The following is a 144,179-nucleotide window of genomic DNA, read 5'->3' as shown; positions in this document are numbered from 1 at the left end:
CTGTGAGGCAGGCAGGACCTCATGGGCCCTGTGTCACCAAACACCTATTGAAAGGATGCATTCAAGGGTAGCAAATCTGGGCGGCGCCCACCGGTGACAACTGGTATTTATCTAATATCGGCTTCAGCCGACTAGGACATGGGCTGTCATCCCATGTCCCTCCCCCCACACCACCATCATCAAAATACAGAGATATTCTCATCGTACTGCAATACTATTATCACACCTACAAAATAAACAATAATATCTGAAAACCATTTGAAAATCAGTCTATTTCAATTCCCCAAAGCATCCCTAAAATGTCATAGCTTCCCTGTTCAAACCAGGGTCTGCTCAATGTGGATGCATCCCTTTTGACTATCTATTCCTTTAAATCTAGAACAGTTCTCCCATCCTTATTTTTTATTACATTGTTGTCATTTTTAAGAGGCCAGACCAGCTGTGTTGCAGAATGTCCCACATTCTGGATGTACCTGGTTCCTCCTGGTGTCACGTAGCTTGTTCATTTCTCTCTCCCCCATACATCCTCTAACAGCGTCTGAGTCCCTTCAGCCTGTTTAAACAACAGTACCATAGCTAGGGTGGTTTGTAACATCGGGAATTATTTCTCACAGTTCTGAAGGCTGAGAAGTCCAAGGTCAAGACACCAGCTTGGCTAGGTTATGGTGAGAGCCCGTGTCCTGGTTCACAGACAGCTGTCTTTTACCTCATCCTCACATGGCAAAAGGGGTGAGGGAGCTCTCTGAGGTGTCACAGAGAAGCATTAATCTCATCCCAAAGGCCTAATCACCTCCCAAAGATCCCACCTCCGAATACCATCACACTGCGGCTTGGGATTTTAACATAGGAGGTTTTTTTTTTTTTAAAGATTTTATTTATTTATATGTCAGAGAGAGAGCGAGAGAGCGAGCACAGGCAGACAGAGAGGCAGGCAGAGGCAGAGGGAGAAGCAGGCTCCCTGCCGAGCAAGGAGCCCGATGTGGGACTCGATCCCAGGACGCTGGGATCATGACCTGAGCCGAAGGCAGCCGCTTAACCCACTGAGCCACCCAGGCATCCCAACGTTTTTAGAGGTCACAAACCAAAAATATTCAGTCTATAGCAAACAGTATAGCCTTTCGTAAGGTCAGCATCTTGAAATATGACTGACTCCATCCAACTTTCAGCAGAAATCTTTGGGCTCTGAGAAGCGTAGGTACAATAAGGAAGGGCAAGGCTCTAGAAGAAATGTGCTCTCAGCATGGCAGAGAGGTCTGAGCACATAGCCAGGAAGGACCTATGTGCCCCAGGAAGGTTCTAGCAAAGGAGGGCGGGGGGGGGGGGGCCATCCAGCCACCTGGCTATCCAGAAGCCCCCAGCTGTGGGAACTGGCCCTTGGGTCCTCAGTCATGCTGGGCTGTCCAACCCAACCAGGACTGGCCACCTGGTGGATGGCCTTCCTTCCTCCAGGGGACCTCCCCAGACCTCCGCATGACTCCAGGTCTTTTCCTTTAGGCCTCAGCCCAAAGAAGCTTTCCTGAGCACTAGCTAAAATAGTGTCCTATGACCCTGTCTAGCCACTAGGGGCCATGTTTTTCTTCTCGGTACACATGACCATACAACATATAGTTACTGTTTATTTGGTTATCTGTCTCTCCTGCCAAGACTGTAAACTTCATTAGGACAGGGAGCTTTGCAGCCTTGTGCACTGCTCTATCTCCAGTGCCTAGAACAGCTCCTCGTGTGTAAGGAAGGTACCTAATAAATCTCGAATCAATGAATGAATTGGGCCCCACAGCATACAGCCCAATTCCAAGCCCACAACTGACCTCAAGCAAACAGATATTGAGGTTATTGTCTTCCCAGAAACTCATATGAAAATTCTGAAACTACACTTAACATTAAGTGGATCAAAAAAATCACACCAATTGTGAACAATAAAATCTCCCCTGCAAGCTGTCTGATCTCCCCAGCCCCGTGTCTTTCCTCCCTGCTGCCAGAGTTTGGGCAACTCCTGAATCGCTCAATTCAGGGTGAGCCCAGGGCTGTTGGTCATAAATATCATTCAGTCCCACTCAGCGAATAAATGCTGATGAATTATGGCATTGGCATTGGGCTTAGAGGGTGATTCCTTCTTTTTTTGTTTTTGGAGTCGTCTTCTTCTCCTCCTTTTTTTTCTTCTTCACCCTCAAACATTGAGCAGATGCTGTTGTTAACTCCTAGCCAAGGGTCATGGCCTGGAGTACGTACTCAGTGAACCAGAGGGCCTGTGGAGAGGAATTGGGGGGGCATGGGAGCCAGTGTAGAAGCCGAGCAGTCACCCACTGATGAGTAAAGGAAAAGGGGCAGCTTTTGTTTTGTTGGAGTGAAACCAACAAACAACACATGCAGGGTATCTCATCTAAAGAGGGGCTACTGAGGGTGCCTGGGTGGCTCAGTCAGTTAAACATCTGCTTTCAGCTCAGGTCATGATCCCAGGCTCCTGGGATTGAGCCCCGCATCGGACTCCCTACTTGGCAGAGAGCCTGGTTCTCCCTCTCCTTCTTCTGCTCCCCCTGATATTTATTTACTAAATAAATAAAATCTTTTAAAAAATAAATAAATAAAGAGGGGCTTCTCATCCTGGCCCTCAAGGGGTCCGGGAATCCCCTGAAACCCTGTGCAACATACTGTGAATACGTGCCTCTGAGTGCCTTTCTGGGGAGATGGTCCAGAGCTTTCATCAGTTTCCCAGCAGACTCTGTGACACGGTTCCAACCTCTACTCCCATTAAAGAGGGGGGAATAAAAGTACGAAAACACAGAGAGGGCATCTGGCAGCTTGATGGATGGTGAATCAACAAAGCTGCATCAAACTCCTGCCTTGTGCCTCTCCCCCCCCAGGAGCGTAAGCTAATGGGGAAAGGAGGCCTGAAGTGAGGAGTGGGATTGGGGTGCTGGGGCTCCTTCCCTGCAAGGGCTACCATGCACACAGCTCTCTGGCAGTGGTTGCCCACCTAGCCCACGGTAAGGGCCAGGCTCGGCTCAAAGTGCCCTCCGTGCATTTGCTCACTTATTGTCCCAGCAGTCCTGGGAACTGCTTCTTGGGAACTCCTCACCTTATAGACCATAAAACTGAGGCCCAGAAAGCTCAAGTAACTTGCCCAAAGCACCCAGCAGACTGGATTGAATCCTGGAGTTTAAAGTGCAGGCGCCATTGTGCCAGCTCTGATCTCTTGGGAGCCTCCCCACCACCCACCTGAAGTATCTCTGATGATGATTTCCATTCCACAGGTGGTGACACTAAGGTTGGGTTAACTTGCCAGACATCACCCTGGGCTTTCCAGACCTCCTGCTGGGAGGGCTGAGAGCCAAAAAGAAAGTCACAGGAATTCTGAGGGGCAAGAGGTCACTCTGGGCAGGGGTGACAAGGGGAAGATTGGGCACGGAGCAATGGACACTGGAAGGCCATCCAGCTTGGCTGCAGGGGGCCTCTAGGACAGCTCCTGGGGGCCACCAAGCAGGGCTCCTCGTCCCGGTCCCATCACTTTGCCTCCTTCCAGAGACCCCAGCCTGGAAGAGATGGCTTATGAGGTGGGGCCCTGGCGTCAAGGTTAAGATCCTCTCTCACTCTCTCTTCTGCACACAAGTCACAGGGTCTTCCGAGGAGTGCCTTCCATGGGGAGAGAGAGATGAACAAGCCTCCTCAGCCCATTTGCATCCCACCTCAACCCTCCTCCTCAGGCTGCTGTCCCACTTTTGCTGACCAGGTACCTATTTACAGTTCTGCAGGAGAGGCCTGGCAGAAGACAGCGGGGTCTCCAGCAGACCTTTCTCAAATGTTCTCTGTGATTTGCTAAGGATTCCCTTGCTCTAGATGTTTGGACAAAAGTCACAGTGAGACCTCAAGTCTCGAAGCTTGGGAGATGCCAGCCAAGTCCCACTGCATTCAAGACCCCTCACATTCCTGCCCTTCCTGCTGGTATTTAACCTTTATCTAGATTTTGTGAAACAAACATACAAACAAAATAGTACGCATATTTATACATTCTATATTTTTGTATATCTTTAAGCTACTTGCCAGGGCCTTTTTACCACTTGCAACCAGACTGTGTTCTATAATTCTCTGAGCCATCTGGACATTTTGTAGGAGCTTCCCTTCTTGCAGATGGGGGTAGGGGTGGGCTGGGGAGCACATGAAGGCCTCTGGGTTAATCTGTTGGAAGCTGCTGCCAAGCTTATAAGTTAAGAAGTGTCTTTAAACTCATTCAGTAAATCTATAGGAAAATGGATTTAAGTTGAAAATAATGTCATTTCCACCCAGTCTCAGGAGCAGGTGCAAAGCCTCAAAGCTAAAGGCTCCTAGACACTGTGTCCAGGAGCTCCCAGCCTGGTGGCAGCTGCCTGCAGCCCTCATGGGGGCTCGGGCCCTTAGGGCCTTCCTGTGGCACTGGGGCAGGACCAGGCCAGGCTTCAGCCTCTGCAGGAGGTACAGCCAGGAGCTGTCTCCTGTCCAGCTGGATTTTCCAGTCAAGTCTGCACGTTCCATCCTGGTCCTTCCCTCATCCCCAGGCAAACACGTGACTGTAAACCAGGCACCCAGATAGTGAGGGGATTCCCACAGGGACCTCCCCTTTTGGAGGCCAGGATGCCTGCCTTCTGCCTCATCCTACTTCCCTCCCCCACTGCATGGCTCCCCACCTAGCCTCACCCCTGTTCTCTGCCCTCCTTCGGACCTGAGCCCACCTTCACCCACTTACACGGTCCAGGTGGGCAATCAGAGCCCTGGACAGCTGGAGAGGACCTCAGAGACCATGTTCCTCCAACCCAGTTGCTTTACACAGGAGAAACTGAGACCAGAGAGATGAAGGGAGCCGTAGAAGGCCACATGGCTGTGAGGGACCACCCCGGAGATAGGATCCAGGTGGCTAGACCCGTGGTTTGGGGCTGGAGGGTGCTTGAAGCCTCAGTCTGGTCCTGTGGGCCAGAGGGCGAGCCCCACGCTCCAGCCACAGGCAGCAGAGGAGGCGAAAAGCTCATGAGGGACAGTCAGCAGGGAAGCCTCAGCCGCTGGCCCCTGCGCGCGCCTGGATCCCGCCACGCTGGGCTCCGGCTTGCCCGCCCCCACTGCTCCCCTCGGTGGGCCCCAGCCCACCGCCCCCTCCCCGGCCGCCGCCGCCCACTAGCGCGCTCCCGCTCGCCCCGGGCCCGAGCCCGAGCCCGTCCCGCCACCCGGGGGCGCCGCTGCCTGTCTCCCCCACCCGGCTCCGGCCCCATGCACTCCCAGGCCGCCCTCGTCTCCCCCTTGCCAGACCCCGGACCGTGGGACGTGCCAGCCCTCGGGCCCGCCCGGACCACAAATCACCCCCCCAACCCCCAACAGCAGCCGAGTCTCGGCGGCGCGGCAGCCGCGCTCTGCAGGGCCGCAGGACACCGGCACGTCCGCGGAAGTTTGAGAAGCACAGCCCCGGAGCACGGACCCCGCCGCGCCCCTCTGTCTGCGGGAGGACGCCGGTCCCGTCTTTGTTCCCTCGGTTAGCGGGCTGTTCCGCGTAGCCATTCACCTCTGCGGCTTGAGTGACTGCGGAAGAAGTGTTCCTCCAAGCAGCCCTGGCTTCTTTAATGAAAATCGTCTTTCCTGGATGATGACCAGGAGGGACTTGGAAATTGACCCAAATTTCCTCAAAGAATGGATCCACTTAGCATTTCCCTAGATTAAACCCCAAATTGTTCACAGCAGAGCTGGAAGAGCACTCTGATTCTTGTTGTCCGGGCCTCTGAGGAGCTCGAAACACCAGGCGTGACTGTCCATCCAGCCTTTGCTGGGGGCCAGGGCCGCTGCTTTATGGAGGTCGTTCATAGGCGGGATGAACATCTCCCCAAGAGGAGTTTTGAATACATTTAAAGATACTGATCTAAAAGCTCACTAAAGGTCATTCCCATTCCACAAGAAGAGACTACTTCACTAAACTAGAACAATGTGGAAGGATGAAAAGGATAGCTTTTTTCCCAGAACCATCTTCAATATTTTTATATAAATGTTTTCAAGAAAATTTTAAACATGCATAACTCTAAGGTGTCCAGTTCCCAGAGATCCAAATCTTGGCTATTAACCTAGTGACAGAGAAGGGTAACCTAGTAGCTGTGATTTAGAAGGAAGGTCTCCAACTGGAGACATCTGACATTTTACAACCAGTTTACAACCAGGAACCTTTGAGCCACACTGCCCTTCAACCAAGTAAGAATTCTGATGATGGAATCCAGACCAGAGAGGGGGAGATTTGAGCAGGGGTTGGCCACGGCCTTCAGTCCCATCTTCCAGGTGACCCTCCCACTTGCTTCTGAGCATTTGAAAGGTCAAAGGGCTTTTGGAATAAGAGGAGGCCCTAGAGAACTGGGCCTCTGGCTGGTCAATGCGTGCACCTGGCTAGGTGAGGCAAGAGAGGGTTTGAGAGAGCAGGGGTTTGTTCAGAGACAACTGTGATATGTCAAGAGCCTTGCAAAGAGCCTTTCTCTTTGTCCCATGATTCCACTTCAGGTGTTTCTCATGGAGATATCAGAGAAGCCTTAAATGGACCACAACAAGGTGGGAGTGGTTTAAATAGGAGGAGCACTGCCACATAAAAGAACAATCTACAGCCATCAAACATCCCATTTCAAATCATTCCTAATGATCTGGGAATTGCTCATGATATAAGGTTGAAAAGCAGTGTAAAAAGAGTATCATTAGAGCGCCTGGCTGCCTTAGTCGGTGGAGTGTGTGACCCTTAATCTCAAGGTTGTGGGTTCAAGTCCCATACTGGTAGAGATTACTTGGAAATAAAATATTTTTTTAAATGGTATTGTATGTTGTTCTGTTTTATCTGAAATACATATTATTTGTCTAAAGATGCATATTATTTTATTTATTTATTTATTTATAAAGGAAACAAAAGACTAAAAGGAAATTCACCAAAATAGTAACAAAGGTTTTCTCTGGGTGGTGGGATCACAGGTGATATTTATTTTCTATTTCACTTCTGTGTTTTCCTCTTTCTAGAATGAGACCTTCCTTAGAATTAGAAAACATAATTTAAGAGACTACAATGTTCTAAGCATTGCACCAGACTCAAAGATGCATAAGATAATAAAAGCGTATTTTCTGCCCTGGGGAATTCATGGTCCAAGGAGACAGAGGTACCCCCAAAATACCAATTCAAGGCAGGGTAGGATGAATCCTGAAGAAATGAGCATGACAGAATGGGAGCACAGGGGAGGGAAAGAGAACACCTACTGGAGTTGAAGCTCTCAGGCACATAGAAGGTCAGTGTATATGACTTGGAACACAGAGCATGGTGGCGTGAGAATTCAATCCTGCTCCCTAATCCCCTGTGATTTTAGGCAAGCTATGCAGAACTAGTCTAACTTTCCGCATCTGTAAAATGGGATAACAAAAATGTTCCTGTGAATAGTTCCTAAGGTCAGGGAGATGAAGCACAGTGCCTGGCACAAAGTAAGCTCAATAAAAATTAGATTTACAGTAAAAACTTTAGTCCAGTCTGGGTGGGAAGCACTAGGGCTATGGGGAACAGATGGGAGAGTATAGGATTCTCGGAGGAGGAGGGATGAGGCAGGGGGCTGAGTGCAAGCAGAGGGGTCCAGCTTCTAGTGTAGGAGAGGCTTAGTGCAGGGGTGGGGGGGTACTTTGGGGGACTGCCTCCTCCGTCCCAAGGATGAAAAGGAGGGTGGGGACTCAAGCTGGACTCGGAGCCTTCTGCTTGGCTTTGACCGGCAAATGTAGGGAAAGGGCATGGAGGGGCGTGCACGGAACACCCCTGGCTTATACTCAGAATCCACAGTGTGCTACATACTGCTTTTCTGGTCTTTTCAGTGATCCTGAACATCAGCATTACAACTTTCATTTTACAGATGAACACATTAAGGCTCAGGGTCGCCTACCAGCACAAGGGAGACTAGGATCCACATGTGGCTTCCCCCTTCCTCTGGGAGCAGTAGCACCTGGAAGACCCACTCTGGAGGTCCTCTGCAAGGCCTCAGCCACACTACCTAGCATGGCACCAAGCCAGCCTGGGGCTTTCCAGGGAACTTCCTGAGTGCCTCACCAGAAAGACCCTTTCACCCTCATCCTGTCCACCGGGTGGGACCTGCACAGCCCACGCCAGGGCAGTCCTGTGGGTTTTAACAGAATTTAACAGAATTCAAGTAAGTTTGCTTTGACAATGTCTTCAACCCCTTGAGAGGACCAGACGGTAGTGAAGGTAGCCCTCCCATTACCCATGGGACCCCTCCCACCCTCGAGGCAGCACTAGGAGCCAGGGGATGGTTCCCTAGTGGATGGCCTGATTCCTTGGGCCTGCACCCCTCTCTCATGCTGACAAATGAAAGGAGACCAAATGCCTCAGAGAAGACTTTCATTCAAAAACTTGAGGCCCCAGAGAGGGCAAGACTGCTGTGCATCTGAAAGGGAGGATGCAAGAGAGAAGCAAATATGTTCCACAGAAACCGAACCTTTTACTAGCCCCCGCCCCCCCACCCCTGGCTGAGAGCTCAGCCTGTTTTCAGGGAAAGCCTTGTTGCCTGAGCGAGCATTTTTAATTTTTTCCAATCCACCTGGCAGAGAGCCTGACCACAGCATCTGCGTCACCCTTTCTCCTGAAACTCTGGCCTCCTTGATGGGATTTATAGAATTTAGGAGGGGGTGCTGTGTTGTTTCCCAGTTCTGCTGCCCATTTTTCACAAGAGAAAACTGGGTGTCAAAGAAAGGAGAATAGATTCTGCAATAAAACCTTTGGAGCCAGACAGGGAGAAATCTAATTTATAACAAGGGTTCTCAACCATAGCTGCAAATTAGAAGCACGAGGACACTTTAAAACATACTGATAGCCAGGCTCCAGCAAATATTTACTCTGGGATGAGGACTTTTCCCTTCTCTCTCTCTCCCTCCCTCACTTCCTTCCTTCCATCCTCCCTCTCTTCCTTTCTTTAAAAAGACTTCCAGGTGATTCTCATACACCAGGGGCAAGAACTACTCACATAAATAAGACAACTGCATTAAAAAGATGATCCAATAGAAAAATGGACCCAGGATGTGAATGGGTAATTCGGAAAAGAAATAAAAATGGCTAACAGGCACATGAAAAACTGTTGACCCCAATTAATAATTAAAGAAATGCTAAATAAAACAATAATGAGATAGCATTTCATGTATCAAATTATCAACCTTTTTTTTTTTTTTAATGGAAGAATATTCCTAGGAATGGCAACAGTGTCTTGTGAGTGAGTGGGGCGGGGGGATGGGGGGGGTTCAAGCACTGTTGAGGGAACTTGGCAATCTTTTGACTCATCAACTTCACTTCAAGATTCTAGATAAGGATGTCCTGAGATTTTTAACTAAAGTTGTTAATCATAGCAAGAATAAAAAAATCAGAAATTCCTAAATATTTAACATTAGGAAATTAGTTCAATGAATTACAGTGCAGCCACAGAACAGAATGCCACACAGCCACTGAATATGATATAGTAGATGAATAACTATGTCCCTGCTTGGGACAATGTTTAGATACATTGAGTGCAAAAAGTTTCCAAATAATAATGGTAACAGTTTTGCTTTGTTAGAAAAATAGAGTATGAAACAGTGTATGTGTGTCCCTACTTCCAAAGGAACTTACAAAAATATATGTATTTTCTAGCTTTGCCCTAGAAAAGACATACTTGTTTTTGTCAAGAGGGAAAAAAAAATTTTAATTTTAAAACTTACTTACCAGAGCAAAATTTGCTAATCTGTTTTCTTCTGGGAGGGGCAGGGTCAATATCTTGGAGCCAGGAAATCTCCAGATAATCCCCTGACAACTCATCTTCCTCTAGAATCTCATCTTTGACCAAGAAGCCAAAAGAGAGGCTCAAACGGATTTTTCCTCTCCTTCCAGGCCTTTCCCACATTGTTGAGCTGTGAGAACTGGCTAGGGAGTTGGCACTGGGGAAGAAGAGGATCCAGAGGTCTGAGGAATCCCCATCAGCATGGAGAAGAACCCAGGGTTTGAAGTCCTGGATCCACCTCTATTTAGCTATGTGACCTTGGGTGAAACCCTTAACCTCTCTAAGCCTCAGTGTGCGCCACAGCTATCAAGTGGGAATAATAATAGTGCTGACCTCATTGGTGACAATAAGGTTTTACTGAGATAACGCGTGTAAAGGGTTTAGCACATTGCCTGGCACAAAGCACTCAGTAAATGGCACTTCGGATCATTTCGGATTTGGGAAGGCAGACTCTTTCCTGCCCAAGAGGTGGGAGAGCCACACAGGGAGCCTCTGAGAGTGCTGACATTCACTCACTGAGGCTTTTCCAGCCATCTTGGGAAGGAAACTGGAAGAGAAGCCAAATCCCTGACCCACAGACTCCAGAAGAGCCTTCTAGACTCTGGGCTGGACCTATCACCTAGAAGGCTGCTCATGGTGAGGGCTATTAACTGCAGCCCTTTCCCCACATGCCCTATCCCTCCTTCCTGTAATTGCCCCCACAGCCTGGGTCCCCATCTTGACCCTTCTTCCACAGTACCTCCATCCATCACAGTCTACTTGGGGATGCCTCAGAACCACCCAAGGCCTGTGAACGTATCTTGTTCACCACTCAACGTGGGACTAAGGGATTCCAAAAAACCTCCCCCGCTCATCCTCTCAAACCCCCATGACCATCTCCGTGCTGCCAAGCCCATGCTATCAACCTAGAAGAAAGTTCTCACGGAGTTGACCCAGCTCTGCAGTTTAGAGCAAGGGACACGGTTCCCCAGTCAGTGCAGCAGCTGGGACCTGTCCCCCAGGCTCAAGGAGTTTTCTCAACAACAGCACAGCCACCCTCTGAAAAAAGTGGGAACAGAGTGACTCTCTGGTCTTCTAAAAGGTTCCATCTGGGAGACAGAGAAGCTATGCCCACTTCCTGACACAGAGGAAGCCACAGTCCCTGGAGGCAGCAACTGGCCCACCCATTCTCCACCCCTATCCAAAGCAGGGTTGCCCAAACAGGGCCTCGGAAACAGTTGGGAGGAGAGAGCCTTTATAGCAGCACAGAGAGGACCTGTGAAAGCCTCTTCCCTGAAGACCAGGAAAGACTTGGGGGAACAATTAGGGTTTTCAGTATAAAGGACCTGGTAGGCCAGCCTGACTTCACCTATCCTGAATGAGTGAGGGAATGAATAAATGAATTATTGGAGATTATTTTTTATATTTCTAGAGTTAATTAACATAGAATAAAGCACTCATATAAATAAGATGTGATTATATATATATATATCTCCAGAGGAATATTATTCAGCCATAAAAAAGCACAAGCTCTTGCCATTACAACAACATGGACAGACCTGGAGGGTTTTATGTTAGGTGACATAAGTCAGATTGAGAAAGACAAGTACCATATGTGGAATCTAAAACCTATAAGTACAGACAATAAACTGATGGTTTCCAGAAGGGAGGTGAGGGATGGGCAAAATGGGGGATGGGGAATGGGAGATGTAGTCTTCCAGGTATGAAATAAATAAGTCATGGGAATGAAAGGGACAGCATAGGGAATACAGTCAATGATATCATAATAGCATTGTATGGTGACAGAAGGCAGCTACACTTGTGACATTGCATGTCACAAGCACAGCTTGACAGATGTTGAATCACTATGTTGTTCACCTGGAAATAATGTCCCGGTGTAGGCCAACTACACTCAAATAAAAACTGTTTTTAAAAAAATCTGTAAGTGTGCTAACCATTAGAAAATAGTTAAACAAGGGCACCTGGGTGGCTCCGTTGGTTAAGTGGCCGACTCTTGATTAGGCTCAGGTCATGACCTCAGGGTCGTGAGATCAAGCCCTGTGACAGGCTCCTCACTCATCGTGGAGTCTGCTTGAGATTCTCTGTCTCTCGCCCTCTTCCTCTGGAGCTCCCCTGCTCCTGTTCCCTCTCTCTCAAGTAAACAAATAAAATCTTCTTAAAAGCAAATAGTTAAATAAACCCAGAAGCTTAGTTGAGCACACAAGTGTCAGTCAAGAGTTACATGTCGCATTGCTGCTCAGCAACTAAACCAGAACAAAAGTTCAATCAACTACTGAATGGACTAACGAATGACTTTACCAGACCTCTGAGATAAGGCAGGGAAAAGGGGAGGAAGCTCTGGGTGTGTCTTCACACTCTCCAGAGTTAAAACTACTTGCACTTGCTGGTGTGACCTGAAAAGGTGGTGAACATTTGGAGTCAAGCACCCGCAGATGGGAAGCTCATTTAAAAAGGTGAAATTAACAAAGCAGGAGGGGCGGGGCAGGTCAGGGGGTTTCCACTGGCCCCACGGGCTACTCTCCTGACCCACTAGTAACCAGCCCAGAGCTCCTGCTGAGTAAGAGAATCCAGTAACACCTGTCTGGGCCGTGGATCGCTACCTGCCCCTCCACCCTCAGAACTGCCTGATACTCTAAGACACACAGTCCACCCCTCTCCACATAGACACTCTGACCCTGTCGCTGACATTCTGACCCTGTCCTGGGCTGTTCTGAGTGTTCAATGCTCGAGCCAGAGTTGGGGTTTGTGTAGACTAGATTCCCTGGAGGTGGAGCTCCTGGATGGGACCAAGTGCCCAGGAATTTCTAGGGAGAACCCAACACAAGCCACTGGGCGACCTATTGCCTCAGAGCCTCTGGCCTTATTGCTCTGTTGACTCAGCTGGGGTGGCTTTGAGGTTCTCCCCAATCTGGATTTGTTCCCGGGGCTCTGGCCTTCTGCCTGGTCCCAATCTCCTGTCTCCCATCCTTGGACTCCCCTAGCAATGGGCTGCTCCGGTCTGAAAGGGGCAGTACCAAGGGCAGTGCCCAGGCCCGGTCAAGCTAGGGCCTCAGCACCAGGCAGCATCTGGAGTGCAAGGCAGGCCCAGGAAGCTGGTGTTTTTTTCTTGGGGAGTGGCCCCTTTTTGTGACCCAGACCCTGGGAATTTGGGAGCCCTGCTAGGTTCTCGCTGAAGCTGGGCTCCCAGAAGCCCCCACCAGGCTTAGAGTGAATGCACTTGGGTTTCTTAGCTCCCCTGGCCCCCTCCCATTCCCCTCAGTGGGTTCCTTTTGTTGTCACTAAATCCCCTCCAATCTCCCTTTCCAAAAGCCGGCAGATCCAAGTGGAATTCAACACCCAAACACTCACACAAAAGCTAGGATTAATAGCTGGCTTTGTCTGGGCACAGATGTGCAGCAGCTTGGAAGGGGGGGGGGGCGCATTTTCCTGCCACTTGAGTCAACCCAGCTCCACACGGCAGGGGGGCGGGGAGGGACTGCTACAAGATCCCTCTGGGAGAGTGGGGGGAACCATGCCCCACCTCTCTGAGCTGGTGTGTTCTTGGGGGTCTGACTCCACCAAGGAGGAGACAAAAGTCCTCCCTCACTGGGAGGCCCCTCAGTCTCTCCTCCTTCCCTTTCTAGCAAGTCACACTCCTCAGCAGCAGGACAGCATGGCCAGCTGGCACTCCATCTCTGGACTCTCCCTGTTTTTCTGGAGCCTGACCTCTGAAACAGACCCCGGCAAATCTCAAAGAAACCCTGTAAGCTGCCCGAGATAACAGGTCACTGCCAGGAGACATGCAATGTCAGAGAGGCAGGGAAGGCTCTCGGAGGAGACAGAGCTTACTCGGAGCTCCAAAGGACAGGCTGGGTCTGGTTAGGTACCCAGGGAAAAAGGACTCCAGAAAGAGTCCATGGGGCAGGGTCTGGCAATAAGGAACCACCAAAAGTTATAGATCTGGAGGAACATGGTGGGGTGTAAGGAAAGCTATGCTGTTGTTGAGTGGAGGACAGGTGGGTAAAGGTGGTAGCCAAGGAAACAAGTAGGTGTTCCTGGTGCAGAGATGGTCCTTAGTGCTCTCTGCCTCCAGTAGAATACCTTTCTTGAACAATCCATGCTACTGTCCAACTACATGGTTGTAGAGATTTTGAACTTGGCCCTTAACACTTATGGGGAAGACATATTTCTCTGTTGTTCTATGTCAGATAAATCAGGCTCCCTGCCCAACAGGATTGCTGGTCAGAAATATGACATCAGTCAAGTTTTGGAGTGGGGTGGGAGGAGGCAACCCCCTCCCCAGAATGGTACAAATATCTAGGTCTCTGAAGACTATTGCTAGGAGGTTTATATGCCAAAGGAAATAAATGGGTAGCAAACAAGGAAATAAATAAATGAATGTGATGACCTCACATGCTGATAAACGTTATGAAGAAAATAAAACAAAGCTATGTGCCTGGCTGAGGGTGGGGTAGGGTGGTCAGAGATAGGCCACTCTGAGGAGGTGACATTAGAGCTGAATCTTGGAAGATGAGAAACAACGGAATGTATTAGGTTGACCCCCACGTAATTATGGAGATTTAACCTTTTGGGGGTGGGGGGGTCTACAAGAATACTAATTTCATAGGGTTTAACAAAATACAAGGATAGAGAGGAAAGGCACAGCAAATGCAAGGTCCTGAGGCAAAACCAAGCTTGGAGTGGTGGTCCAACTTCAGAAAGGTTAATGGAGTCATGGGGCACCAAGCAAGGGAAAGACTTAGGAAGAATGAGGTTGGAGGGGAGGACTGGTCAGGAAAGGAATTGGGAATATTGAGGGAGAAAAAAAAAAAAAATTTAGGGTCTGACCACTCCACCTCCTGATTTACAATAAAGCTACAGTGATCAAGACAGCACTGTAAGGGAAGAAGAAACACAGATGAGTAGAAGAGAACACAGTACCTGGAAACAGACCTACTCCAATATAGTAACTAATCTTTGATAAAAGAGCAAAGGCAATTCAATGGAGAAATGATAGTCCTTTCAACAAAAGATCCTAGAACAACTGAGCATTCACAACACACAAAACGAATCCAAGCACAGACCTTGGATTCTTCGCAAAAATCAACTCAAAACAGATTATAGCCTTAAATATAAAATGCAAAACTACGTGAAACTTCTACAAGATAACACTGGGGAAAATCTAGGTGACATTGGGTTTAGTGATTACTTTTTAGAGAAAACACCAAAAGTGTGATCCATGAAAGAAAAACTTAGAAAAGATGGACTTCATTAAAATTCATCATTTCTGCTCTGCAAAAGACACTACTAAGAGAACAAAAGGAAGTCACAGAGGGAAGAAAATTTTAGCAAAGCACATATCTGATAAAGAACTAGTATCTCAAATATACAAAGAACTTTTCAACAATAAGAAAAGAAACAACCTAATTAAAAATGGGCAAAAGATCTAAATAAACAAATATGTCAGATGACAGATAAGCATACGAAAAGATCATCAACATCATTTGTCATTATGGAACTGCAAATTAAGGGGGTATCACTACACACCTATCAGAATGGCTGAAGTCCAAAATGCTGACACCACCAAATGCTGATGAGAATGTGAAGCAACAGGGACTCTCCTTCACTGCTGGTGGCACAGTCACTTGGGAAGACCAGTTTGGCAGTTTCTTACAAAGAAACTCTCAGGGAGGCTGGGTGGCTCAGTTGGTTAAGCATCTGCCTTCAGTTCAGGTCATGATCCCAGGGTCCTGGGATCAAGTCCCACATCAAGTTCCCTGCTTAGTGGGGAGCCTGCTTCTCCCTCTCCCTGTCACTCCCACTGCTTGTGCGCTCTCTCTCTGTCAAATAAATAAATACAATCTTAAAAAAAAGAAGAATCCAGTCTGAGAAGGCTACATATTATAATGTTCCAATTACACGACATTTGGAATAGGCAAAACTATGGATATAGAAAAAAGATTAGGGGTTGCCAGGGGCCCAGTGGGGAGAGGAGGGATAAACAGGTGGAGAAGGGGAGATTTTAGGGTAGAAAAGCTATTCTGTATGACACTGTAATTGTGGACACTACATTAGGATTTTGTCAAAATCCATAGAAGTGTACGACACAAGAAGTGAGCCCTAATACAAACTGTGGACTTTAGGTGGTAGCAGTAATGCATTAATAATGGCTCGTCAATTGTAACACATGTAATACTCTAATACAAAATAATATAATGGGGAAAAATTTATGGGGGTAAGGAGAGGGGATATATGGGAACTCTGTACTTTTTTTTTTTTTTTTTTTGAGAAGGTCAGGGGCAGAGGGAGGGCGGGGGAGAGAGAGAGAGAGAGAATCTCAAGCAGGCTCCATGCCCAGCACGGACCCAGACGCCAGGCTCCAACTCAGGACCCTGAGATCAAGACCTGAGCAGAAATCAAGAGTCAGCCACTAAACCGACGGAGCCACCAAAGCCCCTAGGAAATCTGTACTTCGGTTACAATTTTCTATAAACCTAAAGATGCTCTAAAAAGTAAACTTTATTAATAAAAAGTCTTCAAAAGGAGTTTCAAACATATTTCTGCTACCCACTTCTCTCTCCTTCAGGGCAGGGCTGGCCCACCCACCTCCCTCAGTGGCAGCAGCACGGCCACACCCCCACCCCCGCCCCAGCCAAAGCCCTTCAGGGGAGGAGGGCTGAGGTGAAGTACATAAAACTTCCCTGGCTGGGAAAGGGAAATCCCCCCCCTGGAAACAAGCCCGGCACATACATCATTCTCCCAATCAGTTACCTGCCCTAGGGTGATGGCCCTTGGGCCTGCTCCCTCCAGGCTGGAGCCACTGGGACCCCACCATGTCATCTCTCAGCAGCATGGGTGGTGGGGGTGAGGATGGGGGTGGGGGAGACTGGACAAGTGCCTGGTACCTGGACCTGGTCCCGGGGCCCAAGAGCACAAGGCCGCGGAGGGGGTGCAGGTATAGCCCCTTCTCCCCTCTGAAGGATGTCCCAGATTTGCCCATGAGGGATGAAGGGTGAGGAAGTCAGGTCACCAACGCGGGGCAGGGGGGCGGGTAGAGAGAAAGCACGTCCCGAAAGGGCGAGCAGGAGGCCACCCTGAAACGGGAAGTCGGTGGTAATGACACCTACCTTACTGCACTGTAGTGGGGTTAAATGAGATACTTCATGGAAAACGTTTCGCCCAGAGCAGACCCAAGAAGAGATGGAGTACTGACCGACCACAACCGTTTGGTGACTCAACCCCACGCCTGTCCTCAACCCCACACTCGGCACCTCCATGTGTGGTTCATGGACCGGTGTCTCCAGAAAGCCTGTTAAACCAGGTGCTCAGCCTGCACTCCAGGCCTGCCCCCCAGGTGATCCACGTGTACATTTTGAGGAGCATGGTGATGATTTCTATTTCTAAAGGGTCATTCTGCTGCTCTGCTGAAGACAGAGGATCCAGACAAGGGTGGGGGCAGGGAGACAAGCTAGGAGGCGGAGCCACTGGGCAGCAACTGTGTGGAGGGCAGAGCATATACTGGGCAGAGGGGGGTCAAGGAGGGGCTCAAGAATGACTCTGAGGACTCGGGCCCCATCAGTTAGGGGGTGGTGGCAGCATCTACTGCACTGGGGACACTGGGGGTGAGCCAATAAAGACTAACTGAATGAAAGAACAAATGAGCCCCGCCGGCTCGCTGGCCTGAGCTGCCCCTGAAGACTTCCTGCTGCTACCGGCCCTAGGACAAGCTCACAGGTTGTTTCTGACTGGCGAGGGATCTGTCCCCTGGTTTGTTATGACCCACAGGGATCAGTCTCATGGGGTGGGAGCCCTTCTGGCCTCTGAATTTTCTCTCTTGTCCATCCTATTCTTCCTTGGAGCCCAGCGGAGGTGGTTGGAAGGCCAGGGAGGCAAGCTGCTAGGATTTGGGGATTCGAACCTCCTCCTGGCCCCACATTCCCCCAAGGCATCTACAGACCATGTCCAAGCCTCACCTGGCAGCATCTCCACAATGACCCACAGTATGGCCCGCACCGTCTGGATAGTAGTGGGCTACGTCCCCACTGCAGAACAGAGTCTTACAGGCACACGTAGAACTCTACTCTGAGACCCCCATTACCAGCTATACCACCGTGGACAACTTGCCTAACTTTTCGGGACCTCAGTTTCCCTAGGCGGATTAGTGAGAGTGGGACCAATGAGTCCAGTGTCTAGCAGAACGAAGTTGCTTTAAAGAAGGTATTCTCCCCTCCCTTATCACCCTGAACATAGGCTCTTGGCCTGACCCCTCAGCCAGCCCTCACTTGGGGTCCCAAGCAGGCTCTTGCCCACACTACGCAGTCTGTTTGCAGATCACTTAGATAGAATGACCCAAGACTCATCCAGTGTCCATTCCCTGCCAGCACCACTGGCTCCTGTCCTTTGCCAGGTAGACCCCTCTCCTCAGAGCCCACCTTGCCTAGCACTGACCCCCCACCAGCTCAGCCAGGCCTCCCCTCTGCTTAGAATCTCTCTCCCTGCCTGTAGGCCAACTGCACTCAGTCCAGTCAGAGCTGCTCAGGCCAACCTGGAAAAGAAAGCTAAAAAAACCTCTAACTGGCCCCACAGCCAGGTGGCCAGGGGGCCCAGGTAGGAAGCTGGGGACTCAAAGGCAGCACCAAGGCCCTTGATGAGCAGGTGAGCCCCACTAGGAGCTCCCCCTCCTCCTCCCAACCCGACCAGGATCACTCAAGGGTCTACCCAGTTCCCCAGATCCTAGGGCAAAGAGACCTGTGCTATCCACACTCTGGGGCAGCAAAGCTGGCTTGTAAGTACAAATGTAGGAGACAGACAGTCAGAGGCAGACAGACTGACTGAGACAGAAGGGGCAAGGAGGGAGACCAAGAGACTGAGGGTCAAGAGACTGAGGGAGGGAGCGAGACCGAGAGAGAGAGAGAGAGAGAGAGAGAGTAGGAGAGAGAGATGGAGACAGGAAGACTAAGATCTAGCCCTCGGGCAGGTGACAGCAGGAGCTCAGCACCAGCAAGGCTTTGGGACAGCATCTGGGGTGGCAGGGAGCGGGTGTTGGGCTTGGGATTTGTCTCCAAACTGGAACAGCTCAGCAAGTGCCTCACTCTCTTTTAGGTTGATGTTTGGGATGGCACTGTGGGTCCCAATCAGGTCTGACAAGCTGAACTGAGGTAGACCACTGGCTGTCCCCTTCTCTGAGCTGCTTCTGCCCCCCTCAGCTCCGGGTAATATGTGAGTTTGGGGAAAGAGGAGGGAGGCTTTCAGAGGAAAGGATGTCTGGAAGCTCTGAATGACTTCAATTACCCCTGAGTCTGCTCCAAGACAAGGGGTGACTTCGAGCTCCCTGCCTTGCTGTGGATACTATTCTTTCATAACTAAGTTTCTGGCCAGTTTCTTTGAAATGCCTGGGGGTAATAAAGGTTGGAGTCCAGAGTTTGACACAGCATCCCTCCCCCTCCACACACACACTGCACCTGGCAGCCTTGGGCGCCTCTGGGTACCTCAGTTTCCCCAGGTCTGCTCAGCCTCCCCCATTGCCACCCCCATCAGAATCGCCATGAAGATCACACAGAGTGACTGAACGACGGGACAAAGCTGCACACAAGTGTCGGGCTGATTATTACCGTAGCTGGAACCTGTCCAGACCCCACGACGAGCGGACAGATTGCATTGCCTTCCAACAACACTATTTCAAAAGCCCTCAGCCACCTGGCCCTGTTTTCAGGCACTTGGCTGGGAGAAAAGTGACTGAAACTCCTGTACTTTAACCCACAGCACCAGTGACACACACGTCCAGCGAGGATCCCAACCTGAGAAGACAAGCAAAGCCAGCCATGGGTTGGGTGTGTTTGTTTGTGCTGGGGCGACAGCGCTGTTGGGAGACATTTCCCCTCCGCCCCACCCCTCCCCCTTCTCTCGCCAGCCTCCGGAGCCTGTGCTCCTGCAGCCATCCCTTGTCACTGCTGAACAATAGGCCCTGCTAGCAGCTGGTAGCTCAGCCTTGTTGGGGTGGGGAGGGTGGGGGCGTGGAGACTGCCGTAGGCTGTGGGGCTGGGGCAGCCGGAGGCTCTGAGGGGCTTCCCAGCTCCAGAGACAATGTTGGTGTGCGTGCCTCCCCGGTCATGTACACACCGTGCCCTCCTCCTTGACGCCCCAAAAGCTGGCACTGGTGTCCTCAGAACAGTGGGGTCCTCCCACCCAGTGTTTAAGATCCCCCAGGCCTGGACCCAGCGCCCAGTGATGCTGCTGGAGCCCCCAGGCTTCTAACTTGCAGCCAGGGAGAACCATGGTCCCCAGAGTATATATGTAGGCCTGCCACCTTTCATTGCCACTGAGCCAACTGAGTCTCTGAAACGGGGAGTGCCTGGTCCAGGGTCACAGAGAGCCAGGATGAGAGAGGGTAGGGGGATTCAGCCCTGGAGAGCAGCCCTAACTCCTGGTTCCCTGCCCCTCATGGGGCCATCTTCCTCTTGTCCCTCCAGGGGATGCCTCAGTGCGCCAGTGGGATACACGCCCCAGCGAAGAAGAGGAGAGCTGAAGGGCTTGTTGGAGGTCAGGCAAGTGAAAGAGGTAAACCTCAGATTGGGATGAGATCTTCTGACTCCTTCCCCCTGCCCAGCCTCCAGGCCTCAGCCTGGCCCCACATCCCCCATGACACCAAGTGGGCCCTAGGAGAGGGTGCCGAAGGGGTTATGGTGATGAGTCACAATCCCAGCTCTGCCGCTTGCTGGCTGTGTGAGCTCTGGAAGTTTCTTAACCTCTCGGAGCCTGGCCTCCTTCCTCTGCAAAGCTGAGGAGGAAAGATAAACCTCCAAAGGCTGGGGCAGCGACCATGAGGTCACACACGCCGGCACTCACGGATGTCTGGCACACGCGAGTGCTCAGCAAGTGGTAACCCTGGAGACTGTGACTCGCGATTCAAAGCTTCCTTTCCAAGCGGAGCAAGAGGAAAAAGGCAATAGGCACTCTGAGCCCCCAGATTGCCACACAAGCACAATCCTCGGTAAACAAACAGCTGACCACCATGACGACAAGTACGGTGTTGGGAAATAAATGGTGGTGTCCCCACAAAACACGCCTTCAGCATTAAGACGCCCCAGCTTTGCTTTATGGCTCGACCTAAAACACTAAAAGACCACAGCGAGCAGAGACGCGGGTTTGAGCCTTGCCCACGGTTGTGTTAAAGCTGCAGCTGCCATTTCTGGACTTCTTTAAGGTCCCAGAACTAAGTGCTTTACACATATGGACTCATCAAATCCCCACCATTGTGTGAAATAAGCTCGGCTGTCACCCTCGTCTTGCCTGTGAGGAAGCTGAGGCACGGAGAGATTCGGGAGCTTGCCCCAGTTTACAGGCTGTAGACGGTGCAGCCGGGATTCAAGCTCAGGCGGTCCGGCTGCAGAGCCAAACTCCGAACCCGGATGCCGTGAACTGTGGCTTGCATCAGACAATCATTATTTTCTCGCTGCGCGTGTCGGCTTTCACTTCTGTAAAATGGGGCCTTTTCACGGCGAGCGTTGTGTCTCCGCCTCCTCCGCCATCTTTTAGCGCTAGAAGATGGCCGCTCTCGTGAGACTCCGCGGACCGCTCTGTCTCCTCCGGCCCTTGCAGCCCCTCCTCCAGCACCTGGAGACGCCTGTCGCGAACACCTACTACTGTATTCAGTTCACGCGTGCCTTTGGGCACAGGGGCCGGGCCCTGCGGCACTTTGGGGCCCCAGCTAGGATCAGACACCGACTGAGGCATTATGTGGTTTGCAAACATCAGGGTCTGGCAGATTTTTTTCTGTGAAGGGCCAAATATTTTAGATCTTGGGAGACTTAGGGTCTCGGTGCCATTGCAGTAGGACAGCTGCACAGATGACCGAATGTGGCTGTATTCCAACGAAACTCTACTTAAACAAATAGGCAGTCCACAGGATTTGGCCCAAGGGCCATAGTTTGCAGACCTCTGGCAAAGATGAACATCAGGAGGTCACAGAGCAGAAGGAGTGGAGGAAACAAAGGGTGCACAGCTCACCTAAGACCTGTCAGGACTTGCTGAGAGCATTTCCAGAAGTTTCCAGAGCCCTCTAGCAGAGGAAGACCTCAGTTCTGACTGGGGGCGGGGGGGGGGGGAATGCAGAGAAAGCTCATGGATGGCATCTGAACTTGGCCTTGGAGTGATGGGTAAACTTCTACAAGCAGAGGGAGGGGGCGTGAGCAAGGATATGTGTGCTGGGAATGGGGTATCCAGAGGGTTGGGATAGGAGCTGGCTAGGGACAAAGACAAGGAAGGCTGAGCTCTGGGCTTCTCCCATATGGTAAAGAGAACTATAGCCCTTTTTCCTTCTTTTAATTCAACAGATATTTCGGGTGCATACTTTGTGCTAAGGCACTGCTGGGGGCACGAGGAAAGACAATATTCCAATTTTGCATCTTCATTGCATTGTGAACATTTTCGAAAAGATTTAGGAGCTGTGACTTTATCTTGCCCTCACAAGCACAGAGTGAATGATTTTCCAAAGTTCTATCTCTAATTAATAGCAGCTGCTCATATTCCGGAGACAAACCTCTCTACTGAGCAGCAGATTCTTATTTCTAGCTGCCTAATGAGTATCTTCCACCGCAATGTCTGGAAAGAGCTCCTCCTGGCTGTTCTCCTCCCCTAGATTAGTTTGCTACAGCTGCTGTAACAACATACCACAAACTGAGTGGCTTAAACAACAGAAACGTGTGGTTCTGGAGGCTGGAAGGCAGAGATCCAGGTGTCAGCAGAGTTGGTTTCCGTTGAAGGCTGGGGGAGGCAGGGAGGGGCAGACCTGCTCCACGCCTATCCCCTAGCTTCTCTGGGTTGGCTGGCAATCCTTGGTGTTTGTTGGCCTAGAGGCATATCACCCTGTTCTCTGCCTTCATCTTTACCTGGTGTACTCCCTGTGTGCTTGTGTGTCAACATCTCCGCATCTTATAAGGCTATTAGTCATATTGCATTAGGGCTCCCCCTAATAACCTCATTTTTATTTGATTATCTCTGTGAAGACCCTATTTGTGGATTAAGGTCACGTTCTGAGGTACTGGGGGTTAGGACGTCAACATTAATTTTGGAGCACAGAATTCAACCCCTAACCTCTCCCTAACACCAACCCTCCAAATATCCCACTGGTGGTTGAATGGAACCCTCATTTTACAGGACCTTCACATGTAGCTCCATTCCCTCGCCAGCTGGTATGGTGGGCCAGAAATGCCTGAACCACTGGTACTCTGTCAACTCTAGCATCAAGGATGTTAAAGAAACCGCTGTGGCATTGACGGTAGATAGGAAGCAGTTGCAGGAGGGAAGAGGGCCGGGGTTGGGGAAGCTGTGGCATGGATGGAAAGGAGGCAGCCAGGGAGCGTGGACATTGGGGAACAGAGTGGCTGGGACGAGAGGAAGGACCAAAGGAGAAGGATCCGCCCTGAGGGGAAACATGGTGAGTGTGGGGTGGCCGAGCTTGGCAGATACTTAACTCCAGAGCTTGGGAGAGAGAGGCAGGAGCAGCACACAGGTCTTTGTTGTCCTGAGTGGATTGGATCCCACCGGGAAAGAGAGGCCTGGGGAAGATAAGTGAGCACCAGGAGATTGAGAAGGGTCCAAGAGGCAAGGGAGAGAACCAGGAGGGAAATGTGCTCCCGAGGCCAAGACAGGGCGAGAAGGTCAACTGCACCAACCCCAGTACAGGCTGAGGGTGGGCCGTTCCTTCACACCAGCGAACTGTGACATCGGAGCTGGTTGTGCTCCAATCAGAAGCAAACTGCACACATGCCTCGCTCATCTTTTAACTGTTTATTGTATAATATAAAACTACAAAAGTAAGACTGCTCATTTCCATGTACATTTAATCTGTCCAATTGTTTAGATTACAGCCCAAACCTACATGTGAATACAGCTATCTGGGTTCCGATGTAACGTCCATAATATTGCATAGAAAAGGCACAGCTCTCAGGTCTGTGGGGGAAAGGTTACACCTCCTTTTTGACAAAAGCCTTCCTCAAAAACCATGCACCAAACATCTCACTATGTACATATTTTCCAAAATCTTGTATTTGTTTGCTTGTCTGGACTGTATTTCTCTTCCAAACTTGTTATCCCCAAAACACGTCTGCAATTTTTATTGGCTTTGTCTGCCACAGCATTTGATCCTGGCTAATTTTCAAGAACCATCAGACTCATTCTTAGAAGCACTGAGGACAATTGTACACAAGCAGGATACACACAGTTCGCTGCCCTCAGCAGTTACAGGAAGTTAACCATTCACGGCCAGAACTGGTTAAATATGCTCTTTTCAATATTTTCAGAAAAGGTATAAAGGTCCAATTTGTAACAGCAAGGTTTTGAAATTAAGACAATTCATATAGAGGGTAACAATTGCTGCACAAAGTAGAGTTTTGTTGTCTTTTTTTTACATCTGTCATTTAAGAAGGCTGCCCTGTGGTATTCATAATTCATTGTTTACCACAAAGGTGGTTAATAAATTTAAGCTTTAAAAATGATCTGTAAGATGATACTTTGGCTCTTTGGAGCTTATTTATTTAAGAAATTTTCCTTGATTGACCTCAGGGCAGTTGGGATACTCCACGGGGATATGGCAATAAAAAGCTCAATTGATAAAGACACTCGAGGTGTAGCGGAGGTTCTGGCTAGTTCTCACCCTTTGGTGTGAACGAGGGTGTCAGTGTGGCTGCCCCTTCTGTCATCAAGAGAAAGTGTTACTAAAAAAAGTTTAAAAATATCAACACTTTGATGCTTGATTTTCTTAAAAATTTGGAGGTATTGAAACATTCCTCATCCATACCCTTTGCATATTTCAAACAGACCTACATTAGAGAAGAGGCGAAAACTGGATGTGGACCGTGCATACAAGAGAAGATCCAGGGGCCTGGCTCAGACCCCCTTGGAACACAGACTGACATTCCTACAAGAGAATACATTCCTACCATACATTCTTGCACATGGTACGATCCAGATGTTGTTAGAGCTCCACAGTCAAATAAATATATTTACACAGAAAAAAAAAAGGAATAAATAACTTATGAAAAAAATCACTTCAAATTCAAAGCTCTTATGATTCTGCTCTCATCTTGTCATTTCATTGCACATCACTGTCAATTTTCCTCTCCCAGCCCCACCCAGCATGTCTTTCTCAGAAAGGCACCTCCAACTTGCAGGCTGAGTCCGGATGCCACGCAATGTCCTTTAGGAAGGGGGAAGGCACGAGAGCCAGGTGGCATCTGGAAGCACTCCCACACTCAACCCGGGGCTTGGAGATCACACCCAGGCCGCGTTCTTCCCTGTTGGGACATCACTTTGTGAAAATAAGACAACAGTCACTTGGACACGTTTTTGCTCTTTGAAAAATGGGCCCCTAATTTCCCACATCTTCCTCAACAGACTTGGAATAGCAAGCATTTATGGTGAGGGTCCAGCATTAAAAAGCATTTATTTGCCTGCTGTTGTTGGGGGTTTTTTGTTTTGATTTGGAAGCCCAGCCTTACAAATACGAGAGAGTCAGAGAACCATCTTTGGGCAACACTTTGCTACGCTTATTTGAACTGTTGCCCAACATATGGGATTTGTTTAAACACACGATTTGCTAATCCAACCAAAGTACAGTTGTTCTAAGTTACTGTAAATCAGTTTTTAACAATGGCAAATCAACTGCCTTACCCTGGTATTGTTCAGAATAATCAACACTATTGTGTCTGTACACGTATGTATGTGCGTGTGGCATGTGGGGAGTTTGCTGGGGCCTCCGGTTATCAGAAGTGCAGCGCCTGGGCTGCCTTGTTCTCCACAAGAAGAGGAAGCTCTAAAAACGGACAGGCACAGTGACACCAGAAGCATCTACAACAGGCCTCACCTCAGCTAGATGGTCCCTGGTCCTGTCAAAGGAAATGCCCCATCTGCAGCAGGGAGAGGCGTCCAGGTGGAGGCTGCCTGTAGGAGAACAAGTGCAATTTGATCTCTCACTGCTCTGCTGAGGGGACAATTAGCCTTTGAAAACACATTCAAGTGGGGGAAAATGTAAATTCGAATATAGAAAAATTCAATCATACCATACACAAATCTTTTGCTTAAATGAGCAGCTCCTTCATCACAAATGTATTTGCTCTGCCATGTGCATTATAAAAATAAAACTATCTATGGCTTGTTTAAAGTGCCATTTTATAAAGCTGTCTTTTTTAATTGGCCAGAAAGACTCAATTTTATCCATGGCAAGAAGTGAGCAGAATTGGTGACTGAATATTGACAAATGACCAACAACAAAGACAACAACAATAACACAAATCCCATAATTTAAAAATTCTTAAATAAATATAAAAGTTATTCCTAAAGAAGCCATCTGCATTTCAACAATATAGGTTGTAACCAGCTAAAGTACCATTGGAAGAAAGAAAAAAAAAAAAAAACTGAAACGAAAAGGCCATCAACAATTTCGGCAACAAGCATGATACATTGCAAATGTTTTTTTAAAATTAAATATACACCACTAGGAATAAAAAGCTACTTCTCAAGTGTCCTGGGGGTGGGATGTGGGGGTGTGGTGGAAGGGAAGCAGGGGGAAGGAAGAGGAACATGCATAGAGAGTCCTGTCTGTGTATTTGGGTAAAACAGCCTTGTAAAGTGTAGTTAAAGCAGTTGATTCGAGGAAGCAACCAGATCGGAAGCTGTGACATAACGGTACCAACTCCAGGTTCAAGAGCCAACGGATGTTACAAGACAGCACCCCAGGCTGGGCCGAGGTGAGCTAAGCTCACTGTGGTGATCACGAAGATGCCATTTTCAGCACTTAGCAACAGAGGGAACAAAAGCTCTAGGGAAGGGAAGCTGGAAAAGACAACTGAGCAACACAGTGGATGCCTTCTGGGGTAGTTTCTTCCTTGTGAGCTCTAAGCATTGCAAACAGGGTTTAGTTCCACAAAGAGGTCAGTTACTTTTCAGAAAATTTTGTTCTCATGTAAAATTTCAGGTCCTCGTAAAAATTATGCCAAAAGGGAAAGAACTGGGTTTCTGTTTAAAAAAAATAAGAACAATTAAAAGCACAAAGTTGGCATAAATACAGTGAGTATTCCGTTATCAAGAGAGGGAGCTCAAGAGAACCATCACTTCAAACCTCCCCCCACCCCAGCTCCACGGGCCATCTCCCGCCAACTGCTTAATGCAAGTTTGATGAGCAGACGTGGCTCTGGCTTTGGAAGTCACAGTGCTGGCGGGTGTTCCTGCCAGGGGGTCGGTGCCTGTGAAATTTGGGTGTGATATCGCCTGGCCCTTTCTTAAAGCAGTGTGTGTGTGTGTGTGTGTGTGTGTGTGTGTTTGCATTTGGGAACATCAACTGCGGGTTAATTTGATCCAATTTTCTCTTTGCACCAAACACATATAAAACATTACAACTCTATAAAAGTACAAGTGCAACTTGTACATCTGAAGTTTGCAGGAACTATGTGAGCAAATCCTATCAAAATAGCTATCTCATATGTATAAACAGCATTTGTTTTTAGAAAAACAATATCATAAACTGCAGAATCTGTACAAAAATATAAAATAAATTTGGGCAGCAGTTTCTAAACAGCCATGTAAATGCAACACTTAGGAGGAGTAGTTAATGCCTCTAAAAAGGCTGAATTGCCAAGTCAACCTATACAGGGCGAAAATGCCAGAAAAGGTACTGAGATTATCTAAATAATATATATATATATATATATATATATTTTCTCTTTTTACCTCTTGCAATAAAACTTATAGAAAAAATAGACAAATATGCACATGCAATTTACAACTTTTCCAACTTATTCCTTGTGCTTCACTTGAACTGTTTATTTTTGTCATTCAGCATAGCAACATTGTCTTCCAATGTAGTCTTTCCTATTCCAGGGCAGTAGGTCTCTGAGAACCACTCAAAAAAGCGTATTAAAAGTGGTCATACGTGGATGAAGGCACTCCAACTCTGCTCAAAGCAAAAACTAGTGTGATCCTTGTGTAAAACGATCTTTTTCTCTGAAAAAGGCAAGCAAGGGTGCATGCACAGTGCGGAGAGCTGGGGGGGTGCGGGGACACTCGCAGGGTCTGGGCGGCGCAGGCACCGGTCTAGGGCTCTTAGGAGCCGACCAGCACCTCCATGATGTGGTCCAGCTCAGTGAGGTCCATTTTGAAAGGCTGACTCGGGGCCACCGGCTGGCTGCTGTACGGGGCCAGAGTCTTGAGGAGGTCGTCGGCCGACACCGGGGCCATCTTGGAGGCCGTCCCCGCCGCGGACGTGCAGGGGTCGAAGTCATACATGGACGTGTCGATGTCTGCAAACAGGATGTCGTCCAAGGTCAAGTCTGTCAGAAAGCCCGTGGACGTCGTGATTTCAAAGTTCCCGGGCAGAGAGTCCATCAGCTTCGGGTCGTCGGGCCTCGGGACGCCCGGCGTGCCAGAGCCCCCTCGGGAGTTGTCGGGCGCGGCCGCGGCGGCCCCTGGGGAGGTAGATGTGGGACAGAGCTCCTCGATCTCGTCCAGGGCGGAGGAGAAGCTGTCCTCCGGCGGGGGCGCTGGAGCCGGGAGTCTGGCGGGAGCCGCGGGCGGCGCGGCCGGGGAAGTGCAAAACGGGGCGTCGTCGTCCTCGAGCAGCGAGGCGGGCGTGAGGCAGGCCTCCAGGGGCGTAGTGCTTCCGAGGTCGCCGGCCAGCGCGGGCGGAGGCGGCGGCGGCGCGGGGGCGCTGAGTGCGGCCGGCGCCTCCCGGTAGCTGGCGCTCAGCGAGTCGGGCGGGGGCGAAGCAGCGGCGGCCAACACCGGCCTCAGGCTGCCTTCCTGTTTGAGCTCCTCCTGGATCCGCCGCAACATGTTGTTGATCAGAACGGTCTTTTGCAAGCTGGGCTCGGTGAGGGGCCTGTGGTTATAGAGTTTCATAAGGGAAATGTTGAAGATAGTCTGGCGCTGTAAGGTGTAAGACACCTTGGATGGACCATCGGAGGGAGACACGATTTTGCCTTCCAGCCCATCTTCATGCTCATCAAACTTCCGTTTTTCTCCTTTACCCAACATATATCTGCAAAGGGGAAAGGAAGGAAGTGGAATTAATCACATGAAAACGAATTTCTCCCCTAAAAAAAAAGGCGCTGATTCGGCGGTCAGGAGTTGGGACTTGAGCTCCTTGCCCAACGTTGGTTAGAAGAGATGAATTAATTGGGGGAAGATCTTTTGGAATGTGAGAGCATTGGGAAATCTACCTTTGTATGCTGTGGAGCGATTTTTATCACTAGGTAGTCTGGTGAATGTATTTCTTGAGAAATGTGTACGACACAGACAAGTTAAACGTTACCATGGAAACCATGATTTTTACTTTCTCCACTCGTGCGCTTGCGCTGGCTTGCTTAACATTACCATGCAGGCTCCATTTCCCTCCCCCAAACAGATTTATTTTTAACGCCCAAGAAAACACTCAAAATGCTATGACTTAACAGATAAAGGTGTCACAGATTATAGCTTGAACACATCTTGAATGATTAAAAGAACCTAGGTGTTGAAGTGGGGAGAAGGGCATGGACAATTTTCGTAGAACCCCGTGTGCTTTCAAAATTCCTTTTCCTTCCTCATTATGCACAGAGCTTTTCTGCCTGTTTGGTGACATGTGGTGAAGCTCTTGGCCTGTGTCAAATGACCACAGTGATGGAGCTGCCACCGCTTTTCAGCCTAGAATAAAGTGGAGGAATGTGGCTTTCCCAGCCCTAGTGCCAATGGCTCAATTTGACTGCATACAGCTACCTCTGAACGCACTGGACGAACTTAAAAGTAATTTGTTCTGATTATAAGCACTGCTGTTTGAGTACGGGAGACATTTCATAACAAATACCTACTGTGATTCCAGAGATACATACGTATTTCAAAGAAACAACCACTTCCTATCTCAGACCTTGAGTATGTGGGAATGGCTTGAATTTTAACTCCTGCCCCACCTCACGTGCTGCTCCCAACCTAGGCCACCTCCTTGCCTGCTCTTGCCTCAGTGAAGACCCCCTCAGGGGGCTGCACCTTCTGGAGAGTGGTCCTTCCTTTCAGAACTTCCACCATCAAGACCACTGGCCTTCGCCTCATAGACCTCACTTGCTAACCATTAATCAAGGAAGTTGTTCTTCTGCCATCCAGACCAGGAAACATGGTTCTCATTACTCCAGGCCTGTGCTTCCTACCCACAGCCCCCACCTCTGTAGCACTTACCCACAGAGGAGTGTTAATCCTCCCCTCAGTGCCACTCACTCATTGATCTCTTCATATACAAGCAGTTTGTACTTATCCGACTTTTCTTCTAAAAGCGACTTGCCTTTACTGAATTGCTTCAGCTGATTCACGTGGAGCCTCGCTGAATCCTTTATATTTTACTCATTCTGCATCTATGCTATCCTGGGCACTCTGCCAGAAAGAGGGTAGTCCGGCAGATGAATAAAGCCTGGTCTTCAAGGGGGTGAAAATCATCTACACCTCATTCTCATTTTGAGTTGAGTCTCATACTAAAGGAATAAGGCTAACCATAATAAAACTCACAGATCTTCCTTGCGACAATTTGTTGAGGAAGACCACGCTGCCCACCCCCACCCCCCCCAAGCAGACAAACATGCGGGTGGTCACAGGGTACACGAGTTCCACCTGCAGTGACTGCCTCCACACGCCTCAGTCCCTGGGAGAGAACAGCCACAACCCAGCAATGTCAGTCAGCTTGAGGATTTGTTAATGTTCGTAAAGAATCTAAGTTACTTGTATGGAACGCTCTTCCTCATGGAAACATTAAGACAATGGATGTCTATCACAAGGACCAAAGACCAGTCAGTCCCATAATGTTCTATGAGGCAAGGAGGATATGGTGGTAATAACTCTTGTATCTACTACTTCACAGGACAAAACCTTTCCTATTGTTTAGTGCTAGAAAGTCTCATTTGTGTATATACTTTGCATAGAACATTTCCCACCTAAAGTATCTGCGCTCATTTTAACTTGAGTGTGAATCAGAGAGGAGGTGATTTCATTTCACATTACAAAACACTTTCTCCTTTATGCCTTAGAAGTGTTACTGGACGACTGTGTTTTGAAACAGTTATACTGTTTGTTATCTGCCTAAAATTTAAGCATTTAAATATTCATTTCTAGGAAAATTTCAGTTTTGCCAAAGAGCTCACCAAGTGCATTTAACTCTCATTATAAAGCTGGTAGATGGTCTATGTTATAGGTTATAATGTAATAGTACCCAATACATGTAAATCTGTGTAAGACGACACAAATGCAGAGAAATATCCTCCCAAACAGTGTTGCTCAAGGTGTGGTCTGCAGAAGGTGCCAGTCTGTGAATTGTTACTGGCCCATGAGGAGTTAAAGAGAAATACTGTATTATTTAGAAATGTTTTAACAGCATATTTACAGAGTAACTGTATGTCTGTAAGTCTAATTTCTAAAATGAGGCTTCTGTTTTTGTCTTTGTACTTAAATTTCATTTCTCTATTAAGTATTTTTATATTTTACATAAGTATTCATCTATGAAAGAAAAAACAAGACGGTTCTTCATCACAAAAAGTTTGAGAAGCACTGTCCTCAAATGTAAACCAAAATCAAATACCAAACAACTAAAAACAAATTAGTAAGCTCACTGCCACTTGGAATTTTTATTGGTTTTCTGGAGGAGAGGGAATAGCTAAAACAGTGTAGGCTTTTCTTTGTCTTCTAGTCATTGATATAGGATTGTCTTTTAAATACTGGTTGCCAGAATAAACAATAGGGCTTTCTCAATAACTTTCTCAATAAGGATTACTTCTCTAGAAATTATCAATGAATCGATAAAACTCGAATATTTACCAAGCATGCAGTACTAGGCATTTAGCAGAATTCCCATAGCTGAAGGAGATCGGTGGTGATGTTTTCGAAGAGATTTCAATGTGAGAAGCACTTAATTTCCAATTACAATGATCCAGCTGGTCATAGCTGTGTGATAATCCCAATGATTTAGGAACAGCCTGATAAGATGTTGTAATGCTGGAAGAGGAAGGAGGAGGACCCTTGTAAGCAAAATCTGTGGGCAGGACAGACAAATCGAAGCTTGGATGCTTTTCAAAAGTGTAAATAAGAGCCCATGACAGAGTGTCTCCAAGCAGGTTAGCCTTCATTTCACTATGGCATTTTATGAGGCCAGGCTGGCCCCACACACCCAGCGAGACTGCAAAATGCACACAATACTGATTTGTAATCCTGATTCTACTGAGATTTTTTTTTAAGGATTTTAAAATTTTATTTATTTAATTTATTTTATTTTATTTTCAGCATAACAGTATTCATTGTTTTTGCACCACACCCAGTGCTCCATGCAATCCGTGCCCTAATACCCACCACCTGGTTCCCCCAACCTCCCACCCCCCTCTACTGAGATTTTTATAGAAAGGAATAAAATGCAACATGATAAAATCCAGTCCACCTTTCGCTTAAAGGCTTTAGATTTAAAAATTTTTTTTAAAGGTTAAAGTTTTTCCAGAGTTTGAATAAAACATTGAGTCAAGTGTTGCCACTGACCACGTTCAGAAGAGGCCTCCAACTCCTCGGGCTGGGAGGTTTTGAGGACTCTCTCTCTCTCTATCAGGGCGGGTGTTAATGACCACCTGCTGGAGCAGGGCACGGTTCAGAGAAGGAAAGACCAGCCACTCAAGAACCTAAGGGCAAAAAGCCAAATGGTGTCCCTGCGCCTGGAGCTGGGCTAGCCAAATCCAGGGTCAGCAGCTCCTCAGAAGCCTCTTTCCTCAGGCAAACTAAGAAAATAACAATAGCTCTTTAAAGCCCACGATTGGGGAAGCATGTAACCTTTGAAAAGGCCTCACGGCTGGGGCTCATTAAGTGCTTCAAGGTTAACACTGGAGGAAAGGCTGTTCTGCTGTTCCTGACTCCCAGACCCTAGCTGTGTGGCACTGAAACCGACACCAGGACAATGGACCTGAAGTTCACCGAAAGGAGGAGCTTGTGACAAGTGTGGCTTCTAGGCCATCCAGAGACCTGACACCAGTCTTTGTCTCCTCTCTTGGCTTGGGAAGACTTTAGCCCAAACCACAGGTCTTCTACCCCATTTTTCAGTCAAAAATCCAAAAAGGACCCTGAATTTCAGGGCTGGTTAGAGACAACGCCCCCACAGTGGAGGAAGAAGGGGGTTGCTTCCTCCCCTTTTTGCCCCTCCAAAAAGGAGCCTGAAGCCAACCACAGACACTTCTCTTGGATATTCGGTGGTTTTTAACATAAGGTTCATGATAAAACACCCTTCTTTCCAATAAACCTGTTAGAAACAAATGCCTAGCATCCTGATTTTCTTAACATAAATTTTAGCAAGTATTTACTACGGCAAATTGAGCTTTGAAAATAAAGAGCAACCCATGGGTAGCAATATAATGAAAACATCTCTTCCAGAGTTTTCTAGTAAGCTTAACACTGAATACAACTCTATATACCAAACCCAGCTTTCAATTGCACAACTTTCATCAGAAAGGACCTTGCCCTCAAAGGCTACAATCTGCTTGGGCAAATGATCAAAAGTAACAAAGGGTCACTAAAACATTCCTCAGAAGAAAAAGGACCAGAAACACAGGGGCCTATATTACCTCACTATAGCAGAGTTTTGCACTTCCAGATTCTTTTCTTTTCCTTTTTTTTACATTTATTTATTTGAGAGGAGAAAGCATGAGCGGGGGTGGGGGTGGGTGCAGACAGGCAGAGAGGGAGAGAATCTTCAAGCAGACTCCCTGCTGAGCCTGGAGTTGGATGTGGGGCTAATCTCAGGACCCGGAGATCATGACCTGAGCTGAAATCAAGAGTCGCTGCTTACCCAACTGAGCCACCTAGTCGCTCCTGCATTTCCAGATTCTGAGTGACTCCCCAGAGCAGGGCATGTGAGAGGTTATTATGGGCTGGGGTGATAAGAAACTTTTGGAGATAGGATTTGAGATTTAAATTTAAGGCGGGATTGTCTCTTAAGGCCTGTTTCCTAATCCTGACGGTAAGCACCATGAGGGCAGACTCTGTCTCATTCATCTCTGTATCCTCAGGACAGGGCAATCTCGGACACACAGAAGATGCCCCATAAACAGCTGCTGACTAAATGAATGGTGAATGGAAAGAATAAGGAAAGAGTCTGAGGGACAGCCAGGGAACTGAAAGACATAGAGATGTGTGTGTCCTTGTCCCTGACTATGAACTGTGCATGGGCGGGAGGGTCTGCGAAAGAGGAGAACTGAACAGACCTCAGAGGCAGAAGCTGTACAGGATGGGACGTCGGTAAGGCAAAGCAGTGAGATAGAGGCACATCCGGTGGGCAGGGAAGCCTCACCTCAGAAGGCTGTCTCACAAATGCCTGTCACACTCCTCAAATTTGGGCAAGTACTAGACTCACCTTGAGGTGAGTAACACAGAATGCTGATCCCCTGCCCCCAAGATTCTCATTCAGCAGGTCAAGTATGGGACCCAAGGCATTTCCAGGTCTCCAGGTAATGGTGGTCTGGGGACCCTATTTCGTGAACCACAACTTCTTCTTTTCCCCCTCCAGCCTTTTCATATTTAAGCCTGTGGGTATTTTTACCCAATTAATCTTGAGCCCAAAGGTCTTCCCTATTTGTGTCTAAGCAAGTAAAGGAAAAAAGAGAAATGAACAGAGTTTTTGCAAAGGCAATTCACAAATGGCATTAAAAAAAAAAACAAAAACCCAACTCTATGCAGAATTAAGGTGTCTTTGGCTCAATTTAATGGTAAAGTCCAGCTTCTCAGCCTGATACATCAGATCCCACCAGCTCAGTGGGACCCAAATTCTTCTTGCTGTGATCTTAGAGTGCAAGGTAGCGAGGCCTCAAGCCCAGCATCCAAAAAGGAACTGAAACAGTACCTACATGTTACCTATGTGTTACCCATGTACTAAAAGGCTAACTTTTCATTCATAGCTTTTATATTGTTAAGGCATTAAGGGAAAAATGCAAACTTACAAAAAAAAAATCAAAAGTTCTCTTTAACTCGGTGTTTTTCAAGTTTTTAAAAGCTATGTTTTAAAATTAAAAAAAAAAACCCTCTCTTTTGATGCTATTTGAACTGTCAAAAATAAGTGTTACATTTAAATTAAGATTATTAAATCTGCTTTCGCAAACTATTACTTCCGTCATTCTCCCCCCACAACCCATTGCTTTAACCTGCAGGCTTCTCCACAGCCCTCTGGGGCCTCCCACGGACAGGTCCATGGATGGCAGTGCTACTGACCCAGCATCCCCACTGCGTCCTGTGGTGGTCTGAATGGGAAGCCTCCTCAGCCCACCATAAGGGCTGATTTTCTGGCTTTCTATGTATGGGTCAAAAAAGGATGTAAATCATTACTTCAAAACACCTCAAGGCCCAACTGGTTCATACCTTGTGTACATTTTCAAGAGCCTGTTCCAATTTCCTTTTGTACTAGTAAATAAAAACTAGAAAGCCACTGTTTTCCCTTCTTGGGATTGTAGCAGGCTTCACAATTAAGTGACATGTTGTTTTAAAAGTCAGTTAACGAGGCAGAGCTAAGCCATGGTATATGCAGTCAGGGAAGGGTGGCTACGAGGTGGGCACGGCTTCTGGGGAGCTGGTCACCAGCCTGTACACTTAGGATCTACGTACATATCTGTAATAATACTGTACTTTAGTTAAAATGCTTTAAAAACACTAGTTAATAGCTCTCAAGAAAAAGGCCCCCAGTTCAAAGGGGAGCTTTGAGAAGCCATATCCCTAATCTTTTCATCTGCATCCTCCAGGGTGACCTCCAATGTGACTGGATGCTGAAGGGCACAGCAGTACCCATGCTGACACTAAAAATCATAAAAATGAGATATTTACAGTGATGCCAACAATTCAGAACAATGGTTTGTCCTCACGGATCAAGCTCATTTGAAGAAAAAAGAAGCTAAGAGAAAATGTGTAACAAGTGTCTTCGAAAAGGCTAGCAGGGGCTATTTCCCCATCTGACATCCTGTGCAGCCAAAACCCACCGCCCTTTAAGTGGAAAAACACTTTCTTTCAGTTTCTTTTGGGGGCAGTGGTAGAACGAAGGAGTGTCCCTGGCAAAATTATTGTGTGTGTGACAGACTTCCAAGACCCAAAGAGAGGCCAGCCAGAGAACTGGCTCTGAGACAACTTCTGAGACACGAAATATTCTCATTTCTCTTCTCCGTACCCCATATACTTGCCTTAAGATGCATTCTCTATCCTGTTTTTGAGGTGGTCCAAACAGAGAGCTTCTGTGCATAAGAGAGGACACCTCCCAAGAGCCACAGGGCACAACTCTGAGAAATGGTTCTTCCACTGTCAGATTGTCACACAGCAACTCCCAGGCAGGAAGGAAAAGCCTGATCCAACTTTAATGGGAGGAAGCCACATTTGCATAGACAACTTTCTATGCTGTTAAAATGTTACACCTTAAAAAATACACAGGACTCAGAACTCTGATAATGTCTACCCTTCTAACACCCTCCCTCCTACAAGTAACAACAAAACACACCGGGAGAACAAAAAAGCCACCCTGAAAAGGACATGGTAGGTTGGGGGAGAGGGGGCAGGATCATAGAAACAGCAAACAGAAACAAGCCCAGTCCTCCAAGGGCTCACTATCTATGGCTGTGCCCTGTGCCTCGCTGCTCCTCGAAGTGCAGGGGTGGGTGGTGACATGGGGGGCGCCGCGGAGAGCAGGAGGGTGTAGAAAGGGGTGGGGGCTATGGAATCAGCCCTCCCAAAGGCTGCCTTCAGACCCCAAAGTGACTGCCTCTGGCCTCGGGGAATGGCGGAAACAGGGGCAAAATTCCAATGGGGAGAAAGCCTCTCTGCTTATTTACTGACAGGATAAGGACTCCCAGAAGACACTTGGAAGGGGGGGGAATGTTAGTAACAGAACCCCTAAAACTGCGTGCCTCGGGAAAGGTTATTTTTTTTTAAACAGCAAAATAAAACAAACAAACAAACAAAACCCAAGCAAAGCTCATCCAGGATGAGGTCCCTGCAGTAACATCCATGCTAATTGGTAAGTAAGACAAAGCCTTCCCTAACAAATCAGCAATGTAATTATGAAGCCAGTCACTAGATGAAGCCAGTTAGGCGCGCTCGGGTGCTAGTCTGCAGCTGTAACCCGACACCACTGTTGGCGGCGGTGCCTTCTCCCGGCTCTGCACCCTGCGCGGGGGGCTCGGGGCCGTGGGGCACCGGCTGCTCGCCGCTGGTCACACACCGCATTGCCACGGAGACCCAGGGAACAATCCTCCCTGTCTTCCGGACAGCGCCCCAAAGCCTAGAGATAAAACCAAAATCCCGCCAGGAAGTTCACCTCTCACTCAACCAAAAAAATAAAGGAAGAAAAACAAAAACTTTCACTGTTTGGGAATGTCTTCTAAAGTCCATGTTTCAAGAAACTCTAGCTCTCCCCTCTCAGGATTTTCACCTCTATGCTTCCATTAAATTGAAGACCCTTTCAAACACTGTTGGTTTGTCAAATACCGTCTTTTCTCTTGGAAAAAGAAAAGGAAAAATGTAAACGCGGACAACTAACTGCATTTAGTTGGCAAACCAGACTTAAATTCTGGGAGAGAATGTTTCGAGTGAGTATTTCTTTGGACTATACTATGGCCTTGTTAATAAACAGCTGGAAAGAAAAAGGGGCTTTTTAGAATGTAACTGTTAAGTAGTATAAAATGTTTCTAACATCCTGTCTTACAGGATCCTCTACGAGCTAGGAATTTTAGATTTTAAGGCTAAGTCTTAAGAAGATTGGGGGGGGGCGGTGAGACACCAGTCCCCTTCTTCCAAAGACAACGGAAATTCTAACAACTATTTTATTTTACCTAAGGATTCTGGCTAAAAGCACCACACCCTTAAAGGAAAAGATTGAGCAGAAATATACAGATTCTGAACGGAAGTTAACAAAATCACAATCAATACATGATGACTGGATTTGCGTTTAAATCCTCTAGAAAAAAAGCTGGCCATGTAGCTAAAACAAAATTGACACAATGTTGACAATTACTGAAACTGGATAATAAGTATGAGGGGATACATTACACTGTTCTCTAACTTTTAAGTGTTTGGAATTTTCCATAATAAAAAGTTAAAAACACATACACAAGACACATCAATACATATGTTTAAAATGCTACGAATTCAAAAAATCAAATAAGCACAATAAATTATTTACACCCTCACCGAGAACTATTCTATTAACTTGATAGGTTAGTTTACACAGAAGAAAGCGAATATTAACGCTCCATGTAAACAAGCATGTCCAGTACAAGTCAACTCCTTTCAAATTCTGAAAGACAGCACATCACATCCAGCCACAAGAGGGCGCAGCAGAGCAATAAAGCGCCCCTGAAGTCTGATTATTACTGCAATTCTACCTATTCCTCTCTCAAAGTATACAGACTTCTGAGATTGTTCCCAAATTCCAGTCTACACAGAACAGTGCTAAGCAAGCCAAGAGCCTTGCCAAGACCAAAGTGAATTATGTTATGCTATGGTGCAGACTCTGAAAATACTGTACATAGAAAGTTTGCTGCCTGTGTATAGGTGACACTGATGTTTCCAAAATCATGGTTAAAGCCCTTGGAGGGTTCCTGAAGTGAGAACATACAACAACAACGATAAACATACAACCCCAAGTCATAAGGTGAGGGCTTGGAAAAGCCAACAGTTCAACATTGACAGCAGGGGTCCTAAAGTAGACTCCCAACCACACAGTGAGTTAGTCTCAATGTTTAGCATTAAGAATTTTACCAGTATTGAAAAGCCTTCAATAATCCTACTGCCTCTTAAGAACAAGAAACTACTTTTACACTGAACAGATATGGCTCCAGGCAGTTATTTGGGAAAACTTCATAAAGGATACTAGGGAGGAGCCATTTAATTGTAAAATGTAACAAAGTTAACCTTAGAGAGATAATGAAACCAGTTACTGTGTAACTACTTGCTGAAATTTTTTCTACTCAAATTACAAGTTGAGGTTCTATGCTGAGGTTCTAAATACTAATGTCCATAAGCAATTAACTATTAACACCAATCTTTCCATTTGAAATTCTGTAAATATAAACATATTATTTATGGTAATTTATAATCATTTAAATTATGACGCTAATTCATACTAACTTGGTGTCAGGAATATCTTTAACATGCTGAATCTAAAGACTTATAATCAATTACGGAAAAACATTCTTAGATTTTAATTTCTTTCTTTCCCTTCAGAGAATGTGATAGCCAGCCTTGCTTGCCCCACCCCCATTCCCGTGCATAATGAAAATATTTTTTTCTCCTGTATTTATAATTGCTTGGATGGGACTCTGGTTTCAACCCTCCTGTAGCGTCTTTTCCCCAAAGATACCTTGTTTTTCCCCTCACATTAGAGATCCGTAATAAACAATGGCAGGGGGAATAAAAGGCTTAGGGTAGAAACCCAATGCTTTGCCAAAAGTGAGTGACAGTTCTTTGTATTTTTTTTTTAAAGAGGATCATCAGATCTATAAAACAGTCACACTAAAACAGGCAAATGTAATTTGTTAGAATGAATATGTATAAAATTAAATAAACTTTAATTAAACAAAAGGTTGCCTTTCAGGTTTTCTTAGCCAACAATCTGCCACTGAATGAAACTAAGAAACTAAGTATGTATACTACATCAGGAAACATTTTTATAGAAGTGTTTCTTAAAGGCAATGAGTAGTTTTTCATCTTTGAGTTCGAATTCAGAACGCTTTAATACTGTGAAAAGTCATTTTAAAGAAGACGTGTCATAAAATAACATTTCATCTTAACTTCTACATGCAGTCTAGTTTTTTTTTTTTAATTTACATAATGAGTAAAACCGAACATTGTACTATATGGTCTAAATCTGGATTCCTTAAAAGAAATTTCTACATGACATACATGAGAGGATAAAAACTGAAGGTATAGGATAACAGAAATAGACTTAAGAGACACATAAATGGGAGGAAACTATTCAACTGTGTGCACCAGAGTCCATCCATACTCAGAATCAGCATGTGTATTTTAGTTACTCCTAAAAATTAGGTAGGCTAGTGATAAAGTTTTACAAAGACAATTTAAACTTTGTATCATATACTTGAATAAGTCACAAAGTAGAAAAAAGAAAATGAGGAAACACACTAAACTTGAGAGCAGTGAATAATATTTTGTAAAATATGCCAGCCATTCATATTTAAAAATAATTACTTTGGAGCTACTTTGAGATAAAATGTATTTCTTTCAGAGGACCTCTGCATATTGACAATTAGTGACCCATGGTACACAAAGTCACTTAGTCAAAGACAATAAAAATAGAGAACGTGACTGAATGTGATAAATATTTATTTTCTAAGGAACCAACCTCTCAACATTTCAAAGCTCTTCGATGATCCCTAAGGGGAGCCTGCCTCCAGCCTACCACACTTGCTACCCCTAACATTCCATTCACCCTGCCTATCTTCAGGAGTCTCAGAAGCAAGAAGGCAGGTGCCACCTGAAGAATCCGCACTTTGACTTTGTAAGTCAGCTACCAATAGACCACTAACAATCATCATCAGATGAAATCTATTTTATTTTCCATTTCTGGGTGTGGTAAAAAAATATTTTTTAAAAAACCAGCCTGTTTTAAAAACTACTCAGAAGAGACCATCACCAAATTCATGACAAGCAGAGAGGCAGCCAAAAAAGTCTTCTTCAGCTGCAGACCACAGAACTCAAATTCCTCTGCTGGTTCACTTCTCTCTGACAGCAGGAAAGACAGAGAAGTACACACACATGCATATGGAGGTTCCCTCCTCGAAAAAAGAGACAAATCTGAAAAGCAAATCTGTATCATGTGTTATTATAAAATGGGATAACCACTCAGAGAGGATCGATTGAAAACAGTTGCCACGTCATTACCTCACTTGCGTGGCTAGAATTTTATGCAAAGCTGTTCTGGTGGAGAGATGACCTTGGGACTTTCAGATTCCCTGACTTTAACTTGGGCAACACGTCTAAACACCAGGGTGGGGTGCTCTGGCGGCGCTGCTGGAAGCCCCAGGAGCTGCAGCGTGCCTGGGGTTGATAAGCAGCCGGCCAGGAGAGGAGAGTGAGGAGTTAAAGGTTCGTTCGCAGCAGGGAGCATATCCGCATGTAACTTTCTGACCAAGCCACGTTCAGGTCGTTCTTTTTCCTTTTGTTCCACAGATTCCCACAGCCCACTACAAACATGAGCGTTCATACGGAAGATGCCCTGAAGAGCCTTAACCCCTTCCCCTTCACTGTTCTACGAGGAACTCCCTAGAACCAGAAAAAATGCTTAGTTTAGGGGCTTCTGGTCAGTTAACCACCTATGAAGACGGTTAAAGCAAAAGCCTCTGAACCAGGCACTCTGCAAAGTTACAGTTTCTGCAAAGAGACAGAAAGCTAGTAATTCAGACATGAATTAGTTTTAAGAACTTAGGTTTGCTGCTACCTGGAGTCCCTAGAGAAACAAAGCTGCCTCTGGGCACCTAAACTAGTCAGACCTGCTGTAGCAGTTGCGAGGTGGCTCCAGCTCTGCCCTCCACTCCCCTCCCTCCAGCCCCCACCCCACGCATCAGCACAGCTCACTCCACTCGGGGCGGTGCCACGCCTGGCACACTCACCCCTCGTTCTGCCATCCTCGCTCAGAGGCAGGGCCCGCGCTGCACACATAGCCAGTGTGCAAGGGTAAGGGGCGGCTAGCCAGGCCAGCAGATGCCGACTCCATTCTGAACTGAGAGCGGCCGTGGGCACAGAACACGGCTTCCATGATCCCGGGTTTCGAAAATAAATCAAATTGTGATATTTGTGTCAGTGAATCCCGGCAGGTATTTCCAATTAAGTGCAGATGAGGGACAGAAGACCTTGAGAGGAGACAAATGAGCTTTTCCAGCTTTTGGAGCCCTCTGACCACGAAGAGAGCAGATTTCCAAAAGGGAGTTTGCATTGTCTGCCTGAAGTGCTTCGTTTAGATGATAAGCAGTTGTTTTGCCCTGTTAAAAGTCATACATTTTCAAAAAATTTGGGGATGTTTTTATTTTGAAATTTTTGTGTTTCAATGAAAATTTTTAGACAGCCAAGCATGTTTTTTTTGTCTCATGATCTTCAAGAAAAAAAAAAAAGAAAGAAAGAAAAAGAAAAAAAAAAAAACAACACAAGGCATCTATTTATTACCCAGAATAGGAATGTCGTCTTATTGGCCTGACATATGCCATTCACAGATTCATACAAAGAATGAACTGCCACACAGTGCTCATGGAGAAAGACACTGCTCCACACAATGAGTGATGGGCGCTCCAGGGGACAGTTCTGTTCACAGGGTTTCCCAGCATCTGCACAGAGGGCAGAAGTTTGCTTTTCATACCAACTGCACTGGCCATTGGAGACAATTTTTTTTTTTTTAAAGACACGCCACCTTTGATTAGTAGCTGTTTCCTTCGAGAATATTAAAACTAAATTAAATATCCACATACTTTTTAATCAGGAGTCCTAGCTTATGGGTTTCTATCATTGGTTTAAGTAATGATATCAACAGTAGGTAGAAAATTATGGTTTACGCATACGCAAGTGGCTGGAGAATTTTGTATGTTCTGTTGGTCTGTATTAATGGAAAAACCTATGAAGGTAGGCATTACCCTTCCCGCAAGGCCACTTTTCACTTAAAACTGAAGCTTGCTCTTTGGTGCCTTTAGCATATATGTGATCTTTGGACTCAGTAATCAAAGAGACCTCTTTCTCTTTCTGTCCTTAGCCAATAAACTACTTCAACTAGAGCCATCTCCTACAGGATATGCCATCACAATAAATATGAAATTTCTGTAGCAACAAAATTTTAAAACAATTCTACAAGTGAATTAAAGTTCATATTACTAAATACCATGTTTTTAATCTACATATAATATTGGCAGTGATCTTGATTTTTCTGATGTAAATGAAATATAAAATAAAGCGCCATGCTCTTACCAGTGTTCTTTAACAAGAAACTGCAGCAAAAAAACAAACTCTAAAAGTTTCTGTTGTAGCTTTTACCTTTCTGAGTTAATTAAAGTGTAAAATATTTTGACAGAGAGTAGCCTTGTAGTATAATTTGATACTGATCATTTGTAATATGCCACTTCAGGAAAAAAAAAACCCTTTATGCATCTGTCTATATTTTTTTTACCTCCCCCTACCTTTTTTATGTTTTGTGTATGTCTTTCTAAAGTAAACTACTTCTATTCTGCCACTGGAGCGTTATTTAAAATAGTGGATGCCAAAAGTATCAGTTGCTACATAAATTTGAGTGAGTTTTAAATTAGCAAAATTTTTACTCTTTTCTATGCTCATTATTAATAATTCAGTGTGTGGCAACTGGATAAAATTTATATTTCAATTTCTCACTAAAAACACTCCCAAGGGGGACAATTCAGTAAACAGGAGCCTAAAGAATTTCAAAATCTGAATTAATATCCTTTTCTTGGTTCCTAAAGGGAAACAAGCCTGAGCAGCTGTTACCTAAGAAGCTGTGACACTTGCCTGACAATAACACAGTTCCTTAGGACACTTCTTGTTGTATACTTGGTTGGTTTTATAAAACGTGAATCCTCTCTCCTACCTGTTGTAATAAAGCAAGGAAGAGACTGTCAAAAAAGAAAAAAAAAAAAATCAAATCCATTTCATCGGATTTCTCACCTGACAGCAACATGGTTATGGGGGGGGGCAAAAATTATTTTCAGGGCTCCCAAACTTGATGAACAACATAAACAACTTTACATTAACATATAATTCCTCTAAGTAAATCAATGAGGCTAAAGGAAAACTTTCTAATACATGTCTCTCTTTTTCTCCTACAAAGAAACTGATAAACTTAATAGGAAAGCAGAGATCCATGAACAAGCTATTCTTGCTCAGGCCAGAAGCTTGGGTCTTGCGAGGAGTATTTTCACCCTCGCAGCACACCCTCCCTTGCTCAAATCAGAATAGACTGCTATAAAAAGTGGGAGCAATGGGAGGAGCTCCTAGAGTGAGGCATGCCTTCTGGTTAGCTGAGCAACTATCCCCTTCGCCCCCCGGAAGCAAAACAATGAAGAGGCTCTCAGGTGGACTGTCCTCCAGGGGTTGAGTGGGGCCAAGAGCCCACTTCAATCTTGTCAGAGACTAGACCCTAATTATAAAATGCTACTTTGAACACTTGAGGCCTCAGGGATCCTATTGGCTGCTACAACTTCTAGGTTCCTTACACACATTATGGACATTTCTTAACATATATTGGGAAATCAAAAAGCATATTTCAAGAACAAAGTTTTAAAACACTTACTGTCTTCCTTAAGACTGACTGGGACTGCCCAATTCAATTCAAATAAAAACTGCTGTCTTCGGAGGCGTATGTCTCACCCTGCTGGTTGCCCTTCCCCATCTAGTGCCTCTAAAAACTAACTTTCTACCACTCAAAACATCCTGCAACTCCCCAGTTTGAAAGCAGAAAGTTATTCTAAGACAAACTATACCTAATCTTTTTGTGAACTTTAAGACTAAACCCAAAACACTCCCCCATCTCAATCTATTACAGCAACTTCTGCTAAAGGTAAGCTAACTGATGGCCAAGAATAAAAATTAGAACAACTTATGATTTTCTCTAGATCCAATGGCCCTCTGAGGCACCCTCTGTCTTAATGGTACAAAGTCCAGGGCCAGGGACAGCTGGCTCCCCTCGGCCCCCTCCCTTTCCGTCATAGGCGGTTACCACCAAGATGACTTGTAGATTTCTAACTTAAAAGCCAATTGGACGTTAAGTTTAATACACACATATATTCAAAATCAATTCACTTGTCACGGGTGAGAGGAGGGTAGAGAGGGATGTTTTCAAGCTGAAAACACAGAGAAACTCACAGAAACACACTATAGCAAGTTGGATGCAGACTCGGTCACGGAACCCAAAAGTGAAGCAGCCTTTACTCCAGCAATCCGAGCCTTAAAAAAAGAAGTCTCGTACGTTCACAACAACACAACGGCCACAACACGCACACACATCTCAGCTGTAAAAGCGACAGCTCCAAGCCCCCTCCGCCCCATTGCTGGGCTCCGGTTAGCTCCCGACCCCCTCCTGACCGGGGTCCGTGACTGCCCGTCCCCTGCCCTTCCCCCAGCAGGTCTGCCCGCGTACGCTGGTGGCGGGAGGGGGGGACCGGGGGGGGGGGGTTCCCGGCCATCGCCCCGGGGGTCTAAGCAGTGGGAGGAGCGCTCCTCCGGGTACCTGCACCAGGCCAGGTCCGTCTAGCCGAGGCGCCCTCGACCCTCGCGGCCGCCCGGGCCCCTCCTGCGCCCTCCGGGCTCTCCCGGCCCTGGCCGGGTCCCAGCGCCGCCCACCACCCATCGGGAGCCCGGCGCATCCGAGGATCCGCTCCAGCCTGGCGCCGGGAGAACTTACCACATGCAGCTCCACCTGGGAACTAACGCATCTGGAGGGGTTTCTGCCCACTCCTCAAGCTACTCCCTCTCCATGCGGAGTCCCCGCTCCGGGGGCCCGAGGGTGGCGCCGGGGAGCGGGCAGGAGGCGAGACCGAAGCTAAGACTCCGCAGTCCTCTGCCGGCGCGCTCGGAGCATTATACAATGGTGGAGGCGGCGGCGGCGGCGGCGGCAGGCGGCGGAGGAGGAAGCGGGAGGCGGGCGGAGGGGGCGCCCTGACCGAGCGAGCGGCAGCTCGTGCTCCAGCACTCGCTGTGCAGGAGTGACGTGCGGCCAGCGAGCCTCCCGCGAGCTCCGGGCCCCGGGCTCAGCAGGCCCCGCCCCTCCCCCGGCCCCGCCCCCTCCCCCGGCGGTCCCGGGAGGCGAGATAAATGCCGAGCCGGGCCCCCGCCGCCACAGGAGCAGGAAGGGGCAGGCAGAGCACGGGAGACGTCGGGTGGCAGCGCCGCCCACGGCTCCCTCTCCAGCCGGCGCGCCCTTTATTTTCTCTTAAGGAAAGGCTTAAGGAGATGGCGAGAGGGGAAGAGACACTCCGGCCAGGGGACCACAACTAACCACCAATAATCCCTCACACTCCAGAAAATACTCATGCAAATGACCGGGCGGCTAGTGACAAAGGCGGCGGCGAGTGCAGCGCGCGCACAGCCCGCTGAGTCGCGCGACCGCAAATATGACAAGCATCTAAGCTATTCGGCAACTTGGGGCCGGTCAGCAGGGCGGGCAGGGTCCCGCGGGGGAGGGGGGATAGGAGGTGAGGGGCAAAAATTCGACCCCGAGGCACCGCGTCCACGCTGCCTGCGCGGCTTTCGAGACTGGAGTCCCGGGAGAGGGGGGCCAGCAGCGTCCACAGCTGGGACACTCCCAGACGCCCCTGTCTCCGGACGCACCAGTGGCCTGCAGAGATGTCCCAATGGCAGGACGGGGGCTCCAGCTGGAACCGGGGCAAGAAAATGCCCCTTGGGCGCGGCGGCCTCGGCCCAACACTCGAAATGGGTCACCAAGTCAACAGTACTTTCGGAGTAGGACGGAGCCGAGTTGCAGTCTTCGTGGCCTGCCGCGACGCGGTGCAGAGCCGGCACCCTGCCGCCCGCGCTGGCAGAGCCCACGCAGGTAGGGAAGCCAAGCTTGGAGATGCAGGAGGGTCAGTGGCCTCGTCCTCTGCCCAGAAGCTTTCTGCGGATAACCTTTCCCCTCTCCTTAGAAAGGCATCGGCTTTGAACTACTTACAGGTAGCAGGGAAATTTATACTAATTGGGAGAGGTGTGTATGCCTAAGTGGTGAAAGAAAAGAAGACAACTCCCCTGGAAAATTAATGATTATTTTAAAAATTACATGAGCGTTCAGTGTAAAGATGTTAAAAAAAAGTAATTCAGGCACCATAAAATTTTGGCTGCCACCCCAATCAGTATCTCAGATATCTGGCGTTTAGTGGCTCACTGTACTGGATATATTTAAGGATAATAAAGCTTTAAGACCTAACATAAAGGTGATTATAAGTCATTAACATCAAGACAAGTTTAGACCTATTCAACTCTTCTGTAATGATTTGTTATCAATCAAACTGATGATCTTATTGAAATTAAACCTGGGGTAAAATGTTGCTAGAGAAGACTGTGTTTCTTGTTTTATCTTGAAGGAGAATAAAAAAGGTATGTACTTCACCCCCAGTATAATTAAAATCTTATAGATTTTTCTTTAAGTATAACCGATGCCAAAAGCTAATTATTTGTGGATATCTCTGGAAAGTTTCATTATAGTGGTGCTCCAAATTACACATCATGGAAGTAGTGCTCAGGGCCCTCTGCAGGTCCTGCTGTCTGCGCCTGGATGGCACAGCATTCAAACATTTTGCTGCAAAGCCAAGATATTTTTAATTTCCAGAGTTCTGCCTTTTAGAGACAACACTAACTACTAACAGTTTCCTAACCACCCACTCACTTATACTTTCAGCGCTCACTTTAAGGAAAAGCCATTGAAATAGAAGCTGCAATAATCTCTTCCTGTGATATCTTTGTAGCAGAGGCCAGAGGCTCTGTTGAATTTAAAGTGAATTTAAACTGTTATTCATGAATTGAAGTTAGCAGTGAGTTAGACTTACAGGATTTTTGTGACACTTAGATTTTTTGGAGCAAATGGATTACCAAATGCAGTGTTCCTGTACAAAAGAACCAAGATCAAAGTGACAACTTTTGTGTCTCCAGAGTGGACCTGAGATTCTGCTAAGGCACGTTATTCAGGAAAGGTCGGACTTCTTAGGAGAGCAACCTGAGTTTTAGAGGGAAAAGGTTTTTACCTTTCCACACTTTGGAAGGTAGTAGCCTCTTAAGAGTGTACACAGCATATAAGAGTTCCTCTTCCCCCACTTTTAGATTCTGGTATCTTTCATCAAAGCATGAAGTGGCAGCTTCAACAGCTGCTAATGTGGTCCCACACAAGGTGGTTAACCACCCCTCCCCCAGGCTGAGCCCCTACAAGCTGGACCAGCAACCCCTGCCTGGCCCTGGGAACCCAACTCCACAAAGATAAGGAAAAGCCCTCCCTGAGCTTTTGAAGTCCACCCCCTTTGGTATGCAGTGGCATGATTAAAAAAAAAAAAAAAAAAAAAAAAAATCGTTCATTCCTAGCAAATGAACAAGAAATGTTTCGTGAAAATATAAGTGTGGTTTTCACTCTCACTCCTTGGGACATTTAAAAGCCCACTTAAAATAATCCTACCCTCAGGATTTAGAGTTTAGAGTTTCTCCTCACTTTCACATATAAGAAATCAGGCCAGGCATCCACATTTAACTATCGGGCACATTATCTGTTTAGGGAGAAAACAAACGTGGTTTTTGTAAGTATAGAATGGTGATGGTAATTTGCAAAAATACTCATTAGTTTAGTTTCAGAGAGGTACTTCTCAACACTGTATTCTGGGTACTAGTTTGCATTTCACTGCTTCTCTTTGAAAGTTTCTGGGCCTTCACATCTTGTAAACTACTAGACAACTTTGCTAACTGAAGGCCACTTTTAGCACTTAAATTAGCGTATACCCAAGAAATGACACCAGGACAAGCTGGCCATATAAACTGAGAAACAAAGACTTTGAAACAGTTTTAAACGTCACTTTTTCTTTCTCTTTTACTATATTTTATCTCTCAGGTTCCATTTGAAATACTAGTAGTAATCATCCACCTCTGTACCTTGGAAATATTGGTCTTAACAGCAAAAAAATAAAATCAGATAAAATAAACATTTCAGGGGCGCCTGGGTGGCTCAGTGGGTTAAAGCCTCTGCCTGTGGCTCAGGTCCTGACCTCAGGGTCCTGGGATCTAGCCCCGCATCGGTCTCTCTGCTAGACGGGGAGCCTGCTTCCCCCTCCCTCTCTCTCTGCCTGCCTCTCTGCCTACTTATGATCTCTGCCTGCCAAATAAATAAAATCTTTAAAAAAAAAAAAAAAAACATTTCAGTTCTTGATACACATTGTAGGCAGCCAGCTGGGCTCAATCATCTTTTCATGGAAAATACAGACATCCTTACTGAACCTGGACTTCCCATTCGCTGATAACTTAAAACCATTAACTTCAAAATAAAGTTCTGGAAGTCACATCACACCTAACTGATTACCAAGGAGTTGATACTGGACACATGATTGGGACAACGCAACACTCTCATGAAGATGGCACAAATGGTATTTGCAGCCACGGGCAACCGAAAACTTCCTTGTAGCAATGGAGCATGCTAACACATCTTCTGCAGACTGCTCTCCAGCTGTTCCTCTACCTACTTTGTCAGGTTTTCCCCCTCTTTCTCCCTGAGGTCACAGTTCACACAAGCAGAACTTCAACTCCAGGGAAGGGCTGCTTTTGCACAGCTTCCCTAATTATTATTGGCCGGCTTTGCCTCGACAGCCCCTTAGAGGGCTATTCTGTGAGAGATACGCTTTCTTCTCTTTTAAAAATCTGAAAATATTTAAGTCCTAATTTGGGACAAGGTCTTAGGGATAATATTTGAAGAAAATGCTTTTAAAAACATTTTTCCCTCTAACATTGTTGATCAGTCCCTTCTAACCATGACTAGAAAAGATAGCTTCTGTTGGGCATCAGTGTCCTTCCTATTCCATTTGCCACTATTCTCCATTAACATCTTCAGATAAACTGTGAGGTCCAATCTGAAGCAGCCCTTCTTAAAGACTCCAGCTTTTGGTCTCCCCCTTTTCTCAGCTGGAAAGCAGAGGCCCTTCCTGGTAACAGCTCCAGTGTTCCCTTCTTGCTGGCTGCTGCTCTGCTAGAGACAGGCGGTGGCTTCTTGCAAGCCTGTCTCCTTGTCCCCAGTTCCCCTCACAGCACTGTCTTCTCAGGGGCCCCTGCACGGGGACTCTGCACTACTTGCATATGAACCAGCCTCCCTTCTTGAGGAGTTCATACTCTTCTCCAGATACTTGGCACTACTGGCATCCACCAAAAACATCCATAAATGTTAGAAATTGCATGGCCTCCAGGCCTTCCTTGTCCTGGGGAACCAGCCTGAGAAGATGATGATTCCTGGAGTAGGAGTACAAAGATCTTGTACAAATAAATCACTCAACTATGATTAATTGTTGACTTTTTGGTTTCTTAATCCTCTATGTCACAGATTTAGGGTCAGCTCTGGTTCTGGGGGAAAGAGCAGGTTGGTCAGGAGATTTTGGGTCTAGTTTCTCAGCCAGAGCCAGGAGGGAGGCTGAATCAGGCCCCTGGCATCACGGGGTCTACTTTCGCCTTCAAAAGGAGACGCTCAGGCTCAGAGATTTCCATAGCCCCTTTCCCAGAGCTAGGAGTCTATAAAAAAGTGATTCCAATGTAGAACTTGGGAGTTCTGGGCTCAAATGAAATAATCGGCTCAAACTGGAAGAATATAAAACCAACTTCAAGTTCACACATTTCTAAGAGAAAAGAGAAGTGCAAATAATGATAATATACTCTATCCAATAGGATATGTTCTTGGAATTATTTTCGTATCCAGAAGACAGATTTGAGCCAGCGATCCATATTTTCCTGGATCTGTTACCCATTATGGTTCAAGTAACCTATCTGGGAAATCTGCAGCCCACCCCATCCCTCCCCCAATGTTTGGAGAGAAGCAGGATGGTTTACAAGGCATTTTTGTGTGGATTTACAGGTTCACTCTTCATAGCACCTTCCCTGTGCCGTAGGCAGGACAGAGACTCCTCACATCTTACAGAAGAGGAAACAAAGGCTTGGAGATGGACCTGCCAACTGAACTCCTTTATCAAGCTGACTCTCAGGGACAGAAAAGGTCTAGAAGCTGTGAGATTTCTAACATTCAGGGAAATTGTTTGTGGAAGCCAGAGAAGATGAAACTGAGGGTCCTGAGAAGAGTATGAACTCCTTAAGCAGGGAGGACGGTTATAGGCAGAAGGTACAAAGCTGACATGCAGAGGCCACCAGGAGTTTAGTGCTGGGCCGGGATCCTGACACCATTTTGCTTCGACCTTATACTAGGGTTCTGAAATAACAATTCCGTTTCTTACACAAAGAACTCCAAATCTGCCTGTCCTTGGCTTTGTTAGCATCCTATTTTAGCCTACAGAATTAATAACCCATAAGCATCACAATGAAAAAGAAAACTCAACACACCCTTAAGACCCCTCACTCATTTCCAATATGGTTCACAAAACTGGCATTCTTGTTTATCACTTTGTCTTTAGCCTCTAGAACAGCACCTGACACAGTAGGTATTTGTGAGTTTTCACTGAATGAATAATTTAAAGAATGCTGAAGAGTTTATACCAGCTTCATAAATTCAAGGGGTTGATCTTTCCTGCTAATGTTTTCCTCTCACTACCCTTTCACTAAGCTGTGTGTGTGTGTGTGTGTGTGTGTGTGTAGGTATACACATATAAATAAACATACACATGTATTTTAAGCAGTATTTGGGAAACTTCATAATTAGAGGGATCACTTTAAGCAATATAATATTGTCCTTATAACTGTTTTTCAGCAATTCTAAAATATGCCAATTGGGTTTAACATGGTTACAAAGACTAATGGGCACTCACATAGTACTATTAATCTATACGTCTCACTACTGGGGGAATAACCTTGCAGATAAATTATTGCCATAATTCCATTATTCTATTCTTCTTTATAAAGATTTTCTCTTCCTACCTTAAGAATTAAAAGTCTTGGCCAAATGATATTTAAAACCACAGCAGCATTTGGTAATTATGGAGTGGGTCGGTGGTGAAGACTTGCCTACCCAAATCTTCAAGTGATTACCTGAACGGTACAAATGACCACTTGTTACTGGCACCTTCATGTTCTCATGGTCATGGAATTTAAAAGTATGCCAATAATCAAATATGTTATGAATATCATCAACTAATATTAACTCCCAGGAAAACTTGGCAAAATGACGACAGGAAAAATAATTTTTTTTAAGTATTACTCTAATGCCAGCTGTTTTTTAACTGTCAAAATCAAGCATTTATATAACTGGCTAAACTAAATTATATTTTCTGCTTTAATAGCCTCATATCTTTTGTAGAAACTAGGATTGTATATTTTTAAATCACGTATGAGTAAAGAAGTCAGTTAAGAGTACTATGGTAATTTGGAAATTGTAAATAATATATTTAAGTCATTTTTGAAGTCTCAGCTGTAAAAATTCTACTTTGAGAAGTTTAAAAAAAAAATGCAAAGCTTTAAGCTGTGTGTATAGATGCCCAAGAAAAGCCTCTAAGTTCAGGCTATGAGGTATCATTAGAAAATAAACATGTGGCCAGAGAACCCAGTTTAAATGTAAACATAGTATACAACTAAAAATGTATCAGCTTGTTTGCCACTTTGGATTTTTATTGGGTTTTCTGGAAGATAGGTTACACTTAGGTAAAATGGTATAGACTTTTCTTTTAGTCACCAATGGAGAACTATTTTTTTAAAAGACCTGTTGTCAGAATAAATAAGAATAAATATTTTTTTCAAAATTATCCAACTGTCCAAACATACAGGTTCCTTGCTTTAAATTGAAAAAAGTTTTTTTGGGGGTTTTTTTTAAGACTTTGTTTATTTATTTGACAGACAGAGATCACAAGTAGGCAGAGAGGCAGGCAGAGAGAGAGGAGGAAGTGGGCTCCCCGCCGAACAGAGAACCTGATGCAGGCTCAATCCCAGGACCCTGGGATCATGACCTGAGCCGAAGGCAGAGGCTTTAACCCACTGAGCCACCCAGGTGCCCCAAAAAGGTTAAATTTTAAGTGGAAAGTTATTAATATTTAAAATTTCAGAAATGCAGAGTGAGGTCAAGTAGGAAGAACTAAAGCAAGCATTCCAGATAAACACTAACACATTAGATATATGCTTTAAATATTGAATGAAAATTTTGATCTTGCTAGGTAAGACATGTTTCAAACTGTTTTCTTAGAGAAGTCTTGAGTTATATGAAACTCCTTAAATGGGCAATTATCAGAGAAACTGGCTTTTAAGGAGAAAATAATAGTGTGAATGAGCTATATGTAACTTCCCTTTTTAAAAACAGAAGTTGAATCTGTGACACCAAATTTAGAAAGGAGAGCGCGAGAATATCATTTCTATCATAAACGCCCACTGCTGTGCTGTTCTGTTACAAATCAATGTACATGCTATGAATTTGAGTTTGCTCACACAATACATAGTTAATCATTCCTAAAGATGATTCTTTAAAAAAAAAAACATAAATATGAAAGAGTTACATTATACCAAAAAAAACTCACTTAAAAAGGGAAAGATTCCCTATTTTGACTGTAGTGATTCATTTGGCCTCATTATACACAGAGCAGCACAGTCCACACTGGGGATGCAGAAAACTAGCTTTTGTGGGAATAATACAGGTAATTTCAACAGTATTTATACTTCCTTTTAACGTTACTTAAGAAATTAAGGCCCAAATTACAAAAAGGTTGACAAAATTGTAATGAATCAGATGTTCATGTTCAATCTACTCTCATTTATTACCACTTTAGAACTGTTAGACATCATACTTTTAGTTCTAGTGATAATAACAGCTGTAAAGATAAACACTCCAGAATTACTATTTTCTCATTTGGCCAAAAATGAAAAGTGAGAAAATAGAAAGCTTTCTGAAAGTTCATCAGATGAAAAGAACAGAATTAATGGGGAAATTATATCATTTATGGACAAGAATATTTAATACTTTATAAATACCATTTCTCAGGGTGCTTGGGTGGCTCAGTAGGTTAAGTGTCTGCCTTCAGCTCAGGTGACGATCTCAGAGTCCTGGGATTCAACACCATATCCAGCTCCCTGCTCAGTGGGGAGTCTGCTTCTCTCTCTCTCCCCTCCCCCCCACCCACCCTTCCCCGTGCTTGTGCTGGCTCTCACTCTAATAAATAAGAAATCTTAAGACAAAATAAGTATCACTTCTCTCACTCCTCAACTCGTCAATAAATTGAATACAATTCCAATTTAAATCCCAATTTTTTTTTTTTTTTTTTCACAGAACTTGGTAAGCAAACCCAGAAATCGTCTGGAATACCAAAGGGTGGAAAGATAGCTAAACTAAAAAGTTTAAAGGACAAAATGCGGGATGTGTCCTGTCAGATATCAAGGCTTATTATAAATTTCTAGTAATTAAAAGAGAATGTTGTGTCATAGGGATAGATAAGTAAATCAAGAGAACAGAATTGACAGTACAGAAATAGTCACACACATATACAGAAGTATAAAATACGGCAGAGGTGGTATTACAGATGGGTGGGAAAGAACAGGTCATTCAATAAATGACTAAATGGTCACCTGGTTAACTTCATGAAAAATAAAATAAAATTAGGTACCTAATATTCCTCCAAAAAATTTCAGGTGGACTAAATCTAAATATGTAAAACATAATTTTAAAACTTTTAAGGAGAAAATACGGGAGAATATGTTTATGGCTTCAGGATAGGGAATGTAAAATTATTGTTTGATTCCTAAGACTCCTTCTCTACCTTCTCTACTTGCCTCTGCTTTGCTCTGTGCCTTGAAATGCTGACCCCCTAGGAAGTAAGCTCTTTTGCCAACTAGTTGCCAGCTGGATTCAGTGAAAGCAAGGCACCAGAAGGAGACCAGTCAGTCAGAGAGGAAAGAGGGTGGGGTGTTTTATCCTGATCCTTCCTGCTTTGAGACCCTGTCATGGCAGTATCCATCCCTGCATACCCACAGCTTCTGTGGATGGCTCCTTCTCCGGGCTGTCAGCTCTCACAAATTCAAGCAAGACCATCTCCTCCCCCTTTCCCCTACAGACCTAAAGACAGGAACAGCTTGTTGCTGGTCTTCCATGCCTCCACTTTCGTCACATCTCTATAAAATGTCCCTTTATTAAAGTCTCATGGAATTCTGCTTCCTGACGAGACTTTGACAGTTCAGAAACAAGACACCCAATGCAGAAACCATAAAGAAAAAGATGGATAATTTGATTACATTAAAATTAAACATCTATTAAACAAAAGAAAGGCAAGCTAAAGACTGTGGAATGATATATATGATTCATATAATCAACACAAGATTAGTATTCAGAGTAAATTTTTTAGAAGTCCTATAAACCCAACAGAAAAATGAGTTAAACAGGAAACTTACATTTCTGATAAACATATGAAAAGACACTCAACCTCATTAGTAGTAAGAAAAATGCAAATTAAGGGGCACCTGGGTGACGCAGTGGGTTAAGCCTAAGGTCATGATCTCAGGGTTATAATCTCAGGGTCCTGGGATCGAGCCCTGCAATGGGCTCTCTGCTCAGTGGGGAGCCTGCTTCCCCCTCTCTTTCTGCCTGCCTCTCTGCCTACTTGTGATCTCTCTTTCTCTCTGTGTCAAATAAATAAATAAAATCTTTTTTAAAAAAGAAAAATGCAAATTATAAAAAGACAGTTCACAGCTATCAGACTGACCATTTTGAAGACGAGTTGGCATTATCTGGTAACATGGGAGATGCATACACCCTGCCCGCAGACATGCAGTCTTTCTTACTGAGGGTTCCATGAAAAAATAAGCCCTACAGAAAATGGCTCCTCAATTCACCCACGGATGGAATGAAGTTAAAAACCGGTAGTGTGCTGGTCAATGGTTAACAACTGGCGAGGTAGATGGGGAAAGAAGCCTTTATCTGTAGCATTTGTTGATTTCTGTGGTGTAAATACCCTCAGCACAGCCGATTTCAAGCTGCCCAAATGAACTCAAGAGTGAGGACGAGATTCACAGAATCGCTGCCAGGAGCGGGTATCAGTCTCCCAGCCCCGCACTGGAACCACTCTACACCTACAGGACTGAAGTTAGTTCGTTACATATAGTGGATGCCTTCGGGTACTGGGGCTTAATTCTGTGGAGGAATTCTGGATGAGAAGAGCTAAACCTAGAATCTAGAGAAATTCTTGCTTTTATCCCCCATGGAGACATAGAAGAATGTTTGTATCAGCTTTGCTTGTAATAGCTAAAACATTGGAAACACCTTAACGTTCATCAAGATGAGAATAAATTGATAGACTTGGAAACTATAGTGGTTAAGAAGTACTAAAGGTACCATAAATCGACATGGTTACATCTTAAAAACACAAATGTTGACTAAAACAAACCAAGCTGTTAAATATGTACAGTATAATATCATTATACAAAATCTTTTAAAACATGCAAAATACTGCTATACGTTGTTTACAAACAAGGTATGCTATTATAGAAAAACATTAGAAATAAAAAATATTTAGGAAAGTGGTTATCTTTGGCAAACAGAGGAAGGAAATGGAATCAGGGATAGACACACAGGTGGCTTCTCTTTTACTCATAATGTTTAATTTCTTTTTTAAAAACATGAAAACTGGGGCGCCTGGGTGGTTCAATGGTTTAAGTCCTCTGCCTTCGGCTAGGGTCATGATCCCGGGATCCTGGGATCGAGCCCCGTGTCGGGCTCTCTGTTCGGCGGGGAGCCTGCTTCTTCCTCTCTCTCTAACTACCTCTCTGCCTACTTGTGATTTCTGTCAAATAAATAAATAAAATCTTAAAAAAAAAACCAAACATGAAAGCAAGTATTTGGGGATAAATATGAATTTATTGATTTAGATTTCATCAGGTTAAAACAATAAAACTTCTTTTCTTTCTTCCTTATGGTTCCTGTGAAATAGAATTTCCTAGGTTTTTTCCTGAAATTTCCAGTATCTATTATCTAATATCTAGTATCTAATATCTAAAAAACATCTAAAATATTTAATATCTAATATCTAAAGCATTGGACAGTATTCACATTTGATGTATTTATTTATCCCCCATTATTTCAGTAAGAACTTATTCCTTTCACTCATTTTGATACATTGTCCTTCTTTCTCTCTTAATAGCAGACTGTAAAATCCAATGATAACACTATAGTAACCTAAAGTTCTTAATAGGAAGCCCAGCTGACAGGTCAGATATAAGAGAATAATTGGTATAAAGCCCATGTTTAGGGTGTATTTCTCACCTGCCAGGCTAACTTCTGTCATGCTAGAAACGATAAAAGCTTCCTCACAAAATAAGAGGCTTGTGACTTCCTTAATATATGCCAAATAATGCATTTAGCACTAAAAAGTGAAATTGTGTATGCTTAAAACAATGGAAACACATCTACCCATGAAATAAATTTCTTTCACTTGGTGTTGCAGTGACCACTGGCTGCTACACCGAATGCATTTTGATTCTTTCTGATTTTGTGTCTCTTGATATAGGGACAGAAATAAAACCCATATGCTCTCTCGACCTCTGGGAACATGATGTTGTCTCAGTGCATGGGTAATGTGACTTTTTTTCTGAGATTGTCTTGAAATAAGCCTATGTTTTAAATACACACTTTTCTGCATGCTAGCAGGCATTCTGAAGCTAGGTGGTTCTAAATAAAGAACTCTAGTCAACAACAGGAAATAACTCCCACAGAAAAAAGGGGCAGAATACAAACTCTCACCAACTCTTGTACACAGTTCACAACGGCCTTTTGTTCCATGCACATTAAGCCTGAAATCTTTACTTTTCAGAGCATGTCTGGGCTTTTGCAGAGCAATTAAACCTTTCTTTTCCTTTAGCTGGTGTCCTTGCCTTCTTCTCTCTGAGGAAGTTAACCTTGCAACTAACTTCTTACTGAGATAGATCAGAAAACGGAAGAGTTTCCATTCTGAAGCTTAAAGTTTTTCTGTGTGTGTGTGTTTAATGGAGCTTCTCATGGAAATAAAAACCAACTCTCAGTTTAAAACTCATTTTTCCTTCTAAGATGTACAATGCCACATAAACACACACATGTGTGTTCTAAAGGAATATGTTCATCTGCAGTATATGTTTCTATGCTCCTATGGGCTGATATGATATATGACAAGGATATATCATATCAACTCATAAGTCTACACTGATGGGTTATTAACACTTTATTAGTGACATGTCAGCAAATTAATGCAAATGGAAGATAAATTTAAATTCTAGTCAAAAGTTCCCGTCTTGAGTCTTTTATGAAAAATTGGGAGAAAAATCCAGATTCCAAGCTAATCAAATTTTAAGACATCTGAATAATAGTTTTCAAAGTCAGAGTGACTCCTACTGGAATGGGTTGGTGGCATTCAACTGTAGGATGGGACAGGTACTACTGACAAGAAAACTGGGCCAAGGAAAACAGCTTGAATACAACTGCATACTGCTATTTCTTTCCTCCCCTTCACACTCAAGCCTTGCCCTCTCTACTGGCTCCTCCCTGAAGTCAATAAATTATAGACTCAACACTGTCTATCTTCAATTTTAAAACAAGAAACAATCTTCCTGTGCTTCAGTGCTGCAGGAAGGCTAGGAGCTGCTCCTGTCTCTACCCTTCACAGCTTTAGTCCCTCCTCCTTCCTCTCGCTTCTGCAGGCCAACATTACTGGCCACCCCTTGACCAGCCTGAGAAAAGAGCACCAGTGCCCTCTAAGCACCAAGGCCAATGGACCCAGTTCCTCATAGTACTGAGCCCCTCTGTAGCACAGGACATTACTGACCACTTCCAACCACTTCTTTCAGTGAGTTTGTTTAAATAACATTCTGCTGGTTCTTATCTCTCTGGACACTTATAGTCTCCCAGGCTGGCTCCTCTTCCTCGGACTGTCCCCCACCCCAAACTTGTAGTTCTTGACTTAAAAAAAAAAAAAAAAAATCACCTCCTCCAATTGCAATTTGGGACCAGAAAGGGTTAAGGAGGTGAATGGGGGATGGGGATAGGGATTGGTTCGAATCTTCGGGAAAATTTGGAGACACGTGTGTGTTTCGAAAAAATTTTGCCATTTGATAATCACTATCTAAATGTTTGTATTCCCTATGATTTTCTCTTTGCTACTTCCTCTCTTCTCATCTTATAAACTCTCCCCAGGCAACCTCACCCACTCTCAGGGCATCTGTATGCTAATGATTCACAAATCATTAACCACATTCCAGATCTTTCTCTTTGAGCTTCATATTGACCTTTATGTAGAGAGAGACCATATATCCCAGTTTGTCAGGGTCATTCCTAGTTTATGCTTGTCCTGGCATAATTATTAATAGCACCCTGTTTCAATCTCAAAACAGTCCTGGTTTGAACAATAAAAGTACATAATTAGCCTCTTTCTATCCAGTTGCCCATTAGACATCTCTACTGGGTATCATAAAGGCACCTCCAACTCACAGCACATCTAAAATTGTCCTAATCGTATCCTCCTTAAATCTGTACCTCCTCCTGAATGCTTAGGGGAGGTTAAGGTACCAACAAGGTACCTTGGTGTCTAGATTAGAAAGATGAGAAATCTTAAAGATTCAAAGCATTTTCCCGCTCCCATTCCCTCACATTTAACCAGATACACACTCCTGTCAATTTCCTCTCTTAAATATTTTTCAACTATGCCTCCTCCTCTCCATTTTCCCATCATTGCCCTAGTCAAGACCCTAATCATCTTTCATTTTGATGACTGCAAAAATCCATCTTCCAGTCTTGAATAGACCCTCTCTACTCCATCTACACCACCTACTGTGTGATAGGTAGCATGCAATGTACTAAAAATACAAACTGAACAAGAGATGCTCCCACCAAATTCACAGGGGAGACAAACTCATCAATGCAATGCCACGAGTGATATGGTGACAGAGACATGAGCAGGGTGACAATGGACACTTCTGAGTGGCCACAGAGCCTGGCCAGTGTGAAAGACACAGTGATGGTTTTAGGGTAAATGGGTCAAGGTCATCAAAGGCAGATGGAGCAGCAGAGATGGGGAGGTGAGAAATAGCACAGTATATGGGTGCAGATCTGAAGCATAAATCGCAAGAAAGGAGTAGCAACATATAAAACTACGGCGTTTGGCTGGACATGTCTAGGAAGGCCTTGGATGCCACATTAAAGGGTCTGGACTTCATATTCTGAAGGCAGTGAGGGGTCATTAAAAGATTTTCCGTAAGAGTGGCATGATCTGATTTTTATTTTCAGACGTTAATCCTATATCTATACCTGAACTTGAGAGAACAATCTTAAAAGTTATTTAGAATAACCAACAAATGAAGAAAAAATAAACTTTACTGAAGATGTTAAAAAGCTGTAATAATTAATAGAGTTGGGTTCTGGCAAAAGAAAAATACAAATGGATCTGCATTGAAAAAGTTGAAACAGACCTTAGTATAAAGATCTAATATTGTCAGAGATGGCATTCTTTTAGGGCGAGAGGACGGTATGTACAGTAGTTTACTATTTAAGGAGAAAGAATTGGATGTTAGATTTTTGCCCCAAACAATGTGATAAAACACTAGAGATTAACTAAAGAATAAAATATATTAAAAAAAAAAACACACATGAGAACTAAAAGAAATTATAGATGAATAACTGATCCTAAAGGTAGACAAGACCTTGGGGTGTCTGGGTGGCTCAGTGGGTTAAAGCCTCTGCCTTCGGCTCAGGTCATGATCCTAGGACCCTGGGATCGAGCCCCGCACCGTGCTCTCTGCTCAGTGAGGAGCCTGCTTCCCCTCCCACCCGCCCCTGCCTCTCTGTCTACTTGTGATCTCTGTCAAATAAATAAATAAATAAATAAATAATCTTAAAAAAAAAAAAAGTAGACAACACCTTTCCAAACATAAAGCAAAAGAAAAACCATAAACTTAAAACAGACTACACTACAAAACTATATACTAAGAAACACCATAAGCAAAATTAAAAAGAGGACAAACCAGGAAAAATATTTATAACACCGTTAACAAAGAGTTAGTAACCTTAATACCTAACGAGGTCTCATGAATCAATTAGAAAAACACCAATACTAAATTAGAAAAACATTGACAATAAATTGGAAAAATGCGCAAAGGATACAAACTAATAATCACCAAAAGAAGAAATGCATGAAACAACAAACACAAATTCACCCAATCAAAGCAATACAAATGAGAAAGAAATAGGATTGCCACACACGGAGCTGGCTACAGATGTGTGAGCACTGTTAACAATGTGAGGGCACACGGGGCTGGGCTGTCAGAGCCACTGATGAAAGTGGAACTGGATTCAACCTTGAGAAGGCAGAGTTTGGTCAGCGTTTGTATTAAGAACTTCTGAAAATATCTATATCCTGTAATGTGGTCCTTTCACTGCTAGGAATTTACTCCACAGAACTAATCAGAGCTGTGCATAAAAATCATATGCATTCAACAACTATTTATTGAATGCCCACTGTGTCCTAGATTCTGGGAGATGGGAATGTGGCAGCAAACAAAACCCACAAGGATCCCTGTTCTCACAACTCTTACATGCTAGTAAGGGGAAAGAGAAAAAAACAGAATAAATTAGTATATTATATGGCATATTAGAAATTAAGTGCTATATAGAAAAATAAAACAGGAAAGGAGGATGGGGAATGTGTGTCTGAGTGTGTATGTGTGGGGTGGAGGTGTGATCCTGAAAAGGTGCTTAAGAAAGCCTCACTGAGAAGAGGACAGTAAATAAAGCCATGAGGGAGGTAAGAACTGAAGCCAAGCACAGGAGTTTTCCCAGGAGAGGGAAGAGAAAATGCAAGCATGTCTGAGGGCTCCACATCCAAAAGGGGGAGAGTTTGGGGGTGGGTGGAGTGGAAAGGGGCGGGGGGGACCAGGAGGGGGCAGGTTGTGGAAGTCCTTATAAGCCAACGCAATGACTTTGGCTTTTACCTTGAGTCCCAAGGGAAGGGATGGTTGCAGTACTCTTGACCCCCATGCATTCTCAAGACAGTGGCCAGTGGTCTTTTTAAAGTGAAAGTCAGGTCATGTCATTCCTCTCTCCAAATCCTCAATCACGGTGACTGTGTTGTAATGATTGATTTGCTCAGGGTTGCTTTGAAGTTTGAATCTCTTCAAGTGTGCCAAAAATTCTAGTGTTTGAGAATGTGCCACCGACATTAAACAACTGAGAACCAGTTGTGTCACCAGCAGGTGTAATGGTTAAGCTTTACAGTTAAGGCAGATCTGCCACCTAGGAGCTTTCTACCAGTGAACCCTGGGCATGTTTCTCAATCTCTGATTCTTAACTGTAAAAAGGGGGAAATAGTATTGACCCCGTGGTATTACGGAGATTAAATTAGATAATGCATTTGTTTTTCAGAGTGAAGTGTGCCACAGGTGGCACCTGAGGTGATTTAAAAGGCTCAAGGATGGGGCGCCTGGGTGGCTCAGTGGGTTAAAGCCTCTGCCTTCGGCTCAGGTCATGGTCCCAGGGTCCCATGGTCCTGGGATCAAGCCCCGCATCAGGCTCTCTGCTCAGCAGGGAGCCTGCTTCCCCTCTCTCTCTCTGCCTGCCTCTCTGCCTGCTTGTGATCTCTGTCAAATAAATAAATAAAATCTTTTTTAAAAATAAATAAATAATAAATATATAAATAAAAGGTTCAAGGAGCTGGCACTAAAGGACCAGCTCGGAAGAGAGAAGTAACAGGTAGGTGAGAAGTGAGTGTTGTCTGAAGGGATGCAAAGGTTTCCAGGAGGAGGACTCGAGGTTTCTTGCTGCCTCCCATGCTGCTGGAGGTAGCCAGGTGATGCGTTTTCGCTAGTGAAATGTCAGGAGAAGTCAGTCTGCTGGGAGCCCTAGGGAAGAATGTTACCACCTGGAATAAAAAGTGAGGCACAGGCAGGCTTGCAGAGAGAGCTCTCGCTCCCTTTCCAGGCTGTGCGAGGATGTGGTGCCTTCCTGTGTGCATGACCTAACGACAAAAGTCCAAGGCGCTGAGGGTGGTGAGGCAGAGGTCGAAGTGGAGCCTGGGTCCTTGACGACATCACCAAAGAGCGAAAGAGAACCACCGATGCTAGGAATGCAACTTCTAAGGTAAATGATAAATGGCTTACGGGTATGTTTATAATGCTGTAGGTGAGGTCCCAGGACCCCAGGCCTATGAATCACCTGGGGACTAGTTTAGTCCCACATCCTTGGACCCCACCCAGCTATGCTAAAACATTATCTCTGTGGGAGAGGTTTAAGAGTCTGCATTTTATACTTCTCAGTGGTATTGGTTTCCTATTGATGCTATAACAAATTTACCATACAATTAGTGGCTTAAAGTGATGCAAATTTACTCTCTTACAGTTCTGGAAGTCAGAAGTCTAAAATTGCAGTGTTGACAGAGCTACATTCCTTCTGGAGGCTTCAAGAAGAATCTGTCTCCTTGTCATTTCCAGCTCACAAAGGCCACCTGCACTCCTTGGCTCATGACCCCTTCCTCCATCTTCAAAACACATTTATTCCAACCTCTGCTTCTGTTGCCCAGACTCCTTCTTCTGCCCTTGACCTTTTTGCCTCCCTCTTATAAGGACCCTCGTGATTACACGGAGCCCAGCCAAACAATCCAGGATAACCTCCCCATCCCAAGAGCCTTAATTTAACCACATCTGCAAAATCTCTTTTACCAAGTAAAGTCACAGTGGGGGTTGGGGGGAGGATGGATGAAGGGCACTATTCTGACCATACAGGACCATTACAAATCATAGGTTTAAGGCACTGCTTGTTGGCTTTTCTGCAACCTGTACATGAAAGCATCCTAGTAAATCATGTTATAAAAACTTAACCCAGCAGTCCTCAATGGTAGCAGGGGGGCGGGTGGAGGATGGATAAAAGGGTCGTGGAAAGCTAGGCACATTAGAATCGTTTGGGATGTTTTTCCAAGATATATATGCCAGGGACCTGCCCCAGACCTATGGAACTGAGCTATCCAGGTACAGGCACCAGATGTGTATGGATGAACAAACCTTCCTGGGAAATTGAGCTGGAACTCCTGGCAAATATCCACTCAATAACCTCTAACCGTTTTCTTATCCATAAAATATGAAAATAATATATGTCCTGCCTATCTCTCATGATATGTAAAGATCAAGCAAGGCAATGTATGTGGGAGCATTTTATAATTGGTAGAGAGCTACAGAAGTATCACTGATGATTATTAGAGGAAACTGATGCAGAATGATGGTATTGGGGTGAGATGATTCATCCAAAGAGACTCCAGGTACTTGGAATGAACAAAGTAAGCACAAATAAATCTTTGCAAAAAAAAAAGCCAAGAAATCACAAAGCCCATGTACCAAACCTCATGCATTATCATGTATTTCCTGATTGTCTATTTAATCTTAAAGACAATTTTAAGTTTTTTTCCCTTCCAAATCATAGACTGTAAATGGAGATTAGAAGGGAGAATGGATTGTACATGATACCAGCCAAAAGAAAAAAAAAAGGAAGGAAAGTTAACAATTTGAAAGAGGACGAAGGATTAAAATGTCGATATAGAATTCCAAAAATTTAGTGATGTAGGATTATTTAAATTAGTCGCAAATAGCACCATGCCTCTCCCTTACTAGCTCTGCCCTAAAGGACTCTGTTCCAACAGAATACCTTAGCAGTCTAAATGATCCTGTTATGAAGAAAAGGTAGCATTATGCTCAATGCTCTCTGTGGGAAAAATGTAATAATGACAAGAATAATAATGGTATAGGGAAAGATTTTTATCAAGCAAGTTCACATTAAACAAATTTGGGTGCTCAAAGGAAATTTCAAATATCTATAAAATGCATGTGTACAGAATGCCCGTATGCTATATGAATAATATGTCACTATGTGAATTACAGCTATTGTAGACCTATACATAAGTTCTGCTGATGTGAGGAAGTTCTCATGCATCCTAAGAGCTCAATAAATCTGTGTTGTTTGAGAGACCAAAACAGACACCATCACTTTCATGAATGAAGGATGGCATTAAATCAGTTCATCTGCTGGCTATAGAGTACACAATAATGATACCACACCTTTAGGGGCATCTGGGTGGTTCAGTCATTAAGCATCTGACTCTTGGTTTTAGGTCATGATCTCACTGGTTGTGGGGCCCAGCCCCATGTCGGGCTCCACACTCAGCAGGGAGTCTCCTTGAAGATTCTCTCCTACTACCCCTCCCCCAATGTGCATGCACACACACACTCTCTCTCTCTAAAATAAATTAATTTTAAAAAATGATACCACACCTTTAAATCTGTATAGTGACTTATTTATACATTATAAAGCATGCTGACATCATCATCTTCTTTGCTCCTCTCCCCTTAAAGCTCCAAGAGTCAGATACTACTATACTGTTTTTCATTTGAGGAACTGAGGTTCAGAGAAAACTTTCTCAAGATGCCACAATGACCAAGCAGCAAAGCCTACAATGGAATCTAGATCTGATTCAAAATCCAGTTTTCATTTTCAAATTTACATTATTATAAATAGCACTTCACTTAACCGTCAAATGAGGACTCTGTCAAAGCACGTCTCTAAAAACAAATTCAGATGGCTATTCAGATAGATCTCTCTATCTACCTATCTATTTATTTATAAAGCAGAGTGAATCAGAAAAATTTTAAGGTATCTTTTAAAATATATACATATAATCTCTCTCTCTTTTTAACATACCCACACATGGGCTAAGCTTCTATAAACAGCTTTAGCTCCAAGTGAAATTTTATGACTCAATCTCAAATACTTAAATAAATAGAAAATGCTGAGATGGTCTAAGCTAGTAAACAAAATCATTCGCTCTAAAAACAAAAAGCTCAAAATGTACAGGTTTCAGAAGTATTTGGTTGCCCTAAGAAACGCTACTGTTATTCCAATGGTGTATTTTACTCTTATTTGTATTTCTAGTGGACTACTATGTTTCCATGCAATTTCAACCCACATGCGTTGATGACACAAGCAGGGCTTCAAATGCCATGATTCATCAAGACTGCCACAGTCATGCAGCTCAGGGACAGACTCATCGGATGCAAAGCTGCCCTCTGCGTAACGTACATTCATGCTCACTGTGCACTGTGTGTGACCCCAGACAAGCACAGTCATCCTCCTCTCACCCACCTCCCACCTGCAGGAGAGACAAACCATGAAATGGAAGTAAATAAAAAAGGATTCCATAAAGGTACCCTTAGTCAGAAATCATCTTCCCTACATTGACAATAGAAAAGTCTTCACTATGACTTAGGCCACTTAGACCATTACCTTTTGATTCTTTACAGGAAAACCGATGTACAAAATACAGAGTATTTAGAGATTACTTAACATACTATAATCAACATTTTCTGACATGCCTAACAACACTAACTTTGGAGTCAGTAAGTCTTGGGACAGACAATTTTCTCAGTTTTCTCAGCTGTAAGAAGGGAACAGAACTAGAGGCAGGTGTCACTGTGAGGAGTAAGTGAGATTATGCATGTAAAGAAGATAGCACAGCCCCCTGAAAATGATAAACAAAAGTAGCTGTTTTTGTTACTACTAATTACTGAAGTTCAGTACCGCTCTGGTGGTCCCTGGTGTTGGAAGGAGAGCTACTTTGCTCATCCGAAGAGGCCTAGTCATTGTTGCTGACTATGATGAATCTTCTGAACAGGTCTGGGATACACATTAGATAGAGCTCCACACACATAAGGCATTAGACCAGACTTGAGTGCAAGAAAAAAACAAACTTATTGAATAAATCTCATCATTTAGCTAGTATTGAAGATGAACCTCGGTACCTGTAATTCAATATAAAACCAACCCACTTTTTTTTCTTTGCCTAACACTTACTGAGTGTCCACTGCGCTGGGCCCTAGTCTAAGCTTAAGAAAAGATTCTATCACAAATAACTGAGAGAATGTTAGCTATCTGGATTAATTAGAATTCCCTCCTCCTTGACCCCTTGCTTTAATTATATTCTGATGCAAAAATGTGTACACAACAAATCATAATAAAGACTAAGAGAGATCAGCTACTTTCTATAATGGCTTTAAAATATAAGTAACAGGAGCAACCAGCATGCCTCTTCCTACTTTCATTGCTATAACTGGGCTACAGTGCTTTCTTTTCCCATCTAAAAAAGTGCCAGTAATGTTTGAAAGTGAACCCAAAGAAATAGAGAATATATACCAAAAATGTCAAAAACATTACAGCCTCATTAGAAATAAATGAATAAATTTGGTGCTCAAACCAAACAAAATATCACAAGCTTTCAAGCCTCCTCTTTCTTTAATATTCATTATACCTCTAAGTAGCTGAATCTCAAATCTCTTGAGTTGCTCTGAAAAATACTGGTGCTCATCTCCATTGGCCCAAACTTCTATCCCCAGGTTGGTAGGTTATGGGCTTGAATGGTATGTAGGGATTTACTGGGCTCTAAGTAAAAAAATACTGACAGTGGTTGAAATTATAAAGTTTATTTCTTTTCCTCACAAAATTAGAAATGTGGAATTACACAGTCCAGGACTGGAAAGACAGTTCAAAGGTAACTGTTCCACCAGCCTCACAGGTCCTCAGGGTCACAAGAAGACTGCTATCTACAAGCTATTTTATCCACATTCCAGGTAAGAATAAAGTCAAAAGTCTTATCTTCATGGGCATTTGTCTTTTATCCAAGAAGTGATATATCCTCCCCCAAGAACATCTACCCATATGTTATAGGCCAGAAAAGAGGCAGAATATAGCCCTCTCACATAGAAGAGTGTCCAAATATCAAGTATTTAAACTTAGCACAGTCACCCCAAATAAAATCAGTGTTCCTTTAACACCAAATGAATGGGAGAGGAGTCTGGGAAGATGGGCACAGTAGAAAGTACCAGGAATCTGTCACTCCAACTAGACACCAAGCTGTACCAGCAGAATCTGTCTGATGTAACTAATTTGGAACTCTGGGGTCGGCTGAAGGCTTACAACTTCTAGGGGAAGACGTGTACAGTAAATTATGTGAATTTTACTTAATTTCAGTCAAGTTCAGCTCCTAGCACATTAGCAGCCACATATGGAGATGTGTGTTTCCATCTCCAATTGTGTGTATGCTCCTGGAGCAGCTTGCAAACAGCCTGGGGAGCCAGGGCACATTAAAAAAAAAAAAAAAAAAAAAAAAAGACAACTGCAATATACAGGGAAAATAAGAAAGTGACCAAGCATGCCCAGAGAAAAGCTCAGAAAAGAAACCCTGAGAAGACTTTAAGTATATACCTCAGGCTGACTCTGGGCACAGAGAGAGGCTGTAGCAATCAACCCCACCCCCCGCCACAAAAAAAGACAATAAACAAAAACAGTACCAAAAAAACAGCAAACCCTGAGGAAGGGGAAGAGTGTGATTTCCATAGTTGCTACACTATTAGATTCAAATGTCCAGTGTTCAACAACAACAAAAAATCACAAGGCATTAAACAAAACAAAACAGGAGAATATGGCCCACTCAAAGGAGAAAAATAAATCAGTAACAAATGTACTTGAAAAAGACCTAGTGGAGATATACTAGACAAAGACCTTAGAACAACTGTTTTAAAGACACTCAAAGAACTAAAGGAAGATGAGGAGAAAGTCAACAAAATGACATGTGGGGACGCCTGGGTAGCTCAGTCAGTTAAGCATCTGCTTTTGGCTCAGGTCATGATCCCAGGGTCCTGGGATCAAGTCCTACATCAGGCTCCTTGCTCAGCAGGGAACCTGCTTCTCCCTCTGCCTGCTGCTCTCCCTGCTTGTGCTCTGTCTCTCTCTCTCTCTCTCTCTCTGAAAAATCAATAAATAAAGTATTTTTTTTAAAAGAAAAGAAGGGGCACCTGGGTGGCTCAGTGGGTTAAGCCTCTGCCTTCAGCTCAGGTCATGATCTCAGGGTCCTGGGATCGAGCCCCTCATTGGGCTCTCTGCTCAGCAGGGAGCCTGCTTCCTCCCCTCTCTGCCTGCTGCTCTGCCTACTTGTAATCTCTCTCTCTCTCTCTCTCTCTGTTAAATAAATAAATTAAATCTTTAAAAAGAAGAAAAAAAAAAGAAAAGAAAATGATATGTGAACAAAATGAAAATATCAATAAAGAGACAGAAAACCTTAAAAAAACTAAAAAGGAGGGGTGCCAGAGTGGCTCAGTGGGTAAAGCCTCTGCCTTCAGCTCAGGTCATGATCCAGGGTCCTGGGATCAAGCCCCACATCGGGCTCTCTGCTCAGCAGGGAGTCTGCTTCCGCCTTTTTCTCTGCCTGCCTCTCTGCCTGCTTGTGATCTCTCTCTCTGTGTCAAATAAAAAAACAAAAACTAAAAAGGAGTTCTGAAGTTGAAAACCACAATTAATGAAGTAAAAGTTCACTAGAAGTATTCAAAGGTAGATCTAAGCAGAAGAAAGAATCAGCTGAAGATAGGACACTGGAAATTATTGAGTCTAAGGAACAGAAAGACAAAGTTGAAAGAAAGCAAGCAGGGCTCAAGGGACCTGTGGAACAGGTGGAGCAATAAACCCATCATGGAAGTCTCAGAAGAAGAGAGAAAGGAAAGCGTAGAGAGAGTATTTGAAGAAATAATGGATGAAAACTTCCCAAATTTGATAAAAGATGTGAATATAAACATCGAAGAAGCTCACCAAACTCCAAATAAGATGAACTCAAAGAGATCCACACTGAGACATATTATAATAAAACTTTCAAAAGACAAAGACAGAATCTTGAAGGCAGCAAGAGAGAAGTCATCCATCACATACAAAGAATCCTCAATAAGATTATCTGTACATTTCTCATCAGAAACTTTGGAGGCCACAAGATAGTTAGCTGACATATTCAAAGTGCTAAAAGAATGAAACTGTCAACCAAGAATCTTATATCTGGCAAAACTGTCCTTCAAAAGTGAGGAGAAATTCAGACATTTGCAAATAAATAAAAGCTAAGGGAGTCATGAAAACTAGGCCCATCCTTTAGGAAATGTTCCAGGGAATCCAGCAAGGTTAAGTGAAAGGACTCTGGACAGAAACTCAAAGACATATGAAGAAATAAAGATCTCAAAACAGGTTACATATGTGAATAATTATAAAAGCTAGTATTATTGCAAAACTGGTTTTTAACTGCACTTTTTGTTTTCTACATGATTCAAGACAAAGAGAGATTTAAAGAAAACAAAAAAATTATTAGTGGGAAAGCTAGTATTACTGTAACTTTTGGTTTGTACTCCGCATCTTGTTTTTTCTACAACTTAAGAGATTAATGCATATCAGCACCAAAAGGGGTTGGGATGGAGCTATAAATGAGCAGAGTTTGGGTTGCCTGGGTGGCTGAGGCGGTTAAGTGTCTGCCTTCAGCTCAGGTCATGATCTCAGGGCCCTGGGATTGGGCCCCACATCGGCCTCCCTGCTCAGTGGGGAGCCTGGTTTTTCCTCTGCCTGTCGCTCTCCCTGCTTGTGCTCACACACTCTCTCTCTCTCTCTCTCTCTCCCTCTCTCTGTCAAATAAGGAATAAAACCTTTTAAAAAATGAGCAGGGACGCCTGGGTGGGTCAGTGGGTTAAAGCCTCTGCCTTCACCTCAGGTCATGATCTCAGGGTCCTGGGATCGAGCCCCACATTGGGCTCTCTGCTCAGTGGGGAGCCTGCTTCCTCCCTGCCTCTCTGCCTACTTGTCATCTCTCTCTCTGTCAAATAAGTAAAAAACAAAATATTAAAAAAAAAATGAGCAGAGTTTTTGTATGTTACTAAAGTTGGATTGGTATAAATTCAAATTAGACTGTTACAACTTAAGGAAATTAAATGTAATCCCTATGGTAACTACAAAGAAAGTGGTTATAGAATATACAAAAAGAAATGAGAAGGAAATTTAAACATTTCTCTACAAAAAACCAGCTCAGCACAACAGTAATACAGGACATGAGGGACAAAAAAACCTATTAAGTCACATAGAAAACTAATACCACAATGGCAGAAGTAAGTCCCTCCTCAACAGTAATCACTTCAAATCAGTTGCATTTCTATACATGAACAATGAACAAGCTGAAAAAGAAATTACAAAAAGAATTCAATTTACAGGGGCACCTGGGTGGCTCAATGGGTTAAGCCTCTGCCTTTGGCTCAGGTCATGATCCCAGGGTCCTGGGATGGAGTCCTGCATCGGGCTCTCTGCTCAGCAGGGAACCTTCTTCCCCCCATCTCTCTCTGCTTGCCTCTCTGCCTGCTTGTGATCTCTCTCTCTCTCTCTGTCAAATAAATAAATAAAAATCTTAAAAAAAAAAAAAAAGAATTCAATTTACAAAATCACCAAGAAGAATAAAACACTTAGGAATTAATCAAGGAAGTAAAAGACTTGTACAACGGAAACTACAAAACGTTGCTAAAGAAATTAAAGAGCACATAAATAAATGGAAATATATCTCATGTTCATGGATTGAAAAATTTAGTATTGTTAAAATGTCAATACTGTCTAAATGACCTACAGATTTGATGCAATCCCTATCAAAATCCCAATGTTGTTTTTTGCAGAAATAGGAAAACCATCCTAAAATTCATATGGAATCTCAATGGACTGTGAATATCCAGAACAATCTTGAAAAAGAAAGACAAAATTAAAGGACTTATACTTCCTGATTTCAAAATTTACTACAAAGCGACAGTAATCAAACTGTGATCTTGGTACAAAGACAGAAATATAGAGGAGTGGAAATGAACAGAGAGCCCAGAAACAAACCCTCACATAGATGGATAAATGATTTTTGACCAGGGTGCCAAGACCCTTCAATACTGAAAGGACAGTTTTAACAAATGGTGCTGAGAAAACCAGATATCCCCATGCAAAAGAATGAAGCTGGACCCTTAACCTAATGGCATAGGCAAAAATTAGCTCAAAATGGATGAAGAGCTTAAATGTAAGACCTAAACAATAACTCTTAAGATGAAAACATAGGACAAAAGTTTCACAACATTGAATTTGGAGTTGATTTCATGGATATAACACCAAAGGCACCAGTAACAAAAGAAAACATAGACAAATATGGGCTTTATGAAAATTTTGTGCAACTGTCTAAAGGGGCACCTGGGTGGCTCAGTTAGGTAAGCATCTGCCTTCAATTCAGGTCATGATCTCAGGGTCCTAGAATCAAGGCCCATGTAGGGCCTCCTGCTCAGCAAGGAGTCTGTTTCTCTCTCCCCTTTTACCCTTCCCCCTGCTTATGCTCTCTCTCTCAAATAAATAAATAAAATCTTAAAAAAGATTTTTTAAAATAAAAACACTGTCAAAAGATAACCCACAGAATGGGAGAAAATATTAGCAAATCATAGGGGCACCTGGGTGGCTCAGTGGGTTAAGCCTTTGCCTTTGGCCCAGGTCATGATCTCAGGGTCCTGGGATCGAGTCCCGCATCAGGCTCCCTGCTCAGCAGGGGACCTGCTTCCCTCTCTCTCTCTGCCTGCCTCTCTGCCTACTTGTGATCTCTGTCTGTCGAATAAATAAATAAAATCTTTAAAAAAAAATATTAGCAAATCATATAACTGAAAAAGGACTAATATCCAGAATATAGAGAGAACTCCCAAAAGTCAACAACAAAAACACCCTGATTCAAAAATGGGCAAAGGATTTAAAGACATTACTCCAAAGAAGATATATGAATGACCAACAAGCACATGAAAAGATGCTCAACATCACAAATCATTAGGGTAATCCAAATCCAAAGTACAATGAGATATCATCTCATATCCATTAGGAGGGCTATTATCAAAAACAAAAAACAAAAAACCGGAAAACGACAAGTGCCGGCAAGGATGTGGAGAAATCAGAACTCTTGTACATCATTGGTGGGAATATAAAATGGGTCCAGCCGTTGGAAAACAGTATGGCAATTCTTCAAAAAATTAAAAATAGAATTACCATATGATCCAACAATTTCTTCACTTCCGGGGGAAGAATCAAAAGCAGGGTCTCAGAAGATATGTGTATACCCCTGTTCATAGCAGCATTATTCACAATAGCTAAAACATGGAAGCAACCCAAATGCCTATCAACAGATGAATGGCTAAACGAAATGTGGTCTACACATACAATGGATATTATTCAGCCTTAAAAAAGCTGAATTTCCCGAAGGAAATTCTGCCATATGCCACAACATGAATGAACCACAATGCATGGACGAGGACATGAGGCTAAGTGAATTAAGCCCATCACAAAAAGACAAACACTATATGATTCCACTTTTATGAAGAAGTACCGAGGGTAAACAAAATCAAAGACAGAACAGTGGTGGCTGCCAGGCGCTAGAGGTAGGGAGAATGGGGAGTTACTCTTTAATGTGTATGGAGTTTTAGTTTTACAAGATGAAAAGAGTTCTAGGGATGGATGATGGTGATGATTGCACACCAGTGTGACTGTATTTAATACCCCTGAAACATACACTTAAAAATGGCTGATATGTTAAATGCTATGCTATATGTATTTACCACCAAAAACAAAAATGAAAACAAAACAAAACAAAACAAAAAAAACAGAATGAAGTAGCTAGGGGAATAGATATGATAGATAATTAACAAAATTTGCCATAAAAGGTTAAAGACTGGGCTTAAATTTATGATTTCATTGTGGGAAAAATGAATTAAAATGTCAAATGACTGTTAATAATTGAAGTGGTTTTGTATTGGTCAGTAATGACCACAACGGTATCTTGGCCTACTCATACAACCCTTTTCGCTGAAGAACACTGCCACATATTTTCTACATGTATTAACTTTTCTCACAAGGTTAAATTAGAAATTTTCCAGAGGATATCTGCACAAGGTAAAGGAAAGAAATACAGAATATAGAACCACCAAATGAACCCTTGTGCCAAGTACTATGCTAAATGTGTTACATATGTGCCTCATTTTCTCCTCCCAGAGACCCTGTGAGGGATTTGGAATGGTTAGGTAAAGCTTATAATAAAGGCTGTTCATGAGAAATGCAAACTGAGTCTCATTAGGTTCACTAAAACTGAGTGTGCTGAACTTAACAGACTCTTCATTAACCCAGTATTCACCCCTTATCAGAGGTTTGCAAGGGTGGCCCTTGTGAGTAGTACATACAGTGAAACAAACAAGATCTCAGTATTGAGGTGGACATATTCAAGTCTGCTTAACTGGTTGAGGAAGGGAGGGGGAAAAGGAGGGAAGGAAGCAAGAGAAGAGCCGAGCTTTGATCACTCCCAGGGACCTGCGTGAACTAAAACCATGTGACCTCAAGTACGATTGATTACCTTTTAAGTCAAACGTAAGTTCACAGATGGATAGCTTTGATTTAAGGAAATTAAACTTTAAAGAACATGTATGCAACATATTCAAGTCTAGAATACATTCAAACGTGTTAGGGTGTCATAGACCCACCAATTAACATTAGAATTTGCTTCTGAACATACAGAGTTTCCAACTCAATCACAGCTTATTTCTAAATCTTGGACTTTCCCCCCAAAAAGTAGTATTACAACATTATTACTAAGCAAAATACTAAAAATACTAAAACACAATGGAAGCTATTCTTCTCTGAGTACATATACAACTCCCATTGTTATTAAGAAAGCTGAGCACACACTTGCTTGGAGAAAAAAAAAAAAAAGAAATACCATGTAATGCCTCAGAGCTATTATAAGTGATGCATTAGCTTCCTACAACTAAATAGGAAAAGCAGAGACTGGTTAGACTTACAGTTTTCAAATATGTACATGTCCAATCAATTATTTATTTTGTGTTAATTTTAATTTAAGAAATTACCCCACATGAAATGGTTACATCACTGATAGATTAGATCATGACACTCTTTTCAGAAAAGCAAAGATAAGTTTAGTAAGTTTAAATAATATACTAAATAAAGGTTCCCTTCCTCATCTGAGAAAACACGTGAATTGAAATCAAGTATGGGGACTTCTGGAGTCACTTTCATAATTATTTACAACCCCACAAGCAGTTAGACCAAAAATTCTTTATAGGAAAACATTTTTTTAAATTCACAATTATGTGGTTGCATACATATTCACCATCAGTTATGCAGAGCATAAGGTCTCAAAAGTAAGTAAGTATACTCTCTGGGTTTGGAGACCTTGGTCTCACTTTGAAGAACTGGTGTGGTGGGGGGAGGGGGCCCTTAAAGCTGGAAGAGCCTGGAAAGCTCACCCAAGACTTGCATTTGAAAAAAAGATAGATTAACCAACATTGGGTCCACTTACTGAGGATTAAATGCCAGGCACAATAGAATGGGTCTATTTCTGGCGCAACAGAATGCATCTATTTCTCTTTACCGTGGTGGGCATGTTGAGGAGGTTGACATGATTTTTAATCGGATATTACCAAAATGAGTTGGGTACACTTTTTCTTTTTAGACAAACTTTTTTTTTTTTTTTTAAACTACAACATTTTCCCCTCAATGGACAAGAAAACTTGGCCCCCTAATGGCTTCGTAGGAGCTGGGTTTTAAAACCTGGAAACTGATTGGGTGATATTTAATCTCCAAGATTAAAATCACTTAGTGAATATTGTATTGTTCCACTGTTCTCCCTGTCATTTTGGCGTTTGGGGCCTCGCTCCGTTGCTTCTGCTGGCGCACTGACCAGCTCATGAAACCGAGCCCAGGAGCAGCTGCCTCAATCTATGTCAGACTGCATCTGGCACCCATCTATCTTCCAGCCATCTAAGTTCACCTCTGAAATCATACAAAAGCAGCGCACAGCTCCCTGCAGCCACACCAACACACCAGTCTTTGTTTCGTCAAGACTGTAAAGCAATTTTAGACATCCCCCCTCCTTTTTTTTTATTTGGCACACATTTTAGAGTGGCAGCTTTTGAAAGGAATGACGGAAAGTTTTTGTTTTTTGGTTGTTTTTCTTTTAATCATGAGACTATCAAGTCTTAAAAATATCCTGTTAAAATTTGGTAGACCATCATTAGTGCAGTTTTGGCTGAAATAGTACATTTAGGGGCTGGCCAGGAGAGACACACTGGTGCCGACAGATCCCAGACAAGGAGGCGAGTCTGCTTAAAATTCTTGAGTTGTCACGGTTATTAAATATGCTGTGCCACAAAACCTTCCAGTACTCAAGGTTTTCTCTGTATCAGCTCTGCTAAATTATCAAAAATGCTGGTTTTAGCAGGAAAATACTTACATGTGAATTCAAGGAACATTATTTTCAAGGACCATTATATGACAAAGGTTTTCTTGAGTGATGGAATACATATTTAATACATATACATATTTATTCAATATATATAACATGTTTAATATATGTTTATTTAATATTATATATATATGTGTGTGTGTGTGTGTGTGTGTATAGTGAACCATTTTCCCAAAAATTGTAATTAGTTGGATCATTCTGTAACAATTGACTCTTCTCCTGCCTTCCTGATAATGACTTTAAAAGGGAATACTAGGGCGCCTGGGTGGCTCAGTCAGTTAAGCGGCTGCCTTCATCTCAGGTCATGATCCCAGAGTGCTGGGATTGAGTCCTGCATCAGGCTCCCTGCTCCGCAGACAGCCTGCTTCTCCCGCTCTCTCTGCCTGCCTCTCTGCTTACTTGTGCTCTCTATCTCTCTGTCAAATAAATAAATAAAATCAGAGGGAGGGGTAAGTAGGCTTCCTGCTGAGCAGAGAGCCCAATGTGGGGCTCTGCGGGACTTGATCCCAGGACCCTGAGAATCATGATCTGAGCCGAAGGCACAGGGTTAACCCACTGAGCCACCCAGGCGCCCAATAAATAAAATCTTTAAAAAAATAAAAGGGAATGCTATTTTCTTTAATTAAGACCTGAGCCATTAACAAGGAGTGTAACCAAAAAGAAAGAAAGAAAGAGAAGGAAGGAAGGTGGGCGGGAAGGAAGGAAGGGAGGGATGGGAAGGAACGAAGGAGGAAAAGAGTGTCACAAACATGTATGAAAGGATCTGCAAGGAATGCCAAATCTTAGATAATGCCTCAAGCAAACTTTGTTCTTAGATCAGAAATAAGTGAAAAAATCGTTTTTCCTTTTTTGCTCATTCATTAATTTTATTATAATATATATGTCAGAATTACATAATCAATATCTCTTTAGACAGTATCTACCTGCATCCTATACTTTCCTTTTATTATGCATTTGCCATCCAAACTTTTAGAGGGGCACAGTGCAGTGGTATTAAGCACATTCATATTGTTGTACAACCATCACCACCATCCATTTCCAGAACTTTTTAAATCATACCAAACAGAAAGTCTGTACTTTTTAAACAAATACTTTCCATTCCTTCCTGCTCCCAGCCAGCCTCTGATAACCTCTATTCTGCGTTCTGTCTTTAAGAATGTGACATTTTAGGTAACTTAGGTAAGTGGTCGTGTAATATTTGTTATTTTGTGTCTGGCTTATTCCACTTAGTATGTTTCCCAGGTACACCTATGTTGTTGCATGTATTAGAATTCCATTTCTTTCTAAGGATGAATAATATTCTGTTCTATGTAGATGCCACATTTTGTTTACCCAGTCACATGTCGGGGGACATTTTGGTGGCTTCTACCTTTTGGCAGTGAGTAATACTGCTCTGAACATTGGCATACAGGTATGTTTGAGTTCTTGCTTTCAATTCTTTTGGGTATGCCCTAGAAATGGAATTGCTGGATCATATGGTAATTCCATAGTTTTTGAGAAACCGGAAAGTAGCTTTTTAAAACAAAGCTTCTAAAACTTAAATTTGTCCTCCTGATGAGTCATAGCTCAGTTTCATGACGGAAATTCCTCCTCTCTGATGTGGGGAGGTTACCAGGGCCCTCCATGTTGTTAAACCCAACAGTCATTCCCAGTCTCACTTGACCTACACAGTTGACTGGCTGATCACTCCTTCTTCCTCCAGGAAACACCTCGTTCACTTGGCTTCCAGGATCCTATACTCTTGGTTTTGGTCTTCCTCTCACTGGTCACATCTTCTCAGCCTCTCTCAGCTGGTTTCTCTCCCTCTCCCTGACCTCTGTAGGGTCCCTGGGGCTCGTCTTTGGACTTCTTCACTATACTCCTCCCGTGGAGATCTCATTCAGTTTCATATAAATACTGGCAACCTACAAACTTAAATGTCCCGTCTGTCTGCCTCTCCTCTGAGCTCCATATCCCACTGCCCATTCAACATCTCCACTTAGATGTCTCAAATTCAACAGAATATCCCACTGCCCATTCAACATCTCCACTTAGATGTCTCAAATTCAACAGAATATCCCACTGCCCATTCAACATCTCCACTTAGATGTCTCAAATTCAACATGCCCTCCTCAACTTCCCCCCAAAGCTGCCCCTGTCCCTGCAGTTTTCCACTCTCACTTAATGGCAACACCATTTGTGCAAGTCCTCGGCTCCAAAACCTTGGAGTCATCCTCTTTCCTTCATCTTTCCTTCATACCCCACAAACAGTCTGGCAGCAAGTGAGGCGCTCTCTTCAAAATCTAAATAAATGAATCATTTCTCATATTTCTATTGCTACCACCCCAGTCCAAATCACCATCTCTTATTGCCTAAAGTAGTGAAATAAGCTTCTGAAGTACTCTTTCTTGCTTTTACCCTGTTCCTCTGCCATCTACTCTCAACACAGAAGCCAGAATGACCCTTTTGAAAATGTTAAGTCAGGGCATGTCACTGCTCCACTCAAAATACCCCCCATTTCACTCAAAGTAGGACTCAAAGACTACAACATCCTAAAGGGCTCTCTATGCTTCTACATTTCCATTTTCTCTCTAACCATCAGCCAACTATTTTCCCTCACTCATTCTTGTTCTTCCCACACTAGCTTCACTTCCTTGCTAGTCCTTGAACATGCCAGAACTTTCCTACCCCAAAGCCTTCACACTGGCTGATCCTTCTGCCTGGAACTCTCTTCTTCCCCATACCTGCATGGTTTTTCCCTTCCTTCCTTCCTTCCAAACTGCTCAAAAGACACTGTCCTTTGTTTTTAAATCCTGTTTAAAATTGCAAGTTGCAACCTTCTCACTCTTGCAGTCTGCTCTGTATTTTCAAACTCCAAACCCTAAACAACCCCTTAAAACTTTTTTCCATAGTACATCTCCTAACACATTGTATAATTTATGTATTATGCTTGTCTTTTGCCCCAGTTAAACTGTAAGCTCCAAGAAAGCAGGAGGCTTCCCAACCCCTGATTTTGTTTACTGTGGTATTTCTGCCTGCCGTGAGGTGGATGCTCAATAGTTTTTAAACGAATGGGTCAGCAGAGAGACACCCTTCATTTTGGGATGGGCTTACTATGGCTACATTCAAATGTTGAGCCTCTCTCCCTTCAGGGAACCCACAAACATTTTTTTTTTTTTTAAAGATTTTTTATTTATTTATGAGAGAGAGAGAGAGCGAGCACAGGCAGACAGAATGGCAGGCAGAGGCAGAGGGAGAAGCAGGCTCCCTGCAGAGCAAGGAGCCCGATGTGGGACTCGATCCCAGGACACTGGGATCATGACCTGAGCCGAAGGCAGCTGCTTAACCAACTGAGCCACCCAGGCGTCCCACCCACAAACATTTTTAAAGCATCTTCTACGAGTCCAGCACTGTCCTAGGTGCTGGGGAAATACAGATAACCCTTCCCTCATGAAGGTCACAGTTTAATGGAGTTCTAAGAAGTTCATAATTTTTAACCTAACTTTTTGAGATAATTATATTTTCACATGCCATTGTAAAAAACAATACCAAGAGATACCATGTACGTTTCACTCAGTTTCCCCCAAGGGTAGCATCTTATGAAACCAAAGCACAGGATATTAGCTTTAATACAGTCAAGATAGAGAACTCTTCCATCAGCACACTGATCCTTGCCTTTTTATAGCCATATTGACTTTCCTCTCTCCATCCTCTATCTTCCTTATCCCTCAAGAATCACTCATCTGTTTTCCACTTGGGTACTTTTGTCACTCCAACATCACTAAACAGACAGAATCATACAGTATGCAACCTTTTGGGTCTGACTTTTTTCACTCAGCACAATTCATCCAAGTTGGGACATTTATCCTTAATTGGTTCCTTTTCACTGCTGAGTAGTACTGAACAGACTAGTTAGTCTAACCATTCACTCATTGAAGGATCTGAATTGTTTCCAATTTGAGGCTACTATGATTAAAGCTGCTATAAATATTCATGTACAGATTTGTGCACAAACCTAAGATTTTGCTTTTCTGAGCTAACTGCACAGGTGTGCAACTGCTTGGTCGCGTGGTAGTAGCAAGTTTAGCTTTTGAGGAATCTGACCAACTGTTTTCCAAAGGGCCTGTAACACTTTGTATTCCTACCCACAGTGTATCTGTAACCTGCTGCCTCAGCAGCCTCACCAGTATTTAGTGTGTCCCTATTTTTTATTTTAGCCATTCCGATAGACTCATATGTATCTCTTTGCGAGATACATTTCCTAGTATCTCATTTCCCTAGTCTGATGTCCAACACCTTTTTGCCATCTGTATGTCCCCTTTGATAAAACGTCTCTTCACGCCTTTCACCCATATTTTAATTGGATTGTTTAGTTTCTTTACTGTTGAGTTTTGAAAGTTCTTTATATATTCTCAATACTAGTGCTCTGTCAGATATTTTCTACAAGTCTGCAGCTTGTATTTTCATCTTTTTAACACAGTCTTTCATAGAGCAAATTTTATCTTTGATGGTCTAACTTGTCAATTCTCTCTTTCACAGATCATGCTTTTCATGTGTAATGCAATTTATTTTGTAATGGAGCTGGGTCTTTACTGAATAAGAGTTTGCCAGGTTGAGAAATGAGGAAGAACATTCAGGGCTAATGTATCAGAATGGCAACACCAGCTATGATGTCAGTTGCCTAAAAAATATGAGAACTGCAGAACTCTCTGACAATCCTATACTTATAATAATACTCTATTTTGTAACTAGAAAGTTCTATACTCTTTATAAGATGGTGAGGATGGGAAGTAATAGCTCTATGTTTATAATATGAAATATCTGGGACTTGGCTAATACACTTTCTTTAAAAACAAAGAAATTACTAATGCCAACTACTCTGAGACAATATACAATTCTAGATACTAGAAATGGAACTCAGAAAGAATTTTTTATACAAATAATGTGGTGGTAATTAGATAGAGTAGTGTAAGTAAAGGGGTGTCTCTCTTTATTTGACGGAGTCGTGTTTATAGAATGCCTTACATAGATGAATTTTCTAGATAATTAATGAAGCTTACCTCTTTTGGAGTGCCAAAATGTTTTCTCTTTTCACCACAATGAAATACTCTAGAGCACTGTTACTAAATCTAAGTATTTTAGGAAGTGGTAATGCTGTTAAATGAGCAAAACTTTGGAGCTACTAGAGAGTTGGATCCCATCTATCAAATTCCTCTGAACTGCCAATTTTGTTTGAGCCTCGGCCTTTTGTATGTCCATATTGGTTACTAGACATTCTTCTACTCTGTTCTCAATTTTCACAGCTGTCAAGATGCCTACTTCTCACTACACTTCCTCTTAATCTGCAGTGGTTTGGGGAGCCCTATAACTACACTAATAAGAATTCTGTCTAAATTAAAAGTAGCAGGCTCTGAATGAGAACATAATTTTACTCACCTCTGAGTAAAATGCATTAGTGCATGGCCAGGTGATACCTATTTTAATGTTGTTGAAAGCTTCAGGCAGAGGCTTCTGGCTTCCCCCAATATATTATATATTCTCCTTTTCTTCAATGACAATCTAGTTTTTAGTTGAGGCCACGACTGCCCAACCAAAGACTAAATTCCCTAGCCTCTTTTGTAGTGGTGGGGGCAGGGGGGAAGAGGCAGCCATGTAACTATGTTCTGGCAAATGGGATTTGAGATGAAATGACAGTTTGTGACTTATGTGTTGTGTCCATTCCACCCCCCCCCCCAGTCTGTTTTCCCATTCCAGTGGCTGTTTTAGTGGGTGTTGCACCACCTTGGACAAAGGTAATGCTCCAGGGTAGTGGAGCAAGAAGATAGAAACCGATATGATAACAGTTCTAGTGTACTATTCCCTGGGCCTTTATCTATGACATCTTTGAGTATCACTAATATTTTCAAGAAACACCATAAATTCTTAGTAAAAAATGAATTCTAAGTTAAAATACATATTATGTAAACCTTTCTGAGAGGACTGTTTTAGTAGGCATCCTCTTACATGGTCCCCATTGACTCCTGCCTCCTGGTATTCAGGTCCTTGTGAAATTCCCTTCACTTGAGTATAGGCTAACCTGATGACGCACTTCTAACAGACAGACGCAGTAAATGTGAAGGGAGATGTTGCTGTCAAGATTAGATTTACAAAATGATTGTGGCCTTCATCTTACTCACTCTTTCTTGCTCAACTGCTCTGATGGAAGCCAGATGCCATGTTGTGATCTACTCTAGACAGAGGCCCATAAATAAAGGAATTCCTTCCAACAGTCCATGAAGGACTGGGGCCTTCGTTCCAACTGCCTGTGAGGAACTAAATCCTGTTCTCAACCATATGAGTGAGCTTAGAAGTAGATCCTCTCTCAATCAAGCCTTCATATGAGACCACAGCCCTGACTGGCACTGAGAGACCCCGAGACAGAGGCAGTCAACCAGGCTGCACCCAGATTCTTTATTCACAGAAACTAAAATGATAAATGCTTACTGTTTGAAACTAAGTTTTGGGCTAATCTGTTATATGACAATAGATAACTAACATAGCTGTTCCAAAATATAAATATCAATGGTAAGAGATTGTAATTTCAAAAAGTCATACATAAATTTCATTTCACAGTTTTGCTACTTTTTATACATATTAGAAATTTGTAGATAGTGCTTATGTGAAAAAGAAAGGAAAACTTATCTAAGAGTATGAAAATAACTTCATTTACAGTTATACAAATTGGACACTAGCAAATCAGATTCTGAAAGTGACCAAATAATTAATTCTACTAAATATTGGGCACCCGGGTGGCTCAGTGGGTAAAGCCTCTGCCTTCGGCTCAGGTCATGATCTCAGGGTTCTGGGATCGAGCCCCACATTGGGCTCTCTGCTCAGCGGGGAGCCTGCTTGCTTCTCTCTCTCTGCCTGCCTCTCTGCTTGCTTGTGATCTCTCTCTCTGTCAAATAAATAAGTAAAATAAAATAAAAACCTTTTTAAAAAAATTTTTTTAAATTCTACTAAATATTTAAGACTAATGCTTTCATATCAAAGTAATCAAATAATATATATTACATAGTCATAAAGATTTCTTATTCTTTTCCACCAAAATAAAATACTATTTTGATTATAATGTAGGCTCAAACTCTAACTGTGACATGTATAAAATATTATAAAATCCATGAGACACCAGTAATAATAAACAAATTTCCATATGTTCAGATTTGGAAATGTTTATTACTAATTTAAATATTTATACCTTGGTAATCCCAACCCCCTAAGTAGACTCTTACACAAAAAGCAACCAGTTTGGGGGCACCTGGGTGGCTCAGTGGGTTAAGCCGCTGCCTTCGGCTCAGGTCATGATCTCAGGGTCCTGGGATCGAGTCCCACATCGGGCTCTCTGCTCAGCAGGAAGCCTGCTTCCCTCTCTCTCTCTCCCTGACTCTCCGTCTACTTGTGATCTCTGTCTGTCAAATAAGTAAATAAAATCTTTAAAAAAAAAAAAAAGCAACCAGTTTTGTCTCCAGATTCTTTTTTTTTATAAACTCAAATACAACAGGCATTTTTTAACAGCTTTAAAACTTTTTTTTCTTTTTTTTTAAAAAGATTTTATTTATTCATTTGACAGAGATCTCACGTAGGCAGAGAGGCAGGGAGAAAAAGAGGGGAAGCAGGTTCCCTGATGAGCAGAGAGCCCAATGCGGGGCTTGATCGCAGGACCCTGAAATCATGACCTGAGCCGAACGCAGCAGAGGCTTAACCCACTGAGCCACCCAGGTGCCCCCTTTTAATAGCTTTATTGAGATAGAATTCACATACCACATGACTCATTCATACAAAGCATCTAATTCAATGGCTTTTCGTGTAGTCACAGCCATACAATCTACTGCTCTTTGCAGTTGGTGTCTTGGGAGGCCAAGATGGAAAGAAAGTAGAAAGAAGGGACTTTCACAGAAATTACCACCCTTCCCAAAGGCTAAAGTCTCATCTTCCAAAGTTAAACGGCAGGAATTTTTTCCGTTTATTCTCCTTCAGACAACTGGCTAAAATTCCTAGATTCCTTTGCAGTCTTTAGGTTAATGATGCTGTCCTCCATCCCTACAATCCTACAGTGACTCCTGGCCACTGTGCTTTCCCCTTCCCTCTGGCTGCGAATCCAAAGGCCTCCCAAAGCACATGGTACTCTCTAGTGCAGAGCTTCTGTTCAGTGTGCAAATTTCACCAGTGGGTGGCAGGTACACTGAGAGGCAGATCCCTTGGTCTGCAGGGCGGCCACAGAGGGCCCAGAGCAATGGAAAGTCTTCAACCAGTGCAGGGGCAGGGCTCACCCTCTTCAGTACTTTTTCCTGTGTCCCAGCACGAAAAAGACTGAAGTGTTATTCCAATTTGACTTATTCGGTGAACAAACATCAACACCAATCACGTTCCATCATGCTGCTAGGTACTGGGGCAACAAATCAAAAGACAGTCCCTTACCATCTGGGAAAAGGGACATAGAAGTAATTTCAATACACTATGATAGGAGCCCCGAAGTAATGGTGTCACAGAATATAACAAAGAAAGCTCCCAGGACTGGTCTGAGAAACAAAAGAGAAAAGAGAAGAAAAAACAAATGAGAAATGGCTGCCTCTAGTTAAGGAGATGCTTTCTCTGGGAACCTGGAAGGTAAGTGCCACCTTCTTCACCTTATCACTGTATCCCAACACCAGCACAGTGCCTGGCTTATTCCAGGTAGTAAATAACTTGGCTGAAGGAACAGAGTTCACAGGCCTCTTCTTATGCAATGTGACCCAATAACCAAGGGTTCCCTTTTGTCAGACTCTGCAGAATTACAAAACCGTTGGAATGCGTGATCTTTGTCTTCAGTCTCCCAGGATTAATTGATCCTTTTGGGGGACTCCTATGATCTGGTATTTCCCAATTCTTCACTAAATGTAAGCATAAGAATTCATTTAATTTAATTCAACAAATAATTAATGGGTACCCACTATGATAGAAAGCCTTTTAGTGGAAAATTTACAGATTTCACAATACTCATTTTTTAAAAATACTATCTGCCAAATGAACTTGGTAAGAAAAACTAGGTTCTAAGAAAGTTATGTCCTTTCTTTTCTTTTTTCCTTTCTTCTTCTTCTTTTTTTTTAATGTAAGGCAGAAGTTCTGAGAAGAAATAAACAAGAACCGCCTTGCCTGAGAGGAGACACCTAGGAATATTAAGAAAGACGGAAAGCATAGTAAAGAACTTGAACTCAGAAGAGGGAAACACTTAAACCAGAAAGAGAAGCAAACTGGGTGCAAGGGTCACATTCATTTTCTATCTCCCTGGTAATTTATGAAGACTTTTTAGACTTCATCCTCTGCAACAACATGCCTTATAATTCAAGTTTGCTTGGTGTTGATTTCCCATTTTTAAAATACAGCTCCAGACAAAGAAAAACAAACCCTCCTACTGGAGAGTAAAAAAAAAAAATACAAAGTGACAGCTATAGCACATTCTCCTTATTTTGAACTATAAAAATATCACTGATGCACAGCTGTCAAATACAGCAAACTCAAAACAACATAGAAAGAAGACATTCATATAGGAAACAAGAGTACAAACAATTCCCAACAATAAGGGGTGTAACTATTACTCTGTCACAGTAAATCCCTGGGATCCACAGCACTTAAGGAATTCCTGGCAGCTGAAATCTATACAACAGAAAGAACGATACCCCTGCCCTTAAAAACGGGCTTTTCTCTGGGCCTGTCAAAAATCTTCTAACTGTGAGCATCCCACCCTATCTAATCAAACGATCAAAATTTCCCAGAAAAGGAATCCTAATGAAGTTTTCCTTGAGTCTGCCCTTGCAGTTGATTACCTCTGAATCTTTTGTCTGGAGTGAAGATTCCTACTTCAGAAGGATGATTATCAAAACCAGAAAGAAATCTTGAGAAGCAGGTGGACAAGCTATCACAAAAACTAGGTGGTGAATAAATGAAGTTAAAAATTAGAATCTGAAATTTAATTCCACCTATAATCTGGAAATCCCAATTTTGGTTGTTTTATCATTGTGTATCCTTCCTTTCTCTACCCCCACCCCCTACATGAAGAAACCTTTTAAAAAACAATATGAGAATGTAGCAGAACTGACTGGTTTGGTTTTAAGTACTTCTTCCTGTATCTGGGAGGTTCGTAATCAGTGAGGTGTTTCAAAAGATGAAGAGCAAAAGGAAACTGAATGAGGGGGCTGGATTATGTAATTTGATTCTAACAGAAACAGAAAACCTGCATAATCCATGAACGGAATAATCAGATAATGAATCATCAAGAAAGGATATAAATTTACCAAATATCCTAGTGACTAAGTGAATTTTCCCTGATTTTATTTTTTTCTTGGGCTTGTATTCATTATTTGCTGAACACTACAAGTAAGTGCCTTGTTATCTTAAAATTCAGATACAACTAAGATCACTTTCATTAAGGACAACATGATTCCTTATACATTTTTACCTCACTTCATCTTTCACCTCAGCAAAACTCTGTCAGTAACACTACAAATCATGGCAACAGATTATTTATCAATGGATTTGATAACCGAAGAGATCAACTATTAAAATTGTACATCATTGGGGCGCCTGGGTGGCTCAGTGGGTTAAGCCACTGCCTTCGGCTCAGGTCATGATCTCAGAGTCCTGGGATCGAGCCCCGCATCGGGCTCTCTGCTCAGCAGGGAGCCTGCTTCCTCCTCTCTCTCTGCCTGCCTCTCTGCCTGCTTGTGATCTCTCTGTCAAATAAATAAATAAAATCTTAAAAAAAAAATTGTACATCATCATTTGGCATATTAATAGTTTGGTCTCTGTACAGTTTTATTTCTTTTGACAGATTTGTTTATAATCTATAGTACTGAGTAACACCTTGTAATAAATGCATACTGTGAAAACATGTTTCTTAAATGCTCAATATGTGTTTTTCCACATCTTTTTTTTTTTTTTTAAGATTTTATTTATTTATTTGACAGACAGAGATCACAAGTAGGCAGAGAGAGGGGGAAGCAGACTACCTGCTGAGCAGAGAGCCAGATGCAGGACTTGATCTTAGGACCTGGGAATCATGACCTGAGCCAAAGGCAGAGGCTTAACCCACTGAGCCACCCAGGCACCCCAGATTTTCAACATCTTTAACTGGATTTTCCTGGAACTTATGTTATTGGTCTTGATCTCAAACTTTTTTTTTTTTAATCTCAAACTTTTTATTCCCTCTTTTATATATATATATATATATATATATATGTATATACATGTATATATATGTATATGTATATGTGTATATATATATATATATATTTCCCCCTCCAAAACTGAAGACAAAAGACAGAACTTAGAAATTGTGAAGGGTTTTTTTTGGGGGGGGGGGTGTTTTTGTTTTTTACAAACACTGTTTCTCCATAAGTATAACTAATTATCTTTCCAAGGAATCTTCCTGAAATAAATTGATCATGACTAACCTTGTGTCTAAGATTGTTTAAATTTTATTTTAGCTCAATAACTAGATCTCAAAATAAGACCATGTATTTTATTTATTTATTTACTTTTTAAAATATTTTATTTGTTTATTTGACAGAGAGCTAGAGAGAGAGCACAAGTAAGCAGAGTGGCAGGGAGAGGGGGAGAGAGAGAAGCAGGCTCTCTGCTGAGCAGGGAGCCCGATGCGGGGCTCAATCCCAGGACCCCGGAATCACGACCCGAGCCGAAGGCAGCCGCTTAACCAAACAAGCCACCCGGGCACCCCGACCATGTATTTTAAATAAAAGATAAGCAGTCAACTTTTTAGTTTTCAAAATTTCATTTTAAAAGTGTACTGGGTTGCATTTTAAGGATGCAAACAGGAATCAGACTCATAATACATTTAATCAATTTTATTGTTCTTTGCAAATAATTAATTTTTGTTTCATAGTTTTTAAAATATTTTTTGCTCCTTCTTCTATTTTATTTATTGATTTCTCTTTATTATTTTCTTCCTTCTATTTACTTTAGGTTTAATTTGCTCTTCTTTTTCTAGTTTATCCAGGTAGAAACTTCAGTCATTGATTTTGGATCTTTTTTCTTCTCTAGTATCAGCATTTAATATTATACATTTCCCTCAGCACTGCTTTAAGTGCATCTCACAAATTCTAATTTGTAATAGAATTGTAATATCATTTTCTTTCAGTTCAAAATATTTTCTATTTTCCCTTATGATTTCTTTAACCATGTGTTATTTTTAAAGTGTAATTAAAGGTTTAATTTCCAAATATTTGGTAAATTCCCCAGGTATATTCCGTTGTCGATTTCTAGTTTGACTCCACTGTGGTCAGAGAACATATTCTCCATGATTTCAATCTTTAAAAACTTACGAGACCTTTTTTGTACCAAGAATACAGTCCATCTTGGTGAATGTTCTAGTACACTTGAAAGGAATGTGCCTTCTGCTACTGTGCTGAGATCATGAAATAAGTGGAAATCAAGAGTCAGACACTCAACCAACTGAGCCACCCAAGCGCTCCCCCTAGCAATATTTCTTACTTTGAATGAAGTCTACTTTGTCTAATAATGATAGAGCAATTATAGCTTTCTTTTGATTAGTGTTTTTACAGTTTATTCTTCCTTGTTCTTTTACTTTTAACCTATTTGTGTCTTTGTATTTTAAGTATATAAATAATATATAATTATAGATGGCATTATATATATATATTATATAGTTGGGTCCTTCTTATAGATAGCATATATAGTTGAGTCTTGTTTTTTAATTCAACTATATATAAAACTATTATATGACTTTTTTTAATTGGATTGTTTAAACCAATTACACTTAATGTAATTATTAAACTAGGTTGGCTCTAAATCTAGCATCTCATCTGTTCTTTGTTCCTTTTTCCCTCTTTTCTTCCCTTCTTTTGGGCTGAGCATATTTTACTATTTCATTTCATTTCCTTGTTATATTTGCAATATTCATTTTAAACTTAACATAGCATACCTTCAAATAACACACAATTTCAGATATATTGTAAGAACCATTCCTGGTACTATTGATGTCATTCATTTTTCTTCTACATTAAATAATAAGACCCACAATACAATCTATTTGTTTGTTTTAAATAGTCAGTTGTCAAAGTGTTTTGTTTTGTTTTGTTTAATATTACATGGGGAAAAGTCTTTCCTATTATCCACACATTTACTATATCTAGTCTCTTTATTCTTTTGCGCACATCTAAGTTTCCATCTGGGATCTTTTTCTTTCAGCCTGAAAATTTTCCTCTTACATTTCTTGGTGTGCAGGTCTACTGGCCATAAATTCTTTCACTTTTGTTGTTTTGTTGTCTCAGACATTTATTTTGTCCTCATTATTAAAGGATATTTTCACCTGGTATGCAATTTTATATTGGCTGCATTTTCTTTAAGCATCTAAAAGATGTTATTCCACTGTCTCTGGATGTATAGTTTCTAATGAGTAATTTGTGATATTTAAAAAAAAAAAATTCCTGTATGTAAAAGTCTCTTTAAATGTCCCCCCCCCCCGGCTTCTTTTAAGATTTTTATTTTCCTGTTGGTTTTCATCAGTTTGGTTATGATGTACCTTGGTGTGGTTTGTGTTTGTTCTGCTTCAGATTCATTTAGCATCTTGAGTCTGTAGGTTTTGTCTAATGTTTTTTCTCCTTCCATCCTTAGAACTTCAAACACATGTATATCAAACCACTTACACTGTCCCACAGGTCACTGAGGCTCTGTTCATTTTCCTTTTCTTTTCTTTCTTTCTTTTTTTTTGGGGGGGGGGGGAGTCATTTTACTCCATGCTTCATATTGAATAGTTTCTGTTGCTATGTCTTCCAGTTCACTGATCCTTTTATTCAGCATTTCTAGTCTGCTGTGAATCCCATCCAGTAAATTTTTCATTTCAGACATTGTATTTTTTAGCTCTAGAAGTTTCTATTTTTAAGTCTTTTCCATTTCTGTCCTTACTTATGATTATTTTAAGTCCTCAGTCATATTGATAATAATTGTCTGTTATGTCATCATTTTAGTCATTTCTAGTCCCCCGTATACTAATTTTTTTCTCCCGGTAATGATTCATACTCTTTACTTCACGTGTCTAGTAATTTTTTATTGGATGCTGCAAATTACAAATGCTGCATTTTTTAAGGGTCTTTAAAAACTGTTATTTTGTTTTGACCAGCATTCAAGTTACTTGCAGATCAACTTGATCCTCTAAGCTTGTTTAAAGTTCTGTTGGGATAGCAGGGTTTCTCAACCTTGGTATTACTGATATCTTGAGCCATATAATTCTTGGTCATAGGGGCCTGCTCTGTGGATTACAGGTTGTTTAGCAGCATTCCTGGTCTCTACTCATTAGATATCAGTAACACCTCCCTGTTGTGATGACACAAAATGTCTCTAGATATTGCTAAATGTCTTCTGGGGGGATAAAATTGTCCCTGGTTGAGAACCACTCATCTAGAGTAGCTTTTATTCTAGGATGGTTCAGCCCTATTTCCCAAGTGTGACCTTTCCGGTACCTCTACTAAATGACCCCTGGCTACTCAGAACTCGGACAGCATGATGCCATAAGTGAGGTCTGAGAATCATTAGCTCACAGGTTCTCCCAGTTCTTTGTCTGGTGTACAGAAAACAGTTAACATAGCAGGCCAGATTGGTATCTTTTGAACGGCCTCCTGGGAACTTGGACTTCAGAAGTGTTCCCAACATACTGATATGTGTGGCTCACAGGGCCTTAACTGTTTGTACAAACAATACGGTTTATGCTGAATATCTGCTTTCTTCGTGAAAGTCTAGAATTTTGGTATGTGTCAGGTAGAACACGACTACGTGACCAGCTCCTAATAAAAACCTTGGTGCTAAGCCTCTAATGAGCTTCTCTGTCAGACAGTATTCCACATGTGTTACCACAGGTAATTTGTGGAGAAACTGTGTCCTGTATGATTCCATTGGAAGCATACTCTTGGAAGCTCATGCCTAGTTTCTTCCAGACTTCATGCCATGCACCTTTACCCTCTGCTGACTTTTGCTTTGTATCCTTTCACTGTAATAGATCTTAGCCAGGAGTATGACTGTATGCCAAGTCCTGTGAGTCCTCCTAGAGAGCTATCAAACTGATGGGGATTTGGGGCACCACCAACACACCCAGTTTGCGGAGTTTAACCACAGATATGCATAATTAGTATTCAGCAACAGACTCCAGGGACCCCAGTGAAGATGTCTACATAGCTCTCCCTCTCTAGTACTTGGTCTCACAAATTCTAGTCTCTTCAGCCTCACTGAACTCTAATCTATCTCCCCTCAGCTCAGCTACAATGTGGACAAACAGTGCTCCAGGCAGAAACCTTTGATGATCTCTGGGCTTACTCCATTTCCCTCTCTCAGAGATCATCGTCCTGCACTGCCTGTCAAGCAATGATGCATCTGCAAAGGGCTGGCCACCCATTGTCACTGATATTGATTATGCCCCCCTATTACAAATATTTATCAATGCTTTTTTTTTATTCATTCAGCATACCTCCTGAAAATTTTTTGCTTCTTATCCACATCCCATTGAATAAGATTATCTACCACTCCAACCCACATGCCTGTTTATCTGAATCACATTCATTTATCTGTTCCAACAGATGTTTATTATGCACCTAGTATAAGGGAATCTAGTATGGTAGTTAGGAGCATGGAATCTATAGCCAGGATGCCTGGGTTCAAATTCTATTTCCTCCCCTTAATAACTCTGTAGCCTTGGACAAAGTCCTTAACCTCTCTGTGCCTTAGTTTCCCCATCAGTTAAATGCATACAACAGTATCTCCCACATAGGGTTGTTATGAGGGCATGTGACCCTCTCAACAACCCTATATGGGAGATACTCTTAACAAAGTTCTTAGAATAGTGTCTGGAATATAAGAAGATCTACACAGCACTTGCTGCTGTTGCTGCTACCACTACTACTAGTATTAATGCCAAGCATTATCGCAGATGTAGGACAAAAAAGTAAGACAAAACCCCTTTCTTAACAAGGAGTTTAGAACTCCTCAGAGGGCACACAACAAGGAACAATGTAATAATACTTCAGTAGTTCAAATAATCACTGTAAGATAACATTTACTGAGGACTAAATAGTTCTATCTGCCACTTAATCTTCATAGCAACTCCATAAGTTAGAGACTTTTATGTCCATTTTACAAATAAGAAAACTGAGTACTTCAAGGTTCACATGCAAGGTCATACAGCCACTATCCCATTGGGATTTTTACAGCATGATACAGTTAATGGATGCACCTACTGGTTGCTAGATGAGCCCACTGGAGACTGGAGTTGCTCAGGGCCACCACTGCTCCCCATCCCCCTCAAAGGCTGAGAGGACTGGATATGGGGTATGAGGAAGAGAGCTGGGGTTCCAGTTGAGATGACAAAAGGATGGAAAGAGATAGAGCATTTAGGAGGGTAAACTAGAGTCTGGGGAGAGAAAACAAATTTAACTTTGAATACACTGAGTCAGGGGCCTGCAAGACATTTAGAAGAATACTTTGTCATACCTTATTGGAGATCAGACGGAAGGTCTTACCCATTATCTCCTTTTCTTACCTAATTAATTATTACCTTTAGTGTTGTTTTCAACCTACATGTCCAACGTCTTCTGGATGTATGAAAAAGAATACTACTGAATATATTTGGGGAACTATGTCAATGAGTTTGGAGGGGGGAAGTGAAAGGGTTAGAAGGCGTTGGAAGGAAAATTAGCAAATTTTTAGGAAAAGTGACAAATACCGCTTCTGCTGTAACCTTATAATAAGAGCAGAGTCAACAAACAGTTTTTAAAAGTAAATAGGAGGTATGCGAACAACTGGGTTTACTAGGTATTAGGGAAGGTAGAATGAAATTGTGCAACACTGGAATTTGACCAGACCACTAGGGTCAAGGAGCTAAATGTAAAAGGTGCTTCTCATTGCCTGGAAGGTAAAAATGTCTGCTCTCCTCTGCATTAAAACCAAACTTCTAATCATACTGACTTTCAGTTCAGTTTTTCCTTAATTCTGAAAGTAATCAACCACACTTAGATAAGTAGTCCAACAGAAGGACAGAAAACATTAACACCCAAAAAAGTATACATGAGAAAAAAAATCTTTTAATTAGAGTTTTTGAAATCATTTAATATGTGTATTAATGACAGTAGCTCCATAAAAAGAAACCATGTGGAGAATATACTAACACTTAGTTTATGTTTTCACAAGTATATGTGGACTGTCTTATAGTTAAGTACACAGACCTCAAAACAGCTAATGTGACAGAGAGCTTACACTGACTGTTAACCATTACAGAAGAGGCTGAGAGATATTTGCTAATGACTACCATAAAAGGAATGGATGACTAAGAATGGAGAGGATGTGTGACTAAAAAGTCCCACTACACTTCTCTGAAAATTCCCTGAATAACTAGGCATGCCAAATGTGGTCTGTCATAAAATTATTTGATGCTAAACTCTGAAGTTAGACAACAAATACATGCTTTGCCCAAAGGATAAAGCCTTTGTATAAATCATTCAATTGCCGAGTGCCAAAACAACAAGACCACCAGTAAGTGAAAGTGTTCATCAAATTAAAGTGTGGCTCCAAGTTCAAATGCTGCTAGACTAGATTAGGCTAACTCCACAGATAATTCATTCAGTTCCAAGGGTGCTGGACTACACATCGGGCTACTGCTGTTCTTCCCTATACCCAAGAATGTACAGTAAGTTTCTCACAGATCCTCAAACACTAGAATAACCCAAGTCAGCATATTACAGTCTATCTTTGGTAAATCAACCTTATCACCCCAAGGGCTCACCACAGCTATACGCCAACCGCAGATTTCAAAAGAAAATCCCAGTACACAGTTGGGAATTCATCCCATTTTTTCCACATACATGCCATCTCTGCATATGCTGACATAACTGATTTTCCAAAGGAATGTTATTTTCCCCCAAATAGTAATTCCAAATTGTAATAATCTTGTGAGGTAGATATTAAATTTGTGAGGTAGATATTACATCATTTTCAGACGGGGATGCATGCTCATGGTCACATCTTTTAAGATGAGACTGAAACTCAAGTTCGACTGACTCCAAAACTCATGTTTGTTTCACTGCACTTCACTGTTTCTTGATATTTTTCTGTTTGTTACCAGCACTCATGGTAGGAAACACACTGAGCAAGTACTGACTCAAATGGGAAACCAGTTTTGAATAACTACAGAAATATCGTGCAACACACAACAGTGACTTTTCATGCCATGTAACTGAGAGTATAGGTATTTTTCTTTACAGTTTTATATTTCTGGTTTTCCTAAACATGTTTATAGCACATATCATACTTTAACAGCATGTGGGTTTTTAGTAAAATGTCCATGTCCAGCATGTAAGAATCTTGCATCTTTTAGAACTCATTTTTCATGTATACAATGAAAAAATTCTTTATTCCTCTACACAGCTGTCTTTTATTCAATATAATTGATTCAAAATGAAGGATGAAACTTACTTTCCTTATTGGGATTTTAATATTTCCTCTACCTAGTGACTGATGTACAAGGAAAAAGAACTTATGTAATAAAAAGACATTTTAATTTTCTGAAACAATAAATTAAAGTGGCATTTTGCTCTACTGAAAGAATGCAGAATCCAGCATTATTAAAAAAATGTCAAGTACCATCATTACAGAGGACATCTGTTGCTTTTGTTGCATCTATTCCTATTCTTCCATAACAGCACCCCACTTTTCTTTGAGAGCCACCCCTCTATTTTTTCGCAGTCCAGCTGATTCTACTCTCAGTACCAGGGATAGGCACATGACCTAGGCCTGGCCAATCAAAGCATTCCATCTCCCTTGTCACAGTGATCAGTTCACAGATGCATACATGTCCAAGACAGACCAATGAGATCCAATGCCAAGACCTTTGTGCAAATGATTAGAAAAGAAGTGCCCTCTTTCTGCTAAGGATGCCAAAAAGGTAGGATCATCACCTCCGGCTGTCCCCACTACCCCATGGGGGACAATATACCTAAGAATGGACATACCACAGGAGAAAATAATGAAGAAAAGAATATATATTCCTAATGCTACTGAACAGTATCAGGTTCAGAATGGGAAGATTGGTGTTAAAAGCCTACCCCTGTCATGTGACCTTACTGTGCTATAGACCACCCAGCTTCTCTTGAGCCCTTGTTTCTAGCTCTCCAGGCAATTAGTGGTGATTCAGGAGAGGACCTGGTACCATTTATAGGTTAGGTAGAAGAACAAAGTTAGTTTCTGTTTTTGCAACCAAAAACCCTAGCTAGTCCTATGGGCAAATAATTTTATAATCTTAGGCTAGAGAAGGCCTGCCAAAAAAGACAGATCTGACTACATAACAATCAAAAAATAGTAATAAAGAAAAAATAAACTACAGAAAAATAAGTATGTGAATCCACAATTCACAAGAGAATACTAGTCAATACATACAGCTTAAAATTTCAAAGTAAAGAGAAGAAAGGAAATTAAGGTTAAAGAAAGCAAAACAGGAAGATTCTAGTCTTCCCAAACAACAAATCCTAGGAAGGCAAATTCCACTTCTGTGTCATTTTTTTTTACATTTTTCTTATTTATTTATTAAATTGAGAGAAAGCATGAGAGGAGAGAGGTCAGCAGGAAAAGCAGACTTCCCGCTGGACTGATGTGGGATTCAATCCCAGGACTCCAGAATCATGACCTGAGCCAAAGGCAGTTGCCCAACAAACTGAGCCACCCAGGTGCCCTGTGTCATTTATTATTGAAACCCTAGCATGTCCTGGCACATAGTAGGCACTCAGGTATTTATCAAATAAAAAAGTGGATCAGTTTAGGAAATAAGCAATTGGATATAACAAAACAGATCTTCAGATGTACTATTAGTAGGAACACACAACTGTACAGACGCTGGAAAACAACTCGGCAAGACTATAAAATGTTTTAATGTACATTCTACTAGACTCAGCAAACCTATAACAAATTTATCTTACAAAGAAAAATGGAAAAGTGTGCAAAGATGTAAGTGTAAGTGATATTCCCAGCAGTACATTGCTTCCAGGAGAACAAATGAAAAACAATACAAATGTCTGGCAATAATGGTTTAGTGAGGAGATCATCATACATCCATTCACATTGGAATACAATGCTGCTATTTAAAAAGATCATCATTATTGACACGGAAAGGATTCCCTGCCTGAAAACAACAGAAAGCAAAATGGCTTCTGTAGTATGACTTTATTTAATAAAGTTGTTAATTTCTATATATCCCCTGGGGGAGGGTCTAGAAGCTTATTCATCAAAATGATGTCAATGAATTCTGAGTGGAGGAATTAGGGGGATTATACTTTCACGGTTTGGATTTCTTGAACAAACATACATTATCTTTATAAACATGCAAAATAATAACAAAATGACCCACACATGCATATACATGGACAATCAGTACAATTTCCAAAGGAATTAAATTTAGTATGTAGTTAGATAAGATATGAGAAACTCTTACACATTATGACAATGTAAGCCTAAAACTGACCAAATTGGCTTACCAGGGAATAAAATCCTCCCCCCCACCTCATCTTCATTCTAGTGGTATAAGGCCCAAGGGAAAGACAGGTGCTAGAGAAGCTACCCACATAAAGCATGCTGAGAAAAGAACTTGTTTTGTCTTATAAAGGATGCTTTTCTGAATTAATATAAAAAGCAAGTGAACTGAGGAACTATGAGGGAACAAACCAAGACCATCAGTTGTTCAGATGGTCACTGTATCAGTTCTGACCAGTCAGAAAACCTACACTTGAAAACACACCTTGCGGCGCGCCTGGGTGGCTCAGTCATTAAGCGTCTGCCTTCAGCTCAGGTCATGATCCCAGAGTCCTGGGATCGAGCCCCACATCAAGCTCCCTGCTCAGCAAGAAGCCTGCTTCTCCCTCTCTTCCTCTCCCTGCTGGTGTTCCTGTTCTCACTCTCTCTCTCTCTGTGTCAAATAAATAAATAAAATCTTAAAAAAAAAAAGAAAGAAAGGAAGGAAGGAAATAAAACACATCCAAAATGCAATGGAATTCTTTCATCCAACATCACTAGGACGTCTCTTATTTTGCTGCAAACTAAAACATATTCACCCACTAGTTATCGCCAAGCCCTCCAACATATAATCAATTTAAAAAGTAGTAAGTAGGGTCTCCTGGGTGGCCCAGTCAGTTAAGCATTGGACTCTTGATTTCACTCAGGTCATGATCTTAGGGTTGCGGGATAAGCCCTGCATTAGGCTCCAGGCTCACTGCAGAGTCTACTCGAAATTCCCCCCCACCTTTTGCCCCTCCCTCACTTGTACATGCTCTCTCTCTAAATAAATAAATCTTTAAAAAAAAAGAAGAAGAAGAAGAAAAAGTAGTAAGTAAATTGTTTGGCATGCAATATAGAAAGCAAGACTGATACAGGAAGAGGTAATGTAATACAAGCTGTCAGTCTAGTACAGGAAATAGCACAACCAGCACATCTGAAAGTCTTGTTTCAATGGCCTATAATATCCTGAAGTACTTAAAATCTCAAGAATTCTGCCTTTGAACAGAAAACTCACTGCAGGGTATCATAACTTGTACAATACACCCAAGTTAATATTGAGAACTCTTTCCATTTCTTTTTTCTTTCCTTTTATTTTTCTTTTTTAAGAGAGTGCATAGTGGGCAGGGGCAAAGGAGAGATAGGGGGAGAGAGAGAATCTTAAGCAGGCTCCACATCCAGCGCAGAGCCCAACATGGGGCTTGATCTCACAACCCTGATATCATGACCTGAGCTAAAATCAAGAGTCAGATGATTAACCTACTGGGCCACCCAGGTGCCCCAAGCTCCCTCCATTTCTTTAAAAAATAAGATATATAGTGAATTGAAGCTATTGAACTCAATTTCAGAATTTACAGATTCAAGTATAGGCAGTGTACCATAATGGTTAAGGCCTTGGGGGCAGACGGTATGAGTACAAGTCTTGGCTCTGCCACATACTAGCTATGAAGTCTTGAGCAAAAATAAGACCTGCTGCAGAGCTTTAATGATTAACTGAGTTAATACGTATAAAGCACTTAGAACAGCTCCTTACACAGAGAATGCTCAATAAATGTATTAGCTATTACATGATTACTGGGCATAAAGGATTCTCTAGTACTCTAAATGCTGTGGGATAGCCATGGAACTAACCAAGCTAAATTTAAGCTGTAAGGAATTTATCGTTCAACTCATTATGGTTCTGCCTTTTTTTTAAAAAGTGATGAATAATTAATTTTAATTCTTTGAGGTGCTTTAAGACTCTGTGTTAACTAAATGTCATCTATAAGGTTACACAGTACAATGGTTTCAAAGAGTTCAGGAGCTTAATCTAATTTTCTGAGTCAAAATGTAACTTTTTTTCAAATAGTTTGTAAAACTGAACATGTTTATCAGTTGTGGGTTTTATTCTGAAAAAAAAAATCTTTGCAAACATGACACACATACTTCAAAGAACTGGTAATGAGGAGTTTACAACAGTAATTACTACAAATTTGAAAGGGACCATTGCAAAATACAGCTACATGAAAAGCCTAGTGCTAAGAAATGGTCTAATCTTAGATGTACCGTTCTCCCCCTTCATTCTATTAAAATTAAGCTTGTTTCATTTTTTTTAAAGATTTTATTCACTGTGAGAGAGTGACAGTACAAGAGAGCCCAAGACAGGAGGAGGAACAGAGAGAGAGGAAGAAGCAGACACCCACTGAGAAGGGAGCCCAATGTGGGGCTTGACCCCAGACCCAGAGCTCAGGACCTGAGCTGAAGGCAGACCCTTAAACAACCGAGTCACCCAGGCAGCCCTGAAACTCATTTCTTTATTTCTTTATCACTCCATTTGGAGCCATCCCTTAATTTCATTATCACATCATTAGACTTCATTTCATTGTCCCTTTTCAATAGGGATTCTCTTTTAAAATAAAGGTCTCTATTTTTGCAAAAAAATCATGTGACCTAAAATCTGTCCAACTCATTATATCGCTTAATCTGCAAGAGTGTCTTCAACACATGGTGCAGTTGGTTTTGGTAGAGATGATCTATAAAATATACATTACTAGAAATCTACTTTATCCAAGCATATTTACCACTTGCCTTAGTAAAGTGGTCTTTGGTGTGATGACTGGTGATTTGTTTGTTCTGAGATTTGAGGACAACTCCTTTGCGATAGATTTGATTATTTAAAAGTCATAAACGTGGCCTGCTTTTTTGGGTAGTAAAACATCTTAACTACTGTATTCTACTCTCTTGAAGATAATTTAGGGCAAGCAAGAAAAACTCCAGTAGTGTGAGGGATCCCTGGGTGGCTCAATTGGTTAAGCATCTGCCTTCAGCTCAGGTCATGATCTCAGGGTCCTGGGATCAAACCCCACATTGGGCTCCCTGCTCGGGGGGGAGTCTGCTTCTCTCTCTCCTTCTGCCCCACCCCTCTCATGAGCACACACACTCTCTCTCTCAAATAAATAAAATCTTTTTTTTTTTTTTAAAGATTTTATTTATTTGTCAGAGAGAGAGAGAGGGAGAGAGAGCAAGCACAGGCAGACAGAATGACAGGCAGAGGCAGAGGGAGAAGCAGGCTCCCTGCCGAGCAAGGAGCCTGATGCGGGACTCGATCCCAGGACGCTGGGATCATGACCTGAGCCGAAGGCAGCTGCTTAACCAACTGAGCCACCCAGGCGTCCCAATAAATAAAATCTTTAAAGAAAATACAGTAGCGTGAGCTGCATTAGCATGCATTTAACTTATCCAAATACAACTATGCACTCAGTTAAAACAAGGAAACTGGAAAATAACAATTTAGGTAGTAAGAGCAACTCCCCTTGTTCTACTCATTATATGCTCAGAAGTACAGGAGAGGGAAACGAATTTTGTACCTTTAGTCCATGTCAGTATTAAGTACCCCTCTTAATGATTCAAAAAGTATTTAATTAAGCTGAGTGTGGTTTCAGTATTAGAGACATTTTTCAGATAACATTATTTATATGCAAGTCAACTACTTTATCTGTGCTCAATGGAAGAAACAGTGATTATTCCACTGCTGCCAGGAAAAACTGGCTCTGTGGGGAGATGGAATGTCAGTCCCCACTGTGCTCCTTCCTTGGGGATTTACAAGAGCAATTTTGACCAAATGCAATTTTTGCCTTACATGCTATCTCCAAAATTTATCTCCTGCTTCAGATGCAACTCCACCTGAACACGTGAGTGCCATTCGCGCTGCTTCAATCACGGTGAGTGACAGAGGCCAGATAATTACGGAACTTGCAATTCATGCTCATCTAGGCCATCACTGCAGCTCTGCAGTCTCTTACAATCCCTCACAGCATCTGTTCAGCTTTGTCCTCACCGTCCACAAAGTCTCAAATAGATCCACACCCCACCTACAGTTAGTGGCCAACAGCCACACCTACTTTATGAGAAGATGGGGGCCGTGGAGCCATCAGTTCCCTCCACTTACTTTACTTTGACCACACAACTGTGTCCTCAGCCAGCCCCTCACCTACGGACTGGAATCCTGTCTCACTGCGTTACTCAAAGTACTCTTCGGAAGCCACTGATGACTTGGTGGCCAAGTCCATGCATGTCTCAGTCTCCATCATTCTCTCTCTCAGTCCTGCTACAAATTAGAAGAATACAAAACAAATGCTGATGCCAGGGCCCCACCTGCAGACTCCCCTTTAACTGCTCTTGAGTTGGCAGAGGGCTGGGTCCTTGCTTAAAGCTCCCCAGGTGATTCCAGTGCTCAGCCAAGGTCAAGAACCACAGGCCTGGGAAGCCTGGGTGGCTCCGTTGGCTAGGTGCCCAACTCTTGATTTCGGCTCAGGTCATGATCTCAGGGTCGAGACTGAGCCCCACACTGAGCGCCGAGCTCGGTGCTCAGTGTGGAGTCTCCTTGAGAGTCTCTCCCTCTCTCTCAGTCCCTCCCCCTGCTTGTGCTCTCTAAATCAATCAATCAATCAAGCCATAAAATCTTTAAAAAAAAAAAAAAAAAGAACCACAGCTCTACACTGACTCTGTTCATCAACTTGCCCCTTCAACTTAAAACTGCTGGTCACCATGATCATCTACTCACTGGGAATTTCTATTTTTCCTACTGTTCCTCTTCAATATCTTTTTCTGGAGTCTCTTTCTCTGATCCATTTGCTCCACCAATTGTTCATTTTCCTCTCAGCTTTTTTTTTTTTTTTAAGATTTAATTTATTCATTTGACACAGAGAGAGAGAGAGAGCAGACAAGCAGGGGGAGCAGCAGAGGGATAGGGAGAAGCAGGCTTTCTGCTGAGCAGGGAGCCCAATGAGGGGCTCGGATTCCAGGACCCTGGGGTCATGACCTGAACCAAAGGCAGACGCTTAACGACAAAGCCACCCAGATCCCCCTTCCTCTCAACTCTTAATTTAAGGTCCCTAACAGGGATTAAGACCTGGAATCTTATATCTAATCAAGCTCGAGCCTCAGCACCAGACCCTCACTCCCACAGATGTTGTCCCTCTGAATTCAAACTCCACACATCTGAAGCGTCATAATGTGCTAGTTGCCACTTTCCATTCTACACAGTAGCTATTTCAAACTTTCTGCATTTTTCTCAAACCCCTCATTCTACCACATCTCTCTTTGTTCACAGCAAAAAACCTTGCTCTTACTTCACAGTGAAAATAGAAGCCTTCATACTCTCTCAGCTTGACCACAACCTGACCAAGTCATCTACACTTGCACTCTGTCTCTGCATCCCAGGGGCTCTTGTCTTCGGCCATAACAGAGACCAGAATCTGTCAATTATTCCCTTTCTGGATCCTTCCCATCAGCATCTAAGTATATTGAAACCTTTCCCATTTTCAAAAAAGAAACTCAGAAGACTGTTCAACTCCACATTGTCTCTTAGATACCACCATCTTTCTTCTCTGCAGTCAAAATTCTTAACAAGTGCCTATATCCACCTTTTCCCCACCCATTCACTGCTCACCTCACTACAAGTTTCCACGCCACCACTCCATCCAACCAGTTCTTGTCATAGTCAGCAAGGGCTTCTTTGTTACTAAGTCCATAGAAACCCTTCTAGAGCTTAGCTTTCCTGATTTCCCTGCCGGACTGTATACTACTGTACTATATTCTATTCTTTTTAAATATCCTCTTCCCATGGCTTCCAGAACACTTCACCATCATTTCTCTCTGCTTCTCTGGCCACACAGTCTCAATCTCTTTTGGAGGCTCAAGTATTTCTGAGGGTGCTTTCCTCACCTGCTCATACCCTCTCCCTGTACACCCTTATCTCCTCCCAGACACCGATGGTGGGCTATCTGCTGATGCCTCCTAAGTTGTACTTAGGAGGTAAAGATCTTCACCCAGATCTTTAATGAGATTTGGATTTACACACTCAAATGCCTAACTCTACTTCTCCTCTGAGAATTCTGTGTGCTTTGAATATCAAATTCAACATGTCCAAAACCAAACTCATTCTCTTCTCAATTCTCCCCTCAGATCTGCTGCTCTTCCTCCTTCTCCGTGAAAGACATCATTCTCATCCATCCAGTTCTCCAAGCCAGAAACCTGGGCACCATTCTCATCCCCTCCTCTTTCTAAATGGATATGATTCTAGCAAGCACCAAGTTCTGCCTATTCCACTCCAACTGCTCCAGTTTAGTGCCAGCTGAGACTGTCCTGCTTCGAATTTTACTGGGACAGAATCCTAACTGGGCTGAGTGATCTCTCTACAAGTGTAAATCTCATGTCACTTTGCTACTTAAGACTATTCCAGGTGGTGCAGGTTATATAGGAATGGGAAAAGACAAATGAGAGGGACTGGAGTTCAGAAACAAACCCAGAAAAATAATTTTAAATGTGATGACATTTAAAGCAGCATTTAACATTAGTGGGAGGAGATTCAACTAATGGATTTGGGGTAATTGGCTATTTAGTTAGGAAAAATCAAAGTTGTATCCTTACCTCGTGTAATGAATGGGTATAAATTCCAGCTAAAGATCTAAATGTAATAAAAGAAATCATAAAACAACATAGAAGAAAATATATGAGACTATTTTTGCTAATCTGGGGATGAATAAAGCACTTGAATAAAAGGCCCACATTCTTTAGAAGGCTGTTTAAAGACCCCTGCTCACCTCCTTAACGTCATCTCTCTCTACTGCCCCTGCTCCTCCTCTCCAGTTATGCACCATGCACTCTCTCTCACTTCAGGAGCTTTGCAACATTCTCTTTGTCCTCTCCCTAATTTATTGAACAGTGCATTCTCTTCCCTCTGATTACAAAAGCTGTATTTATCATATCTTAAATTTGGTCCTATGTCTTTTTTTTCTGGATTCAATTCAGTTCCATTGATCTGTTGGTTTTTGTCCTGTGCCAATGGCATAAATTTTTTTAATATATTTTGTTAGACTTAAGGTAGAACTATACCTGGTAGGATTATTCCTTTCATTCTTCTTTATTCAAATTTTGAGAAACAATAGAATCGGCTTATCAAATTCTATTAAAAATTCCATTAGGACTTTTGGTTGTAATTGCAGTGAATCTATAGATCACTTTGGGGCGGACTGGCATCTTCTCATCTAGAAATACGTTTCTCTATATTTGTCCTCCAGCAAAATTTTGTTATATGTCTTACAAAATTATCATTACAATTTTTTCCTGGGTATTACATAATTCTAATTGTTATAGTGATTGGGACTTTATTTCATTACATTTTTCAAAGTGATTACCGATGATGCATTGGGAAGCTATTGAATGCTGCATATTTTCTTTGCATCTGGCTAACTTACTGTTTTTTCTTCCCAGCTCTAATGGTAGTTACTATTACTAATAGTTATTCCAGAAGAGTGAAAGAGTAGTAGATTCCACAGGAAAGAAAAAAGACAGGTAACTAAAGCAGGTTTGTATGCAAAATAATGAGGTCCATATAAAACAGGTTGAGTTTAAAGTGATAGTGTTAAAAATTTTAAAAAAAATTTTATATAAAGTGATAATGTTATACTTAACTGGAGATGTCCTAAAAGTATACAGAACTGGAACAGAGAAGAGAAGTGAGGGCTGAACAAGAATTAAGAGTCACGTTCATACAAGCAAGAGTTGAAAACACTCTGGAAAAGCAATGTTGATGTCAGGATTACTGAAGAAAAAATTACCGTTCCAAAATGTGCTGCAAAAAAATCAAATGACAAAAGACATTTTTTATCATTGTGCAGTAGTTTCATATTACAATTACTGAGTAGGGACCTGTAAAATGTACTTTTCCAAAAAGAATTTCAGGAGACCAAGGGTGGGGCCTCCTAATGGTGGGCCTGACTATTACATTACTACTGTGGGATTCATGTGAAAAAAAAAATCCTGATGATCAAAAGTAAGGGCAGGAAACGGGTGGAGGGGAAAGGAAATGCTGAACTACAAGGTCATGGTCAGGAAACCAATTTGGCAAGGTATGTGGAAAGCCAGCACATATAGAATCAAGTACCACATACAGTAGTGCACAGTCCAAAGGCAGCTTTGTTTTCCTAACAGGACTGAAATGGCAGGGAGAAGGCCAGCGCCTGGGATCCATAGAGGGAACCACCTTGAAATTCCCTGTCAAGCTTGTTTTCTTTTAGTCATTCTTACCTCTGAGACAGACTTTCAAATGGAGCTCAGACAAAAGGCAGCCCAGCTCCTAAGAAACACATTAATAATAAATGCCTGATGTGGATCGCCAGCAATGTACACACGTCCCCTTTCCATTCATTTCCACTATTTTTCAAACAAGTCAATGGATGATAGTTATAAATCATACAATGAAAGAAAATGAAGATCTAGTATGTACAGCCAAATGGTAATTTTATGAAAGAGAGGTTACTGTGTGTGTCTGTACAGTATCTGTGTATGTTCATATTACGTGTGTGTGTGTTCACTGAAAAAACAGCGGAAAGAGCACCTGTCAAAGTGTAAAAGTTAGTATCACTAAATACCACAATGCAGCATAGTTTTTATTTTTTAACTTATTTTTTTCTGCATTTTTACATAGCTTTCTACAATGAATGTATGTTGATTTTGTAATTTAAAAATACAAAACAGGGGTACCTGGGTGGCTCAGTGGGTTAAAACCTCTACCTTCAGCTCAGGTCATGATCCACAATCCTGGGATCGAGCCCCACATCAGTCTCTCTGCTCAGCAGGGGGCCTGCTTCCCCCTACCCCTCTCTGTCTGCCTCTCTGACTACTTGTGATCTCTGTCTGTCAAATAAATAAATAAATCTTAAAAAAAAAAAAATAAATAAATAAAAATACAAAACAGGTATTATTAAAAAACAAATCAGAGATCCAGATAAAATTTTAATATCAAAGAAAAATAATCACAACTGTAATTAATACACAATTTCAGATTACTCAGAATGATAGAAATTCTGATTAAATCTCTAGATTTTCAGGGGCGCCTGGGTGGCTCAGTGGGTTAAAGCCTCTGCCTTCGGCTCAAGTCATGATCTCAGGATCCTGGGATCGAGCCATTGGACTCTCTGCTCGATGGGGAGTCTGCTTCCCCCTCTTTCTCTGCCTGCCTCTCTGCCTACTTGTGATCTCTCTCTGTCAAATAAATACATAAAATCTTAAAAAAAAAAAAATCTCCAGATTTTCAGAATATAAGTAATAAAAGAAGATATACACCTATATTTCTCCTTTGGAGAAAGCTAAAATAAAAGAGTCTTTTAGGGAATAAGTGTGAAATCCATAAAGTAAGTGTAGCAGCATGAAAAAGAGAATGTAACTGATACACTCATTATGCTGTAGATTGGGAAAGAGGTCAGAGAAGATAATCACCTCCATACCGACCCCTTTAAAAAAGCAAGTCAAAACAGGGTCATACTTTCGGGAAATGAATGCGACACCTCTCTGAACCCGATGAGGTGTACAGGGTTAACTGCAGGAGGGAGAGCTTCTTCTGGGCACAGTCACAGGGGAAGGGCAATATGGGCGGCAGCTAACCTTGCCCTCCCCTGAGATAGCGGTTTCCTAGGCTGGACTCTTCTTACCCTCCCCAACACCCCTGACCAGGCTGCCTTCCAGGTGCCTGGTCCTTCTGGAGAGTCTCTACCCAGTCCTATGACACAGACTCCAGTCCTCCCCTCCTTGGGACATGGACTTTCAAAGTGCAGAAGGAAGAGGCTGGGAAAGCAGTTAAGCACACAAACGAGAGTCCTCTGATCTGAAGCTGGAAGACAGTCTGCCAGAAAACAGCTGCCTAAAGCCAAAAGCAGTTTACTTGCGATCAGATGTGAAAAATGGGTACATTCATCACGCTCAATTGAACACATACTGGTTAAGTGTCTTCTACAGATGAGGTACTTTCAAGGGGCTGCAGGCGATATAAAGAAAAATTACTCACCTTCCCTGAAGGAGCTAGTGTTGACAGAGGTGGTAAAGGGAAAATGAAGTCAGTCAATAGTAATGCAATACAACAATCAGAAGGAACACTGCAGAGTGGGTGAGAACAGGATCTAGAGTGAGAGAACTGGGTCTAAATCCATGGTTTCCTACCTGCGTGACCTTGAGCAAGTCAACTTCTCTGTGTCTTAGTTTCTTCATCTATAGAATAATGATGGTAGTGGTACCACTCCATAGGATTCATGGGAAGGGTACTTAAAACATAAGAGCATAGAACAGCACCTGGCACATTATTTTCTGCCCCTATGTAGCAATGTGATATTTTATATCTTGTATCTTCTATTAAAAAAGGGAGGCATTACTAGCCCTGCTTGTAGGTGAGAAGACTAAGGGGTCAGAGAATTCAGTTATTCAGATAAGATCTGGAAAGGAGAACTGAGTTATGATATGAGCCCACATCTGCCTGAATGCAAAGCTTATGACTTCTATTACTACTACTATTAGGAAACAGTAGCAGTCCATATTTGTTTAGTTCTTACCCTGTAGCAATTATTGTATTCAGAAATGCAGTTATTCTCATAAGATACTATGTGACCCCATTTTACCGAGAGAAGAGAGCCTAAGTATAGAGAGCCCTGCCCCCATGCTGGAAATCATTAAGCTGGTAAGTGCCAAAGCCAGGATGTAAATCTCTGCCCTCTTCCAGTACCAGAGTTCATCACCCCTGTCCAGCAGTACTTCAACTGGGGAGCTTTAAAAGAGAGGGATTTCGGAGGGTCCTACCCCTAGGAGTTTCTGGGGTAGGGAGCCGTGGCAGCACGCCAATCTCCTCGCCACTGGTTCTCATGAGCCTGCAAAAAGCATGTTTTGTCATAGGTTTTAAATGCCAAGGTGAAAAGTTTATACTCAATTCATCTAGAAATGGGGAGTCAATTAAGGTTTTTCGGTGAGGTTTTTCAGTAAGCAGTGTTTTAGGAAAATTAATCTGGGAGTAATGAATAGGATGGACTGGAGGGGAAAGAAAAGTGTGGCAGAAACCAACTGGCAAGGAGACTACTCTCAGCCACAAAGCTTATTTTAGTCTTAACATAGCTATATATCAGACACAGAAAATAAGTCCTCGGAAAAAGACCCACCTAAACTCGAAATGACTTGTAACTGCAGAAAAACATATTTTAATATATTAAATCAATATATAATAACTTAAATAAAAATGAGGTTTTTTCTTCTTCAGATTAACAGAAAAAAAATATACAAGTGTATGCACAAAACCAAAAATTTTAAAGGAGACTCTGAGACATAGTAGGTATGTAAATATGACTAAACTGACCTAAGCATATTATGAAAAAAGGAAAAAGTAGGATTTTAAGGGTGTTTAAAGTTCTTAAAAAAAACTAGGGGGGCGGCTGGGTGGCTCAGTGGGTTAAAGCCTCTGCCTTCAGCTTGGGTCATGATCCCAGGGTCCTGGGATCAAGCCCCGCATCGGGCTCTCTGCTCAGCGGGGAGCCTGCTTCCCCTTCTCTCTCTCTGCCTGCCTCTCTGCCTACTTGTGATCTCTGTCTGTCAAATAAATAAATAAAATCTTTAAAAAAAAAAACTAGGAAGATAAACTTTCCAGAAATATTAAAGAAAAGAAAATAATGTATGGGATTTATTTTATATAATAAAGGATACAGGTTATTTAGATAATAAATTCATGAATTGAATTTATTTTTAATATATTACAGCTGTAAATGTATTTATGAGAGCTTAATTTTAAGGAAATGTTATCAATCTGAAGTTAAAAAACCAAAATCGGGGCACCTGGGTGGCTCAGTCAGTTAAGCTCCTGACTCTCGGTTTCAGCTCAAGACATGATCTCAGGGTATGAGATCAAGCCCCTCAGTGGGCTCTGTGCTCAGCAGGCATCTGCTTGAGGATTCTCTCCATCTGCCCCTCCCTCGCATACTCTCTCTCTCTCTCTCAAAAAAAAAAAATAAATAAATAAATAAATTCTTTAAGAAAAAACTAAAATCAAAATTGTAGTGAATTAAGAGTTTTACAGTTTCTAGGTTTATTATCATTAGAGCATTAAGCAGATACAGAAAGTACTCATTTTCAGAAAGGAACTGAGACAAGCACCATAAAGATATTATACCCTTTGACTGAATAAATCTGCTCCCAGGAATCTATTCAAGGGAAATCACTGAATAAAAACAAAATGCATACGTAGAGGATACACAGTGCAGTGTTTCTCTAGTACCTAAAAACAAGGAACAATCTAATGATCCAGTATTTAAAAATGCCTGATAAATTGTGATTTATAAATCTAATAAAACATGTATACTACTAAATGAATTTTTATCACAAAAGTGCTATGGAAATGTAAGACTGTTATATTTTAAGTGGGTATTGCAGAATACATCAATTGTGTGGATATGGTTTTTCCCTATATATAAATATACACACACGGAATAAGGCAAACGTCAAAAGTAAAAGCAGTAGTTCAAAAGCTTTTTAGGAGTCTTTCCTAAGATAAAAACTTAAAATATTGTTCTATTTTCTTTATCCCCTTTTTTAAAAATTTCTTTAAGGTGGAAGAAACTTCCTAAGGCAAGGCCACCTCCCAGCCTAATCCCAGACGATAACTTCTCTCATGGATGGTTTTTGCCTAATTAGTTTCATTTCTAAGGCAGCGGTAACAATAGCCTTTCTTCTCATTCTTCATGTTTAGATTAACTGGAAATAACATAAATCGCCATCCCTTCTCACGATTCTGAGTCTAGGGCAAATCCAGGCGAATCCAGGAGAAGTGCCCCCACACCCACACGCCTTCCTGAATTTTTGGATAGCAGAGCTCAGCAGCCACACGGGTTGGCTTGCAATAAAACCCTTCCTATTTCTAAATAAAGTATTTCTCTGTGCTCATAAGTGGAAATGCACTCAGATTCTCCCAGAGTTCATTTTATCTGGGCCATTAGATAAAGAATGCCTGACAAAGGGAGAATGAGATTCAGGGAAGTGAGAGCTGCAGATGGCTTTCCAGAGAAGTCTTTCTACTGCCAGGTTTTCAGAAATAATTTCGGGGTACGTAGGGGAGAATCAGCAGTTATGAGCAGGTTGCAACAGAACACCTTATCTTAAACAATTTTTCCAATATTCTACACTCCATTTCGGGGGAAAAAATCTCGGAAAAAGGAGGTAGTTTTCAAAAAATTTTTCCAGCTTTTTTCTCCACCTATGCATCTTGAGGAATAACCCAAATAATGGATTGAAACGGGCCAACACAGATCTTGCAGACGTCAGGCAACCACAGGTCAAGTAAAAGAATTTCCTTTCCCCTGATCCAGCCACCTCCCCTCCCATTTCCCATTCTCTCCATGTCACCTCACCATCACTGTCTACTGTCCACCACGCACTGTTCCCGCACTCCTGTACACAGCCCCTTGTGTTCAGAAAAGCGTACATCCATAAAAACACATCTGCTTCCAGTCCTCTGTCCTGAGTACCATCAGCAAGATTCACCTTCCTTAAAAGCATGTTCTCTCCACATTACCCTCTACTTCAAACTGCATAAACTTGCCAGAGTCCTCAGCATGAACTTCAACTCTCTCCCTAACTGGCCCATCTACTGTTCCTATATATGCCTTGGGCTTTTCTGTCACTGCATCTTTGGTCACAACATTCCCTCTCTCCGAAATGCCTTTCCCTCTACATCCTCAACGATAAAAACCCGATCCCCATCCTTAAAGATTCAAGTTAAATTGCACTTCCTCTAAAAAGCCTTCCCTGCTGGCACTTGAGTGCTTTGTCCTTCCTCTGAGCTGTCATACTAATTCATGCCTCTATTATGGCATTCGTGGTATGTTGGAAATTCTACAGTTATTGGCAAATAAACTTATTTCTCTACCTTAAAAGCAGTGACAATAACCCTTTCTACATCCCTCCCGACTGCAGACTCAGCGAAAGACTAAGTTTTGGTGAAGTTCAGGCCGTCTGTGACATTCCCACGTGCATGAGCGCACACACACACGCATGTGTAAGTAAGAAGTTCCCATTTGTTTAGAACTTGGAACAGGCAGGTGTCCAGGCTGACCCCCACAAGTATATTTAACCCACACGTAGCTCAAGTGCTTCCAAACCCCAGCCACACCTCAATTCCCGGAGCTGCTGCTGGGTCTCCTCCCTGAAGAGATTCAGATCTGAGAGACTGAGGCAAGACCCAAACACGGGTACTTTGCTATAAGCTCTGGGACTGAATGTCCAGCCAGAGGGCAGATGCAGTATTAATAGTCCCAACCTGAGTGTGGGGTCCTGGCAACAATGTGTATATGGTTCAACAGGGAGGAGGAAAAGGGAGGAAAAATCCACCTGGTCCCATTTCTTAGTCTTCCTCTCCCCATTGCACAGAAGCTTATGATGCCCTAAATCCCTTGCATTTCCCACTTTGACATGCAGCTTTGCCTAGCTTCTCTATGCCAAAATTTCCCTCCTCCTTCCCCTCTTGAAATGTCAGTTCCTCCAGGGAGTAGAATTCAGTGTGATATTTGCAATAAAGCAGTGTTCATAAAGATAATTTATACTGCAGGGATCATTAGTGAACCTTCTAATTTTTTGCATTATATGATAAGAGCTACTATCTACTGAGAGCTTACTACATCCTAGGCATGGGCCCATGTATGGTGGTGTATGTACACAAGGCTTATTTAATCCTAGAGTAACCTTAGGAGGGAGTTACAATTATCCCCACTCACAGAAGACAAAACAGACTTGGCAGGTGAGGTAAAGCAACCGGCACAAAGGTAACACAGCTAGGAAGTGATGGATACCCAATTTCAAGTCTGAAGTGTCAGACTCCAAACTCATGCTCCTACCCTCCTTGTTATGTGTTAAAGAAGACTCCTCCACCCCCACACTTGTTACTGTGTTCAGTGGCACTTGACGAGGATAAAGAACTCTAGCAGCAAGCAAGAAGGCAGGAAACTGCCAGAGGCTGACTGGACTGGCTCTGTTCCTGGGGTCCACTCCCTGGCCACTGTTTCCATAATTTTCCCTCCTTCCTCCACTCCGACCCTCAGATTCTGTGAGCACAGACAACGCCTTCCATGGCAGCAGCATCTGGGCCTGGTTAGAAGGGGAAAACTGGGGCAAAGCAGCAGCCATTTGTGTAGGGTTGCTTATAATTAGACTGCCCTATTTGAAATGCATCAGTAAAAATGCAATTAGTAGACTCATTTCTTAGATTTCTGTTATATCTCACTTGTGAAAGACTTGAATTAAGACCTAAATCTTAGAAATAACACCCTGGAAGGAGTTAATGAGAAAAATATGTACTGAATGTGAGTCCTGGTTGTGAAATACAAGGCCTATAATATCCAAAAAATGTTTTTATTTATCCAGCGACACTAACACTTAACAAAGGTAAATATTACTTCAAAAAAAAAAAAAAAGAAAGAAAGAAAGAAAGATTGATTAGCCTGGACAACCTATAAAAAGAGCCTTAATTTATTTTCTAATTACCTCACCCTATTGCCAGAGATTCTTAGCCACTTTTGAGAAGACTTCACATGTCCATTTAAATCGGAGCTCATGCTACGGGCACGCCATTCCCCAGAGCCCCCAGAGTCCAGCACTCTTGGCCTAATATTGGCAACCAAGCTGGGATGATTCTGTTCTCTCAGTGCACACGCTCTCTCACACACAAACCCAGAGCGTGTGAGCCTCTGCCAAGGAACCAGAGGACAGCCTTGTCGGAAGATCAGGCACATGTGAAAGTTACTCGGTTTTCTCTGTGGTCCAGCTCCACCTGTCTGCGGCCATCCTGACAGCTAACACACGGACAAGAAGCACTCCTCTTGCTTATGGCACAGGGATTCAGGCTGAAGGCCATGACTGGCCTCAGAGAATACACACACCTCGATGCGCTCAGTTTCTAACAGACAAAACTGAAATTATTTCGGTCTTTGTGGTTTTCTAAATGTTCTCATTCCGAGTCTCGGCCCAGAAGGAAGCACAGGAGATGGTGCTGATGTATGTACAGAACACGGACTGATGTTCCTGATCAAGAGTGGGAGAGCCTGGGCTCAGCTTGCAGCAAGAGGGCCAAAGACAGAAGCAGAAAAGAGTCCACGGTGTGATGACAGACTTGAGCTCCTTACAATCCAACTGGCTGCGTGGGAAAAGCAAATTCTAGGAATTGTGAAATCTAGACTAGTCCAGACTTTGCTATAGAAGTAGATACCAATCTTTTCTGTGCCTCAGTTTTCTTACCTACGAAATACAAGTCTTGGTAACTCGGTGGGTTTAGTTCTGTGTCACAGGGATAAAATCTGACCACTAATAATAGCCTGACCACAAGTAAAATAATCCAGTAATGCCGAAATCTCATTACTATTTCTCATGCTCTTTACAGTCACCAGAGTTTTATGATTTAATAACAGCAGAAGGAGTTAGAAATGGTTTTAGTCTGCACTTACTCAAGTCCTTACTCGAGTCACTTTTCACTTTGTTCCCTTTCCAGAAAATAAGGATATAGGAACAGCTTCTACAGAGAGGTTCCTAAGTCTCAAGTAACTAAGCACTACATAAAAGTTTTGAATTAAGAAAGTTTCCTTGTCAAAATTTTTATTGCCTTGGCTACATAAGTAACTACGAGAAGGAAAATACACTTGAATATCTGAATTCCTACCTCAACTATGATAGAACCAAAGGAACTACGGCCCCCAAAGCAGAAAAGGTTGGACAAATACATCCGTCATACAAAGAGGGGAACAGTGGAGGGTGGTTCCTTCCTCAAGACCCTATCTTGCTAAACCAGAGCCTAGCAATACTAGTAAAAGAGAATTGGACTTTGAAATAACAAACACAAAGAAAAGTGCATAAATATAAATGAACAGATTTGCATATTACAGAGCAACATCCCCACCCAGGTCAAGACATAGAACATCATGGGCATGCCGGAAGCACCCTCCCGGCCGGGTGCCCCTCATTGGATCACATGCCCTCCCCCTACGCCTGCAGAGTCACAGCTCTCCTTGATGCCTCCTGGTGTATTCTCAACATAAGAGCCGTGCCTTCCTTCTCCAGGGCAGCAGCTCTCAAACCAGCTCCAAAGAACTCCTGGAGTGGAGAGGGGTCCCAGGACCTCTGGGGACCCCAGACATTTGACTACTGCAGAACTGGAAAACTGGGATGGGTTTAAAGTAACGTGAACAAAGGCAGCAGGACCAGATTGTACCAGCAATCACTGTATTCCCTCCCCTCCGCACACTAAAGAAAACATGCCAGGTTCACATTAAAATGTCCCCAGGGGAGCAGTAAAAATTTTAATTTTATTCAATCTCTACCTTTGCGAACATGCCTTTTTAATATCCTGTGCCAAAACGGGAGAGTCCACATACAGCACTTAGGCGGCCTACCAAGGTTCAAAGGTTGCCTGGAGAAAGGCACTTGGGCAATTGTTGACCTTTGCACTGACGTGGCTGCTTCTTTCATAGGACACCATTTTTACTGAAGGAATGACAGACAAACTCTGGTGATTCAGACTGGAGTGTCTGGCAGGCAAGTAAGCCTATGGCTTCAGAAAAACAACTGAGAGTTTTGGTGCCAGTGATAAAACTCGGGCTTTCAAGTGAAAATTGGAATTTGGGAAAACTTGTATCTGTATCTTATATCTTGTGCTTGACAGCTTCCCCATACTTAAACACTTTTCTGATGAGATGGGTAGTGAACTTCAAGAATGTGACATCTTAATGTTGTATAATGAAATGTGTCAGCAATGAAAAGACCCACACACATCATTAAACCAGTATTTTCCAAATAATCCATGTTTGGTGTTGCAAAATCACACATGAGTAAAGATCCACGCAACGTGCAAGATAAGCTAAGATCATTTAATTAATAAATAACTGCAAGTTTATTGATATGGTTTTAGGTTTCACACAGCCACCAACCTTTAAGAAACTACCATTTGTAGTGTTAGTTGGGTATCAAAGAAGAATAGCTACAATTGTTTGAAGAGGTTATTAAAATACTCCTTTTTCCAAGTACGTATCTGTGCAAGGCCACATTTTCTTCATATACTTCAACCAAAACAACATACCACAACAGATGAATGCAGAAATGATGACAGAGAATCCAGCTATCTTCTGTTAAGCTAGACATTAAATAGATTTGCAGAACTACAAAACGATGCCACTCTTCTCACTAATTTTTTTTTTGTTTTGGTAAAATTTAGTTATTTTTCATTTAAAATGTTATTTATATTAACATGTAACAGGCTTTTCAATGAATAAACAAATATTTTTAAAAATATCTCTGTTCTCTAATGTGGCAGATGATCTCAATAGTTATAATTCATGTAAACAGAAGTTCTTTGAAGTCTTCCATCATTTGTCAAAGTATAAAGAGAGATCAAAAGGTTTGAGGAACTGCTGCTTGAAGGTATAATCTGGGAGTGAAACTGCTGGATCACAGGATATCTTATCTTCAGCTTCACTAGATACCACCAGACTTTTTCCTAACATGGTTGTACCAATTTACACTCCCAAAACAGCTCTTTGTATTCTGAGTATGAGTCCTCTGTCTGTTGTAGGTGTTCTAAATTCTTTTCCTGATCTGTTTGTCCCATCTTTTTAGTGAACAGAAGTTGATCAACCAGAGTCAAATTTATCAGTCTTTTCCTTTATGGTCAGCACTTTTTGTGTCTTGTCTATGAAATCTCTCCATATTCCTAACTCTCTCTGCTCCAGCACATTCTTCTAAACGTTCTACTGCTTTGCATTTCACAGTGAGAGTCATGGCACTGCAAGCTTATTGGTTATTTAGGACCTGCATGGGCTCAGGATGGTCTGCAGAAAGGAGATTGACCGGTCCTCTCTGCTTTGCCATGTCCCACTCAGGAGTCATTCTGTAGGTACTACCGCTCTAAATTTCCATCTGAATATCTCAATTCAATTTAAGAGATGGAAGCCTGAGGATTCAAATGTCTCAGTAGAAAATAAGAAGAGACCTTCGCTTTTCAACTGGCTCTTGGGTGAGTAAATACGTCCTCCATCTCTTCTTTTTTTTTTTTTTTTTTTTTTTAAAGATTTTATTTATTTATTTGACAGAGAGAGATCACAAAGCAGGCAGAGAGGCAGGCAGAGAGAGAAGAGGAAGCAGGCTCCCTGCTGAGCAGAGAGCCCGACGCGGGGCTCGATCCCAGGACCCTAAGATCATGACCTGAGCCGAAGGCAGCGGCTTAACCCACTGAGCCACCCAGGCGCCCCCTTCCATCTCTTCTTAATAGGGTTACCGTGCTCAGTGAAGCAGCCCTTCATGCTGCCACAGGGAAGTTTTCAAGAAAGCGGTGTTGATGTTTTCAGAGAGAATTGAAAGCATTTGGAGACATTCTCTAGGTCCACAGATTTCAGTATTTCTCACAAAAGGTAATCTAAAACAGAGTGAACTGCAAGCATAGTGCTTGTTTCATTGACTTTAATTTACAAAGGGCTGGGTGGTGGCTCCAGGATTCTTCAGTAGAAAAGGCACCATCATATCCACCATGGGAACTGGGAAGGGCATTCATGTCACATATATGTCACCCTGAGAGTCCAACATCTTTCTAAAATGTAAATTATTTCTTCAACAAGACTCAAAAAAAATTCATGCCCAAGTATCTGTTTGCACGTGAACAACCTGCTACTCTTAATGCCTAGCATAGTATTTTTTCAAACAGATCATTATCCACTAATGAGTCATGAAATCAAATAGGTGAATTATAATCAGTATTTTATTTTCAGTGAACTACAATGCAATGTAATAGAAAATATGAGAATGCCTTAAACCATAGTGAGGGTGAATATTGTTTCATGAATTTTTTTTGTTAAGACAGTTATATATGTGTGCCTCTATGTAAAATGTATTTTTTACTATGAGTTTCTATCAAAACACTTGAAAGGCATTAGCCTGGCATGTCATAGTGAGTACACATGCTGGAGACATTTTTTTTTTTTTAAGAGGCAGGTTTTTTAAATTTTTTTTAAAGATCTTATTTATTTATGTGACAGAGACAGTGAGAGCAGGAACACAAGTGGGGGTGGGGGGGCAGGTGGGAGAGGGAGAAGCAGGCTTCCCACTGAGCACGGAGCCCAACACAGGGCTGGATCCCAGGGTCCTGGGATCATGACCTGAGCCGAAGGCAGACACTTAACGACTGAGCCACCCAGGTGTCCCAAGAATTTTCTTCCCAACAATCATCTCTTATCTGGAGAAATACCCAGTTACCCACCCACCCGCTTCTAATTATGTGGGTAAATACACGTGTCCCCATGTTCCTACATGACCCCCACCTCCCTGATCCCTGGTGAGTGTTACAGGAATGGACATGTGACCTATATTGATCTGATGAATTCCCCAACTACGATTTTTTTTAAACTTGGCCTCTAGTGAACTTTTCAGGGACAGAAGCTATAAAATAAACTGCTGGTGCCCATGCTTCCAACTATGTGGAAAAATGGTCTGCCATGAGAAGGAATGAAACAAACATGCAAAAAGAGGGGAAAGAAGAACTCTGCCCACGTTCAGGCCAACTGCCAGATAACACTTCCCAGAGTCTGGTGATCCAAGCCTTCCTTAGATTCTGTTAAGTCAAGTCTCTGTTTTCTAAGTTACCTTGATAGGTTTCTGATGCTTTCAGTCAGACAAGCAATGCCTGTTCTTCTCCTCAAGTCTTGGGGGCTGAAGTGATGAATTGAAATTTTAAATGCCAATGAATGATGAATTGGGTTCTTGCCCTAAAACCTATGGAACTCCCCCAACTCCATCATTTACCATCTAAGAGGGAAAATTGACAAAACTCATAAAAAGCTATAAATATAAAAAGGCTGTGGGGCACCTGGGTAGCTCAGCAGGTTAAGCCTCTGCCTGCGGCTCAGGTTGTGATCTCAGGGTCCTGGAATCAAGCCCCGCATCGGGCTCTCTGCTCAGTGGGGAGCCTGCTTCCCCTTTTCTCTCGGCCTGCTGCTCTGTCTACTTCTGATCTCTCTCTGTCAAATAAATAAGATCTTCAAAATAACAAAAAATAAATATAAAAAGGCTGTTACTAAAATTCAACTTTGGTTTTCACTACCAAAATCAAATAAAGAACACTTTGGGATAAACATGGTAAATGGAGGTAGGACCCTCAAAGCCTCTTAAGTGAAATTCACATATGCACCATTTGTAATATTTTGCTTCTTTCACCTGATTTGAAGCCAGTGGTATTACAGTAGAAAGGTACTCACAGACCTCAGTCAATGGGGTATCTGTTTATTTTTTAAAAGGTAATCTGGGGCACCTGGGAGTCTCGGTAGTTAAGCGTCTGCCTTTGGCTCAGGTCATGATCCCAGAGTCCTGGGATGGAGCCCTGCATCAGGCTCCCTGCTCAGCGGGAAGCCTGCTTCTCCCTCTCCCACCCTCCCTGCTTGTGTTCCCTCTCTCACTGTCTCTCTTCCTCTGTCAAATATATAAATAAAAAATCTTTAAAACAAATAAAAGCTAATCCAAAATCATTACATCGAGTTCTTTAGCCCTGGACCCTAGACGGAGGGCACAATCGCCTGATTATACCCAAGTACTGCTGAGTGTGATTCAAGGACTTGGAGGCAAAAACGTGAGAGAATGAAGACAGAGACTGGCGGAAGAGCAAAACCTGGAGCTGACAGAGGGGAGTACGATCCAAGCCAAGAGCCGGGGAAACCGAACGCAGCTTTTAAAGTAAAGAGGAACTTCTCTTCCTCTAAGAATATAACATAGCTTTCTCCTCTATCTGCTTGACTGGAGGCTAGTTTGCCCTTGAAATTTATAATCCAACTGCCTTTGTGTTTACCTGAACATCTCATGCAGAATACTGCACAAACTGACCCATTTACACAATGCAGTTTGTTCAGCTTTGGAAATAGCTACTGAGAAAGACAAGTTTAATTCTGGTGCAAGTAAGGTCTATAAAGACATTCTATGAGTGTTTTTGTTGGCAAAGTAATCTCTTATATAATGGGACTTGTAATTATTCTGATCATTTTCTGCATCCCCTATCAATTCAACTTGACTTGGAATATGCCCAAATGATCAGAGGTTTAAAAAAGGTTCTCCAGGGGGCGCCTGGGTGGCTCAGTGGGTTAACCCTCTGCCTTCTGCTCAGGTCAGATCTCAGGGTCCTGGGACGGAGCCCTACATTGAGCTCTCTGCTCAGCAGGGAGCCTGCTTCCCCCTCTCTCTCTGCCTACTTGTGATCTCTCTCTTTGTCAAATAAATAAATAAAATCTTAAAAAAAAAAAAGGGTTATCCAAGTTCTCAGCTCAACAGCACTCATGGAGGGCTAGCAAGTGTGTGACATGCTTGCCATCAGCTCTTTGAAAATGTATGCCAAGGAATTAAAAGTTATCAGCAGAGCTTTTATAACAAGGCACAATAATACATGATGTTCTCAGTCAAAACCTGTAGAGGCAACACCTAAAGAAAAATCGGGTGCTAACAATCTCAATTTCATTTGCTTTTTAAGGATTTATTTATTTATTTATTTATTTATTTATTCATCTGAGAGAGAGAACGCGCTCTCGAGAGCAAGAACAGGAGTAAGGGTCAGAGAGAGAGAAGCAGACTCCCCGCTGAGCAGGTAGCTCAATGCGGGGCTTGATCCTAGGCCCCTGGGATCATGACCCGAGCCAAAGGCAGATGCTTAACGGACTGAGCCACCCAGGTGCCCCTTGTTTGCTTTTCATTTACTTTTAATCTTCATACTTCAGCTTCTCAGGGATGAGGAGCATTTTTCTAAAACGTTCAAAAGTGGTCATGACTGTCATTTTTCCATACAGATAGAAGGTTATATAAGAAAGAGCTTCTTCATAAATGTTTCCAGAAGACCAAAAAAATCTGGGTTATCCATGAATTTACAAGTGACGGTCCTAGTCTTTTATATGTTTGGACACTCAGCACAGGTAGCACCTTACCTTGGATGAAATCTACCCCACTAGATCCCACCGCCCTGTAGGCCTGGGCCCAGCATAGGGCTCTACACAGGGCAGATACTCAGGAATGTCTGCTGGAAGCTCAAGTCAACTTAGCTCCAGGAATGGGAACTGTAGCCTCTGCTTAGGGAGGTGTACGTTTGTTTGTTTGTTGTTGAAAGATGGAGGGGAGCAGAGGCAGAGGGGGAGGGAGAGACAGAATCTCAAGCAGACTCCCCGCTGAGCACAGAGCTGGACATAGGGCTTGATCTCACAACTTTGAGATCCTGAGCTGAGCCGAAATCAAGAGTCAGATGCTTAACTGATTGATCACCCAGGCACCCCAGGAAGTATACTTTTTATTTTTATTTTTGTTTTGTTTTGTTTTTTTGTTTGGGTTTTTGTTTTGTTTTGTTTTGTTTTTTGAGGTGTACTTTTTAAAAGTAAGAGCACACTCATCTGGGTCTGGGGAATGAGCCCTAAGTCTAATCTCTGCAATTTACTGAAGTTTCACTCTCCTCATGGAAATGCTTTACTCTAGATTTTTTTTTTTTTTTAAGATTTTGTTTATTTGACAAAGAGAGAGAGCACAGCAAGGGAAGCTGTAGAAGGAGAGGGAGAAGCAGGCTCGCCACCAACCAGGCAGGGAGCCCGATGTGGGGCTCAATCCCAGGACCCCAGGATCATGACCTGAGCCAAAGGCAGACACTCAGCCTTCTGAGCCATCCAGGCGCCCCTTTACACTAGATTGTTATAAAAAATGTAATATTAAAACTGAACGGTCCCAAGGTTCATTCTGCACTATCATTCTGATTCTAAGTACGAAATAACAAGACTCCTCCTTTTTTATTGGAGTATGAACTTCAAAGTCAATCAAGAAGCTTCCCTTTGATGATCTATGTGCTCGTACTCTGAGCAACATGAACTTGGTTACTAATCTGGATTTGCTAACTGTGGTTTTCTGTGTAGATGCGAGAGTGAGAGATGGGGAAAACCAAAAGTCATTGTTTCTGACTCGGTGAAGGGAACACTAGAGCAAGAGGTCAAAAGCCGGGGATCCCAGCTGGGCTCTATGCTTGTGCTCGGACAAGCCATAAGCATGGAGAAATGTGATCCTCATTTAGACGGGGAAAGAGCACTACCTCACTAGGTGGCTGTGGGAGTGAAATAGGACCACGCCCCCAGAGGGCTTCCAAACTGCAACGCACCATCCGCATCTAGGTGGTATCATTACTTGTAACAAATCTGCCAAGACTGTTTTTCAACAAACTCTGAAATGTTGAAAGAAAAAGCCAATGCTTTTGTGAAGGGTTAAAATTAAACTTCTCCTTTGTTTTCTGCTCAGATCAGATCCCCTGTGGAAAAGACAGCAAGATCATGACTTAGAAGTTAAGATCCAGGGCGCCTGGGTGGCTCAGCGGGTTAAGCCGCTGCCTTCGGCTCAGGTCCTGATCCCAGGATCCTGGGACCGAGTCCCACATCAGGCTCTCTGCTTCAGCAGGGAGCCTGCTCTCCACCCCACCCCACCCCTTGCCTACCTCTCTGCCTACTTGTGCTCTCTGTCTGTCAAATAAATAAATAAAATCTTAAAAAAAAAAAAAAAAAGTTACGATCCAAGCCCCACCTGGCTCTCCCGTGGTTCCACCACTGACCTCCCTGAGCTAAGATCTGTCCCCTGCCCTTCCTACTCCTTGTTTGCCATTACAAACAGCTTCTTGCGGTGACGAGAAACTCCACTACTAGGGAATGATAAACTGAGACACTTGAGGCATGGCTTTCTGAACTTCAGGCCGGGCTGGGCAGACCCCCCTGCGGCCGTTCCTGTAAGCCGTGGGCGCGGGCTTCCCCAGGCAGTGGTGGGGAAGCCCGTGCTGGTGCCACACTGCACAGGGAGGCTTACTGCAAAGGCGACTGCACGCCACGGCGGACCCAGATGTCCACGTCACTGCACAGCAGAAGTGAGAGGCTTGGACTGGAAGCTGTTATTGACTCCTTATTCTTTGTTCGAGATACAGGAGTCACTTGTTTTCTTTGTAAAAGCAGATTTTATGTACTTCCTCTTCATTCCTTCAACCTGCTAGAATTTTAAAAGCTGGCAGTATCATCTTTTAAAGGCAAGACTATTTTTTTCCCATTTGATGAGATAAAATGCAAAATCAACAGCTCTTTTGGTTCATTTTAAGTTATACAATAAAGTACATTTTCTTCACCCCAAATGCACTTTTTTCCCCTGGGGTATATTTTAGTCTGCTACTGTATAGATGTTAGCTTCTTGAGGTTGCCAACACAGTTAACTTCTGATTATCACAGCTTCACTTAAAATTCATTTTTGAGTGCCTACTGTGTCCCAAAATGCAGTGTTAGATAGCAGCTTTCAAAAATTTGTATTTGCTTTTTTTAATACATAGAGTTTTAGCCATTTTTCTCTCAGGGCTAAGCTAAAATCAACATCAATTTGCTTTCCCTAAACATACACCTCAGAATCAGGGGAGCTGACTCAAGTTGTGGCAGTCTACAGAGAAGTTAAAGTACAAGTAATTTCTTGTGGGTAGTCTACACATATTTAAACACCCTCCCTGCCTATTCTTACTGTCACACTGAAAAACCAACTCAGAGTCACACACAGAAAAACCAAGGGTTATCTATGAACCTAAAGTATTCCCAGGCCATATATGCAACTATAAATCATGGAAGGTAAAATTCTTCTTCACTTTTTTGCAACTGCCTGAAAATACACTAGAAGTAGGTACGTGAGAAAGACAACTATTTTACATAACACGTAAATTACATTTTTACCAGTGGCTCAACTCCTCTCCTTCCCAATAAAAATCTGACTTCTAACTAATAGAACAATTCTTTCATGGTGGTTTTGTCTCTTCCAGTTAACAACACAAAAGAACTGTAATCATTCATTCTCTCAATTTTATGTCGCTTTCAGAGGCCAAATGAAAAACAGGATCATCTTGTTAGTAAATCTTTCCAATTACACTGGGGAGTGTAGACTTACGTGAGATTTTTTCAAAAGGCTCTCTCTCTGAGGGAAGGGAGTAGGTTACCTTAGTGTCAATGAGTTCCCAAATGCATCGAGACTGTATCTGATTTTAATGCACATATGTCTTGACTGGGGGGGGGGGGACTCGTAAATCATCACCTCCACACATTTTAGAAGGGAGAGGAAGTAACAGAATAGAACAGTTAACAATTACTAAAGAACTTACTTAAAATAGTGGAAAGAGAGACAAAACTGTGTTTAAAAGGCCTGAATATCACTTCCACCACTTGTTCACTTTTCTCTGGACTTTTCAGTTAGCTCATTTCTAAAACAGGACTAAGTCCAGTTCTCCGGCTCACCACACAGGTTTTTTGTTAGGATTCTGTGTGCAAATTCAAGGATAAATACCTTACACACTGTTTCAAAGGGCTATCCAGTATTCCTGACATTAACAAATTTCCCTGCATTGCGTTTATGCAAGTGTGGCTGAAGGTGACCAAAGCCAGGGACAGGCCTTCAACAGTTCTGCCAGCTGAGAATCTCTAAAGTGGGTCCACTATCACCACTGCACGGGGTGACGTCAGGCTGTTGTTTACAGGGGAAAAAAGGCTGCCAATTTCCACTGAGCAGAAGACCGCAGTGGCCAGCCTCCTTCAGCTGCTTGTGAGCAAGAATGGACTCTTTATGTGTGGCATGTGTGTACATGCAACAGTTCACGTGGGGGCGGGGGGAGATACACCAAGACACGGAAACTGCTTTGTATATGTGCACCAGCGCACACTGTGGGTCTTGGGTTTTCACTAAGACGAAGCAAAATTGATCAAAATGCAACTTTCACTTTTGTCACTCTGAAGGAAAAAAAAATGTCTCTCCCAGAAACTTCGTTTGATTTTTGTAAGGTATTTTTTAAAGCAGAACCATCAATTCTTCTAATTTAACAGACTCAAGTGTGACAAACATTCACTAACAAAGAATTATGGAAGATATATTTCAAAGCACAAAATACATTCAGATTGCAGTAACCAAGTTTTATAGAAACGGCTTCATTTTTGCAGTGGCTGGAGTTGCTTCCTCCTACATAAGTTCAGGAAGTACTCACTCAAGTATTAACATACACCAACTGAATCCACTTTGGGGAGATATTTTGTTAAGTTTATTACTATAAAGAAAAAAAAAAGTCTGGCTTATTAACATATGCCCATTCATGAAATTTCCTGGCAGAAAGCAACTTTATATTAAATCAAATTTAGAAGGGCAAAAGAAAATAGGGACTGCATTCATTATATTCTTTCTTCAACTATCCATCACCTTCTGGGATAGCAGTCAAATCAGGGATAATATGGCAACAGATCATGTTTATAACTGGCACTGAAACTTTACTTCAGACAATAAATCTAGTGTATATCTTAACATTTGAACACTGAAGAAGAGACATGGGAAATATTTTTGTTACCTGAAAATGTATTTTCTTTGGTCCTGCTGTCAGTACAGCTGAAAAGAAGAGAAACTACGGTTCAGTAACGAATGAAGCCGAGGACGCATTCTGAGTTCTATTCTTGGCTCTGCTGCTGATTATCGTATAATGCTGGGTCAAATACCTAGCCAAAGCGAGCCTCGGTCTCAGTATCTGAGCAATGGGGATGATAATAGCAAATATTCATTTCCAATTTTTAGGAAAACATAAAAGAAAAGAAGTTACCTTGAGAAAAGTCTTGTGTAATATTACAATACACGACAGGAACTGGAAAATAATAGAAACACGGTCTGGGAATCCAGCCTGATATTGGCCAACTCCTTTGAGAGCTGGGGAGGAAAACATGCTAAACAAGTAGGAAGTGTTATTAGCACTTCTTTCATTTTATAGTTAGACATAACAGTAGCATGAAAAATATGGCACCAGTTCAACTTTTTCAGGGCCAGTTCCAGCAAGTAATATTGGCCACATATTCTTAAACATACCAAGAAACCTGAAAGGCCATCCTTGGTCTCCTTCTTAACATAGAATGATTTTTTAAAAATGGGGGGGGGAAGGGCAGGTAACAGAAAATCTGTAGAAAAATATGGAAGTAGGTTTAGATTATACTTGAAAATGCCCGTCACCGGCTTCATTCCTTCATGTGGTAAAGAATACGTGAACACATAAGTCAATGATGGTGTGAAACAATGATAAAATGGTGGCACACAGGAACATTAATAGTCTGACAGTCACAGGTGTTTTGCAATTACCAGTATTTTAGTGGCTGAACTGAGCAGTGATTACAGCAGAGCTTCACATATCCTGAACCAGTATAAAGTTCATGGACTTTATTTTTAAAAGAAATAAAACTGTGTAAAAAGTAGCGCAGTCCATTGATAAGGCAACCAGCAAGAGGAAGAGTGAGAGAAACCAAACTGATAGTCATCCTCATACCTAATGTTTTCCCCTACCCAACTAACTTAAAACCTTAAAATCAACTATCTGGGATTTTATTTTTGTTGTCTGGCCCTGTCAAATAGACAGGATCACAAAAAAGCACACCGAGAAAATGAGGGCATATGAAGAGTAGACAGTTACAACTGGACTGACCAAGTGCCTGAGTTTCCACTCGACACGTCCTGCTCTGACTGCTACACTCCAGCATACCAAAACATCATCCCCTGTGTGGGACACTATTTAGAAAAGTCGTAACATACGTGCTTGCTGTACATCTGCTTCACAAACTGCCTCGTTGGGAGGACAAAGGGTTCCAAGGACTCACTACACTAATGCTCACAGGTGACTACTGAGTCATTTCAACTTCGAAGACACACCTAATAAAAGAAAACTCAGTTCCATCTCATAACTGATGGAACAGGGCAGAACTTTTCTTTGCCAAGAATTTAAAAAAAAAAAAAGAATTTCTTGCTAGTCATAAACATGCCTCTTTTCTTCTTATCACATAATGGTGCACTGAGTTTGTACTAATACCTGCATCTAATATTCAAAAGTTAAGGAATAAATATTCCAAGATGCATCTCATCTTCTAGTCCTCAGGTAAGAAGGAGGGATACGGCTAGCTGGAATGTCAACCATTTGGACCAAAAATCAAATGAAAGTCTTGCAAAAAGAGTTATTCTCACCCAACTATGGCTACAAGTGTACAAATGGCTATTAGAAGATGAAGCAGAATAAGCAAATGAAAGGCTCCCACTTATTTCAGGAAATGGCAAATACAATTTAAAAAAAAAAAAACCTTCTTATTCATCAATTATTCAAAAATAAAAGTCACAGTTTCTACAAAGGAAGTGAAACTTAGGTCACCAGAATAGTTGCCAGAGGCCATATGAAATGATTAGTAGATCACACAGATGAACAAAAAGTAGTGGCAATGAGCACCTTTCCTCCATCACCCCCAACATTGATTCTTTGCCCATCTCCCTGTCTAGTCATCACATGAGAGCAAAACATTAATTAAAAAAAAAAAAAAGAGGGGCAAATGTGTGGCTCAGTGGGTTAAGCCTCTGCCTTTGGCTCAGGTCATGATCTCAGGGTCCTGGGATCGAGCCCCACATCAGGCTCTCTGCTCAGCAGGGAGCCTGCTTCCTCCTCTCTCTCTCTGCCTGCCTCTCTGCCTACTTGTGATCTCTGCCCGTCAAATAAATAAATAAAATCTTTTAAAAATTAACAAATTAAAAAATTAAAAGATTGGTCAAATGCCTTTATGTTTCTATTGGTGATCCTAAATTAGCCCAAATAGAAGATGCTTCAGTTGTCATCATATTGCTCTTACTGTGCATAAGTATTTCAAAGAACAAACCCAAAAATTCACAACCCATGTCCACGCAGCTCACTCACCACTTGGTAGTCACTATGTTAGCAATAACATGTGACAGGAGCCGCAGTGTGACTTGACCATGTCAAGAAGACAGAAGCGTCCCTGTACTACCAGGTTTTCATGCTCAGTTGGGAGAAAGATGTGCTGCACCACCAGGAGAGTCCATGACTTGGTTCACAATAAATCCAAATGTATGGCTAATTACAGACAAATTTTCTGACAATCAAGTTTTCCAACCATAACACAATTCCGATACTCTCAAATGACCCTTTGCTTTTGTCCAGCTATAATTTTTTTTTTAAAAAATCACTTCTCAAAACTCAAGTTGACCATAAATATCCCCAAACACTTCAAGACTTGGTCACATAGCATATAGTTAAAGATGTATAAACTGAATGGCACAATGCTCATTGTGGCAGAATGGACTGAGAGCCCTAAAATTTTCCACGGCAATAGGTCTTCCAGAGATAATAACAAAAATGATTCTCCAAGTATAATCTCTTTTCCAAATAACTTCTAAAAGCCACGGTAAATATATTATTCTTAGCTGGTCAAAAATCTTTCATTGATCATGCTGTGATTTTCAAAATAAGAACTGCATACGAAAAGTGAGAACAATAAATGACCTGAAACAAAAGCAGTTTGCCCTTAGAATTATTCCATAAACTTTAGAGCCCGCACATAAGAAGCCCCAAGACAGAATACAGAAATGACAGAATCGAGAATGAAACAAAGACAAAGCTCCAGCAATTACTCTATCATTAAAGTCCTCGGTAAAAAGAGGCAATTAACGCACTGCTCCCCAACCCACTATCACTTAGATTTTTGCTCCATTCTCTCAAGAAGCACAGTTGAAACATTTCTCAGTAGGGAGTTATAAAAGTTGAGTCAATCCCAACTGTTTAGCCTTGATTGGTTTTTACGTGCCTGATTTAGTGTTTGAAGACAGTAATACATGCTGATCCAACTACTAATTCCGGCAATTAGTATGGCCAACTGTATAGCTATGAACAAATGTTTCCTACGCATGTCTCTTCATATCATGGCAAAGCCAGCCTTATTCTAGTTAGGAAATTAAATTTTAGTTTGAGCTTTTGGATCTCGATCTTTGCTTTCTTCTCATTTCTTTTTTCAGTAGGTAGTGGAAATAAAAATAAAAATGGGTATTAGATGGGAAACAACAGCCATTTCACTTTTCATTTTAGCCTCTGAGCTACTGGTAGCAAACCTTAACTAAACAGTAAAAGCATTTGTTACACAGCAAAGGGAATCCTGTCCAGAAGACTTTCCGGTAAGGTACTAAAATTAAAAATCTGCCCAAACGAAACCAAGTTTCATAAGTTATAATCATATGTCCTCCTTTTTTAAAGTAACCAGCAGCAGTCTGAGGAAATGCAATAGAAATCTCAAACTTTTTTTCCAAAACTCTAGCACTTTTAACTAAAGCTATAGACACAGCATCCCTTATCTGGCTTCTTTAACAAAATTATAATTCATTTCAGAGTTCTGCTTTGATTGTGCTGCTTCATAATTAAACATTTACAGAACCTTCATTTGAGATGTATAAAAGCATCAACACACACTCAAGTAGTTCCTTTAAAAAATATCCCTCTGGGGGTGCCTGTTAGGCATCCGACTCTTGGTTTTCATTCAGGTCCTGTCCTAGGGTCATAGGCTTGAGCCCCACATTGGGAGCACACTCAGTGTGGAGTCTACTTGGAGTTCTCTTTCCCCTCCCTCTGCCCCTCCTGCCCTCACACATGTGCTCTCCTTCTCTCTCTCTCTGAAATAAATAAATACATCAATCAATCAAAATAGAAAATATCCCTCTAGCTGAAATGATTCATGCTAGCAGAAGTTTGAATTATGGAGGGAACCACTCAAAATCTGACCATTTTCAGCATTCACAGAGCCTACCAAATCAACAGATACCTCATCAACAAAATTAAAGACAAAGTAAAAAAACTGTAACAGAAAAAAAGATAAGCCAAGGTTCACCATCTTCCAGGTCGGGAGAAACACTGGACTTGTCAGTTCAATTTTCTCACCATGGAGGTTAGCAGGAATTCAATATTTTACTTGAGGGGTCAAGAAGGAGCAATAGCTTCCCTTTAAGAGTGATCCCATCACTTAGGAAGGAAATTCAAAAACAAGGTGATGATCTTCCCGTGTGACTGGGTTGTAATAATTTTGCAGAATTTCACAGGTGTTTTGGAAGTGCCTTAGAGATTCCATAGGGAGAAAAATATGACAATCCTTCTCTACGTATTTTGAAAAGGGCATGCCTGAACAAAGACCCTCCAGTGTTCACACATACTGGAAAACAAGATTTTGGAAGATGACTTTCTCACGGTGGGTGAAAGAAGTTTCAAGACAAGACAATCAAAAAAAAAAAAAAAAAAGAGAGAGAGAGAGAGAGATTTGCTGGTAAACAAGACACAATTCTTTTTAGAAAGTAAGCTCTGAAGAAGTCAGAGTAGCTAAACTATGATGATAAGCCTAGATTTTCCCAAGATATCAAAGATCTTATATATCCTGGACAAATAAGATACTATATTTCAAATATAGCATTTTATTTTGCTGACTTTTTCACAGGTCATGGTGCATTTATTTTAATAAAAGGGGAAAATCTATCTCAACCATGTTGTTTTTATGGATAGTGACATTAAAGAGATTTCTGCTCACATTTGATCTGGATCTTGATAAATACATACTACCATTGACAGTTTCCCTTCCCTGGTTCTGCAGTAATATAAAGTGAAGCTGAAATATATAAGAAAAAATAAGATGGGCCAAAAGAGGTTAATGGAGGTATCTGACCAATCTGCAAAGTTCACATAAAATGTTCTTCCTTACATACTGAGGTGAGAGGACACACAAGAGACCAGTTAAGGGAGAGTCACTCATAATGTGTTTACTAGTATGTAGTGTGGCAGTGTCAAAGGAAGACAGAATTTGTTATAAGATGAAAACGGGAGAAATAAAACAGGAACTAGCATTATTACCATCAGCTTTGTGTCTATTGCTTTACTTATTTTATGTCAGTTGATAATCACAGAAGTAGACCTCATTGTTCCTATTTTACAGAAAGAAAACTGAGGCTTGGAGGAGTAATGAACATTGTTAGTGGTATACCCAACGTCCATTCCTCCCTCTTTCTCCCTAAGGAAAGCCCAATCCAAGTCACGGGTCTAGAAGTGAGCAGAGATGTCCAATCAGACGGAAAGACTGACAGTCCACACCTGGTGGGCGGTGGGGGGGGGGTGGTTCTGACTTCTTCTGAATCCCATACTGTATGAAAGTGAACCAGCTTGAGGAAGGAGCCCAAAGCAGAAGTCGGAGTGGTAAGGAGTCTGGCATAGCGGGAAGATGCTATAAGAACCTAAACCACAGAACTGACCAACCCCAGAGCCTGTCCCACTGGATTTCTTGTGAAATAATAAATATCCTGATCACTCCAGTGAGCTTGAAGGTGGCTTCTGACAGCATTCTAACTGATACAAAAATTTTATTTCTCCAAGGTCACCAGCAGTAAGTGGCTGAGCAAGTGTCCGAACCAACATCATTCTGGCTTGAAACTGGGCTTTTTCCACTAAACCTCACTGTGGCATGAACTCTGGTAATGTCTGTCTTTTCTCATGACATGATCATGCGATGTGAGAGCTGGGAAGGATCTTACCTCACCATTCATTAGGAAAATGCATTTATCTCATCAAAACATTTTAAGCAAACACAGAGAAAAAAAAATCCCTAGCAAGAATTCACAGAATTTCATATTCTGAAGAACTTCTCCTTTCATATGCATTTAATTTTTAGGAGAATATGAATTCATATGCCTTTAATAAATGGAATTTTAATAAATGCTCTTAAAGAGCATTCTCAGTTATTAATTTTCTTAGGTGTGATAATGGTATTGTGGTTATGTAGGAGAATGTCTTTATTCCCAGGAGATGCATACTGAAGCATTTAATGGTAAAGAGTCATGACGTCTAAAACCTATTTTCACATGGTACAATAAAGTATATATGTAGAGAAAAAAGAGAGAGTGAGCCATAAAGCAAATACAGCAAAAGGTTAATAATTACTGAGTCTAGATGGAATATGGGCGTTTGTTGACATTCTTCCAAGTTCTCTATGTCTGAAAGTTTTGCAATAGAAAGTTTACGTGTGGGGGAATGTGGTATGGGAAATAGAGTGCATGTACACTAGAATAATCTAGGGACTTAAAAAATACTTAAATGAAGGCCCCACCCCAGCACTGTAGCCTGGGCAAAAGTAATCCTAATGTGTATCATTGGCATGGTAGAAAGAGCCTGAACTTTGAATTCACAACTCTGATGGCCCCAATCCTGTAAAGACAACTTTAAAATTTTTTCTAGATTTTTTTTTTAAGATTTTATTTATTTATTTTTCAGAGAGAGAGCAGCAGCACGGAGAGCTACAGGCAGAACAGGCAGAGCAGGCAGAGGGAGAAGCAAGCTCCCCGCTGAGCGGGGAGCCCCATGTGGGACTCAATCCCAGGATCCTGGGATCATGACCTGAGCCAAAGGCAGATGCTTAACCAACTAAGCCACCCAGGCATCCCACCATTTAACCTCTTTTAAGGAAAAGAAGGTCTTACCAAACTCATGTTCTTTACTCTATGCCAAAGATGAGTCATAATCTGTTAAACTATAAGGAAAGAAGGATTTCTTGAAAAATACACAACTCCAATTCTCTAAATTCAAATGTGTGCAATTTACTTAAAGATACTCCAGTGAGCCTTACATATAGAGAAAAGCTCTCTAAGGTCCCATATCTAAATTTCAGCTGGTGCATAGGTTTCCTTAGTTCTATTTGTCTTTCTTAAAATATATGTGTCGGGGGTATCGGATAGAGGGGAATAAATGGTAGATTAAAGAGAGAAATAAAAAGCAAATGACAAACTTTAAAAATATATTTCTTGTAATAGGGATTTTATCTTAAAATATACCTTATGACTTAAGTGGCTTTTTAAAAAGTTTTATTGATATACAATAAATGCACAGATTTAAAATGTATAATCTGATAAGTTGTGACATATGTATATATCCCTGAAACCATCATAGCAATCAAGATAATGAATATAACCATCTTAGGCAGCCTTTTTAATCAAATGGATGTGTGATGGCTCTTGCCAAGATATAGTCTTCAGGAAAAGAAATTCTTTTTTTTCTTCAAAGATTGTATTTATTTTTATTCGTCAAAGAGAGAGAGCACAAGCAGGGGGAGTGGCAGGCAGAGGGAGAAGTAGGCTCCCTGCTCAGCCTATGTGGGGCTCAATCCCAGGGTCCTGGGATCATGACCTGAGCCAAAGGCAGATGCTTAACTGACTGAGCCACATGGGTGTCCCCAGGAAAAGAAACTCTTGATAGAAATTGTTACTTAAAACAACAACAACAATAACAACAATAAAGAAATCTATACAGAAGTGTCCAAATACTTTCATCAACAGATAAAATAGACATTGATGTTTTGGATTTTTTTTTCCCTCTAATTTAAATCTAAGAAACAAGCATTTGATGTGTTATTCTATCTTAGATTCATGTCCAAGTAAACAAACAAATGTACTCTAAAAACAAAGAGTTTCTTCATATTTTCAAATATCCAGGGAAATGAAAACAAAAGCCACAGGCACACAGCGTTATGTTTGAGAATTTAAATACACATATTGAGAATTTTGACTAATTCTGAAGCAAAACAATTTAGAAAGATTACATCTACATATTACAGCAATACATACAGACTTCCTAAATTTGGCATATTAGGCCCAGAACAGGCCCATCTCACAGGCAGGGCTGCTCCAGGCAAAACTAAGGAAGAGCGCATCTCCAGTAACTGCCAAAAGCCTCAGTCCACCCTTCTTTCCTCCCCTCTCCGCGTTTCTTCCACTTTTCAGGAAACTCCCCTGGTACATACAGTCTTCATTAATATATCAGTCTTCCCAAACCTATGGAAGATTTTTGGCCTCAAGAACCTAAACCATACCCACAGTGTCTATATATATCTACAGATAGATAGATAGATAGATGATAGATAGATAGATAGATAGATAGATAGATAGATTGATTGATTCCATTCTCGGGCACAGTTTCTGCTTCCTATGGGCACTGCTAGTGAATGAAAGCAATGGCTAGGATGTGGGCTCCATTCCCTCTCCTTTCCCTTCCTTGCTGAGCAGCTGCAATAGCTAGAAAGGGGACTGCACTGTCCTTAGGGGCCTAAGCACAAAGAAAGCCCAATAACTGTCTCTGCCCCAACTGAACAGGAAAGATGGGAGTCCCATGAAGGCCAGCCAGGGCCTCCAGAAGGCAAGTCCTTTGGACCTAGGACTCAGCTTACTACTGCAGCCCTCAGGAGACTTCCCATCAACCTAAACCCCATATTGCCTAATACAAGGGAGTTAATGTTCATGTGGGGATCTTTTGTCTCCCCAAACGGACTATGAACACCATTATGAACAGGTGCCACGTCTTATTGGTCTCTGATACTCCCAAGCACTTGGGACTTGTATCAAATATTTATGAATAAAAATTTTTAAATAATTATATCATATCATATTATATCATATCATATCATGCTATTTGTACTGCAAAAACACTTAGCTATATTTACTTTAATGTCTGAGGTGGAAATGTATACTAAGGGTTTTATTTGTTTAAGAAATTACATGGTTTGATTTGTTTGTTTTTTGGTTTTTTTTTTTAAAGATTTTATTTATTTATTAGTTAGAGAGAGAGAGAGAGAGCATGAGCACAGGCAGACAGAGAGGCAGGCAGAGGCAGAGGGAGAAGCAGGCTCCCCGCTGAGCAAGGAGCCCGATGTAGGACTCGATCCCAGGACGCTGGGACCATGACCCGAGCCGAAGGCAGCTGCTTAACCAACTGAGCCACCCAGGCGTCCCTGTTTGTTTGTTTTTTAAGATTTTATTTATTTACTTGACAGAGAGAGATCACAAGTAGGCAGAGGCAAGCAGAGAGAGAGGAAGGGAAGCAGGCTCCCCGATGAGCAGAGAGCCGACGTGGGACTCGATCCCAGGACCCTGAAATCATGACCTGAGCCGAAGGCAGCAGCCCAACCCACTGAGCCACCCAGGTGCCCCTGTTTGGTTTTTTTTAAAGATTTTATTTATTTATTTGACAGACAGAGATCACAAGTAGGCAGAGAGGCAGGCAGAGAGAGAGGAAGGGAAGCAGGCTCCCTGCTGAGCAGAGAGCCCGATGCAGGGCTTGATCCCAGGACCCTGGGACCATGACCTGAGCTGAAGGCAGAGGCTTAACCCACTGAGCCACCCAGGCACCCCAAGAAATTACATGGTTTTGGCAATCACAGAAACGAAAAATTAGTTCTTTACGTACACTAGACAGAGCAAACTGAAGATTTTCTTGTTAATTGTGCAATATAGCTGAGATGACTACATTTCCATTGTGCAATTTTTAGCATTACACATTTTTTTCAGGCTCTGTCACAAAGAAAACAAAGCAAAGGAAGAAAACATCTTTACAAGTGTAAGAAGGGGCGCCTGGGTGGTTTAGTCAGTTAACCATCTGCCTTCAGCTCAGGTCATGATCTGGGGTGCTGGGATTGAGCCCTGCATAGGGCTCCCTGTTCCGCTGGGAGACTGCTTCTTCCTTTCCCTCTGCCCCTCCCCCCTGCTCATGCGGGCCCTCCCTCTCTCTCAAATAAATAAACAAATAAATCTTTAAAATAAATAAATAAAAGTATAAAGAAAACCAAGGAGAAATTTCAAACCCTAGCCAGTGGTAGGTTTCCCAGGGTTCATAAATGAGGATGATTTCAGGATTTCTAGTGGAAATATCTAGCAACATTATAGGTGTTTAATATTTCAACTCAAACACAAATGATAATTGTCCATTTAAATAGAGTTTTGTTTTAGGAGTTGGGATTCCTTTTACACCAAGTTGAAGGACATAAAATCCATACGAAGAAATCTTCCCTCTTTTTTTTTTCAGAATAGTACACAATGTTTAGTTATGATTACTCCGTATAGTAAATAATAAGCTCTATACACACCACAGTGGTTTGGAATGTAATTTCTACAAGAACAGGAATATTTGTCTCTTTTCTCCACTGCTGTAATATATGTGCCTAGTAAGAACAGCTGGTACATAGTAAGTGTTCAGTAAATATCTGTTGAATAAACTGAATAAATGAATGAATGGAGATAAGGAATGGGATAAAGTGTTCAAAAAAAAAAAAGCAAAGCAAAGAAAAAGAATAAATGGTCAAACTTTTCTATGAGGCATAGGTTTCACAAAGTACAATTTCTGGAAAAATCTCTTATTTAATCAACTCTAAAATGCAGTTATCTAATCTTATATTTGAATTGTTAAAATTAAAAAGTAACAATGGACTGTTATCTAACTCAAAAGGAGGAGTCATTTTCTTTAATCAAATTGAAAGGTTTTCTAGTACTGATGTCTGAATAATGTCAGATATTTAGGGAAACTATTAAACATTCTCTCCAAATCAATGGATTCGGGTCCTTAGGAAACTTTCTACTCCAAGGATTTTTATGTAAATCTCTTTTGTTTAAAAATCCATATTCATTTTCATACCCTTTGATTTTCTGGGTGAAAAGAACCCTTAAAATCAAAACAAAAGTTAACTCAAAGGGATACATTTCATTTGAGTTGAAGCCATGGAAGACAATAAAGCTGATGGTTACTTCACCAGGAACCATTAATCATTCAACAATGGTGAACCCTGGAAAACCTCACAGTGGACATGGTCTGATGTTCTGTCTGGTTTTAAGGAATTAACAACAAAACAAAACAAAACAAAACAAAACAAAGGAGCTGCTCTTCCCCTCTAACGTGATATTCTCAGGCCAGCCACCCCCAGCATGGTCAGGTGGCGATGGTACCAGAGCTCACCAGCACCCCTGGACGCGGAGCAAAAGGAGGACAACAAAGCTGGGATGCTGGAGATGTTTCAAGGTAATGTGCACAGAAAAAAATGCTGTGGGTATTCCCCGATAAAAGAGATTAACAGAAAAAGCAGTAAATAATAAATATGTCAGAGTTTTCCCTTTTCGCCACCTCATATAAGCTAAAACTTGGTTGCAGGTTTACAAAATTACCGCTGAAGTTTTGTGTAGATAAGATGATCAGAGAGTTCATCTGTTGAGATAAAGCAAAGCAAATTTTCTATATAGAAAATTTTATATTTTTCTACAGTTTCATAAAAGCAGAATGAACTAAATGAAGACCCTCATTTCATACCTTATATAGAGGCAAAGGCCAAAAAGAGCTTAAGGAAAAACCTTCTGTGACTGAGAGAAAAGAAGCCAATGCAAAAAGAAGATGGGCGCAAATAAGAAAGATGCTGCATTAAAAGAAAGACAAACTCCTGGAAACACTAAGAAAACTGAAAACAATGGTAGGACAAAAGGACGAGGGTTGTGAAAAACAGATCAAATTTAAATAAAGGATGGACTGTTTTGATCCTTTTATTTAATATGTTAAAAGTAAACATTCACTACTATATAGAGTTATACATACCACCACACAAAATTATAAATATCAATGTAGACTTTAAGTTCAAAAGGTAAGAAGAAATCTGATCATTCCAAGTTTCTATTAGTTGGAAACTGAACAATAAGAACAAAAGGACAATATATTTTTAAAAGTTGCTTTCTGCTTAGCAACCTTGCATTTGAGGATCACTGTTCCCTATGCTTAATATTAAATGGGATAAATAATATTTCTCATATGCCCCACTTATCTTAATAGGTTTTACTCTGAGTACATTGGAATTTCATTTCCACTTAAAAAAAAGCGAGTAACATTATGAGGTTGTAAAAACTCTCCTCTAACAACCAGAGAGAGGAAAAGCTAAATACAAAGAAACTTAAATAATGTGCTAACTCTAGGCTTTTGACTTTTAAAGACAGCTAAATCACTTTCAGGGACAAAAGGGGGAAAAAAAAAACTAGTTGCTTAACACACAGCCTTTCTACATGTGTCTTCACTCACCTTCCTAAATAAAAGATTAGCTGGAATAAATAAAAACCTCCAAGCCACTAAACATATTCTGAAATGTGCACATTTCACTGCATTCGAGGCACAAAATAAATGAGCGTAAGGAGAGGTCCTACAGCCAACTAATCCTTTTGAAATTTAGAAGTAAATGATGTGATTAATTTTTCCCTTTGAATATACTTCTAATGGAATCTGATATATCAAACACTTTTTTCCTGCAATGTATGAGCAGGTTTTACAAGCTTTTTTTTTTTTTTTAAGATTTTATTTATTTATTTGACAGGTAGAGATCACAAGTAGGCAGAGAGGCGGGCAGAGAGAGAGAGGAGGAGGCAGGTTCCCTGCTAAGCAGAGAGCCCGATGTGGGGCTTGATCCCAGGACACTGGGACCATGACCTGAGCCGAAGGCAGAGGCTTTAACCCACTGAGCCACCCAGGCGCCCCCAGGTTTTACAAGCTTTAACTTAATAAAATGAGTTATCTCCTCAATACATACTTTGTTCTTCAACATCAACATCTGCTATAACTCAGGATACACCAAAATTCAGTGTTAACATTAAAATCTCATTCAATTAAACCAAAGTTCCTTGTCTCTTTAAAAGGTACCTTATATATTCTTGTGAACACACCAGTAAGAAGTCTCTTCAAATATGCAGTTAAAAGGAAAAATGCCCTTCAGACAAAAGATCTAAAAGGTTACGATTTTTAAAGAATGATAAAAAAAAATCAATTTCTAAATGCTAATGTTTATTTTGTATTTGCTTGCATTTTGTCCTTCTCCAATGCTTTTAAAAAGCACTTACAACCCCTACAACGTACTCTCAGAGTGAGGGCAGTGTAACTGCCTTCCCTCTTCCCACTGAAAGGATAAGAACATGGAGAGCTGTGGAAGTGAAGTGTAAGGTTCAAGGTCACGTGCCAATCAGTAGCACTGCTCAGCCTAGAACTCCATGGACCTCAATTCTAAGTTTGTCAGTAGATAATGCATCTATTATTTTCCTCTTCTTTTGATCACTAACAGATTACACAGCTACCCGTTTTCTTAAGGTTAGAAGATGAGGATATAAATCATAAGTCCTAGAAGTTATTTCTATCCCTCTCTCCTCTTCTTTCCACAGTTCTTCATCAGAAACACTGCTTTTTTAAAAGTTGGAGACATCATATACATCTGTAAAATGCCAATAAATATTCCAATGCCTTCACAAAAATGTCCAGGGAAAGAGATATGAGATACAGAAATAACGTCATGTTAAAATGTATCAAGTGAAAAATAAGCAACTTTCCATCTCACAGAACAGACACTGAAGTGTAGTTTCTAAGTCCGTAAGTTAACATTTTTAAGTTTCATTTGATTTTGGCTGCTTTAAAAGTGCAGGGATAAAAAAAGGGGGGGGCAAGTTGGGGTGCCTGGGTGGCTCAGTGGGTTAAAGCCTCTGCCTTCGGCTCAGGTCATGATCCCAGGGTCCTAGGATCAAGCCCCGCACCGGGCTCTCTGCTCAGAAGTGAGCCTGCTTCCCCGCCATCTCTCTCTCTCTCTCTGCCTGCCTCTCTGCCTACTTGTGATCTCTGTCTGTCAAATAAATAAATAAAAATCTTAAAAAAAAAAAAAAAGGGCAAGTTTACTGAATTGTTTTAGCCAATAAAAATTCAATATAGTCAACAAAATTGGGTAACTGATGATTCAGTTAAACAAAGGATTATGTATATAAAAACATCCACAGTGTAGTAGATAGTTCACATATTTGAAAACTTTTAACAATGTTATGAAACACTGTACACTCCTGAGCAGATCAGTACTCAGGTTTCTTTGCTGAGGATATCTCTTTCATGAAAGCCATTTCTTGCATTTTATCCTTTCAGAGGGCACAGAAATTAAACTGCATTTTATTGACAAGTAAAACAGAATGATTCTATAAATGAAGCAGCTGGTAGGCCCCATCAATTTTGCTTATTTAAAAAAATATATTTCCCTAATTGTGTAATGCCTATTAAGTATGCAGTTAAGTTTAAAGTTTAAATGTTTTACTCACTAATTACATATACCTCCTTTATGATTCCTATTACACAATTTACTGTTTCAAAAGTTAATTATTTATTTATTTTTAAAGATTTTATTTATTTATTTGAGAGAGAGAGAGAGAAAGCAGGAGCAGTGAGGAGGGGCAGAGGCAGAGAGAAAGGGAGAAGCGGACTCCCCACTTAGCAGGGAGCCCCAACACAGGGCTCCATCCTAGGACCCTGGGATCACGACCTGAGCCAAAGGCAGACACTCAACCAACTGAGCCGCCCAGGTGCCCCAAAATTTAGTTATTTAAGGACTGCTCAAGAAAAAGAGTTTCACTCTTGAATGGAAAGAGAAAGATTTGGTCCTTAAGGAAATGATGTTGCTTTATTTTCACAGTGTGAGTCTGATAAATTCTCTTTATTATTATTAATTCTGAAGTCAGTAACAAGATCATATCATCATTTGGGACATTCAAAATAGAATTTGTATAATTCATATTAATTATAATAACATCCAAGTTAGTGACAGAAAGTTTGGAAGACACAAAGTCTTACAATAAAACATGGACATGTCAAATAACAAAGATACTCAATATGCACTTTTTAGACTATTTTAAGTTTAATTTTCAAAATGAAAATATGTTCTTACTAAAACATAAGTTATACTGTAATTCCCCTCATTTATTCTATTTACAAAAATAGTAATTGAGAATATAAAAATTCATTTCTGCAATACAAATAATAGTATTCTCCACACTATCACTATCACTTATGTCACTCAACCACTCATAAACAACTTGAGAATAACAGTATTTAATTTATTATGCAGAATTCATTAAGCTTCTTTATGTACCCAGCACTCTGCTAGGCACTAGAGATTAATTTACATGTGAAACATTCTCACCCTCAAAGAGCTTTCTGTTTAGTAGAGTAGAAAATCACAGTTAACAGCAAACGTGTGGTAAGTACCATTATAATAGAGGTATATACATTCTGTTATGCAAATTTAAATGAAAGAGGGACGGACTCAACTCATCAATGACTAAATTTCAGAGAGACTCACATAAACTCCAGTTTAAAAGTATAAATCTAACAAAACATCATACATAGTGATAAGAATTCTGCTTATTTCATTGACAGCAATAAATCTTTATCTTTACCAAAAATTTACTTCTAAAAAAATATAGCCAACCACATTTCAAGATATGCAAGGAACAATACAGAATTAAATTCAAAAAGACCAAACACTAACCAAGATCTTTGCATATATTAACTCATTCTAACTTCACAATAACCGTCTGAAGCAAATGCTGCTATTATACCCATTTTACAGATGAGGAATCTTTCAAGTTAACTTGACCAAGGTCACAAAGAGAACAAGAGGAAATTCTGGGACTTGAACCTAAAGAGTCTAGTTCTGAAGGCCACACTTATAATCACTACATGAGATATTCTCTCTGCAGATGGTGATGATGATGGGACAGCTAATACCAAATGCTCTGTGACATGCACTCTCTTATTTACCTTTATAGCAACCCTCTGAGGAAAAGTCATCCTTACCACTTGAAGGAGAAAACCAGCACAGGCCAGGGTTGAAACTTGCCCAAGGTCAGATACCCATCAAGGGTAGGTGGCAAGATTCAAACTAGGCAGCAGGGCTCCACTGTACTACAAGGCCTCTCACTGATTCAGTCTTAGATTCATGAAAAAGGCCACAAGAAAAAATGTATTAAACAATTCCAAAAGGCTCTGTATAAGTCTTCCTGAAACACTTTGCAAGGTTTTGGGGCTTATGACAAGCATTTCCTTACGATAGCATTTACATTTCAGTCAACATTACTACTTTGGGTTGATCATAAACACATTTCTGCTCTTTAAAAAGAAATCTTTCTGTAGAAACTTGGCAGATTTCAGAACAGGAACAGTCTATTCTTTAAAATTAAATTTAGTAACAACTTATTCTGGTTAGTCTGAAAGAGAAGGAGAGAATGAACTACTAAGAGGCCTTTCCTGTACTTTAATATTTCAAAACATGTTTGGTTTGGCCTAATTTGAATCTTGTGGACAACTAGACCAGAACTTGATTCAAAAAGAGTACTACCATTTTTAATAGGCTGAATTCTCACAAGTGACCTCAGAAGCCAATTCAGAGTAACCATTTCTCATAATTTCTCCTTTTATCTCAAATTAAATATTAAAGATGCATAAGGCAAATATTAAAGATCATATATTCTCATAAAGCATATATGGGCAGCAGGTATGTGTACCTTTGAGTCACCCAACACCAAGAAACCAAATCCAATTTTACAAATTCTGTAACATGACATTGCTTAAGAGCAATGAAGTATACAAAAAATGGATATCAGAAGAAAAAAATCCACATTTATCCTTAACACATCCCACTGTGCCCAGGGACTGAGAGATAAAAAATTCTGTGTGGTAATGCCTCGCTTGAAAAGAGGTGAGATAAAGATGAAGTGTCAAGCTGGATTTCCACCTTACCTTGCTTTCCTCCAACAGGTTCAAAGACTTCAGAGTCTTTAACACTGAATTCATATTCTTTTTTTCAAAAGGGAACCCATAAAACTATTTTAAAATAAAAATACTAAGCCATGCCACTAGGCAACCTGTCTTCCTTTGCTCTAATCCCCACACATTCAAATTAGAAATATCTTTTGCCTTGCCTTTATTAAATAAAAGTTTAACTTTGATTTAGAGTAAAATGTACCCATTAAACGTTTTGCACTTTTTGCAGGTCATAGAGTCTATTAGATCCCATCGCTGACTATTACCGCTCACTTAGCATCCTAAAAACAGAAAACATGCCAATACCGTTCATTTTATAAGCGTTATAATGCCCCGATGGTGGAAGTCTGGCAATACCTAGAAATACAGCAAAGCTGGTGAATAAGGAGTCGAGGGGCGGAGGGAAGAGGGAGCGAGGGAGGGAGGCAGTCGCCACCTCAAATCCACGCCGGACCAGGAACCTCCTGCCACAACGTGACCCCTGCCCTCCCCAAAGTGGACCGGCTACATTTTTCCAGATCCCCCCCCCAAAACCCAAGACGGTACTCACCCTTCTGCGAAGAAGTCGGCACCGGGTCCAGCTCCGAGACGGGTCCGGGTGGCAGCGAGGGAGGGGATGTCTGGGCTGTGGGCGGGGGGTGTCGGTGCGTCACTCGAGTGCAGGACGGTGAGTTCGAGGGGTGGGAGCGGAGAGGAGCAAGGCATTCAAGTCACCGCCGAAAAAGGAGGAGGGGAAACGGGGGTGGGGGTGGAGAGCCCCTTCCCTAAAATAAACCAACCTGCCCCTGCGACCCCCTGCCCCAGGGAGGGAAAATAAATCAGGGGAAATAATAGACTGACAAATAAATCTCTAAAACGACGAGGAGCGAGGAACAGACTTTAATTTAAAGGGGGGAAATTGAGCGAGGGCTGGAGGGGAGATAGAGAGAAGTGGCTCTGGATCTATCCCATGCCTTTGCAGTCCCCAAGCAGAGGAGGCTGGCAGAGGGGAAGTTGCCGCGGCTCCTGAGGAGAGGGAGGAGGAGGAGGAGGAGGAGGTTACACCGTAACAAGTACAGACAGACAGCCATGGATCAGAGGGGCGCTGCGAGCAGGGGCGGCCGCGGCGGGGCGAGCGGCGGCGGCGGCAGCACCCCCTGCTCGGCTCGCTCAAGACATTTAATTGGATTGATGGGTTGTGCAGTGACTCACAGACTTTACAGAGTCGTACAGCAGTCCCCGCCCAGCTGGACAGGGGAGATGCGGCGGGGACGGGCGGGGAAAGGGGGCCGAGGAAGAGCCGGGAGGGGAGGAGGCGATTGAGAGGGCGAGGCGTTGGGGGGGCGGGGAGCGGAGCGGAGCGAGTGGCGAATGGCGAATCCCGCCGCTCCGACGGGCGTAGGCGTCGGCCAATCACAGCGCGGCTCCATAGGCGGCTGGCTTCGCCCCTGGCCCAATGAGTCTTCTAAGGACACTGCCGCGAACGGGGCGGGGGAAGTGGGGTGGGGGTGGGGAGAGGTGGGTGGACGTTGAAGCGGGGGGTGGAGGGAAAGATGAGGCGCCGGAGACCGGCGGAGTCACTCTGCCCTCCTAGCGCCAGAAGTGCGCTTTCCGCCAATCCGAAGACTGTGTGGGGGTGATGGACGCAAGCGTGTGACCAATGAGGAGGAGAAGATGCCGCCCCGAGCCAGAGGGGAAGGAGTGGGCGGGCCAACGCCTTCCCCTCCCGCCCGCCAGGTTCGGGTCAGTCACGCAAATAACCGTGTGAGGGCTGGGGCCGCGCGGGGGAAGAGGGGATGGCGGAGGGGCAGCGCTGCTGGCGGCGTGACAGCGATAGGGACTGGCTGTGCTGTCGACTCCGCACCGGCAGGAGGAGGCGGCGGCGGAGGCTGGCTCCTTACTCAGCTTGCAGGCTGCTGCTGCTCTGCCTGTGCCTTGCGCTGCTGGGATGCCCTTGCGGCCAAACCCCACTCCGAGGGGCAACTAAATTTGAAGTGAATCGGATCCAAACTTTGCCCCATATCCCTGAAGTGCCCACTCTGAGAGAAAACTTGTGACGTCCTGCTGTGCCCTGGGATCTGAGGAAGCTGGAAACGAAGAGACCCGAGGCTTGGCAATGGCATTAGCCTCTTTGCTTGCCTCTTTTCTGGGGAAGTCAGGGTAGGGTGTGGACAGGTTGCAACAGCTCCCGATTACATACCATTTCTTTATTGAGTTTCTGGAAAAGGCCCTTCTTAACCTGGCAGGAACCAAGTTGTATGGGCTTTGCCTTTTAAATATGTGTGTGTGCCTTACCTTTCCTCACTCACTACTCTTTCTCCCACTTCTCTGCCCACCCTCCTTCCTTGGTACCCTGATGACAATGCTAGGGAGCGCTCACTGCTAGATCTCACTGCTCATTCCCAGGAGCTATGGCTTTTTCCCCATTTCTTGCCTACTGTCCAGTAATCATTTTACAGTCCTTAACAATTTCCATGCACTTTTACTTGGAAGTAACTTTAATTACCAGTAAACCTGACTAAAGATGCTCACAAAAGCAAAGACGCTGGCAAAAACCCACTTTCTTTCCTACAAGGTGCATTTCAGGGCACTATATGAAATTTACAGTTGCTTCCTACCAAGAAACAAGGAAAAACAAATTATTGCATACCTACAAAAAGATTTTCAAATCCACTTAGAATACCCCATACCCTTTTTTCATAGACAAGTCAACTAGAGAGACCCGAAAGTTGATTTAGGGTCTTGAAGTGAGCAAGATAAGTTTTTTTCATAATTATGAAATTAAAACCTACAGTGGTCTGAAATTCAGAGAACAGATAAGAAGCGAACACAAAGGCTTACTCTAGCCATATTGAGACTTTCCTTATTGTTGTTTTAAGGTACTGATCCATCCCCTGAGCCCTGTGATACTCAGCTTGACACCTCTTACCTCTTCACTGTCTGATTTTAGCCCTACTCCATGACTTCACCTGTATTCTTTTGTATTTTTTTTCCACGATTTTATTTGTTTGTCAGACAGACAGAGAGGAAACACCCAGGAAGAGTGGCAGGCACAGGAAGAGGGAGAAGCAGGCTCCCTGCTGAGCTAGGAGCAGAATGTGGGACTCAATGCCAGGACCCGTGGATCATGACCTGAGCCAAAGGCTGGTGTTTATTCGACTGAGCCAACCAGGCATCCCATCAGCGTGTAGTCTTGAGTCCTGGTTAAAGTGTTGTCTTATACACTGTATTGATAGCAACAGAAGAAGATTTTGAGTCTAGACTTAAACTAGGATCTTTCAGAGGATCTCCAAATGCCCAGGTTTAGCATCCTGTGGCAGAAGTTGCCCCCTTATTTCCTTATTGGCATGCCTTTAGTCTCTACATTGTATTTTTCTAATTCTGTGCTCTCTCAATTCCAGTATTTCTTAAATGGTTGTTCAAGGCCCACCCAGATTCCTGGGTCTGCATTCAGACCTATTGAATCATCATTTCTAAGGTGGAACCTGGGCATCTGCTTTTTTAAAATACCCCAGGTGACTTGAATAAATATTAAAATATCAAAATAAGCATTTGATTTGAGAACCCCTATTTATTACTTCCTTTTGAAAATTTGAGCATCTGTATTTATTTATTTCTTATTTTCCTTTCTCACACATACCTATTTCCTTTCTCCTATATATTTCCAGGCTCTTATTTTTATGATCACTTCCCTTTCTACATTTCTTATACACAAGTCTGTATTATACACTGGCAGGGTGATCCCTGAAAAAGAGGATGAAGCTGGCAAACTGTCTTTCATAAATATCATAGGCATACCTTATAACCATGACACTTAAAAGTACAGAGAAGTCAGATAATTTTATAAGCTTAAAAAATCATCAATTGATGTTATATATGAACCTGGGATATTCGTGAGATTTTCTAGTTTATACTTTCAAAGTGCACAAAAATAGAATTTTCATATTTCATATTTCAAAATTTAAATTTTGCCACACAAAAATATAT

At 42.3% G+C, this 144,179-nt stretch overlaps 1 protein-coding gene across 5 annotated transcripts; it reads right to left on the bottom strand.

Annotated features, from left to right (window-relative positions):
* Positions 1-23,525: 23,525 nt before the first annotated feature.
* SERTAD2 (SERTA domain containing 2) lies at positions 23,526-141,523 on the bottom strand. Of its 5 annotated transcripts, none has more exons than XM_032873781.1 (3): positions 140,764-140,823; positions 31,575-31,751; positions 23,526-28,782 (listed from the first exon to the last, which is right to left on the bottom strand). In XM_032873781.1, exon 3 carries the CDS (start codon positions 28,776-28,778, stop codon positions 27,849-27,851), a length of 930 nt encoding a protein of 309 aa, XP_032729672.1. In that variant the 5' UTR covers positions 28,779-28,782; positions 31,575-31,751; positions 140,764-140,823; the 3' UTR covers positions 23,526-27,848. The 5 variants fall into 5 exon arrangements, with proteins under 5 accessions (XP_032729672.1, XP_032729668.1, XP_032729671.1 ...); XM_032873777.1 differs by lacking the exons at positions 31,575-31,751; positions 140,764-140,823 and adding exons at positions 35,948-36,115; positions 45,169-45,469; XM_032873780.1 differs by lacking the exon at positions 140,764-140,823 and adding an exon at positions 45,169-45,469.
* Between the last annotated feature and the right edge of the window lie 2,656 nt (positions 141,524-144,179).

The sequence above is a fragment of the Lontra canadensis genome, unplaced genomic scaffold (assembly GCF_010015895.1).
Source record: "Lontra canadensis isolate GAN:19392208 unplaced genomic scaffold, GSC_riverotter_1.0 scaffold50, whole genome shotgun sequence".
Classification (NCBI taxonomy): Eukaryota; Metazoa; Chordata; class Mammalia; order Carnivora; family Mustelidae; genus Lontra; species Lontra canadensis.
Note: the sequence above shows the minus strand (reverse complement) of the source record. Positions and strands in the feature narration are given on the sequence as shown.

Coding starts and splice junctions, on each gene's coding strand:
- SERTAD2 (XM_032873777.1), bottom strand. Junction 28,783..35,947: donor GATAGAGAATGCATCTTAAG/GCAAGTATATGG, acceptor TCCCCTTTGCAG/ATATATGTTGGGTAAAGGAG.